The following is a 143,203-nucleotide window of genomic DNA, read 5'->3' as shown; positions in this document are numbered from 1 at the left end:
TCGTGTGTTGCACGCAGCGGGCGGCTGGTTGCCACAACCGAGAACGATGGCGAGCGGTGGGGCAACGGCGAACCGCGATTCGCTATAACCGTAGTTAAGTTCGGAAACCGTGGTTAAGTATAACCGCGGTCAGAGTGCTCGTGCGACTAATTGTACGTCATCACAAACTCACCCTGCCATATTCTTGGAGGTGTGGAGTTGATCAGGCGTAAAACGAGTTTAGAGGGTTTGTAGCTGATCCAAAGCAACTGCTGGAAAAGAAAAATGCAAAAACACAATACAAATTCTAGAAAAATGACAACTCTTGCGAAATATTTCGAAAGACTCACGAATACAATACTTAAAGGTTATGGCCCCATATAACTAACAAACGAAATATAATTTCCTTTCAGTACAGTATAGCAGGTCACGATTTGGTTAATGTTGGTACGTTCAAGTATCTGGGGGTGTCAATTTCTCACAACCTCAGTTGGCACAATCATGTCGAAAATGTGTGTGCGGTGGCACATAGAAAACTGTGTTTTCTAAAAGGAAAGTTGGGGAGACCAACGAAAGATGTGAAACTTTTCGCATACAAATCTCTTATACGGCCTTCCCTAGGATATGCATCTGTAGTATGGTCTCTCAGCAGAAGGTTCTTTCAACGGAAATAGAAAAGGTCCAAAGACGTGCAGCGAGATTTATTTGTTCAAAATACAGGAAAACAGATTCGGTAACGGAGATGTTAAACTCATGCTGCCTAGAAACATTAGAAAAGAGATGTAAAAAGCAGAGATTAAAAATACTTTACCAAATCATTCACGGAGAAATTAACATCAATAAAAAAAATATCTGCAGCCTGCGGGTAGACTCAGCTCCCGCCTTAATCACAACAAAGCGATTCGGCCATGCTTGAACTAACGTCTTTCGCTGCTCATTCTTTCCGGATGCTATTGAGCACTGGAATAAACTGCCCGCTCACGTTGCTGAGTCTACAGGTGTAGCGGCATTCCTGAATACACTTGGAGATTCCGTCTAGGCATGGGATTCCTGTAGATGTGCGCGTAACTGATTGTTAAATATTTCTTTTTGTATAGCAGGTGGCTCTACAGTGGTGTGAATTGTGTTGTGTTTCTATGCTCTCTTGTATTGTATGCGCGAAGAAGCTTGTTCATTCATGGTTACATATGCATTTTTTTTCTCTTCATTTGCCTTCCCTGTAATGACCCTCAAATGAGGGTTGACAGTATTAATAAAAAAATCTAATAAATAAATGTCCTCACATTTTTCACATGCAGAGGAAGGCATAAATATCGCGCCTCTTCACAACCACCTTCTTTCAGAATGTCAAAAAGACGCCGCAAAAGCGTACAAATGTGCTGAGCACCAAGTCGCGATTTCTTTTTGAACAGCTGCTTTCTTTAGCTACACTCGGTCAAAGACATGCGCGGAAGAATTAACGCATGCGAAAGTATTGCTCCTTTCGGAGTGACGTTTGCGAAAGCAGAAGGTATTCATTTTTGCTTAGGGCCTCCTGTGATAATTATTTTGCACTATTCATGGCCACACTGTAGTCTGGTACAACTCGAGAACAAAGCGGAAAAAGCCCCTCAAATGATTCCTCCAGTCAAAGCCGTCGACCGATTGTTATGACGCTGCTGCTGTCAATCCCGGTTGCGCCTGCTAGTGTGAGATCGCACGGGGCTGGCAGGTGGAACCAGATCGACCCCATCGTCACCGTGATTGGTTGACGCCTTTGGTTGGTAGGCCTCCTTTGAGAGGCATTTATTCTGCGTTCTTGAGTTGCATCTCACAGCAGAGCAATCGCTCATGTCGCTTAAGGTAGCCAGTCAGTAGCTGTACACGGAAATGAACACGTACAGCTATGCACATAAATGACGGGAAGCCATTTTCGAGGATAAGGTGGTGTCATGCATCTTTCGGGGGCCTGCTGTGTCTATGTGCCGTTTGCGCAATCATTCTGTGCGCAGCAAATGTATCGAGCAGCCGCCCAACACGCGTTAATATCGTTTCAAGAGGTAAGCGCAGCCCCGGTGGATCAGGCGAGTATATGGCCGAGTGAAGCAAACGTTACCTTTTTAAGTGTTGTCGTAAGTGGTCGTTAGACTCCCGGAAAACATGCGACCCAAGGCAGGGTCGACAGACTGCGCCCGGATGGTCACCTAAGCGAAAAAAAAAAATCAGAGGGCTATCACTCTTAGACTGCGGCGAATGACAGCCGGATTAATCATCTTACACTTCATGTTTCAGCGAAAACTTTCAAATATTTCTGTAAATAGGCTTTTTGGGGTAGAAATGTGGCTTTTGCGGCACAGTGTTACAAATATGAACACCAGAAAAGTGGTGTATTGTCTTAAATACTCAGCTGGACAACTAATTTTTAATAATCAACTTTTTAACTAGTAGAGTTAGGCGCCTATAGCCGGATACAACTTAAGAAGGCAGCGGCTTTTCATCGTCAAAGGGTATCCTTCCAGCCAATGGCGTCGGCCAGTTCTCGTGACCCTGCTAGGGTGACAATGCAGGGAGCGGTGCCACAAAGGGGGATGGGGTCTATCCCTGACTATGGAGGGAGGGAACAATCACCTTCTATCTACCACTCCCTGCTTTGTGACACCAGCATGGTCATGACAATCGGCTGACGCCATTGGCTGGAAGGGGGTCTTTTGACGGGGAAAAGCCGCTGCCTTCGGTTTGGTTTGGTTTATGGGGTTTAACGTCCCAAAGCGACTAAGGCTATGAGAGACGCCGTAGTGGAGGGCTCCGGAAATTTCGACCACCTGGGGTTCTTTAACGTGCACTGACATCGCACAGTACAAGGGCCTCGAATTTCTCCTCCAAAGAAATTCAGCCGCCGCGACCGGGATCGAACCCGCGTCTTTCGGGCCAGCAGCCGAGCACCATAGCCACTGAGCCACCGCGGCGGCGTCTTAAGTTGAATCCGACTATAGTGTCAATTATAGAATTGTAGCTGGTCGTTAGTAATAGCAATATCGGTTTTTAGAATTTCGAAAACGCGCTTCCCCTCTCCGCTTTGACTCGACAAAATCTCGCTGTATCGTGCGAAAATACATGAACTTTCGAAAGCATGCAGGCAAAGCGACCCCTCCAGTGCACGTATCTAGTCGAAAAAGCCAAATTTTGTCGAGGCACAGCGCCATGGGTAATCGCATTTTCAAATTTCTAAAATTTGATACGGCTATTACTAAAGACCGGATACAAATGTCTAATTGCAACTGGGTGCCAAAGTCGGCTAGTTAAGAAGTTAAATATTAAAAATTGGTTAAAGAGCTTACTATCTAAGATGATTCATCAGTTTTCTGGCGTCCGCCAACACTACTAATACTGTGCCGCAAAAACCATATTTTTACCTAAAAAAGCTGTGTATGGAATATTTTTTCAATTTTGAAAGTGTTCGCTGAAACACCCGGTATATTGTTTAGAGAGCTGCTACTGACAGAGCGACTGAGTGTCTATTTGGGAAATGGTTTGCAGACGAGAATATGAAAGGTGATACTGAGAACTGATTGCAAGGGCGCTAGTTGCAAGGAATGCTGTAGCAGAAAATGCTGATGAGAGAAATTGTTTACGCATTGCTTTATATATAATCCGACGATAACAAGAGCGGTGCAAAATGCCACACGTCGTGGTCATGGCAGCGCTTTATCACCTCTTCACGCATGTCGTTCGCGGACCTCGGGACCATCGACCGTTTGTGTGGGTCCCGGCATATCTGAGGAAACTCAGCGAGCGACGCACATTTTCACCCGGCCGTCTATATTCCACTTGCCCCGGAATCGGTGGCGAGACCAGGTGAAAGCGCATTTTCCCAACCAGAGGGAACTCAATTTTATGCACGTGGATGCGACGAAGAAAAAACTGGAGGGGTCACTTAAGCTCCGCCTTAAGTGTATGACGTCATAGCTTGAACGGGCCCATACAGGCGGTATTGGCCTTTTTCGATTTTGCATTCGTAGATCTTTGGGAGTCCTCGTATATCATTGCTGGCGCAGCGGTGCAGCAGCTAAGAGATGCGCCACTGCCCTGCGATGGCCGGTGCTACCACCCGTGGAGCTTGTGCGACACGGGTTGCTTTTCCCGAGCAGCCTCCCGCTGCCTGTCCTTAAGAAAACTGCCATCTCGGCACAATGTCACGCGACCTATGTGGCCCACGTAGATTGGTGGAGCGACCGGCTGATCCGGCCGCTGCGGCTGCGAAGCTTTGAACGGTCGCTTACGCCGACGCCGCACAATTGACCTGGCGCTACTCATCCTCGACGTAACAAAAGGCTGACGAAGTGGCTGCAGAACAGAACGTGATAGGACATTAGGCTTAGCCACACTGGCTGGGAGCTGTCCCAAATTCCTGGTAATGTCTAACAAACTGTAAGTACTTTCCCTTCCTGCTGCGTTTCTAGTTTTTTTTTTGTAACATGTAATAAACTTCCACTTCCTTCCGCAGCACAACTTAACCTCAAGGTTTCTAAAAAATGAAATGAAAATCACGATAACGAAGGGGAATGAGGGCAAATTCTTTATATAGCGAAGGAATATGATGTCCAAATTTCAAGCAACGTCTACGGGGTAGTAGAGCAGACTTCAGTGGGAGGGAGATATTTGCTGGCCAGCCGAGTTTATCATAATATAGTAATCTACAAATACAGAGTACGATGAGCTTTTTGATATTTGAGGCATGTTGTAACAGCTTGTTTCGGTTTTAGAGTGTACTTTCGGTCTATTATCGCTGCTACCGGTTCGTCTTTAAACTTTCAAATTTGTGCGTGCGTTTAATTCCCTTGAGTTGAATGGACGTGTCATGTTTTTGCCAGGAAAACTCCATTATTTTCTTTGCACTCTCGCCCCACGTTTGCCGCGCGGCGTATTTAGATTTTAGAAACCATGATTATAGCGGCGAGGCCTGGTTTCATCATCATCCAGACTGGTGGTTGATCAAGCAGTAATTGTTCCGCGCAGTCGGCTGCGAGTGCCTTCATCCTCTCCACTTCAGCATTTGCTGCAACTGAAGACAAGCAATGTTTTCAATTTTTCTAGTCTCTTATTGAGCGCATGGACATTCTTCTAAATTTAAGCCTGCTTATAATGAGTAGTCTTCACTGAGGATAGAGGCTTGTAAATTTATAATTTCTTCTAAGGAGGCTAACATGCTGGAAAACGCTTAGGTAGACACAAAACATGCGCTAGATCCGCTGTTCTTCTCGACAACAAAGGATAGGGTAAAAGGGCCGTGACAATAGGGGCACATTCATATGAAGCAGCAACAGAATACTGCGATAAACTCACGGGACGGGTCAGAAAATCTGGATGATAACTCGCACAAAGAGCAGAGGCACCTGCCAACGCGGGCACTCTGCTGAGCCCAGTGCAGGAAGGAGTGCAGATGCTGCTCCTCCTACCGTGGCGCCACGGTGACGGTGAACGTAGGGGCGCTGAAGTTCACTATGAAGAAAGAGCACTGCAAAGAACAAGCATCGGATTGATGACCACTGTTCCTTGAGTCTCCCCAAAATAAATGGGAGCAAGAAGTTCGACGCAAAGACAAGACGCGATGGCGATTGCATGCGGGCTGCCGACACCACACATCAGATGGCGAGAAAACTGCAATGCGAGCTGTACCGTGTGCGTCATCTGAGATGTTGCACAGGTTCTAAATAGGCTGTCTGATTTAAAAGTGCGCTTTTTGGCAATAGAATTCAGCTAACGCGTGCTAACTAGTAGGCTGTTCAACTAATATTATACAGTTAACTTTTAACTAATAGTCAGTTTTGTTATTTATTCAGAGGCGTGCAGCCCACCGTGTAACTTGTATTCATATCAGACATTAGAAATTAGAAAACGCAGTTACCCTCGGCGCTCTGTTCCAAGAAATTTCGTCAATACAGCGCCAATATACATACGCTTATGAGAAGCTTCCACGCAAATAAATCTCTCCAGTGCATGTAACTCGTCGAAGTAACCAATTTCTTGGGCCACAGCAGCTTCGAGGGTAAGTGCATTTTCTAAATTCTAAAACCTGATATGGATATTATTTACGGTGGGCTACACGGCTCTGAATGAAAAAGAGGACTAACAGCAACGATTAAAAAGGGAACTATTCAATAGGAGTGAACCAGTGTACCAGTTACGACGTCTTTGCTGTATTCTGATGCGCTACACAGCTGACAATGCTATGCCTAAAAAACCGCTCTTCTAGTGCAAAAACTCAATTTTTAAAAATTGCGGAACATCATAGGTGGTACACCAGGTATATTAAGGATGCGTGGGGACACACAACAAGCCGAACCGGAGACGAATGCCGCGTGTGGCAACATCTACATCTCTCACAGCGCACACGCTCATACAACGTAATAGCTATTGCAAAGTAGCACACATTACGCCCGCAAGCTGTCACTTTTACAGCGGCAGTTGTACAGGTGGCATTCGGCGAATTCATGCCGTCGTCGTCGTCGTCGTTGGCCTCGTCCGGGCACGGCGCGCCTCAAAAGCACAAAAGCCGACACGCATTCCGTCATTACTTATTGTCTCTTGGGGCAGGCCGGCGTAATTAGTGTTGGAGTATATGAAACTACGTATTGGCAAGTGTATTGCAGTTTTTCGTCCCTCACATGCCCTAAACGCAGAGTACACACCACAGCCATGATTCGGTTGATGAAACCGAAACAGCATCAAGAAGAAATTCTATAATAAATTATTTAGCGGTCGTAGGCGAATGACATGCGGTGATCTATGTATTCTGTCAGACGAATCATTATTGAAAGTGGAAAACAAACAACTAAAATTTAGTGCCCGTTGCACGACATGCAGCGTAGCTATGGTGACTCGGACACCGCTCTGCACTAGCAGTGATTAGAGTTGTAGCATACCGCGATTCGCTACCGTGGTCCGCCTCCGCAAACCGACACTGGACGCACGCTGATTGGTTCCGACTAGGTAGGCGCGCGCCACTAGCCGGGTACATGGCGCCATCTGCTGGCCTCACGGAGGTCTGCGCATGCGCGGAAGCTGATCACGGTAGCGGATTGTGCTTTGCTATAACTCTCTACTGTCGCTTGCGCACGTACCAAAAAATTGTCGACGATTACGTTACTTCCTAATGCGAAATTTGAGCGCAGGTCAGCAGCTGTTGCAGCTGTTCGATAGATTGAGGCAAAGATTTTGAGCAAGACATGTATATATAATTTCAGACAACTTGTATTTTTTCACACATTTTCCTTCTTCAAGAAAGACTCCACTAGCAGTTCTTGATTGTCATGAAGGGAGCTTTGTGGTCGGAGATATAGATGTATATATGCTCGACTTGCTGCACCGACATCATCTACGAAGAGCTACCACCCATTGAATGTAACACCCATTCACGCGCGCACTGATATGTTCAAATTTAGCTTTTTCCTCGTGTTATCGAGCGATGGAATTCTTTACCCGGTGATATACGCTTGCTGGAACCAAACCTATTTTTCAATGTTGCAGATCTGTGATTAGTCTGTTGCATTTCTGTTCTGTATTTTAATGGTGTTCACTTCTGAATATGTTGTCCCTCTCTGCCTTTTTTTTCTTCTTCCCACTCGTGCAATAGCCCCATCGGGGCTGCAGTATATGTAACTAAATAAATAAATAAATAAATAATAAATAAATAAATAAATGCCTGGTTCTCAAAGACGAGGTCTATGCAAGTATTTCGTGAGGTTGTCCCAGCCGTGGCAGGCGTTACGAGCCATAGGAACGGGATGTTCTCCCGCATAAGTGGTAAGAAAGTCCAGTTTGTCTTTATATCTGCATTAAAGTCCCCACCCACCTTGCCACCTTGGAAGGCGGAAGTTAATGGTTGATCGCGAGAGTTCGCTCACCGTTATCGGCGCTAACGCATGCAGCCCCCAGCTCTCTCTCATCGCCCCACGCACTATCGCGCTCAATATGGTTTTTGTAGGCTTGCTCGGCTATCACAATAGTGACGCCCTATGGCCTAGTCATTAATGGCAATAGTAACCTTACCACATTCGAGCATAGTGCATTATCTTTCAAACCAGGCATGCACGTTGCATATCAAACGGAGCGGGTATTGTTTGTTGAGATATGGGGAGGACGAGCTCGCACGATGAAATCGAGTGATTCGGGTCACGTGACCATGTTCGAGGGCAGTCAACTCGTTTGTACCCAGGCATGGTGCCTATCAAACGAAATGGTTTTCCAAGCCCTGCTCGGCTGTCCCAATAAGAAAGCCGTAGGACCAAGACACTAGAGACTATAGCCACGTCACTACGTTCGAGCACGGGGAATCATTTTTCTGCCCAGGCATATCGCATATCAAACGAATCAGGTCTTGAAGTTCTCTTCGGCCATCAGCTTGAGGAGCCAGCATGATCGAATCACTAGTGACTCGGGTCACGTGACTACGTTCTAGCGTAGCAAACTCTCTTTGTACCCAGGCATATTGCTCATCAAACGAAATGTTTTTCCAAGCCCTGCTCGGCTGTCATTATAAGGCCACATGACCAAATCTCTAGTGACTATAGCCACGTGACTACGTTCGAGCACAGAGAATTATTTTTCTGCCCAGGCATGCGGCATATCAAACAACTCAGGTCTTAATAAAAGTCTGTTCGGCTGGCAGTACGACTAGTTGGCACGATCGAATCACTAGTGATCGGAGTCCCGTGAGCACGTTCATATGTAGTGAACTCACTTTGTACACAGGCATGATGCATATCAAACGAAATGTTTTTCTAAGCCCTGCTCGGCTGTCAGTGTAAGAAGGCCACATGACACACTCACTACTGACTACAGCCACGTTACCCCGTTCGAGCCCGGGGCATTATTTTTCTGCCCAGGCATGCTGCATATCCAACGACTCCGGTTTTAACGCTCTCTCCGGCTATCGGAACGACGAGCTTGGATGAAGAAGTAACTAGCGATTCCTGTCACGTGACTACGGTCGCGCGTTGCGAACTCTTTTTGTACCCAGGCATGATGCACGTCAAAAGATATTTTTTTCCAAGTCCTGCTCGGCTGTCAATATAAGAAGGCCACATGACCAAGCCACTAGTGACTGTAGCCACGTGACTACTTCGAGCACGGGGAATTATTTTTCTGGTCAGGCATGCTGAATATCAAACAACTAAGGTCTTAAAGCTGCTCTCTTCGGCTATCAGCATCACGAGCTCACATCAAAAATTGCGGCTAAAAATTTCGACTATCCACGTGCTGTGAAGAGGTTGCTTTGCCTGCAAACTACTCGAAAACGCATGGATTTTGGCGCAATATAGGAAGAGTTTGTTGGGCCACAGCGCCGAGGGTCACCGCTTTATCTAAATTCTAAAACCGATATGCATATTACTTAAGGTGCACTACACGCCTTTCAGCGAGGAAGCAGCCTAACAATAATTAGTGAAAGTTAACTATTCATACTAGTTAACCAGCGTGCTAGTGAGCACGTCTTAACTGTGCATTGATGTACTGCCCTACTGGCAATGCTACGTGGAAAAAAGCGCTCTTCGAACTCGTAAACCTTATTTTTAAAAAATGTATGAAGTCTCATGTGAAACACCCTGTATAGGAAAACAGCAACGAATTCGTCGATGCCTTTAAGTGCCGGTAGCAAGCTCAACAGCCCTTTTAAAACCGTGAAGTGTGCTCGCTCTTCTGTCCACAGAGTGAGGTATCATCCTTCAGGAGAAGCATAAGCACCTAGATGCACTTGCCAAGCTCCTTAATGCAGTGACGAAAATATTATGCGAACCAGTGATACTGCATAACTATTTCTTTGTGCCGGTCGCGCCACTGACGGCCACAGCCCGTAGTTTTTCAGACGTGGGTGGTATGCCTTGCGTGTTAACGACGTAGTCAAAGGTATGCCAATTTATCAAATGGAAAAAAAACACGCTTCTTCGCTTTGAAAGGTACGCCTGCTAGATACCAGGTTGAGAGCAATAGCCTGAGACGGCGGTGGTGTTCGTCGCAAGCAGCCGCACAGAATGGGTTGTCGTGGAGGGACACCAGCGCCATTTTATATTTATGTGGCCGATAACATTTATATCAGGCACTGAAGCGTGACTGGTGTATTGATGTGGGTGAAGGAAATACTGCTGAATTGGTTTAGGTCGTTCATGTGAAGAAGTATTCCCAGCGTCTTCTGGGTCAAATGACATATGTTAGTAGTCGCATAAACGGACGTGAAACAGTGCGTTCCTTTCAACCTGCCGAAAGCGGGGAGGGAAGGCTGTACAGAACCCGAGTGCTGCTGTTAAGTCTTATGCAGTCCATGCAAGGCCGGAGTGACCAGCATTTTCTTTACAAATAGGGCTGGTGACCACTAAGGGCTGCTGGACGAAAAAAGCAATCATCAATCGATATCATGCTCTTTGTAACACGGAGTAGCGACTGGGCCACTCTGCGAAGCTGATGACGAATGGAGCGTGAGCCCTCAGTGCCGACGCGATGTTTTGCCCACTGCATGCAGCCCAGTTTCTGCAGGAAAAGGGTAATGCACTGCAAATGCTGCTTTAGGAGTGCCCACCCCGCATGCACTTAGTTCACTTAAAAACTGCGCTTGAAGTTAAACTTTTCTCATGACTGATTAGCGCGTTTGAACAAGTACCTTTTGTGGTTTGAAAAAAAAAAGAATGAAAGAATGAATAAATCTGTAGCTTCAGAATTCAAGAACAGGAGACTACTTGAGAGCATGCTAACACTGACACCACTCACAGGCTTTTGCTATGGTGCAAAGCTAATTGATAGTCATTAAACATTACCGAACGCATCCGGCTGGTCTGCGGACATAAGTAACATAGCAGTGGGGCGAGGCTATTCCTTTCGCGACGAGGAAGCATATAGGTTCGCCTCGATCATAGCGTCAGTGATGATGCAAATAAGCACCTGCAGTCCCACTGCACAGGTCACAACTACTTCTGCGTTATCAGGCGCTCTTTCGGTGCAGTGCCGAAGGTGCGTCTACCAATGATGACGCGTTGAAAAAGGCGCTCGTCAGGGCGCTGGTCCAGGAGCACACAGATGTTGGGCACCGGTCGGAGCAACTAAGGGGAGCACTATGCCAGATGCCTGTCAAAGCCATTCGCAGCCGCCTCGAATCAATACCAACCAAGTGGTTTCATCGTTCGAGTGAACAGAATCACATCGACGAGTGCACATAGTCGCTGCGCGGGTGACTTAGAGGTGCCGCCGCCCCGCCCGCCAGCTGTGCATGCGCAGTAGCGGCGCATATTTACTTCGCCGAGACCGCGTCTGCCATCGCGAAGATTGCGCCTCGCGCAGCTCTCCCGTCGCACGTGCACACAAAGCTAGCAGAGCGTCTGCTGCGGCGGCGCCTCTACTTTCCGCGGTTCGCCGCTGCGGCGCTGGCGTCGCGCTCCCAAACTTGAGCCTGGGTTCCCTTTGGAGAGCGATGAAATGGCTCGACTCTAGCTTTCCAAATACCATTTGGTTAACCAGAGTTAACCACTTGTCAATTTTTTCGGCGAGGTCGCTCCAGCGCAGTCGTAAGAGTAGTGGCCATAGGATAGGAAACAAACAGCTGCATCATACCGGTACAAACCTATGGCGCAGAAACATGGAGGCTAACGAAAAGGATTCAACTTAATTTGAGGACAGCGTCGCAAGCAGTGGAAAGAAAGTCAATAGCTGTAACGCTAGGAGGGAGTAAGAGAGCAGAGTGGGTCAGGATACAAACGAGAGTTGATGATATTCTAGTCAAATCAAGAATAAATTTGATCAGGGCGGATGTTTGGGCGAGTTGGTTGCTCATGATAAAAAACTGTAGCGCTCGTCTCGAGCACTACAGTTTTTCATCAAGAATAAATTGTCTTGGGCAGTGCTTCAAAAGCGAAGGCTAGATAACCGATGGTCGTAAATTGTAAAAGTTTGTATTCTAACAGACTAACAGAAGGGAAGCTTATCACTGGCCGGCACAAAACCTGAAGGCCTGATGAGGTTAAGAACTTTGCGTGGATAAGCAAGCTGGAGTTGGCACAGGACCGGGTTAATTGCAAGGATATGGGAGAAACGTCTGCCTTGCAGTGGATGCTGTTAGGGCGATGATGATAATGAAGATGATTTGAAAGCTTAGGGCAAGCAGCAGCAGAAATTCGTGGAATTTCCAAAAGCAACGTGCATCAAGTAAGAGTCTTACCATCAAAGTGTTGTGTCGTTAAGATTAGGAATTTTTTTGGGAGAAGGCAGCGTTAGTGATTCGGAAAAATTCTGCGACAGCACAACCAGCGCAGCGAGAGGGCTTCTAAAAAGCACTAATTCTTTTTCCAATGAGGTAAACCCACAGCTGAAACTGTACCGAAGCGCGTCCCACACCGCTGTTTGTTACTAGCGCTTTATTTCATATCTGCAGAAAGCAGTCTAACATAAAGCTGTTACGTTGCTAAATGGCAAAGAGTTCACTGTCCTGAACGCAAGATGAGGTGGTACTTCCAGCAGCTACGTCTTTTCACAGAACGAAATAGGCGTACGAACAGTGCGCCTCGGACGGCTTTAGCAGAGTGTAAGGAGATAGCGCCACCCAGCGGCGTTCGTGAGGAGAAGAAGACAAAGCACGAGGAGCGCGTGCGGAGGGGAACGCGGGGCAGGTCGAAGAGGATTACGTGGCAGAGAAGAGAAGAGCGCGGTGGGCGACGGACGTGGACGAGTTCTGCTGGCTCCCCGAGTTCCGGGCTTGGGCCTTAGCCGCAGACGTCCGGGCCACCAGACCTGGACATCCATCGTCGAGAGCCTCAACCACCAGGCCCAGGCGCCACTCTTCTCCGTCCAGCCGTCAGCTGCTCTACATAGGCCGCTTCGGGCGCCTACGTGACTTTTCCGGGATACCAGACCTGGGAACCGTGCCGGGAGCCCACGAACGCTGCCGCTGCGGTAGCCTTGCATCGGCGTTTGGAACGCCAAGAGACTCCTTGACTACCCGACACGCAGCCAGTCCTCATCGCTCGTTACTCAAATAAGACAAGTAGTGTGAACTTTCCTCTTTGACTCTTTTTCCTGCATTTATCATAAGCACTTTGTTCTGTTCCCCCGTGTGTTTTTCCCGTGCGTTCCTGCCTTGTTCTCTTGTTCCTTTCCTTTCTTCTCGCTCATATTGTAATTGGTTCCCTTTCCGTTAAAAGCCGCCTCGTTTATTATTTGTACTTTGGTGTTTGTTGAAAATAAGACCTGCAATCTCACAGAGTCCTCACAAATTTGGCGTCCACGACAGGACGAGGTCGGTTATTATTTCTTTGCCTGTTGTGTTAATTTAGGAACAATATGAGCGCTTCAGATTTGGTTGCTTTGGGCGAGCGCATGGGCTTGTGCGGCGCGGAGTTACGAGCGTGGGTGGAGGACGAGCTTCGTAAGGCACGGGAAGAGAGAGCCGCTGAGCGTGAAGCTGCGAAGCAGAAATTGGAGTTAGAGCGAGAAGCTACGAAGCAGAAATTGGAATTAGAGGCACGGAATGTAGAGGCTGAGCGAGAGGCTGCGAAGGAACGCTTGGAGTTAGAGGCGCGGAACTTGCAGCTACAAATAAGGCTCATGGAGGGTGGCGCAAATCCTCCGAGTGACCGTGGAGAGCGTAGCGTCTCATCGACCAGCTCCATTAACCCGCACAGCCTCATACCACAGTTCAATGAAGCGCGGGATGACCTCGATGCCTACTTAAAGAGATTTGAGCATGTGGCCACGGGGCAGGGTTGGCCAAAAGAAAAGCGGGCAACGGCGTTGAGCTTGTGCCTTGGTGGCGAAGCACTTAGGGTCTTCGGTCGGCTCTCGCCTGAGGATTCCGTGGATTATGACAAAGCGAAGCTTGCCTTGCTTCAGAGGTTTAGGTTCACCGCGGAAGGTTACCGAGAGAAGTTTCGTCAGAGCAAGCCCCAGGATGGAGAAACGGCCTCGCAATATGCTGCCAGGTTGTTCAGCTTCTTTGACCGTTGGGTCGAGATGCGGGGTGAAGGCCGCACTTTTGAGGTGGTTCGCGAGATGGTCGTGAGCGAACAATTTCTGAACAACTGTCATTCTCGTTTAGCCCTTTTCTTACGTGAGCGGGAGGGCAAGACAGTTTCCAAGCTGGCGGAGGCTGCCGATCATTTTCTTGAAGCACAGCGGCAAAATAACTTGTTGTTCTTCAAAGAACAGGGGGAGCATACGATGAATAAAGCCAAGGACGAGGTTTCAGGTTCACAATCTCGCCTGCGGTGTTTTCTTTGTGACAAGACTGGGCACAAGGCGTCGGATTGTCGGACAAAGCCGAAGCAATCGTATTGCACCTGGTGCCGCGAGGTAGGACATGATGCCCAGTCGTGCAAGGCTAAGAGGCCAGGAGACCGTGAGGAGTCCTCCTGTTGCATGACACCTCGATACTCACATCCCGATAACCCTGCAGAGGTAACGCGCGTAGAGGGCCAGTTGGGGGAGATGGTCTGTCCTTCCAACCCGGTGGAAGTTGCTATGCCAGTGGCGCACGGTGAGGTGTTCGGCCAGCCTGGTTCGGTTTTACGGGATACGGGCAGCACCGGCATTGTTGTGCGTGAGTCCCTTGTACCGGCAGCGGCGCTTACAGGGAAACAGGCCACATTATTCTTGGCCAATGGGACTTGTGTAGAAGTTCCGGAAGCGGAGGTGGTGATTTGTTCTCCATACTTCTCGGGTAAGGCCATCGCGCGCTGCTTGTCTACACCCTTGTACGACCTTATAATAGGCAATGTCCCCGGGGCGAAACCTCCATTCTCGGTTGACCCGCCAGTTCTAACTGATCAGGCAGTTTCCCTTGCCATGACGGGTGCGGTCGATGTTCCTTCCCTTACGGTGACAGCAAAGGTTTCAGAGAGTAGTAAAAGCCCCACTCTGAACACGCTCCACTTGTCACGGCCGGAGTTTCGCTTGAAACAGGAAGAAGACCCGACTTTAGAGGTGTGTCGCAGGAAGTTGGGGCAAATATTTCATGGCAAGGGACAGACCGCCCACTCCTTTGATACAGATGACGGTGTTCTTTTCCGGTCGTACCAAGTGTGTCCCGGCCAAGTCGTTGAGCAAGCGGTGGTACCGAAGGGCTTACGCACGCAAGTTCTTAAGTTGGCACATAAGAGTGCATTATCCGGCCATCATGGAATACGGCAAACAATAGCTAGGGTGCTCAGTGAGTTTTACTGGCCCGGTGTACAGGCTGACATTAAGAGTTATGTCAGATCGTGTGACATGTGTCAGCAGACTGTGTTGAAGGCAAGGGAGAACAGAGTGAATGACGTCATAGGACGGGAACATGTAAAATCATGGTGGAAACCGAGGTCGGCTTGGAGAAAACGGTTTCACAAAGGAAAACGGAAGTACTAGCCGAAAAAGTTCTCGCGACAGTGAAGTGGTTTGATTTGAACAATGGAATACAGGAGAATGTAGCCCACACCTGTTGTTGGAATTGTTTTTATTTGTTCAGGTTTGTTTCTGAGTGTCGGCTATCTACTTTTTATGCTTTCCGTGTTTCTTCGCCCTCTATGGACGCTTTACGTTGACTTTCCGTGTGCTCTCTGTGCTGTGTGTGCTAAGGTCTGTGAACGCTTCGAACATTGACGACCGTCGTATTGTGTGTGGTGTGTAGTGTGCGCGCTGTGGTGCGGTGTTCTGTGTTGCGATCGTCGAACGCGTCTGGTGTCGCTCTCCTGAAGTTGAGTTCTTTCCCTTGGAAAAAACTTCCGAAGAGGGGGCCTTCTGTAAGGAGATAGCGCCACCCAGCGGCGTTCGTGAGGAGAAGAAGACAAAGCACGAGGAGCGCGTGCGGAGGGGAACGCGGGGCAGGTCGAAGAGGATTACGTGGCAGAGAAGAGAAGAGCGCGGTGGGCGACGGACGTGGACGAGTTCTGCTGGCTCCCCGAGTTCCGGGCTTGGGCCTTAGCCGCAGACGTCCGGGCCACCAGACCTGGACATCCATCGTCGAGAGCCTCAACCACCAGGCCCAGGCGCCACTCTTCTCCGTCCAGCCGTCAGCTGCTCTACATAGGCCGCTTCGGGCGCCTACGTGACTTTTCCGGGATACCAGACCTGGGAACCGTGCCGGGAGCCCACGAACGCTGCCGCTGCGGTAGCCTTGCATCGGCGTTTGGAACGCCAAGAGACTCCTTGACTACCCGACACGCAGCCAGTCCTCATCGCTCGTTACTCAAATAAGACAAGTAGTGTGAACTTTCCTCTTTGACTCTTTTTCCTGCATTTATCATAAGCACTTTGTTCTGTTCCCCCGTGTGTTTTTCCCGTGCGTTCCTGCCTTGTTCTCTTGTTCCTTTCCTTTCTTCTCGCTCATATTGTAATTGGTTCCCTTTCCGTTAAAAGCCGCCTCGTTTATTATTTGTACTTTGGTGTTTGTTGCAAATAAGACCTGCAATCTCACAGAGTCCTCACACAGAGGTTCTCGGTGGAGCACTGGCGGCTTAGAATGTGAATTGGTATTGCTGTCCAGCTAGAGTACTGTTGAAACAAAGTACAATATCGAACAACAGACCACATGGTAGTCGCTGTGTAGTAAATCCAGCTTCTGGCACCAATTAGACATGTCGCGCACTCCCAGCTACGCAGGTAATGACATCACTTCCGAGCTTCTAATGGCCACGTCACTCCACGGCAAATCACCACCTTACGCATCACATCAGGGTAGAAAAACACCGGCAGAGTATTACAAGTAACGACGCGTGCCGCCGGGAGAGCTATCAGTGAACCAGCAATAAAAGACCGTTTACAGGCATTGCTATTATTCCAGGAATAAGAAAATTAAACCGCGCAATGTACGCCTTCACATGAAATTATTGATTACGACCTGTCAGGCGATTCTAGCGCTTCCAAAAGAAGGTTTCAGAAAATCTTGTATTTAATACGTCATGCCTAGGTGGATAAGGAGCGTACGCGAATATGGTCACATAACACCAGTGCTGCTACACGTGTAAGCAAACCTTCAGTCTCACAATCTCGTCACGAGTTGTCGTGCCTTAATTCGTGAATGACAAGCCCTAGTGCCTTTTCTTTTGGTGAAGCTTCGTTTTTATTTCTTGTTTTCAATCTTCTTTCTTTTAGCCCCGCCGCGGTGGCTCAGTGGTTACGGTGCTCGGCTGCTGACCCGAAAGACGCGGGTTCGATCCCGGCTACGGCGCCTGAATTTCGATGAAGGCGAACTTCTAGAGGCCCGTGTACTGTGGGATGTCAGTGCATGTTAAAGAACCCAAGGTGATCGAAATTTCCGGAGCCCTTCACTACGGCGTCCCTCATAGACTGAGTTGCTTCGGGACATTAAGCTTAAATAAACCAATAAACCAATCTTCTTTCTTTTCTTTCTTCTGCTTAAGGCTCCTTCACACGTGTATATGCACTCGCGCAATAAATGAATCGAGTTGCTAATCAGCGCTGCTGTGTGTCTGTTCTCTACTGTCCCTTCCCTTATGAGCTGTGTTTCTTCACAGTGTCCAGTCACCAACTCCCCCAACAACATATCTTAATACAAGGGAAGTCTTCGGTTTGGTTTGTTGGGGTTTAACGTTCCAAAACGACTCAGGCTATAAGGGACGCCGTAGTGAAGGGCTCAGGAAATTTCGACCACCTGGGGTTCTTTAACGTGCACTGACATCGCACTGTACACGGGCCTCTAGAATTTCGCCTTCATCGAAATTCGCCCGCCGCGGCCGGGATCAGCAGCCGGGTCAGCAGCCGAGTGCCGTAACCACTGAGCCACCACGGCGGGCACAAGGGAAGTCTTCTGATTTCTCATGAGTAATAGCCAAAAGGGCATCAAAAGCGTTTCGGACTGATGGCAATCATGCTTCCAAAAAAGAGCGCACTGTTCTCGAGTGAAGTCGCAAGGCACGATTCACTAATGGTTAGCTGATGCGAATTCCACATATTGATGGCCAAGCAATGATTCGAAAATCATTTCGTTTGATATGCATCACCACTCGGTAGCACAAAGCTGCCAAGGCTGTATCTGCCATTTTTTATCTGCCATGAATCATTTCTAGGAAAGGCGGGCACCGGGATCCAACGTAGCCGGGGGGACGAATGACTAGTAAGTTTGGTTTATTGGGGTTTAATGTCCCAACCCAACTCAGGCTGTGAAGAATGCCGTAGTGAAGGGCTCCGGAAACTTCGACCACCTGGAGTCTTTGACATCGCACTGACATCGCACTGAACACGGGCCTATACAATTTCGCCTTCATCCAAATTCGGCCGCCACGGCCGGGATCGAACCCGCGTTTTTCGGGTCAGCAGCCGAGCGCCGATACCACTGAGTCACCGCGGTGGCGCTACTAAATAGGTACTAATCACTAGTAAGTAATCACTAATCGCTAGTAAGTAGCTCGTGTGAGCTCAATACAATGACAGCCGAGCAATGCTTCGAACACCATTTCTTGCGATATGCGGGCGCCTGGGTACAAAAACATTGGACTCCGCTCGACCCTTGTGAAGTGACAAGAGTCACCAGCGATGTGGTCATGCAGCCTCATTATAGTCAAAGCCATGCGGGGCTTAGAAAACCATTTCTTTTGAAATGCGTCATGATTAGTTAGATAGATTTCACTACGCTCGAGCGCAGTCACGTGACCCAAATCACAAGTGATTTCATCATGGGAGCTCGTCATGCTGATAGCCGAAGAGAGTTTTAAGACCTGTGTCGTTTCATATGCAACATGCGTGGGCAGAAAAATAATTCCCCGTGCTCGAACATGGTCACGTGGCTACAGTAACTAGTGACTTGGTCAGGTGGGCTTCCTACACTGAAAGCCGAGTGGTGTTTGGAAAAAATATATCGTTTGATGTGCATCATGCCTGGGTAGGAAAAGAGTTCGCTACGCTCAAACGTAGTGACGTGACCAGAATCACTAGTGACTTCTTCATCCAAGCTCGTCGTCCCGATAGCCGGAGAGAGAGTTAAGACCCAAGTCATGTGATATGCAACATGCCTGAGCTGAAAAATAATGTTCCGAGCTCTGACGTGGTCACGTGGCTGTAGTCACTAGTGACATGGTCGAGTGGCCTTCTTATATTCACAGCCGAGCAGGGCTAGGAAAAACATATGCATCATGCCTGGGTACAAAAAGAGTTCACTACACATTAAGGTGATCACGTGATCCGAATCACTAGGGATTCGATCATGGCACCTAGTCATGCTGACAGCCGAAAAGACCTTTAAGACCTGAGTCGTTTCATATGCAACATGCCTCGGGAGAAAAATAATTCCCCGTGCTCTGACGTGGTTACGTGACTTTAATCACTAGTGACGGCCATGCGGCTTTCTTATTGCGACAGCCGAACAGGGCTTGGAAAAACATTTCGTTTGATAGGCATCATGGCTTGGTAAAAAAAGAGTTGACTGCACTCGAAAGCGGTCAAGTGACCCGAATCTCACATGATTTCGTCGTGCGAGCTCGTGCGCCCGGTAGTTCCACAAATGTTTAAGACCGATTCCGTTCGATATGCAACATGTCTGGCTAAAACAATAATGCACTGTTCTCGAACGTGGTCAGGTTACTATTGCCACTATTGACTAGGCGATGGTGCGTCACCTTACTATTGCAATAGCCGAGCAGGCCTACAGAAACCATTTTGTTGTATATTGGTCATTCCCAGGTATAAAAATAATTCGCTATACAAACAGCATTGTCACGTGACGAGAATCACTTGTATATACTTCACGCAAACTCATGACAGTCATAGCGGGAGAGGGCTACAAAAATCATTCTCTTTGATATGCATAGAGACAGCATTCAACAAGGTTTCACTAAAATAAAACATCATCACGTAATTAAATCAATTGAAGCAATTTGAATTCAATATCAAATAATTTGTCTATGCATGTCTAATTGAGCCCCTTAGAGGAAATTTACAGGGAACTTCTCGAGAGCTGTTGCGATGCGGTAGAATGTCGCAGCCAAAAGAATAAATTTCAAATACTGCAAAGTTTTTCTTTAAAGGGGGTGCGGTCGTTTCCTGGAACGGCAGTTTCCCCTAGAATTAAGAGCGACTGTTTGGAGAGCGCTCACTACGGAACGAGCTCCGTTGGATGAGAGCGCGTTGCAATCCATATTGAGCACGATAATACCTATAAGCGCGATTCAGGCGTAGGTTGTCAATGCCTGCAGCCCACATCTCTCTCTCTCTCATCAGCCCACGTACCTGTAAGCGCGATTCAGGTGTCCACTCACCCAGGGATCCAGTTATGCGCACTTCCTTTCCTTAAAATGGCACAACGTTGTCACTGCCAACGCCTCCAGCGCACATCTGTCACAACCGCAACGTAGCTTAAAGCATGATTGAGGTGTCTAGTGTTCCAAGAGGGCAGTTATGCGTCTTTTCACTTTTTCCAAGCTCCTGCTCCATTGGTTTCGCAGCTAAGGTGCCCACTGCTGGTTACAACGGACAACGGCGACGGCAACAGCGACGCCGCGAAACGCGGAAAGAGGCGCCAAAGCGCTGGGCTCTAAAAATCGCCTGCGCGTAAACCGCGGCGGCGTGAATGCTCTTACTGCCTGTGAAACACGATACGAATTCACGTGCGGCTCGTTGCAGGAACACGTGCGTTTGGCCATAAAGTACGCGCTCTGCGTTTCGCACTCCAGTGGATATAGATAGTACGCAGTTTGCCGGCAGTGAAGACGGCATGACGCACTAGACCTAAGCGGTTAAGCCGCAGAGCGAAGATCGCGGCACTGCAGATGGTTAAAGATTAAAGCTGGTCACACCCTCGACACGTACAGAAAGGTGGGGAAGGCATGCGCGCCCCGCAAACGTAGGTGCGAGCTACTGTAGTAAAGCTGCAGTGCACAGTTGAAGATCCGTTCATAGGTGAGGCTCCCTCCGTGAGTGAACGCTTGCGCAGAAGCTCACCTTGTTGACAGCAGAAGCTTGAGCGAAATCTGCACCAACAGATGTGGCACTCCTTGTGGGCAGCAACCGTGAGTGAACCTCTCAACGCACGAGTAGCCTGTAGAAACTACCTCAAAATAAGCTCTGACGTATCACTAAAACGTGCTGATCAGCTACGTGCCTCTCAGGCGCCTGAATACGACCCTCGAGACGCTTTCGCTTCATCTTCCTCTTCGAGGGCAGCGTGCGAGAAGAAACGGAAAGATCAGCGCAAGTGACTTCCATCCAGATTTGTTACTTTGTATAGCGGATAGCTGAGTGGTCTTTGCCGTGAGACATTTTTCAAGTTTAAATTGTGTACAGATTTGTTTCTTCTAGACATGATTCCTCAATTACGTTTTCTTTTTCATCATCGCGTTCCATTGCCTTTAAAGGACTCTGCAAGGGACTCTCAATAAAGGTACGGTATTCCAGTGATGCAAAAGGACGCCGCTTCACGAATATTCTCCAGCAAGATTTGCTTTAAAGCGTTTCGCACAAACTGAGTATTCTGTAGCTAAAATTTGAATATCAGCGTCTTCGCTCTTTTCCCGCTCTTCTCGTCATTTTTTCCACGCTCAAAGACTCCGCCGGCCCTACCCACTCGGCCCGACCGCATGCTGCCATGACGAGCGCGGGAATTGCCCGACGAGACGCAGCTTGCTGACCCACCAGAGTGACAACTGGCCGCGTGGCGTCTGAAACAATAAATAACCATAACCGGCAAACGCAATAGCATGAAACGGAGGAGGGTGCAAGCTTCAGAAAGTCACCCGAAGGGGCTCGCCACTTTTGGGTCCTGTGTTGCGTGTGTTACGTGTGTTCTGTGTATTCTGTGTTGTGTGTAGGTTCTGTGTTGCGGGTTCCAGGCGCTCACGACAGCACAATGTGGTAATTGCCACAGTTAAAATCTACTCTCTTCAGAAGGTATTCAGGGCGCCTTTAGCAATGATTTCGGACCTAGTCTCTTAAGTTGACGACAAAGAATAAATTTTTTCAAGACACACGCTCAAAAATGTCACTGTCATCGAAAGCGAATCGGTGCAAAATGGTTCCCTTAATATTACTCTATTTTTCAGAATTACGTTTTATTTTTTATTCGGGTTGAAAACGACGAGAATGTTAGCGAATCACACGATCAAGCGCCGTCATAGAAGCTGTAATTTCTGACGATTATTATTCTACGTGCTTGCTTGGGCCCGGTGATAATTTTGTACTCTTTTTCAACTTTAATGGAGGCAATATTCCAATTAAAGACTTTTTTCCTTAAAGTAATAATTAATGTAATGCACACTTCTTTACGCGTCCTCATATACGGACGGCACGGCTTGGTGGATTACGTGTCGCCAACTGAAGCTCTGAAAGGGTTGTTCGAAAATTGTTATAGCTGCACCTTAGGAATGCATCTCATATCCTTTTGACGATGCACTGCCCTACCCGGTGCAGTAGACGCTGCAAACATACCGAATGAGTTGAAGACAAAGATGGACAAGTCCAGCCTTCTTGGACATTGCTTTTAATTGTGGGGCAACTGCGGGATATTGCAAGGTGCCTTTAAAAAACTACCAATGACATTGGTCTTATCTTCAGAGGCGCAGCAAAATCCTGCATTTAAAGCTTGACCTGCTCTCGCATCGATTGGTTAACACTGGAATAGAAAACGAATAGGTTGTGTTTTTGACATTAAATAGCGGAAAAAACAAGCGTTCAGAGAAGGGACCTGTGTATATTGATTATTATGGTGCAATCTGACGATATGCGAAAAAATGGCATCCATGAAAAACTTCTCATTGAAAAAATGCGCTTGTCTAGAATTTTTGGGTAATATTAAAAGCAGGATTAAAGTAAGACGTTGTACGCCAGTAGAAGTTCTGGAAGGAGGGAAAGTATAAAATTGGGCTTCCTCAGATTCAACACGAACGTAGTGGACGCAGCGGCAAGGATTACAAGTATTTGCGAACGTAAAACTAGCGGAAGGCGACCATGTGACCCATTGCTTCCAAAGAAAAGACCAAGCCTTTCTGTGCGGTCAAGAGCAGAATCGATTCAACCTGGAAGATTCTAAGGGGATACTCGGGATTAATATTAAGAAACTACATGCACAGTATTGATTCAGCAGCTGAAAAGATAAAAACGAGTTTCAATGTTTTTTGTAAGCGAAGATATCTCTCCGTTCTCCTAAGGTTAAAGCGACACTATAGGGTAATATTAAATTAGGCAACACTTATTCCTCGCGAACATTACCGACGTATTTTCAACACGGAAAGGTGCCTGCGTTGCTAAAAAAAAATGAGTCATGAAACCTATCTCAAGGGCTCAAGGGCTCCCGTCTGCCTGATTCCACCACCCTTCCCTTTCAAATTTGCGCACAAATAAAGACTTAAACAACAACAACTATCCATATTCAAAGCATCTGCGAAAATTAAGCTGTCATGTAACGTCTCTACAACAAAACCGAACAATCAGGGGCGCCATTTCCAAAAACCGAAATTTAGGCCTGAAACCGAAAGTCTGGTCTCAGCGCCAACGTGCACCAGGAACGTTTTATGGAAGGAATTTTATGTCGGCTGCGCATTGGAAACACACACATACCTTACACAAAGCTTCCTACTCACAGAACAAGAGAAGCCAGTCTGTGAAGAATGCGGAGATGAACTTGCAATAAATCACATTTTATTCTCATGTGTGAAACTTGAAAAAATAAGAGAAAAGCAGTTTACTGAATTGAACACATTCCTTTCCCCCCTACACTGGTCTTAAAGGTGCACTGAAGAGGAATCTGAACTGGTACTTTTACGGCTGGAAGTCTATCTGCACGTTCCAAGCTTTCTTGGAAACTTTGAATTATGGCCCGGTGCGGCCGATATCCCTCGTTTAAATCGAATTAACGTCGGGCTCCCGCATTTTTTTTTTAATTCCCTGCAAACGGTGGGAGGGGTCGACCAACCTTTCACCCAGCCCGTGGCGGCTTGCCGCTCTTCCATCGGCGGAGTGATACGTAGTAATCGGCGACACCAAAAAGTCCACGCGTATTTTTATTTCCGTGAGCCTAATTTGCTGCTATATAGTCTCTGGCTAAATCTATTTATTCACGGAAACCAAAAAAAAAAATAAACGCGAAAGAAAAGCTGGCACGCGACTGCCTGAAAGGCACTCCATGCGTTGGTCGACTCCTCGCACCGTATGCGGGGAGGCAAAAAAAAAAGGCGGGACCCGGACGTTAACCCGATTTAATTAGGGAAATCGGCCGCACAGATCAATAAATTGAAGTTTCTAAGAATGCTGGGAACGTGTAGATAGAGTTCCCGCGGCAATAAGACGAGTACAGATTCCTCTTCAGTGCACCTTGAAGCGACAAAGCAATTGTTGACATATCTTGTGTTCTTAGCTTTTTAAGTGAAGCAGGCTATCTCGAGAGACTACAAATTCAGATCAACTGCTTTGCTTCACTTTTTTATGCACCTCAACCGCCTACTCAAGCATGAGAAGAATGCTGAGGTCTTTACTTGATTGGTCGAAAAACCTCGAGATCCTTGCCCGGCCAAGGATGGGCGCTGAGGTTACTCGACATTCTTTAAAGGCTTTAATACTAGCCATTTCTAAAATTTCTTTACTAGCATTACAGTGTTGTAGCAACTAAGTTTTTAGGCTCTTTACACACCGATGTTTTTCCCTTTCTAGTTAAATCCGCAGAAAGCAATTCTCTTACACCTTGACCTTGGCGCATGATAGCCGTGGATGCTTATGTGCCACTAAACCCAACACAACACAACCAAGGGGCGGGAGTGGGGTGGAGATATTCTTTCCAGTTCATACTGCAACACTTACAGCTATTTTAGTCTTTTAGTTCGCAGAATGTATACCAGCAGTCATTCTTGAATTAGCTTCACCGTTCCAATACCCTTTTTTTGCGGTTTTTACTCCAGCATTCCTGCTCGTTTATTCAAGTGTCGCTTTCTCGAGAACATCCATAACTCATTTGAACAGCTCAAATACTAATTATATAGGCAGACGTGAGTGCTAGCTGGTGGTTCATGTTTCTTAAAACAGCGCAAAAGACAGGGACGCTGTGTGTCCCTTTTGTCTGCGTCCGTGTCTTTTCGGCTGTTAATAGAAGCTAATTATATGCTGATATTGGCGAGACAAGAACAATAGGAAGAAAACTGAAAACGTCACCATTTTCCTGCAGTACACGATGAACGAATTCACAGCATCGTTAAGTCGCATACACGAGTTCATTATCATGGACATGCGTTTTGCCTCCCAGGACTATTCATGCCTGTGCAGGGCGCTTATGTAGCAGGATGTGGCTTGACCGAGGTGCGTGAAAGTTTGCAGGTGTGCTTTTATACAGCACACAATTTTAGCTTCTATACGTCCTCTGGAAGCGTCATCGAGAGTTCCATAGTGCACTTTTAGCAAGGCCCATATTTTGGACGGAAAAATGCTCTCTAAATTTGAGCTGTCAAATGAGCAAACGATGTCCAAGGTAGAAATGAAAAAGTACTCCTTTGTGCTCAATCATTTTTGCGCCATAATTCCAGGGAAACACAAAATTGGAGTTGCGCAACCCTTGGGTGACCACGTTCTATGCTGCTTAAGACAGTCGCGACTCTCGCGTCTTCGGGTCCTCCGCATTGGTGCAGCCTTTGCCCCGTCACTGTCGAACGCAGGAGTTGCCCCTGAACTGGTGGAACAAAAGTGGGGAAGCGTTTCCCACGCTGCTTCTGCCACAGCTGAGGATGCTCGTGCATGTCTTCCCTGCGCTCCTCGCCATCGTTCCCGGGTTCGCGGCCTCCATGCGGTGCAGCAGGCGTCAGCTCGCCACGTATACGCGGTCTTCTCGATGCCGTCCGCCTTCTTGCACGTCGCGCTGCCGGTGCTTTACTTCGACCAGGGCATGACGACGAGCGACCATGTGAGAGCCGGCGCCAGAGGGCCTCAGAGTCGCTTATATGTGCAGTATTGGTAATCATATGTAGCCTACAGTAGCTACGCTTTGAAGCCGTGTAGTGGGGCTGTGTAGCACCTGTAGTGCTGCTGAAAATTAGTATCACCTTCGAGAACCCGACAAGGCTCGGATGCGAACGAGGCACGCTGCATGGGCCTTGAGAAGACCCGGTGGTCAGCCCATTAAAGGTGCACCTTCCTTCTTGCTGCTGGGTCGTAGCGCGGGACCTCGCGACGGTCACTCTACGTCAAAAAGGGCAAAAACGGTGATAAGTACAACCAAGCAGTGTTGCGATAAAGGGGATATTTACGGCAAGGATGTCTAAGAATAGTTCCAAAAATAACATCCAAACCTGCCGATATTCTTTTCTACAGAGTGCATATAAAAGGCAACGGCGCCGTCTTCACTTTCTGAGCTGCCCGGTGAACTGCTCGCAAACGTCAGAACCCCTTCAGGCGCTGTGCCCACATACGTGATCGCGACCAAAATCTGCTCACAGTTTCGTATACAAGGCGAATTTTTGACTATCATAGATTTTGTAAATATTACCTAGATGGAAAACTGGCGCCACCGTTTATGCGAGTTTCTTAAAGGAAACTTAATCCACCCAGCGAATGCAGGGAAGACAGCATGTCATACTTGGCTTGGCCATAAAACAGTACTACGAAGGCAGAGATACAAATTTTTGCGTATATAATTCAAGGAAGCGTTCTTATAATCAGTGTGCAATAAATACATTGCAATAAATGAGCAGAAAAGCAAATAGGCATAAACCAGCACCCAATTTGCCTGTGGCGAGGGAGAGCTTTCTTTCAGCCCCTTGTTAATCCCTTCCCTTATGCCGAGGTTCAGGTGTCCACCGAGATATGCGAGACAGACGCTGCGCCATTTCCTACCCAAGAACCAATTTAATTTAATTTTAGGGAGGGCTTTATCTTCATGCTGCCAAATATAGCGAAACGTGGAAGATGTTCTTTTTTTGTCGTTCAACAGGCACACTTTTACAGGAAATGCTCTTGGAAAAAAAAAATTGCTAGCACTTAAAATACTACACTTTAGACACACTTTTAGAGGAAATGCTCTTGCAAAAAAAAATTTCTAGCACTTAAGATACTACACTTTAGAAGCTCCGGTTTTCGCATTGTAAAAATCAGAAACGTTTCATTGGTGTAGTCTTGTTATTGCGGGTGCGCACCCTACGTCCGTGCATGGACTATCTTCATGCCATGAGAAACTTGCCCGAGCCCTTTTTCTACGAGAAACTAGTCTGCACGCAATGGGTACCTGGTCCCGCCATGTCCTGGCGCTGAGCTTACAGAATTTTTCAAGAAAAGCATGGGTTAGGAAGCAGAAACCTGTCCCACCACAAGTAAGCGACGGCCGTATTTAAGCTGAAAAGTGCAGCATGCGGATATTTGCGTGAAATTATTAAGGTGGAAGCCTTTAATGTCTCATCCTTGTAAGCAGCAGTTGTCGACAGAAATGTCACGCTTTTCAATTGGTCGAAAGGGTCGTGACGTCACAGGGCGCGAATTTCTAACGTGGCCAATTGTACTTTGGCTAGTAACCATGCAATAAATTGAAGGAATCGTATAGTGATGCTCCAAGTAAGTGGTACTCAGCTTAGTTAATTGCTTAATTACCCAATTAGCCTAATTAACTTTTCTAGTAAGGCCATATAAATAAATAAAACCGAGTAGGAAATTGGTCGAGCTCGGGAATCTAACCCCGGTCTTCGGCGTGCGAGACGAGCATGCTATCCACTCCGCCATGTCAGTTCGATGGTTTGGAATGAACAAAGGCGCGTCTAGATAATACGGTGTCTTCGCTCACTCCCAGCCTTCTCCGTACCTTTCCGGCGAGGTTTTGGTGTCCACCGAGATATGAGAGACAGATACATTTCCTTTCCTCAAAAGCCAATTTACCGACGAGTGAGGCGTATAACCGAATGGGCGATGGCGTTCTATGGACTCGGTTTCCTCAATTACAATTTTCATTTCCTTCATTACGGGCCCTCTTTGTCTTCTTTCACTCCCACTTCCTCCCTTCCTCTACGGTGCGGTTAAGGTGTCCACCGAGATGACAGAGAATTACTGCGCCATTTCCTTTCCTCAAAAAGCGTTGCGTTCAAAGGGCAAGGCATCGCGCCGTACGGGTTGTGGCGTTCCGTGGACTCCCTGGCAGCGCTACAACACGCTGTCGCGTTCCACTCCTAAAGGGAAGCTTAAGCGTCATTAATTAGCAGTTAATTAGTATTCAGGTATTATTCAGTAATTAAGCATTCATTAGAGATTTGTCATCACTTAGTAATTAGTAATAAATTGTATGTGACGCCACCAGTGCCACAGAGGCAGTCAAAGTGGTGCGGGAAACGCTTTCGCCTCTACGCACTTTAGACAGTCAAAGTGCCCCCTGAATTTTTTCTTGAAGCGGTAGTCATTCCTTGCATACAATGCGCGGCCACCGCCAGTCTTCGAAATAAATCAAACTCAATCCACACGGCGAGTACGGTTACTAACATACGTTGCGCTTGTCGAAGTCCTTTGCTCATTTCCCGTACGTACGAGTCTTGGATACACACGTGTTTTAAAAGTGCAGACTCGTCACAGCAGCCTGTTAAGTTCGTAATTCAGAAAAAAAAACTTTGTTCCATTCTTTCTCCTTTCAATGCGCAGGTAGCACAGGTTCCCGCTGAGCGAAACCCAGATTGCTGCGTAAAGGGCTTAGCAGGCAGCAGACACTATGCTCAGCTCACTTCGAGCTGCACTCCTTCGCATGGTTCGGTTCTCAAATGAACTTGATGTGTTTTTGAAGTGAATTTTGTAGTGTTTACGTTCATGTAGGAGCTTTGTGCAGCTATGTCGACATATGTGGACGCGAATGAAATGTCCTAGCATGAAAATTTTTGTGTAATTTTCTAGGCTTCACGTCTGCTTGTGATTTATGCAAAAAAAAAACATTTTCCCACTCGACAGGTTTAACTGGCGCCTGAAGCGGATATATTTCTCCTCATGTACGCGTCACGCTCTCCGAGCAGGTTTTCTCACTTCTGTGCAAAACTACACCCAAGGCAACACTTGCTAAGACTAACAACGGAAAGAATAAGCAGTGAGCCTCTTGCTTCGGCGTAAATTATTTTGAAACACTACTGGGAAAACAGCGACGTATAGGAACCTCGCCAGCCAGGTTGGCCTGACAGGTCTGGAACACACTCAGCAGTAAAGAATAGGGCGTTACTTGGGACTTGCCAGTCTTATATAATATATCACAAACTTTTGTGTACCAGAGAACATTTTCAAGGCAGACACATTTCATCTTAGTAGAGCACCACTTTCAGTAGAAGTACCGCTCCAACTGCTACGCCTCTCCGAGAGGTTTTCGGTTTTTGGTGGTTGCATCCAGCGGCATCTTGCATTTCTGACAAATGTGTTCAACGCAAGGCGTTTCGGTGAGATTTTTCTGTGCTATTGCTGTGTGGGTGCAGCGACAGCAGGTAGAGGCCTCCACAAAGCTTGGTCGTTACTTGGCAGCGTAGGCAGCTGAGCGTTCCCGAAAATTACATCCCCTTGGATTGCTCCAGGTTGCTTTATTCGCCAGCTGATGTATACACCTGTTTCCCTGAAGACGTTTGGCATTTGTCGTAGAAAGACTTAGTAACTGATGCGATGCCTCCCACACACAGCTTTGGCCTGAAATTTTCAAGCCATATGGGTTGCCTTTTCGCCATGTCGTGGGGCAGTAATTGTACCCGTGAAGCGCTCTGTAGGGTAACCAAAGCTCTCGACTTCACTTTTGAAGACTCATCTTTGTTTAGAGGTTCCACGAGTCGTTCAGCATACGGATTCAAACCAAATCATTTGGCGTCAAACTTTTGACCAAATTCCGCTCATCGGCAAGTTGATAGTGCGAGAAGAGCATCAGTTATACCGATGGTAACTATTCTGATAGCAATATTGGCATCGTGAGTGTTACTGACTTTACAGCCACAAACCAATCAACCTCTTCGCTGATGAAAAAGACTGCAGTAACAGACGAAGCTTTAAGGTGATGTAAAAAAATAAATATTCGATGATTTTAACCAACAGGTAAAATGAACAGAGAATGAGGCGAGGGTGAATAAGAAAAGTCAGCTCGATGGAAATTTTCACTGCCCAATCTAGCAAGAGCTATGGGTCCTTGACTTTTGAAGTAGGCTCCTTCACATCAGAAGCATATCCTCCTGACAGTGCAGAATGCCGACAACCTATAAGTTGTCCTTAGTACTGTCCCTCTGTTTGTAGAGTGCCTGCTCGACATCAAATATTTTTAAAGATGATTGTTCCTTTTTCTTAGCAATAAAAAAGAAAAAGAAACTGAGAATCAATAAGCGGGGCGTGTTTTAGCAAGAAAATTAAGCGCAAGTAGTGCAAAATCCACTTAAAAGACTGCAGTTATTTGACGGCACATGAACGGACTAAGATTGAGATGAGTTCAGAAAAGTGTAGTGATTTGTCCGAAAACGTGACGATGCGCCAGCCGGCTGGTATTGACTTTCCTGCCGTTTTCGAAAGTGTAAGAGACACTAAACAACAGCTTTTACTGGCTGATGTGACTGCTGTCAGCTTCCGCCTGTCAGTTAGTTTTTTAAAAACATTCATGACTTAGTAAAACACGTTGCAGGGCTATGTAAGCGCCTGTCCTGTCATGTCTGTCTGTGTATTCGTCTGCAAGGCTACCACTGTTTGAATTTGAATTGACTCAGTGCTGCAGGACGTTTCGATAAACACGAATAACGGAAAACAAAAATTAGAATTCTCGAAACTGTTATAAGGGAAAAATTTGTTAAGAGGTCTCGTAATGTAATGAATATTTCTGAAAAAATTAAATGACAGGCGGAGGTTGACAGCACTCATATCAGCCAGTAAATGCTGTTGTTTTGTATCGCTTGCGCTTTCGAAAAAGATAGTAATGTCAATACCAGCTGGTTGGCGCATCGGCACGTTTTCTGACAAAAGAAAACCCCTTTCTGAACTCGTCGCAGTCTCAATCTGTTGATGCGTTTTCAATGATCTGCAGCCTTTAAGTGTTTTTTACGCTTCTTGCGCTTAACATTCTTCGCAAAAATCGCCCCGCTTAGTGATTCTCAGTTTCTTTTTCTTTTATATTGCTAAGAAAACAGAACAATCACCTTAAAAGTATTTGATGTCGAGCAGGCACTGTACAACCAGACCGACTTAGTGTTTTAAAGGTACAATGCTAAGGAGAACTAATAGGCTGTCGCATTATGCACTGAAGGAAGATATGCTTCTGAGGTAAATGCGCCCACTTCCAGGTGGTCGAAATTTCCAGAGCCCTTCGCTACGGCGTCCTTCATAGCCTGAGTTGCTTTGGCACGTTAAACCTGAATAAACCAATAAACCAATCAATAGTCAAGGACGCACAACGCTTGCTAGATTTGGCAGTACAAATTTCTATCGAATAGGTTTTCTTAACCCCCGTCACCACTTTCTCTGTTCCTTTTACCTTTTTCCCCGCCGCGGTATCTCATTGGTTATGGCGCTCGGCTGCTGACCCGAAAGACGTGGTTCGATCTCGGCCGCGGTGGCTGAATTTCTTGAAGGCGAAATTCTAGAGGCACGTGTGCTGTGCGATGTCAGTGCACGTTAAAGAACCCCAGGTGGTCGAAATTTCCAGAGCTCTTCACTACGGCATCTCTCATAGCCTCAGTCGCTTTGGGACGTTAAACCAAACCTTTTGGTTAAAATTATCGAATATTTATTTTTTCACATCAGCTTAAAGCTTCGTCGGCTACTGAAGTCTTTTTCATCATCGAAGAGGTTCATTGGTTTATGGCTGTAAACACAGTAACACTCACGATGCCAATATTGCTATCAGAATAGATACCATCGGTATAACTGATACTATTCTCGCACTATCAATATGCTGATGAGCGGAATTTGGTCAGAAGTTTGACGCCAAATGCTTTGGTTTGCAACCGTATACTGAACGACTTGCGGAACCTCTAAATAAAGATGGGTCTTTAAAACTGAAGTCTAGAGCTGTGGTTACACTACAGAGCGCTTCAGGGCTAAAATAATTGCCCCACGACATGGCGAAACGGCAACCCATACGGCTTGAATATTTCAGGCCAAAGCTGTGTGTGAGAGGGATGGCATCAGTTACTAAGTCGTTCTACGCCAAATGTGAAACGTCTTCGGGGAAACAGGTGTATACATCAGCTGGCGAATAAAGTAACATCCAACGTACACCAACCTGGAGCAATCCAAGGGGAGGTAATTTTCGGGAACGCTCAGCTGCCTACGGTGCCAAGTAACGACCGAGCTTTGTGGAGTCCTCTAGCTGCTGTCGCTGCACCCACACAGCAATAGCACAGAAAAATCTCACCGAAACGCCCTGCGTTGAACACATTTGTCAGAAATGCAAGATGCCGCCGGATGCAACCGCCAAAAACCGAAAACCTTTAGGAGAGGCGTAGCAGTTAGATCGGTACTTCTCAAATTGGCGCTCTACTACGATGAAATGTGTCTGCTTTGAAAGTGTTCTCTGGTACGCAAAGGTTTTCAATATATTACATACAACTGGCAAGTCCCAAGTAACGCCATATGCACCACAACGTTCCTGTACACTCCTTTAGTGCTGAGTGTGTTCCAGATCTGTCAGGCCGACCTTGCCTGCGAGGTTCGTATACGTCGCTGTTTTCCGAGCAGTGTTTACACTTCAACGCTTACCAATATGCTCATGGGTGTGTAGTCTTGGAGCTGATCGGTCAGCTCAGGACTGGCTCGAGGTATGAGGGCATGGGTTTTCCTTTTTATCCACTCATTGTGTTGTGCTCTCAGCTTTGTAATTTTTTCGTCTCTCGTTTCTGAAAACATGGTAATGATTCTTGCTAAGAACCGCGGCAAAATTATCAAAACGATGAAGAAAAAAGGGTCGTAAAACTCTGACAAGAATAAAAAATGGCAGCTTGATTCCGATTCATCGAGCCTCTACATTACAAGCACGGGAGCTCTCAGATCCTTTCTGGGAGCTTCCTTTCCTTACCTGAAAAACCAATTTACTATTTTTACCTTACCTGTCGTCGCAGACGATGCGAATATGCAACTCCCTCTGATCGAATGCAGGCAAGAAGGCCAAACAAATGTAAAATGAAACAGTTCGGCCTACCCAATCCCGCTTGTGTGCAAAAATTGAGCTCGAACCATGCACCCGTTTAGCCGGAAGAAGCATTCTACCGCGTGCGTTTATTTGAGCAACACGCGATACTTACCCGTCCCGCCACAAAACTCCGTGATTTCCGACTTATTTTTTAATAACACATTTTCGTGTAGCTGCGAGAAATGGCGCCAACGCTTTAAAAAAATAAAGGCCCTTGATTTTGAAAGTAGCTAATTTCTGTGAACTGTGCCGCCGCGCCGCAGACTCTTGCATATGCCCGTCTCTCTGCTCGGCGCTTTCTTGAACGGTGATTGGCCCCTCCGGCCATCGACCGAAAAACGCGCGGGAAAGGATCGTTTTCTTCTGTTTTCGTTTCCCGTCTTCGCCATGTGTAGGCCGTCTGTCTCTGCTGCTGGTCGAGCTCCGTTGGTTTACGCGCTGACTATTCGAAGTCTGCTTTTAGTGCTGCATTATGCCCGGTTGCGCTGCATTTCAGCGCACAAGCCGGAGTGAAAATGGCTTGTGCTGTTCCAGATTGCTGGAGGAAAAAATGACATCAGCCGTAGAAATAAGTGCATCCACAACATTGCCCCTAAAGGACAACTCCGGCGATTTTTCAGCCATTTTAAGTTAATGGCTGTTTTACGTTCCTAAGAATCTCCTGCAATGTGTACGATACATGGTTTTCAAAAGCAACCGTAAAATAATTTTTCAACAGCAAAAATCGCAAAACTCGAAACCCAAACCGCAAAACCAAAATCGGGGAGGTGCCTTCGTGCGGTATTGACTGTGGCGTCACTAGCGCGTTCGCCGCGGTGTCAAGTCCCCGAAGGTATCACAACTGCCCTCAGGCGCGCTGTCGACATGACTGAAAGCGCGGAGGACAGGTTTTCCGAGACCAGCGAGTCTTGAAAAGACGACTCATTCGACGGTTTTGGACTGGACGAGTCGCTTTTTAAGTATGATCCACCGCCGCGCGAGCCAGCCGAGTCACACCACAGGCCGCGTCACCTGCAGTATGGAGACGGTCTGAACTCGGAGAAGTAAGTACTTAAGTCATTTTTCGTGTATACATTTGTGACACATTCGTCAGAACAAAAGTTAATGAGATGCTCCCGCTGACAGCTGTTCGTGTGGCCAGACGGCCGACCCAGCGAGATGAATCTGCTGCCGGAACGTTGCCGCGGTGCACAACGTCCTTACAGGGGCATGCATCACCAACCGTCATCTCTGCGAAGCTTTGTCTCGACGGCGAGCTTTAGGAAGTGAGTTAACGCCAGCTACAGTTCTACAATCCAACATACCGCTTTCAAAGCTCTCTCTGAGGTACACGCTGTCTTCATAGCAATCTGGCGCGAAATGTTCCAAGCACATGTGGGAATGCTTCCTCGGAGACCAGTTGACACGGCGAACAGCTCTCACCAACTTGTCGCGAAGGTTCTTATCGCTAGAAGGCATGTGGTAGGTCACGCCCGTTGTCACATATCAAGAATTTGTGCACCCCACAGCACAACAGAAGTTGCGCTGACCCATCACTCTGGCGTACACATCACATCAGGCACGTTGAGATGGCGCGAAATTGCACAGGTGGTCGAAATAATTCCGGAGACCTCCACTACGGACCTCTTTCTTCTTTTCTTCTTGCACTCCTCCCTTACTCGCGGATCGGGTGTCCATTACAGCGTCATTTACTTTCCTCAAAACTAATTTTCGGTTTTCCCCTGCACTGGCAGCGCCAGCGCGCGTCCGATCAGCTTGACACGCCGCCATGCCAGTGACGTCACAGTACGGGGTAGCCTGTAGAAGTTGCTCGATCAATGGGTGCCGCTCGCGTCAGCTCGCGTCGAGGAGCGCTTGTCTTCGAAATTCGCTTGCGGAAAAACTACGCCGCTTTCACGTGAGAAATTTTACATGAGACATCAGACTACCATGAAGAATACAGACTTAAAATTTCATTTCGATCGATGAACATCGAAAAATCGCCGGAGTTGCCCTTTAAGGACTGTTCCGACAAGAACACCGTCCTCAGCGATGTACTGTGCATTTGGTGGTACCTAATCTAGTGTGCGTACTTCTTTTGAGATCATGAGGAAGTTGATAATCTCGCTTAATTCGCTGATTATTGTGCGTCCTTTCGCACGAAGTTCTTTCCATTCCTTGGCAATTGCTGTACGTGTTCTATTCGCGACGGTTGGCATGCGGATTACACCTATTGTAGCCACTTTAATTATTGTATCTCAGTGTGTGTTTCCGCGAAAAATGTTTGCATCGCAGACGTTATTTTTTTTTTTTGTAGTATTTAGTGTGCTTCTGAGGTTGCGCAAAATAGAAAACGCTGATTTTCATAGCGTACACGGCAGTCTCTCTCCCGTATCCCCAGAGCTTTGGTGCGGTAGCTTTAACGGCGTAATGCCATCGCATGTCTAGGCATGATAGGAGATGTTAGGTAATCGTTACAGCGATTAAGGAGTTTGTTCGACTGTCGCGACTGCGCGCATCTCTACCGCGATTCCGAGATCCAACGCCACCTGAGGAGCTAGTCCTGAAACGGTGCATTTCAGGGCGAGCGTTCACTTGTCGCAGGCGAAATCATGATATACTGCACTGAATGATCTTTTCAAAATAACATCAGATTCTTTAACTCCGTAGTTTATAACATAGTACGAATTGTTTCCGTGAGGCTCTCTAAATCACGGAATGACTGCATCATTTCTGGCCGCGCTTTACAGCGCTGAATATATTTATTCAGCGCGGGCAGCTGAAGCACTCCTTAAATGCATTCCAGGGATTAGCGTAGATGAGTGATCGAGAGAATATCATCTTTCCACCACTGAATCAAGTCTTTCGTTCGCAGCAGCAATCACCCCGAAATTTAAAGCTGAACCCTTGGCCAGGCACACTTCTGCTGTAGCCAGTAAAGCAAACGACAAAAAAACTAGAAAACAAAAGCCTTCTCTTTCAAGCAGCCGTGATTGACCACGCAATAAAGCCGCGGCGCAGGCATCACTCCGAGGAGCGAAGCTTAAAATTTCGGGCCCGAAACTTGCTTAAAAAATGCATGACACGCTATAAAGAAAATCTTCCATCATTATCGCAGCTACTGTAGTGTTTCTGAAACTTCACTCGTCAAACGACATCTTTACCTAAATTACCACAATCTTTACCTCGTCCGATTACAAAAGAACAGCGTCATAGACAACAGTGTTTTTCGCGGAAGTGCAGCGCTAGGTCAAATCTACATTCAGCGGAGCGTTAGTGTGCTGAAGAATATTGGAGAATATACAATAATACGTAAATATTATGCTAATAAAAATTCTGCCATATTTAGGAGGACGGAATGCGCTTTCATTGTTCGTGCCGCAAGCGCTCACGTCTAGAGCTCTCATTTTTAATCGAGGTGATAAATGTGGCTCGTGGTAGAGTCAAGCATGACGCATCACTTTCTAGTCATTGTGTTGAATAACAGGAGCGTGAAAGAAAGCGCAAACTTAGGCACGCTCACGTGTGCCAGCGAGCACATCGGGCCGGCGAGCGCGCGATGGCCGTCGAAGCGTGCCGTGCGCATCGCGCACAGCCCGCGGGCGAGGCTAATGGAGGAGGAAGCCGCGGGAGTGGAGGAGAGTGTCGCTACTTTCAATATGAAGGGGCTTTAGATGGGGGGCATACGGTTTCTTACTATTGACTAGAAGGAAAGCTGGCGGCTCTGCAATTCATCCACCATGGACGCGCGAGGCATGCTGGGAACAGTGCGCTTCGGATTGATTTTTTTGTTGTTGTTCAGTTACGCTTTCACCGCTGTAGTTATTAGTGTTTTTGTGCTCTTTGTTGTAGTGTAGTTATCTATGCTGATACGCACGCAGTTCGTTTGAGATCCGAAGCATACGAAGGAGCCTAACTCGAAGTGAGCTGAGCACAGTGTCTGGTGCCTGCTAAGCCTGAAGTCCCTTTGGCCCTTCGCTGGGAGCCCTTTGCGCAGCAAGCTGGGTTTTGCTCAGCGGGAACCTCTGCTACCTGTGCATTGAAATGTGAAAGATGGGAACAAAGTTTTTTTTCTCTATTACGAACTTAACAATCTGCTGCTGTGACCAGTCTGCAGTTTTAAAGATATGTGCCTCCGAGACTCCTACGACAAATGTGCAAAGTACCTCGACAAGAGCAACTTAAGTTAGTAACCGTACTCACCGTGTGGATTGCGTTTGATTCATTTTGAAGACTGGCGGTGTCCTCGCATTGCATGCAAAGAACGACTTCCACTTCATGAATTATTTCACGCAGATATCCGCATGCTGCACTTGTCAGTGTGAATGCGGCCGTAGCTTACTTGTGGTGAGACAGGTTGCTGCATCCTAACCAATGCTTTTCTCAGGCAAATTCTGTGAGCTCAGCGCCAGGACGGGGCGGGACCCGGCACTCATTGCATGCAGACTAGTTTCTTATAGAAAAAGGGCTCGGGCAAGTTTCTCATGGCAAGAAGATAGCCCATGGACGGAAGTAGGGTGCGCACCCGCAATAGCAGGCTAGACCAATGAAACGTTTCTGATTTTTACAATGCGAAAACTGAAGCTTTTAAAGTATAGTATTTGAAGCGCTAGCAATTTTTTGGGCAAGAGCATTTGCTCTAAAAGTGTGTCTGTTGAACGAAACAAAAAACATCTTCCACGGTTCGCTATATTTGGCGGCATGAAGGTAAAGCCCTCCCTAAAATTAAGTTCAATTGGTTTTGGGGAAGTAATTGGCGCTGTATTCGTCTCGCATATCTCGGTGTACACCTTAACCCCGCCTTAAGAGAAGGGATTAAGGAGGGACTGAAAGAAAGCTCTCTCTCGCCACAGGCAAATTGGGTGGTGGTTTATGCCTATCTGCTTTTCTGCTCATTTATAGCAATGTATAGTGACGATATTTTATTACATGACGTACTGATTATCAAAACGCTTCCTTGGATTATATAATTTGCGGAAATTTGTATCTCTGCATTCGTAGTATTGTTTTAGGGCCAAGCCAAGCACGACATGCTGTCTTCCCGGCACTCCCACGGTGGATAAAGTGTCCTTTAAGAAACTCGCATAGACGGTGGCGCCAGTTTTCCATCTAGGTAATATTTAGAAACTCTATGATAGTCAAAAATTCGCCTTGTACACAAAAATGTCAGCAGATTTAGGTGGCGATCACATATGTGGACACAGCGCCTGAAGGGGTTATGACGTATGCGAGCAGTTCACCGGCCAGCTCAGAAAGTGAAGATGGCGCCGTTGCAACTGCGATTTTGTGTTCTCCCGGTAATATTGCGCAAAACTCATTTAGTACAAGGCAGTACTTTTCCATGTCTGCCTTGGACACCGTTTGCCAATTTGCCAGCTCAAATTGAGAGCGCATTTTTCTGTCCAAACATTGGCCTTGTTAAAATGCACTAAACATGGAACGCTCGATGACGCTTCCAGAGGAAGTGGAAGTTAACATTGTGTACTGTATAAAAGTACACCTTAAAACTTTCAAGCACCTCGTTGAAGCCACATCCTTCTACGCAAGCGCCCTGCACAGGCATGAATAGTCCTGTAAGGCGAAATGCATGTCCATGATAATGAACTCGTTTATGCGAGTAAACGAAGCAGTGACTTCGTTGGTCGTGTACTGCAGGAAAATGTCGGCGCTTTCCGTTGTTCTTCGTATGGTACTGGCGTTGCCAGTACCAGCATATAATTAGCTTCTTGGAACAGCTCAAAAGACACGGACCAAGAGAGCAGGACACGCACCGTTTTTGTCTTTTGCGCTGTTTTAAGAAGAAGGGCCGTGGAACCGGGAACATGACGGTGGCATTCACGCACTTGCTACTGCTTATGCAGGTTGTTTTGATCGACGTTGGTTCGGCAAAAGCCCATCCGGATTTCTTTGGTGACGGTTCTTGCCGTGCGGACAGGACCAGCGGCCCAGGCTTGCATTCGTCGGCGGTGGACCTAGACAGGTGCATCGCATGGCCTGAATTCGACAAACTTTGGAACTTCAGCTGCCAACACTGTGTTGCGGGCGGAATTGGCGGCGAACTTCAGCTAAAAATTCATCGGAGCGGCACCTGGTCAGCGGGGCGTGGAACCGGCAACATGACGGTGGCATTCACGCACTTGCTACTGCTTATGCTGGTTGGTTCTTTCTACCATGCTCTTAAAAAACCATATTTTTTTTGCCGGTTCCACCCCATATTGTTTTTTCTGTAGCTGTTACTCGGACGCTTAGACCAGTGCGGTCGAAGCGTGTGCACGTGAAGCAACATTTTGCTCTTTTACGCAGTGCTTCGTTTTATTTCTTACTTGTGTTATGCGGTCGGGACATTGAATTGAACCCCGGACCAGGAAAGAAACTAACAGATCGGCTAGAGGGTCAGAAGGCTATGATGTAAAAGTTGACATGTATTGAAGCGACACAAAACAAACTTACACTTGATGTAAATGACCTTAAAACACGTCTTTTGTCTATGGAGTTAGCACTTGCAAAAATAGATGCTATGAGCGTGGTTCTAACCGCAGTTGAAGAGCAGCAACGTCAGGTACATGAAACGTTGACGACAACTGAAGAAAAAGAGGCTAACCTTGAAAACAGAAAAAGGAGGTGCAACCTTTTGTTTTACGGTCTCGTGGATTCAGTAGCAGATGTGACCGCGACAAAGCCAGAGCAGCTGATTGCTGATTTGTGTAAGGATTCCCTTGGACTAACCAGTGTTACCATCGAGCATGCACATAATATAGGGACCCACCATGTTGAGAAAAAGCGTCCGATACTTGTGAAGTTTCCTTCGTTTAAGGAACGTCAAGCAGTGCTGCTTAACGCGTATAAATTGAAAGGTCAAAAAACAGCATATCAGAATATTTCTTACGTTCTACTAGAGAAAAAAGAAAGAAATTGTGGGAGTTTGCTAAGCAGAATGGCACAGAGGAAAAAAAAAACGATATTAAAGGGATACTGAAGCAAAATCCGAAAATTGAACAAAAACGCCGAAAATAGATTCTCGGAATGTAATTACACCGAAATGTAGTCGTCACTTTGCATATCTTTCAGTGGATATTTTTATTTCCGACGTTTTACGAGCGTGAGCGAAGCTGTCGCGGCCAGCGGGAGGTGAAGAGCGTGACGTCACATCACCCTCGTCCGACGGCCAGTCTGGGCCAATCCGAGCCAATCCATCCCAGTCGGTCGCTGTTGCTCGAAGCGTGATGCCGAACTGCTCGAGTCCGTCTACCAGCGATAGGGGCTCTACCAGCGGCGAGTGCAGCACTGACGACGAGGAGCATTTTCACCCGCCGAAAAAAATATGCGCTTACGGCTACGAGCCATGTGCGTCAAGCGAGGACGAGCAACCGGAGGAAGCGGGTGCGCCGGTCAGGCAGTCGGGGCCAGCTATATGGTAAGCTTTTTCTCACTTGTGCTCGACGTAGAATTACTGGAAAGGTAAAGTAATGATATGTCACGCGTTAGTAAACGGTTTCACATGCCGAGTTGAGACCGATAAACAATTATTACGACTCAGTCGTTCGTCGTTTTCTGATGTCCGACGCAGTTTGAAGGTGTTCACCACATCATTTACGGGGCTGCATGTTTTTGCGCGCCGAAGGGCAAAATACGTGGAACACTGCTGCCGTTTGACAGCTCGACGCTACAACAGCTTGTGTCACGTCCAAACTTGCCTAGAAAAGCTTTGCCGGTAGTGTTTGTCGAGATCGGCTGATGCATTTCAGGCCCCATCGCCTTCAAATCGCTTACGCTACGTGGACGTGCGGCCGCAGCACGGATAGAGGAAACGCTGCTTGTACAACTTTCATGGAAGGCGACGCCTGCCCATGCAAAGGGCAATTGCAAACCATTCTGTAAAAGTCAATATTGCAAAGCAACCAGCTGAATTGTAATGTGTCCATGCAGAGCGTTTTACATGCTATCTTTACAACATGCAATCTACCGCCGAATGCTCGCTCTCGGGCCGCCTACCACGCGTTTTCATTCGCAGCAGTGCTCATGCATTTTTTCAACTCAACATAATGTACACTCAGCATGACTGAGTTTTTCGTCCAAAACCTGCATGCATACAAAAAGCCATTCATCTTGATAACCTGAAAATTTTTATTCACAGCTAGCCCTTGAAATGTGAATTACAGCTCTTTCGAAAAACTCCACAGGTGCAGCTGTGGTCATCACTGCAGCGACATGCCAACAGAAAGAGAAAGAGTCTGTTGCAGAGAGCAAGAAGCTGTACAAAAAGTATCCGAGGATGACATGTGCATCACCATGCACCCACTCTTTGAGTTATATTGCCTGAACCAGCACATACTAAAATTAGAATATATCAAGCTTCGGCATTACTGCCCATACCAAACTCGGCAAAGGAACCTGAATGAGTAAGTACTGCGAGATAACCAGTTTTGGCCACATGTGGAGTAATCCTCAAGTCAACTTACTGGTGTTTCTACTGGTTCTTATTGGTGCATTTCATATGATGAAGTGAAACAGGTGCATTTTTGTTTTAATTTTTCAGCCAACACAGGTATACTGCCTACAGGCAGTTCGCTTGGTGGATTTACGGACGACTTGGCGAGGGAAATAGAGTTGTTCTCCCAAGCTGCGCTGTCCACAGGATTCGTAAAGAATTTCCAGCAGCAAGTGGCACTTACACCGGATACCTGGACTCGTGACGGCTGCCTTTCCATACTAATAAAGAGCCAGAATCCTGCAAAAGTGAAACATCTTTCAATTCGCTGATCTGCACAGCAGAAACAAGGCAATACCAGAATACACAAAGACCCTTACCGCCCGACATAACAGGAAGAAACACCAGCCTCCAGTCATTCAGGGGTTGAAGCGCATTTTGTGCTCTCTCACAAGGGCTTCTTTGTTGCCAGGCTCAAAATTACTGGAGAGTGTAGGTGGCACCTCCACTCTTGAGTGCAGTGCTGCTTCCTTGTAGGGGCCAGCATTTTCGCACAGCTCAAAAACACACTGCACCAATTCCTTTACATAGCCTGGAACAACAAAAGCACAGTAAGTCACTCAGTATATAAAAAAATGGAGGTAAATACCATATGTGCACGCTTCCTTCACTGGTGCGACAACAGCGGCCTTCTTTGCTTTAGGATACTTCACTATCCACCTCTTGCTTCCGCTCCTGGTGCTTGCTTGCTGCCTTGCACTGTTTTCATTATAATGGAGAGCAGCAAGGCGCGTCCTGCAAGGAAGCCAAAAAAAAAATATGAGCAGATCACAACAGGCAACTGAAACTGTTTGTGCATGGAACATACTTTACCTTGCTACCATGCTTTCATAACCAAAATGAGTGCTCTTTGGCGCAAACTTGATTATTGTGCTGTGGTAGCACTCCACGGCAAATGTTTGTACCGTGGTTGATAGCCGAGGAATGTCCTTCAACAGTGCCTTGTTTAGGATAATGGCTTTCAGTTTCTGGTGTGCCGGCGAGCCTAAAGGAATGTGTTGAAGGTAACACAAGAAGGAATGACAAAAAAAAGGGCAAAGGAGCATACCTTCTTCTAGCCACTTCTTGTTAGCCAGTGGAGCATGCTGGCATTTCGGATAGGCCTCCTCGTCATGATCGTGAATATTGACGACATGGCGGGCAAGGGTGCACCACTTTGCCAGAATGAGATCAGGCTGTTCTTGGCTCGACATAGCACACCAGTAGAGGTGGTTTATCACCGCAGGGATCCATGAAGTCAATTCCTGAAACTTTTTGAGTTTCCCTGCAGCCGTCAACTTCTTCTTGAGCACTTCACAAAAAAAAAGAGCACCAGTTAAACACTAATAGATAGATCTCTGAACGAAGTGAACTCACTCTTGGCGACATGCCAGCAGTCAAATCTATGCTCTATATAGGTCTCTCGGGATGTGAACGCCTTGATCTGCGGGTGACGGTCTGTCACCAGCGTGGAGATCTGCAGACCATTCGCTTCACATATGTGAAGTGTCCTCTTGAGGCCTTCTAGCTCCATATGAGTGCTGCCTTTTGTTTCATTTGACTGCAAAAAAAGCAATACGAAGCCAATTGTAGAGACAGTCATCAGTATCCTGATCAGCTAAACTTGCTGAATTATCCACGCACATGCTGCTCTTTCATACAAAAGAAATGACTACCTGGACAGTCTCAACATGTAGCACCTTGTTGCGATCTATGTCAACAAGTAAGTAGGTGCCATACTTAGCACAGTGTCCAGGGGAATCGGCCCTACCATCACCGGCAACACGCAGTGAACGGCCAGCAGACTCTTGAAAGAGGGTGTTTTGTTGCTGCGTCCAAATCTTAAAAGTGGAAAATATATAGTCTCTGAACTTGTTTACAATATAAATGTTTTGAAGTTATTTATATGACCTAATCAGGCAGGCCAGGTCACATACCTTAGTGACTGCAGGAATCAGAAATGCTTTCTGCACTTGAAAGTGCATTCGGTCACTGCTGCAGGCAACACCTATACTCCTAAGTGCTCTAAAAAACTTTGATGTATTGCACCCAGAGTAAAAAACTGCTGCAGAGAGCAGCAAATTGCCTGCTGCCTTTCGACTGACCATAGGCTGTGTTGCCCAGGTAGAAACGTGATGATTTGTGCACATGCGTTTCACTTGCAGTAATGTGCCTTTCACCTCCTTATCGATTGCTGTGCATGGGTGAGCACACAGTGGGCAGGTCGACAGCAGGTCATCTAAGCATGACTCGAAGACAAGAAACTTCCTCTCCTCCTCAAGAGGCACATTTGTGTGATCACTGTCATCTCTGAAACATAAGAGGTCTGTGTCAACATTATCGAATATTTGAGGTACACCTACTACATACCTGGCCCAGCTGACATCAGACAGGGTGAACGAGGGATCGTCATATCGATTTGCGATTTCAGTTTCTGGTATGCCTTCATCAGGTGCATCTGCATAATGTGGCAGTGGTGTTGATGTCCGTGGCAACTCGAAGAAGCTAGTCTGGACGCCACAGGATTTCCCACTGACGTTTGCCTGTGTCCCTAAAGAGGCATATGCTAAAATTATAATTCAGCTGTGAGAGTATGACTGCCAAAATACTGCACAGTAAACACATTTTAAAAGTGCACAGATAAACCATGCCAAAACAAAGAATTACAATTGTTATGTTTATATGCAAGGAATAGCAGAGCTACCTATCAACATGGCAATCAAAAATCAACGTATAGTGATGTCACTGATGTACTTACCCCAACTTCGACAGACTACTGATGTTTGAACTGCTGCATCTGCCCGAAATTGTTTGGTTGTAGTAATGCCTCCTGACCCACTGATAGCATGAAGTTCTGGTGCAGACTGAAGATGCACTGCTTCAGGGAACACTTCTCGATGTTCTTCATGCTGACTGTTTTGCCTTCCAATGGGATGTTCATCCTGAGCGTTACGCTCACAGCAAACTGGAAGAGAGCCGTATGGTACACAAAACTATGTAATAGACATGTTAATGCATAAAAATCTGCATTCTACTGAAGCGTCATTTTAGGATTACTCTTAATTACCTAATATCTTTCTCTTCAGCTTATAGCCACAGTTACATGAATGCTACAGAAGTCAACTCCAGTTCCTTATTTCGGGGAAAGAACAGGTTTTAAGATGGCATCACTCATCCTCTATTCTCTTCCTTGTTGTTTTTCTGCTTTCCCTCAAAAAGTGGGCCGGAGTCGACTTCTGTCACATTCATGTAACTGCGGCGTTTGTTACAAGGCAGCATCATATTCTCAATCACCCCTTTTCTTTTGCGTATTAAATGAATGCTTCATGTGTTCATTTCTGCTAAACACCATCAGTCAATAGAATCACCTTACTAACGAAGTTATATTGCGATACCATTTGCCACAACCCTCCGTGTTCATTAATGACTGCATATCTGCCGTATTGTATATTTTACTTGTATGGTTTTTTTTAAATTCATAATATAATGGCTTTTATTTATGTTTTTAATGAAGATTTGATCGTTTCATTAGCCACAAACTTCAGTGAAAAACAATGACTAATTCAGCTTTATGATGCTTTTGATAATTCCCTTGTCACTTTGAACGTCTCCCTAACTCGATGGCTTATACATATTTATGATTTTAGTAGACTTCACTCTATAGTCTTTTTATGCCTACCATGCAAAATGCCATTTTCAGGGACTACGGTATGAATGCATAATTGAAATAATTTTATTTTGATGCTTCATGCACTGTACCTTCTTGAGCTCTTATGCTCAACTGGTGTGTTGGATGCCTCACCTGTGCCACAGTGCCGTCCTTCAGTCAAAACTCTCGTACTACATGCTTCACCTGCGTCTCCTGTGGCAGAAGGACCTTGAAGTAGTTGATCAATGATCTGTGACAAACGAAAACCACATAGCATAAAAGTAGGAACGAATCTACAAACATGCTCTTCCGCAAATTAGAATGCACGAAAATTATTCACAGCACTTTACTCAGCAGCGTGCAATCATCGGTAGCAAAATGGAATAAAAAAAGGATTACCACAAGTGACTGCCGACCGGTGCGGCGGAGAAATGAATGAAAAATCGAATTCCATGCATGCGGTGACTTTGTGTCGGACCTCTAGCGAGTAAGAAGTGGGGAAAGAATTGCGCTGGGAGCGCCGCGAGTTGAGATTAACTTGGGGTAATATTTTTTTTTACTGAACACTGTACTCTGCATACCACTCCTACTCTTTCAAAAGCGCGAGCACGCGAACGTTTACTGTGGCATACTGCAAACTCTGCACTGAACGGAACGCTGCGCTAATATGAACGCTAGTTTGCGACATGCAAGAAGTTACGAATAGCAGACAGGCGGTACGAGAACGCTGCATGCGAACGGCACCTACCTCCTTTCGCCTTTTCTTCTCAACCTCGCTGCTGATGCTCTCTGCTTTGCGTTTTCTTGAAAACACGGAGGGCACAGCATCAGGCTTCAGGCGTTGCCTTTTGAGCGGAATGCCGAGACTTCTCAGCAAAGCTGGACTGGTGACACAATCTTCGTCGAGAAAGTGCTCCGAACAAATAAAATCGTTTTTCAGAGGTGTCCAGGTTGGGCGTGATGGCTGTGCAACACGAATCCACAGTCTTCGGATCTTTTCATCTCGCGGAAACGTATGCGACGGTGTGTCGCGACCAACGATGCTGTTTCCACAGCCTTGAGCGCAGCAGTATCTAGGCATTCCCCTTCGCCACGCCGAACGCTTCAGGCCGAAGGCAGATAGCGGGAAATAGAGAGTTTGGGTAGATCAAGCGATTACGCGCCCACACTCCGACGCCACCGACGCAAAACAGACAAGAACTTGGATTTTGGATTTGGATTTTATGTGGATTGGATTGGCATCGCAAAACATGGGTGTTGTGACGTCTAGTCAGAGCTTCCACAGGCGGCCGCCAGTTGCAGCGATACGGCAGTAAATCGCGAAAAAAATATGTTATCCGCCTGTTTTCGCGAAAATGCTTGTCGCATTTATTAATTTTAGCAGTCGAACTCTTCTTTACATGTGAAAGAGGAGCTCCAAAAGTTCGGTTCAGTATCCCTTTAAGATATGAAACGTTGCACCTAGACGATAAACGATATCAGGTTGACACCGCGTCAGGGAGCGTGGTTCAGATATGACCGATTAGCTCGCAGACAGCCGTTTAGCCACTCACTGTTATGATAGTCAATTGCAGAAGTATAAATAACAAAGTTGAAGATTTTTTCTTACTTATCCGTTCGGTGCAACCAGCGAGAATACTGGGCACGGAGTCGTGGCATGATTGTTCTATATTGGACTCGGAAGTTTTTTCCGATGGCTATCACTGGTTTCGATGTGATAGAAATGCAAGAGGAGGCGGGGTGTTTGTTCTCGTACGCCGCGGTACACCATGTGTATTACTGGATTGCAGTGCTACTGAGATTGAGTCTGTTTTTTTGTAAATTACGCTTAGTAAATGGCAAAACGCTTGCCATTGGGTCATACTACCGACCTCGGAATGCAACCTACGAAGAGATTGCCAAACTGTCGCAGCTAGTCGATGCCATTAAAGGTGACCGCATTTTGCTAGGGGGGGACTTCAGCCTGCTTGACATTGGCTGGTTGCACAATGATCTCAGAACTACTGCTTCTGGTAGTTTATATTCTGCTTTTTTTTACTTTCTTGATGACCATACGTTTCAGCAAAATGTGTGCATGCCATCAAGAAACGATGGCACCGGTCATGTACTTGATTTATTGTTGTGCAACACTCCGAATATTGTATCAAATGGGCACGTCTTGCCACGTATTAGTGACCACAGTGTATTTGTTGCTGACATTAATGTTGAAAATTTGCCAATTATTAAGAAACCCAATAGAGATTTTCTCTTTTCCAGGTCTCAGTTTACAACTGTCAATAACCACAATTCGTCTTTCAGCCAAGTACTCTTTGACGTCCCACAAGGAAGTGTGCTTGGCCCCTTACTTTTCCTAATATTTATCAACGATTTACCGGATTCCATTTCTTCCCATATCAGACTTTTTGCTGATGATTGTGTAATTTATCGCAAAATTTATTCTAACACCGATTGCCAATCCCTTCAATCTGACCTGGATTCAGTAACAGCATGGTTCTCAACCTGGCTTATGCAACTTAATCATTCAAAAACTAAATTGATGTCTTTTACTAACCGAATGTCTCGAATTCAAACAGCATACTCCTTAAATAATAGCTCACTCGAGCTAGTCACCACGTATAAGTACTCAGGGCTTCACCTTCATTCAGGCTTAGCATGGAACCACCATATTAACCTTATGCTTGCATCTGCTAATCGGTCATTAGGTCTCTTAAAACATAACCCAAAGCATGCTCCTCCTCACCTCCGTGCTCATGCCTATACCACTCTAATTCGACCTAAAACTGAATATGCCTCGGCTATTTGGGACCCTTACCAATCTTACCTAATAAATAACATTGAATCATTGCAGAACCGCGCCGTTCGTTTTATTTACTCCGATTATTCACGCAACACCAGCATCACAGCCTTAAAGAAACGCGTAGGTCTCCAGGATTTATGTCACCGCCGTAAAATTGCACGACTATCACTTTTTCATAAACTTTATCATCATCCATCACTTCATAACGACTTTTTTTCTTTCCCTCCTTCGATTCTTGACCGCCGCGATCATCCCTTTAAAGTTAGACGTTTCACGTGCAGAACATTTATCTATGCGCATTCATTCTTACCACGCACAGTATCTGACTGGAACACTCCACCTTCACATATCGCAACCACCACTGATCCTGATAAATATTTTAAACTAATATCTTCAATAACTACTGCTTAACTCTTCGCATACATTGTTATTTTATTTGTTCATGGCTTCCTTTTTTGCAGGGTTTGTTACTAAAAAGATTCATTGTATTAGTGTTCTGTTTGCATAATTTTAATACTGCAGTAATCTTCGTTCTTTGCCGCGCTGCCATTCTTTTGATTCTTTTGCTTACTTATGTCATTCAAAGTGTCTTATTTGTGCTTTCGATTGATTCTTTTGCTTACTTATGTCATCCAAAGTGTCTTATTTGTGCTTTTGTTGTTGGTTTTATATTTGCGGTTCTGTTTTATTCTGTTCAATTGCCTGTGCGCCCCCCCCCCCTATATAATACCCTCTCGAGTACCTTTAGGGGTATCTGCATAAATAAATAAAAAGCGTACGTTTACAGCAAAGGCAACTTTGATGCGATTAATTCAGCCATTGAGTGTTTTCATCCAACGTTTGGTCGCTAGCAGACGACCTGTGCACTGAACAGCTATGGAACGTCATTAAAGAGAAGCTGCTTACACTCAGCGAAACTTTCATCCCGACACGGTTCTTGTCAAGCAGGCAATCCAGACATAGTGCAGAGTGTGGTGTGTAGAGTGTAGATAGTAGAGTGTAGTGTGCAAAACAATGGAACATATTCTTTATAGTTGCATTATGTCTCATCTCACCAACTACAGTCTTATTCATGCTAGTCCAAATGGATTCCGTCAAGGATTTTCTTGTTCAAGGCAACTGGTTGAATTTACACATGACTTAGCAGTAGCTATCGGCAACAGACAACTGATTGATTGTATTTTTCTTGACTGCAGGAAAGTGTTTGACGTTGTTGCTCATGACCTTCTCGTCTCCAAATTGCGAACGTATAAGCTTAACGAAAGTATCATTATGTGGATAGCCGAATACTTTTCCCAAAGACGGAAGAGCGGGGTGGTTAATGGATGCTCATTTCCTTATGTTGATGTGACTTCAGGAGTGCTCCAGGGTTCAGTTTTGGGTCCTCTTTTGTTTTTGCTTTTGATAAATGATGTTGCTGAAGGTATTCAGTCATCTTTCAGAATGTTTGCTGACGACTATGTGGTCTACAGGGTGATTAATAATGCACGTGATCATTAACGCTTGCAAAATGATCTGGATACAGTACTGGAATGGTGCACTAAATGGAAGATGTCTCGTCTCTTAAAGTGGAAAAGTGGGTACACGTCACTTTTACAAGAAAGAGGTCATATCAAACAAACACTTATACATTAGGTAGCACAGATTTAAAAAGCGTTTCAGAACATAAATACCTGGGAGTTCTTTTTACGTCAGATCTTAGATGGGCAAAACACATTACCTGCGTAAAGACTAAAGCTGCTCTCGTGTTGGGATTCTTAAGACACAATTTTAGTCTGCTTCCAAGTAGTCTCAAAGAAAAGTTATATTTTACAAATGTCCGCTCATTATTAGAATACGCTTGCTTGTGCTGGGATCCGTATACTGCCGAACTTGTTGATGCAATTGAGAAGATACAAAACAGGGCTGTGAGGGTTGTTCACGGTAATGGGAGGAGAAATCTTAGTGTGCGAGAAATTAAAACCAAACTGAAATGGCAGGAGCTGTAGGAGCACAGGAATGATTTGAGGTTAAAATTTTTTCATAATATATACCACTGTAAAACGGGTATAAGTAGAAATCTATTTATAAAACCTTCATCTTATATATCAAAAAGGCGCGACCACTCTGAAATTGTGTGAACTTTCTTTTAGAAGTGACGTCCTGCGTTATTCTTTTTTTGCACGTACGATTAGAGACTTGAATGCTTTGCCGCCGAATGTTGTTTTGAGTGCTAGCAAATGATGCTTTTTACCACGTTTTGCGCATGGGATTTCGAAGTGATATGATGATGTCTCCCCTGCTGTAATGCCTGAAACAGGCGATGCGGGTAATAAAGAAATAAATCAATGAACCACCAGCTAGCTTTCACGTCTGCCCATATAATTAGCATTTGAGCTATTCAAATGACTTATGGGTGTTATCGAGAAAGCGCCACTTGAAAAACAGTATTGGACGGTTCACCTAACTCCAGAATTACCCCTGGTATACGTTCTGCGAACTAAAAAACTAAAATAGCTGCAACAGTTGCAGCATAAACTAGAAAGAAAATCCCGTCCCCATTCCCGCCCCTTTGTTGGGTTGCGTTGGCTTTAGTGGCGCATAAGCATCCAAGGCTATCAGGTGCCAAGCTCATGTAGCAAGAAAATTGTTTTCTGTGGATTCTACTAAAAAGTGAAAACATCGGTTTGTAAAGCGCCGAAAAAGTTAGTTTGCTCATACGCTGTAAGGCTGCGAAAGAAATTTCAGAAATGGCTTGTATTAAAAGCTTTTAAGAAGGTCGAGTAACCTCAGCGGCCATCCTTGGCTGGCAAGGACCCAGAGGTTTCCCAAACAATCAAGTAAAGGCCTCAGCATTCTTCTCAGGCATGAGAAGACGGCTGAAGTGTATAAAAAAAGTGAAGCAAAGCAGTGGATCTGAATTTATAGTCTCTCGGGAAAGCCTGCTTCTCTTAAAAAGCGAAAAACACAAGATATGCCAAATATTGCTTTGTCGCTTAAGACCAGTGTAGGGAGAAAAGGAATGTGTTCATCGTAGAATTCACTGAAGTACTTTTCCCTTATTTTTAAAGTTTCTTGCATAAAAATAAAATGTGCTTAATTGTAAGTTCATCTCCGCATTTTTCACAGACTGGCTTCTCTTGTTCTCTCAGCAGGAAGCTTTGTGTAAGGTGTATGTGTGTTTCCAATGGGCAGAAGACATAAAATTATCTCAGAGAACTTTCCTGGAGCACGCTGCCGCGGCGACCAGACTTTCGGTTTCCGGCCTAGTTTCGGTTTTCGGAAGTGGCGCCCCTGATTGGTCGGTTTTGTTGTAGAAACGTCTCACGGAAGTTTATTTTTCGCAGGCGCTTTGAATGTGGAAATGTTTCATAACTTTCATTTTTTTTCAGCAACGCAGCCGCCTTTCCGCGTTTAAAAAAGTCTTTAATTTTCGCGAGGAATACGTGTTGCCTAATTTGATATTTCCCTGTAGATTCGCTTTAACCTTAGCATAACAGTCGGATATTTTTGTTTACAAAAAACATCGAAGCTCTTCTTTTTTTTTTGTCTTTTCAGCTGCTCAAGCACTGCTGTGCATACAGTTTCTGAAAATTAATCCGGAGTGTCCTGTCACAGCCATCTAGGTTGAATCGATTCTGCTTCTTTCCACCAAACATCGCACCAAACGTCATGATTGTTGACCACACAGAATCGCTTGGTCTTTTCTTTGGATGCATTTGGTGTCACGGTCGCCTTCCGCTAATTTTACGTTCGGAAATGCTTCTTATCCTTGCTGCTGCGTCCGCTACGTTCCTGTTGAATCTGAGGAAGTGCAGTTTTATACTTTCCCTTCTTCTACAACTTCTACCCGCGAATCATCGTGTTATTTTAAAAGCGCTCCTAACATTATGCAAAAATTCTAGAGAAGCGCATTTTTTCAACGAGAAGTTTTCAATGGATGCCATTGTATTGTCGCATATCTTGAGATTTCGCCACAATAATCTATATCCACAGATCCCTTCTCGAGAAGCTTGTTGTTTTCCGCTATTTCTAGTCAAAAACACAACCTATTGGTTTTCTATTCCAGTGTTAACCAATCGATGCGAGAGCAGGTCAAGATTTAAATGCAAGATTTTGGTGCGCATCGGAAGATTAGACCATTGTCATCGGTACCTTCTTAATGGCACCTTGTAATATTCCGCAGTTGCCTCACAATTAAAAGCGACGTCCAAGAACGCTGCATTTTTCCATCTTCGTATTCAACTCATTCGGCATTTTTGCACCGTCTACGGCACCGCGAAGTGTCCACATTGTCAGAAAGACATGAGATGCATATCTGATGTGATACTATAACAATTTTTTCAACAAGCCTTTCCGAGCTTCAGTTCGCGACACGCTATCCACCAAGCCGTGGAGTCCGCATATAAGAACATGTAAGGAAGTGTGGTCCTACATTTATTATTTTAAGGAAAAAAGCCCTTAGTTGGAATATTGCCTCCATTAAAGTTGAAAAAAAGTACAAGCTTATCAGCGTGCTCAAGTAAGCACGTATAGAATAAAAATCGTCAGAAATTGCAGCTTCTATGACAGCGCTCGACCGTGTCATTCGCCAACATTCTCGTCGCTTTCAACCGAAATAAAAAAAACGTAACTCTAAAAAGGGGAAAAATATTAAGGGGGCCATTTCGCACCGATTCGCTTTCGACCTCGGTGAATTTTTTGAATGTATGTCTTCGAAAAATTTATTCTTTGTCCTCAGGAGAGGAGACCAGGGCCGAAAACATTGTTAAATACTACCTAAACACTTTCTGAGGAGAGTAGATTTTAACTCTCTTAATTACCACATTGGGCTGTCTTGAGAGCCTGAAACAAAGAATACACTTCCACACGCAGCACAGCACCCAAAACTGCCGAACCCCTTCTGACGACTTTTTCAAGCTGAAACCCTACTCCGTTTCACGTTCTTGCGTGGGCCGGTTAAGAAATGGTTATTAATTGCATTGTTTCAGCCGCCACGCGGCCAGTCGTCACTCTGGTGGGTCAAGAAGCTGCGCCTCATCGGGCAATTCCCGCGCTGGTCCTAGCAGCATGCGGTCGGGCCGAGTGGGTAGGGCCGGCGGAGTCTTTGAGCGTGGAGAAAATTACGAGAAGAGCGCGAAATGCGCGAGGACGCTGAAATTGAAATTTTACCTACAGAACACTCAGTTTATGCGAAACGCTTTGAAGGTATTCTTGCTGGAGGATATTCGTGAAGCGGCGTCCTTTTGCAACACTGGAATACCGTACCTTTATTGAGAGTCCCTTCCAGACTCCTTTACAGCCAATGGAACGCGATGATGAAAAAGAAAACGTATTTTAGTAATGCGTACAGAAGGACTAAATCTGTACACAATTTAAACTTGAAAAATATCTCTAGAGAAAGACCGCACATCTATCCGCTATACAAAAGAACAAATCTGGATGAAGGTCACTTGCGTTGATCTTTCCGTTTCCTCTCACGCGCTGCCTTCGAAGAGGAAGAAGCGAAAGCGTCTCGAGGGTCGTATTCATGCGCCTGAGAGGTACGTGGCTCATCACAGTGTTCGAGTGATACGTCACGCGTTTTTTCGAACTGTGTTGTGCCTTCTCGTCGTTTATCGCCGCTGCTGACTGACGGAGTGCGACATCTGCGAAAAGGTGAGCTTCTGTGCAAGCGTTCACTCACGCAGGGAGCCTCAGGTATCAACGGATCCCCAACTGTGCACTGAAGCTTTACTACAGTAGCTCGCACCTACATTCGTGGGGCGCGCCTGCCTTCCCCACCTTTCTGTACGTGTCGAGGGTGTGACCAGCATTACTCTTTAACCATCTGCAGTGTCGCTCTGCGGCTTAAACGCTTAGGTCCAGTGCGCCATGCTCTCTTCACTGCCGGGAAACTGCGTTGTACCTATTTCCACTGGAGTGCGAAACGAGGATCGCGTACTTTAAGGCCAAATGCAAGCGTTCCTGCAATGAGCCGCACGTGAATTCGTATCGTGTTTCACAGGCAGTAAGCGCTGCTGTACACTTCACGCCGCCGCAGTCTACCCGCACGCGATATTTAGAGCACAGCACTTCGGCGCCCGTTTCTGCGTTTCGCAGCATCGCCATCGCTGTCGTCGTTCTAGCCAGCAGTGGACACCTTAGTCGTGCTTTAAGCTGCGAAACCATTGGAGCAGGAGCTTATAAAGAAAGAAAAGGCGCATATCGGCGCTCTCCAAACAGTGCACACCTCAATCTTGCTTTAAGCTACGTAGTGGTAGGGAAAGATGTGCGCTGCCTGCGTTGGCATTGACAACGTTGTGCCATTTTAAGGAAAGCAAGTGCGCATAACTGGATCCCTGGGTCAGTGGAAACGTGGATCGCGCTTATAGGCTCGTGGGGTGATGAGAGATGTGGGCTGCATGCGTTACTGCTGACAACGGTGAGCGAACTCTCGCGATCAACCATTGACTGCCACCTGCCAGGGTGGCAAGGTGGGAGGGACATTAATGTACATATAAAGACAAAGAGGAATTTCTTACCACTTACGCGGGAGAACATCCCGTTCCTCTCACTCGTAACGCCTACCACGGCTGGGCCAACCTCGCGAAATACTTGCCAAGACCTCACCTTTGAAAGCCAGGCATTGGTGCAGCAACTCGGCCATAGATTCATATATTTCTCCGACCGCAAAGCTCCGTTGATGACAGTCAACAACTGTTAGTGGAGTGTTTCTTGGAGGAGGAAAATATATGAAAAATGACAAGTTGTCTATAATTGTCCATACATGTCTTGCTCGAAATCTTTTTCACAGATATTGGTAACTGCAGATTTGCTTTTCGCATCGAGGTGTAATTAGTCGTCCATGCCTGCTGAGCCCTGCACACTGGTGGTATGTGTGGGTGTTTCTGCCTCGTAGTACGTACAGGCGCAACGGGAGACCGTCATGGCTTTCAGCTTTGAACGAGTGTTCCCGGGCGTGACCAGTCAGGCGGAGGTGTGCGCCGAAGTCTCCCACCTGGTGCAGAGTTCACTGGACGGCTATAACGTGCGCATCGTTGCCTACGGCCAGACGGGCGCCGGCCAGACCCACACCATGGAGGGGGACGAGGATGGCGAGCTGAGGGGCGTCATCCCCCGGGCCCTCCACCAGGTCTTCGAGACATCCCAGAAGCACCCCCAGTGGACGGTCAGTGTGCGCAGAAAGGGAGGGGGGAACGTGGACGCTCTTGCGCACTGTTCTTTAAGCCTGCCATTGACTGCACCCCTTTTTGATTCCGAGGTGATGATTGATGTGGCTTGCCTCCGTTGCAGTACACCATGGTGGCCAGCTTTGTACAGGTGTACAAGACCCTGCACGACCTCCTGGTTCCTCCGTCCCAAGCAGAGAAGGCCCCGTTGCTGCAGCTCAAGATGAGCAGCAAGGACGGGCCCGTCACGCTGGCCAGCCTGACCGAGGTGCCAGTCCAGTCAGCCCAACAGGTATGTTAATAAGTACCTTAACAGCGTGTAGGGAAAACTTCATTGACTGTTCGTTCTAGTGGCGGTGGTGTTTCACACTACATCTCAACGTTTGCGTGTGCATACTCATCGTATATCGTAGTAGGCTACAAGGATTGTGGTGCGTTTGCTGGCTTCTACCGGACAATTCATTTTTCCCGGCCGCCATTGCCCGTAGAAATGGACTGTGTATCCACCTGGTACAGTGCATGTTAGGTGGTGAGGGGCATACATCGCAGCATGCTAGAACAGAATTAATTCGTGGCATGACCCATGGCTATGTCCCTTATAAGGGTGTCATTGCAAATGTGGGGTGGGCTGGAGACACAACTAAAGCACTACTCTGGCACGCATCGAAATCCCTTGTGAGCTCAAAACCACTGCAGCCGTCCAAGGCTCGCATGCAACTTTTCGTGTGATATGTCTAGTGCCCAGGCAAGCATGCAACTTTTCGTGTGATATATCTAGTGCCCAGTCCAGCGTGCAACTTTTCGTGTGATATTGTCACGTTGTAGTGACGGCAGTCCAGCGGTCAGGAAGACACCAACCAGTCTTGGAAACGAAGCACTTTAATTGGGCTGACTTGCGCCCGCAAAAGAACCGAATCACTCGGCGGCGGCGTAAGCAACAACGGTGCTCGCCAGTCGTCGAACTACGAATGCCCGCCACTCGCGGCATCGCTCAATTTAAAGCTACCAAGGAAACTTCGAGATAACAAGTCAAGATCATCTACAGTAATCTAGAAAAACGTAGATGCAGCTCTTCATGGCTATGAGCAATCGAGATTAGTCCGGTCGCTTCTCGCGTCACAAAAAAAAATTATAAAACCTCTTTCCTGCAGCCTTGAGCGCGAACGAACGGCCACTAAAATGATACGTGGCAGTATGTCTAGTGCCCAGGCCAGCATGCAACTTTTCGTGTGATATGTCTAGTGCCCAGGCCAGAATGCAACTTTTCGTGTGATATATCTAGTGCCCAGGCCAGCATGCAACTTTTCGTGTCATATATCTAGTGCGCAGGCCAGCTTGATAGCTTCTATGTGTGCCATCTCTGTAGGCCGTTGTGCTCAGGTGGTGAGGGCTGGCCAGTTTTATTTTCTTCTTTCCCATTCTACCCTTCGTGCCGCCACTGTAGGAACAGCGCGGCCGCGACTCCTTTTCTCTTGATAAACTTCGCAAGGATTGTCTTGAGCTTGGGGTGCACACCAGCCTTCAGGCTGTGAAACAATCTCCTCTCATATGTTTGCTGTTCTGAGAATTTCTTCTTCTGCCAGTTACAAACTCAGGGTTTATCCACGTCAATTTTCTTGCGGCTGCTCTGTTGCTGATTTTTGAACAGAGAATATGATCTTCAGTTTCTCTTTCGCTTCAGTGGCCGCTGCCGTGACACAATCATGATGCCTAAATAAGGCTGGCCAGCCCTGTAAAATGGCCTGCACAGAAAATGGCAGCCGACTTTGAAGGTGCAACAGCGCTCTTTCGGAGCGTTGCTCTATGCATAAGCCAGCATGGATGGAGTTGTCGAATAAACACATAATTGTGAATTTGGCTTTGCTTTTCTTGGGCCCCTCATCGGCTTCACACGTGTCCATGTGTCAGTGGGGGTAAACTATGCACAGGAGGCCACGCTTTGCCATAAAGTCATTTGCCCCTCGAAAAAAAAATTCTTTAATAACCTGCACCCCTCCACCAATTTTAAACTGATTTTTTTTTCTTCAAATTTTTGTGCAAATGGCTTGCGAGGAAACACGGTATTTCTTGTCTCGCCTGGTCAGAGAAATTGGTCGGGGACTTCACTGCATGCTTAGCACATCGTTTAACTTGCTCTTTTCTCACAAAACAGTCTGGCAGCAGACGTAAAATACTGCTGTTTGCATGAGCCAGAAAATGAGGTGCAACATCACATGTCATAGCGTCCGCTCGTGCTATCAAGCAGTTGACTGAACGCTCAGGGGATGAAATCTGAACGGGTGCCAGTGAACCTGTTCTTTCCTAACGCTATGCTAAGAGATGTCGCGTGCATGGAAACGCAGCTTGCAAAGGGATAGTGGAACAGGCGGAGCTGTCCCACTGTTTTTTCCAGTTTGTGAACGATGTATCCTCAGTCACTGCGGACAAGAGAGACAGAGAAAAGGGTGACGGAAGTGAAATCCTTAAAACCCGCTTTGCGCAGTTGCACTCGCAGCAGATTGGTTGTGCTGTACATCTCGTGGCTTGGTATTGTTTTCATGCCTTAGGATGAAAATAGCTCCAGTGTGGCTGCAGTCCAGTGAAAGGTACACAAGAGTTCAGGGGGGTTACATCGCCTAGGGGACACTACGCTCGGAGAAGAAGGGACTATGACAGGGATGGACCAACCCCTGTTGGTGTCGATGGTGTCGCTTTTCACCACATGTCTCGTCACATTTTGCTGATTTTTCTGTTTTATATAGTACCAGCTTTGCTTGCAAAACTTCCCAATGGGCATTTGAACTCCCATGGACGTCGTGCGGGTATTCAGGATGTCTGCAGGACGTCCGAGGGGGGTTCATTGTCCATTGGATTTCTTAGTAGCTTGGTTTTCTGCGCCTACATTCGTTAACCTCTCTGGTCATTTAATTAATCCGCAAAAGTTTGTTGCCCCGCAGGGGCGTCTGATTCATGCAGACGTTGGCGAGTTGCGACACCACGGGTACCTGAGCATCTGTGGGATGATGGTACCTGGGGGATGATGGTGACCAGTGCGTCACCACGGATCCGAGCACCCGCGCTTAGCCGTGAGTGGCATCGCCGTGTCCAGGGAAAAGGGGATCCTGGTGCTTGAGCCTATGCCTATCGTTTGGACCTTTAAGGCCCCTCAGCGTAGGCAACACAACACTTTGGCCCCAGCTTCCTACAGGCAGCACCCCCGGCCTGACCCGACCGGGGGAAATCGGCAGTCGCCTTTTCCTATCCTCCCCTCCATCTTAAACTTTCCTATCTTCTTTTTACAACTCTCCTGTCTCCTCCTCCCTTTTTTGTTTTTCCTTTTTTCTTGGCGGCTAGGGTTAACCTTGTGCGGCCAACCACCCTGAGTTACGTCATATTTGGTTATAGTTGAGGTGTACAGATGGCGTGGGCGGGACTTGCTCGCAAGTTCCTGTCCCATTCCCTCGTTGGGCTCCATGGTGGGTGGCTGGCACCATGACTGAAAAACCTGAAATTTTTATGGCTCCCCACCCTTTCTAATCCTGATCGCTCTCTGAAAAGAGGGCAGAACGATGCAGGCGAGTTTTTCCAGAAAAGAAAGATAACTTTCCCGAAATTCCATGTTGTGCTCAGCAATGCAGAAGAAACACAAGCAACACTCATATCACCGTTCCTGGTAGCAAAGTGCTTGACAGATACCTTGGGCCTTGGGTATAAGGTATCAAAAATGGCCAGCGGTGACTTACTGCTCGAACTGCATGACACAGTCCAGATCTCTAAACTCCCAAACCTCGTGTCCATAGGGGATATTCCCGTCTTCGTTACTTCACATCGATCTCCAAACACTGTCCGAGGCGTCATACCTGAAATCGACTTTGTCCACCTCTCTGAAAAAGAAAAGCTTGAGGGCCTTACCGATCAAGGTGTCATAAATGATCAGCGAATAAAGATTAGGAAGGACAACAAAGAAATAGACAGGAAACACCTAATCCTCACCTTCAACACCAGCATACTGGCTGAAAGCCTTGAAGTCGGATACCTGAAAATAAATATGAGACCTTACATACCCAACTCACGCAGATGTTTCAATTGCCAGAGGTTTGGCCACGGCTCACAGAGTTGTCGCGGCGGCAAAACGTGCGCAGAATTCTCTTCGAAGGACCACCAATGTGAAGAATGTATTGCTACACCGCGGTGTGAAAACTGTGCAGGAGACAATGCTGCCTTCCAGGGCTTGTCCTTCTTGCAAGAAAGAAATATACATAATTACTCTCAAGACTACTGGAAACATTTCTTTGAAGGAAGCAAAAAGTCGATATGCTCAAACAAACAGGTTTTCCTTTAGTGCAAAAATACGCTTTGCCGATGTGGTGCGTGGGCGCGGCGCACCACACCAGACTTCGGCACCTGTCCAGGTCACCATCCGCGCCATCCGCGCCCTCGTGTGGAGTAGCTAGTGCTACTACGCCAACCCCAAAGGAGGGGACGCAGACCCCCGGGGCGGTGGGCCTCAAGACCTCTTACAACAGGTCAAGGTCAAACTCGAAAATCAACGTGCCTCCTCCACGGTCGTCCAGCGCCTCTGCCGAGGCGCTGGACACGACCCAGGGCAGCCCCGTGCCTTCCACGTTGTATGGTGGGCGGAGCTCCCTGGATCGGTCAAAAAAACAGGCCCCGAGTCATGGGGTCATAAACAACTTGATCTAGTTTTTCACCCTATAGAAACACAAAATTGAGATAGCTTTCATATTACAATCTTGAAAAAGGAAAAAAAAATTCAGCGTGGCGCATTGTTGACCTAAAGCGCGATGAGGCGAAAGTCATAAGAGCGGTGTTGCTCCTTGTGTCACTGATGTGTGGTTTAGATATTAAGCTAAGCGTCCTCCTTGCAACTCTGCCTGGGAGTCCACAGAACTGTACGCCTTCCTCATCGGCAAATTGCACTTCGTCAACGGCAAATTGGTTATTGAGGAAAGGAAATGTATGTCTCGCATATCTCGGTGGACACCTGAACCTCGCCGTAACGGCAAGGGAGGAAGATGGGAGTGAACGAAAACACTGTATTCACTAGACGCGCCTTTGTTCATTCCAAGCCATAGAGCTGCAACGGCGGAGTGGTTAGCGTGCTCGTGTCGCACTCCGGAGACCCTGGTTCGATTCCCCAACTCGACCGATTTCCTACTCGGTTTTATTTATCTGGTCTCACTAGAAAGGTTAATTAGCCTAATTGATTAATGAACTAATTAACTAAACTCAGCCCCACTTACGTGGAGCATCACTATACGCTTCCTTTAACTGGTTGCATGGTTACAAGCCAAAGCACAATTGGCCCCGTTTGAAATTCGTGCACTGTGACGTCACGACCATTACAAACAATTGAAAAATTTCAGCGTAGCTACGGTGGACGGCGGCCACCCGAGGTCTCACTTTGTCGTATTGTTGCTTTCGCAACAAAAAAAAATAAGAAATAGATGTCAAGAGCTAGAGGCTGGCTTTGTTGCGCTGTTCTTCAACTGCTGAATCCTGAAATCTGTCGTGCGGCTTATATCTGCCTCTCACTGTCGCACTTCCGGTTCTTGTTGTGCGAGATGAGAGCCTCATGCTTGTTGGTGTTCTTTCGTAAAACGATTGGGCTACGGCATACGTGGAGCATTCACAGCAATCTGCCTCGACTACTTCTGCTTTCATTCGGAGGGAGGCTGAAGGCTGGTGAAGGTGCGTTTTTACCAGTGAGTGCCCGGATGTGTCCTCAAGTGCACTCATGCACACGCGCGCACCACGGTTATTTTTGAGAAAGGGGGTTATGCTGCTAACGCAGTAAAAAGATAAATTGGTGGAGGTTTAACGTAATTAAGGAGAGAAGACATGATCCAGAAGGTGTTTGTGCTTCAATGGAAGGGACACTTACACCCCACCTTAAGGGTACGACAGACATATCTTAAGTAGGTTAATGTTCATATATGCACAATTGGCCCTACTTTACTTAGCATTCATAGATGGCAGCGAGTCCTCACACCATGCACTATCAGCGCAGTGGCGAAGCGGTCAAGAGATACGCCACTGCACTGGTAGGTGGCTCGGCCTGTCACAGCCACCGGTAGGGACTTTGGAACCTATGTTGTTCTTTCCGAGAAACCTCTCGTAAACAATCGTTAATTTAACTTAATTTTTAATTAAGCGGTCAGTTCAGCTAAAATTTTGTTAAATAAAGATTGGGGGGGGGGATGCGTCGGTTTGCAGTACAGTATTGATCACAATGCCAACTTAGAGGTGCGCCTATTATGCTCGGAATGAAAAAAATCTTGTTTTCCACGACCAAACTGGGGGTGAGCCTATTATGCCAGTAAATACGCTACTCCGCCCGCAGATCAAAATTCCAGAAGGCGCACACGTCAAGAAAACGCAACCAATCAGCAGGTTGCACTTTATAAGCATACACCTCTTGTGTTAGAATGCACTGTTCTCTGAACAGTGACCTAGTTGAACACGGCGGTACTGCCTGTTTAACCATCACTCGGCTTTTCCACCCGCTAAACATTTCTATTAACACGAAAAGTTCGCACAGAATTCTGGAGCCTTTCATCACAGCCAGAAATCTTACCGTAAGGCATGATCTCAATGTCTTTTTTAAGTGTCGACTGATGTATGCATCTAAAAAAGGGAGCATCACCACCAAAAAGAGATGATTTAATTGCTCACTACAGTTTCTCGTTTCTCGCACAGATACCAAATCACTGATCACAGCACGAACGCCCCGTCTATGTGAAGGCACGTCCTAACTCGCTAGGACCACGTTTATAGTGTAGGGAAGGTTTTTGTGGCCAATTTTATCTACATCTGCTGAACTCGCTTTAGTATAATGTCAAGGAAGGTTATAGGTAATGCTGCAGACTTGTGAGTAGAGGAAGTAATAACCAAGCAGAACCTTTGTCATCTGCCTCCTGGAGAGGCCGTAAGGTATTCTAGGGGAAATTGATCAGTAAGGCGAAGCTTCTATTGCGACCATGTCCAGAAAAGAAACGTGCACTTAGAACCCTATTAAGCATAGCTACCAGGAAGGGGTTGTCTGTAGTTTAGAACAGCCGAAAATAAAGGTGAACTTAAGTCTCCTTGCATGTAAAAATGCGAAAGAATTTATAGTTCCTTTACCACCTATGCTACAGAGTAATATAATTAATCACTGTTTGTAATTATCAATTAATGTATTGTTGGTTAATTATTTGTTATTAGTTATTGTTAACTATTTTAATCAATTAGTTTAAGTGATTACGTAATTTGGCATATAATTGATTATTTAATCAGGTTCGTTAAATATTTATTGATTATTTTTCTTTGTGATCTTTGTGGTTCGTTCAATTCTGGAGCAATTATTAGCAATCCCTAAATTTCATAAATTACTCGGAGTAATTAGCTAAATTAATTATCATATTAGTTAAATAATTATCTTATTTAGCAGTTCAGGCATTCAAGCATTCCATTCATTCCATATTAATAATTACAAATCATAAGTACATTCTGACTGGATGATCGGCAGTTCACTCTGTCCACAGCCCGTGGCGACACATCCTGTCCACGCCACTCAGGAGGCAAGAAATCCTTTCTGATTAAAACGCTAAAACAATGTGTAGCAAAATATCAACCAAGCCACAGTATTAGAATGTTGTCTAAGTAAATGTGTTATGGCAATAAATGTTGGAAGGAAAATAAACCCATACTAATCTATTACTTTGCTGTAATTGTTCAGTTACTTTTCCGAAGCCATAATTTTCTATTACAACCAGTTTCATTTCAGAAGGAGTAAGTGTAATTGTAATCTGTTTCTTATTTTCTGTAACATGTCCAAGACTACTGCAGATACAGTCAGCATCAACTGTATGGCCAAGCTGATTCGCACTCTTATCGAAGCATTTGTTAACAGATAAGAAATGGGCATTCAGTAGACTGTAACGAAATGGGCAATACTTTCATTCAGTGACATTGTTGTTTCTATACTTGCTCTCCCCTGTTTTTGCTAGCTGCCTTTCACACCATTCCTTCTCGTGAGTCAAGGATATGAACCTACGGGTTGGGCTCCTAGATTAGAATCTGGATGATCTGAAACCTTACCGGATCACGACAAATTGGTATCATTCAAAATTTCGTGTCTTCCAAAGGAAACAATCTGTATGCACAAGCATGGGATATGCTTTCACGCCGATTTTTTTATCGCTGTGCAGCCACAACTTTCTACTCCTGCATACAACGCAACTGGTGATTGCGATGTGTTGGCAGCACGTAGTGCTCGAGGGTGCGGTTGCGGCTCACGTGTTTCTATCATCCGTAGGGGTGCAGAAGAGTTTTTGCAACATCCTAAATTCTACACATTGTATCCGATGCTCTCAGGCCAGGGAGGTTTTCCAATTCATATCGGCCACATTCATATAATCAGAGAGTGTACTAATCACTGTGATGCTGGCTTTTTTCTATATCAGCGGATAAGTTGACACGCACGCAAGTCAGTACTGTCGCAGTATATGCAAGCACAGTGAACTATGCCAGCACTGTTGAACGTACAAGTCTCCCCTCGTATTGGAGCTTGGCGCCTGCTTGCCTCCTTTCACTATGCTCATGCCAGGAAGCTATGAAGAGTTTCATTTGGTTGCAAGTTTTCTATGTGCTGTTGCAACACCAGTGATTACTAGCGCTGGCTGAAGTCGAACCTGGTGCCAAAAAGTTTAATTTCAACTCGAGGAAAATGCTTTTCAGCTATCAGCCTCCCAGTCTCCCGCATAAACGTAGCAACAGTGGCACATTTCGCTCCGCTGCTCTGCTTATCACTGGACGCATTGCTGGAACGTGGTGCGGTTGAACTGCGTGTACGTTGATTCCGAGGTGGCATTTGCACGTACAGCCCACTGACGAGAAATCCTAATGGGCACTGAACCTGCTTTGGACGTCCTGTGGTAGTTTAGGTCGTCCATGGGACGTCCAAGGGAGTTTCAATGCCCTAATATTAGTGGTTGCATGATGTTGTCGAGTGGTAGAACTGTCGCCTGCAAAGATGGTGTCTGCACAGGCAACAAGGAGCAGAGTGGGAGCTGCCCAGGCGAAATGGGTCCAATAGGAGTTTCCAACTGGATCAAATTGGGATTTCCATATGGTTCTAGTTGTGTATTTGGAACCATCCAGTTGCGACGTTCCAAGTGAACATTCCATTTGGTTCGACTTGGCCTGTCCGAATGAAACCAATTGGTTCGAAGTACACGATTCCAACCCGTCAGATATTGGATACATTTTAAAGTCCTGTAGTATTCTTGGCGATAGTTTTAAAGAAATTTTGCTGGAGGGAACCTGATAGAATACATGCCGTTGGTTTCTGTCGACATCAAGCTATGCAATAAGAATAAAATTATTATCCCGCTTGTAATAGAAGTGGATTTACAGAGTTTTGAAGTTACCACTTCACGAAGAGGCAGAAAAATTTGTAATCCTGTTTCTTAAGTGACAGCTTCCAATCCTAATAACTTCTATTGCAGGCAGGATAATTTTATCTTTACTGCATAGAGCGATGTCAAGAGAAACCAGTGGCATACAATCTAGCCAGTTCCCTGCAACAAAATTTCTTTTAAAAGTTGCATAACATGTTGCGTAACAACTTCTTGCATAAAAAGTTGCATAACATAACATAAAAGTTGCATAAAAGGCACAGACTTGTTGTACATAAAATTAAATAACATATTTGGAATCTGCATGCAAAAATGCAAGTTTCCTGACAATCTCGTGACTGAGACTTCATTAATAACTTTTTTTCAAGACGCTGTCGCACTGTCCATGCACTGGAACAATTTTTTTGTTTCACTGAGAACCTGCATGCCATTCTGCATTAAAAATCGAGGTTGGGTGTTGTTACTTCAGATAAGTGCATCATCTCCAGCACGTGTTCAACTCTAGTTGATATGAATTTCTTCTTGCATGCTTGTCGGTTCGATCTATTTCTCCTCTCTGCAGCCAGCAAGCACCGCGGAGCAGCCGAAGCGGCCCCGCCCCTGTGCCGGCATGCCCCCACCGCTCAGCAGGTTGAAGCGGAATGTGGCCAGTTCTGCCATCAACATCGTCGCCAACATCGCCGCGGGGGCCACAGGCAGTGCGCGTCCCAAAGGCAAGCTGCTTACTTTGTGGTCACAGATGTTGTTGTGTTACAAGCATGTTTGCTGGCAGTACTATTGGACTACTGTCAAGGACGATGAATATCGCCGGGAACAAGACTGAGCTCTAGCTGTTGACTGGAGTGTCACTTACCGTAAAATATCAAGCGCTCACCTAAAATTTGAAGATAATCGTGAAATATTGTGGGATGGGTCCTTGCTACCCCACGGCGCGAAAATCCAGAACGCACACATGATGGAATGGATCCTCGCTTGATCAGATGACAGATCATTAAAAATAAACCTCGATGAACATATACGATTGTGTGGAGAGAAAGTAAGCTAAAACAGAATGTGACCACATGATCTGAAACCCTCCGTCTGTCCACACCACTGCATCCGGCTTTCAATTCGTCAGCTCTCTCTTTCCTATGCTCCTTTCATCACGTTCACGGAGTTCCTATATCACCTTTCTGGTTCCCTCTTTCGATCCTCCCAAGGTTTCCTTTGGAAAGTGCTTGAGCTTGAGCTTAGGCTTATCATCTGAATGACCTAAGTACCATGTTCACCTCCTCCCCCCCCCACTCTCCCTCCACGATGAGCATCGAGGAGATGCCAAACAAGGCTCCTGATGCGTCTGCGGTGTTTTTGAACTTCTTCCATACATGGTGACATAATGCATGGGCTTTTGTTCAGTGTTTTAGGAAAATTCAAAATCTTAAGGAAAGGAAGTGGGCGCTTATTCGGACATGGGCGCATGGTCGGTATTTTACACGCACATGCTTAAGTGACGGAGCACCATGACTCCATGGCTTTGTCCGGCATTAAAAACAGCAGCTCTCAGTGGTAGCGCACAGGTAACGGTGAACACTGGGGTGCTAAACAATGTGGTGCGATCCATGCACATTCGAGACAAGCTGTGTCGAAACCCATACCAAGCAGTCGATGTCAACTACGTGCTGCAAGGCGCAGCACTTGAAGAATTCTGAAAAAATGTGCCTTTCCTTAGTGTGAATGGCCAGAGTGCATGGCCGGTGTACTCCGTTCTATGCACAGTGTGTAACACTGCCAAAATTGGCACTCTTATTATTGCTGGCAATGTCAGTGGCTAAAAAAATGGTTGTTGTATGTTCGATGTAGACACTGCAACTGCCTGAACTTCATTTTGCTTAGCGTTTTCTTCCTGCCCCTCACTTAGACCTGGAGGAGTGAAATGCGCCGGAGTTGTATGTGGCTGGCATGCCTGTTTGCCGCCAGTAGGATTATTATCGGAGGGCTCAATAACTGAGCTCAGTTTGGATTGCCTGTCATATCTTATACCACTCCATGCTTTCAGCCAAACCCTCACTGAGGGTTCGAAAAGTGATATATTCAGCGGAGCAAAATGCTCTTGTGGGTAGCTATACTAGCCCAGATTCCACAACATTGCATGCCGAGTGTGAAACGGAGAGTAGGCCTCTAACCCTGCTGGCTTCGTTGTGTGACCAGCGCCGGCTGTGACGGCTGCACTTGGGCCGTCGACAGCTGGCAAACAGAAGCACTGGGAGCTCCAGGGCCGGATCCTCGACCTCGAAGAGAGGATGAAGGGTCTGTCGAGCGAGAAGGAGCAGCTCAGCCTCCAGAGCACCACAAGAGTGAGCTCAAATTTGTCCTTCATCTACTTCGCAGTTTTTGCTCCAGATACGTGCGGAAATCAGAGGCTGGCAGTCATGTAATTTGCGAGGCTTAGATGCCAGGGCTCATGCTCTGCCATCAATGAAGCGCTCCTAGGCCTCTTAGAGAGAGAACAGAGAACTTACACACACACACCCACACACACACGCACACGCGCGCGCACGCGCACGCACACACACACACACACGCATGCACACACGCACACGCACACACGCACACACACGCACACACACACGCACGCACGCACAGACAGACACACAGACACAGACGCACAGACACACACACACACACACACACACACATGCCTACAATACATATGCATATTTACATGTATAAAGTGTGTGCGTGTGTGTGTATGTGTGTACATATATGTGCGTCATGTGCACAGTCGCACCCTCGTAGCCGCATCAAAAATAGCGAGGCAATGAGCCCGCGGGAGAGGCATTCGATAACCCACCAGTGGAAACCGCACTGCACGTGTGGAAATTTCTGGGCACATATCCAATGTTGCGCTGTCATGGATTCTGTGCAATGCCGCAACGAGTGACTCTGTGACCATTTGACGGCTGCCTCTGGTAAGTGCCACAGGCCTCTCCTTAAAAGCGTGTAATGCATTTACCTTGGACACATACAGCACCAACTTCAAACCGTTGTGTGTCTCAACCTTTGTCTCCACCCTTGCCTCGTAATGCGTTGCAGGGTTTACAAAAAACGGACCAGTGAGCCTAACTTACACTATGCTGGGGATCTGCATTAGAGGCCTTGTAGTGAGTAGTGTGGATCCTGGCCGAACTGCTTCTAATTGTACGTTTATTCAAGCTGCGTGCCCAGTTCTTGGTAGACGTGGCTCCTCTGTGAGTGGTTCGAGCAGTGCTGTGCACTTCGCTAGTAGACGGGTCGTGTAATCAGTGCTCTTCACTCTGGAGTAATGATGGATGACATGTGGAAGGCCACCTGAAAACCCTGCAGGGTGCTTGAGACCTGTGGTTGCGCAGTTACTAGGTGCATTGTGATGTCAAATCGGGCCGCATTCTTTCTAGAATCAAAGCCAATATGTGTTCACTGCAGGTGCCGGCACTTCTACTCGTTACCAACATAACGTTCACAACCCACAGAGTAAGATTCACCATGATATGCAGCAGAGTCGTCACCTTGCAGCACAATGGCGAACCCTTTTTAATGTGGATGTCTGCTCGAGTCTCCTGCCAGCCAGCATGCTCTTGAGTGGCTGAAGTGTCTACCCCAACAGGAGCGCTCGTTCTGTTCGCGTGAATTTCTAGAGGCTTGCCCTTCTAGTCACTATTGGGGTCCCACTTCTTGCTTCACGGCTCTGCTAAGTGCATTTAGAGCGGAAGCTCTACTCCCGAGCAAAACCTCAAGGTCATGTTGCTCCGGAGAATGACCTTCAAGCGGTGGAGCAGGGGTGTGGCTGCGCAGTCATGCCATAAGACTCGGCGAAGCTGTGGCCCATGAACCAAGCGGCGTTCGATTGCCTTCGCAACTGCATTGGACAACGTGACTCAACGCTCACCTCGCATATGCGTTGAATCACGTAACTCTCCATTCATCTGATAAGACAATAAAAAGCGCGAAGCGTTACTTGACGTTCACAGATAGCCATGGAGGAGTCGCACGCTGGAACCAGTGCTTCGGCTGTGAATCGCAGGCGGCTGATGTAATCTGATGACTCTTAGGATCATGAATGTCGATAGGGCACGTTGGCTAAAGCTAGAGAGGGTAAACATGCTAAGATTGAAGTAGAAAGCGAGGAGAGGATCGCCTTCCACTCTGTTAATTGGGTTCAGCTGGGTTGAATCCCAGGCATTTTTTTCTTTGTTCCTGCATCATCCTTCTGCTTTGCATAGGGGAGTTCTCTCGATGCCCCCTCACTAAATTCTGCTCAGCTGCGTTCGTGCTCTAGATCAAGGGTTCTCATACTGGTTCTGCAGGAACCCCTATTCTTTTTGGAGTGCTTTTTGGGTTCCCAGACCACTTACATCCGTGCATGTCTGTGACCCTCCAACCTTTCCTTTACCCACTTTGTTTTGGGTCTAATAGTAGCAGACTGTTTCTCTAATTAGCAGGTGATTATTAACTCAACTTGGAATTTCCATGCCAGCGGGAAGGGACTGAAGAGTTAACTCGCGAGTTCCTTGGCGTCTTTTGAGAGCCGTATTGCGTGAATTTTAACTGAGTGGATTCCAAGAGAAGCCAGGCTTAGCAGGGCGCGGCAGAAAACTCTCTGTGCAGATGAGGTAAAGAAGTTTGCGGGGGTTAAGTGGTCGCAGCTGGCACAGGACAGGACAAATTAAAGCGATATGGGGGAGGCTTTTCTTCTGCAGTGGTTAGTCGGGCTACTGATGACGATGAGTGTTTCAATGAAATGGCTGTGTCGTACCCCCCTCCGCCTGTTTTCTAGCTGCAGGAGCTCGAGAAGGTGGTTGCTGAGCTGAATGAGGAGCGCACCAAGAATGCCAAGCTCTCTACGACGGTCTCTGAGCTCCAGTCGGCTCTAAGGTAAGTGGCACGGGTGTGCGAACCGCAATCAGAACAAGAATCCTGCTGATCGAAACAAATTTACTGCTTCTGCTGACCATGCAGTTTTTAGTGAACATTTGCAGCACTTCAGTTTGATTGTAGTTGTTGTTGATTGCCTTTGACCAGATATTTTTTCACTTATTTCACACGCTTGCTTGAGTTTAGTAGCAGTTTGGAGAGAGAACTTTAATTCAATGCAATACAGTCGCCGACAGTTTTTTCGGACTCGGCCGGACCCGAAACATGGACCGAATAATCGAACAGTCCGAACAATTCGTGAAATTAAAAAAAAAACTTTTGTGCGAGAAACCACCTTTCAAAATAGCGAAAATTGCCGCTCCCCATGTTCCGCCTACAAGGAATATTAGAGTGAGTCATACCCTGGTTTCTTCATGTCCGCACCCTATCACATGACACCAGGTAGTGCAACGCAGCCGCGGTCATGCCTCGAATGAGTGCACTCGCTGCGCGAAGCAAGAACAATCAGTTCGCATGGCGCAATGATGTTCGCGAAGACCGAGAGGTAACCCATAGGTAAACCAAGGGAAGACGCGAGCGGAAGCGAGCGCATCCGAATGCAGTCCCCCCTCCCCCCCGTCCTCCCCCCCCCCCCCTCTGCCCTCCTACCGTCTACCGCGTTTACTGCCCCACACCACGGGGTGTGTCGTCCAAGCAACAGTGGACGCTGCAGCTGTCACGCTGTACCGTTCTCAATCCTATCGAGCGTCCTTTGTAGGCCATCTCGATGGCAATGGAGAGCATCTCTCTATCACGAATGGCAACGATGGAGACCAAATAGCCAAGCCTATCCAAACTAGTCGGATTCCTGCCGGCAAGATGACGCCGTTTAAATCCAAGATGGGGCCTTTTACGGTGGCTGCAAATGGGTTGGAAGTGACAGCAATGGCCGCTCGCATCTGTATTAGGCCGAAATAACAAACTTTTAGCTGAGAAACTATCACAGCAGTATTTTTGACGTCTATTTTGGTCATAAAATTAGAACTTTTATACTCCGCAAAGTCCTAAATATCAGTAGTGAAAATTCCTATGAGGTGCGCGACGGTTCCTCAGCGAAGTCCTAAATACCACGCTAGTCCAAATTATTGGAGTCTGAAATGTCGGTCGGCTACTGTATTATGCGTCTCGCATTGTCCACGGCCAAGGTCAGTAAAGCCAGCTGGTCTGCGCTAGCCGAGCCCGCGATATTGGGGGATAATTCACCCCCATTGAAGTGTGTGTATTTGAGACCTGTATGTAATGAACGTGTAGCGGCAGTTCTCCTTTATAAAACGAACTCCCTAGGCCGACTATATCTGTTAGCTTCCACTGGGTAACAAAATTTAGCACAAAAGTTTCAAGACTATAAAGCACGAAGTGACATGAGAGCAGAGTCAACAATCGCAGCGACACACTGCAGTTGAGATAATGTGTCATGCTCCAGCGCCGTCGGCGCATCTCCGTTGCTTTCACTTTTGTAACGCCATACCACATGGCACTACAACAGTTCATGCCCAAAAGCAGCGAAAAATGATAGGACATAGCAAAAACAAAGCGGCACGAGCAAGGCGCGTCCATCGCCGGCACGCGGTTGGTTTGCGTAATTCCGCCTCCGCCGATAGCTCTCGCGCGTTGGAACTCCAGCGACGCAAGGCAAACAGTCCGTTTCCTGGGACAACAGCGGCTGCTGAAACAAAAGAGGGAACATGCAGGAAGAAGAATGCGCCTCCGGGGCCGCCGGCCGGTCTACGGCAGCCACACGACTGTATGCGCTCTCCTCTAGCTTGGCCGTGGTGCTCCCGCCTTCCCCGTCTCCTCACCTTACAGTGGCGTTGCGCGAGCTGCAGCAGAGTGGCGGCGGCAGTTGCACTATAAGACATTGAATAATGGGGTTTTCTGTAAACATTATCCAGGTGATTTCGCCTACATTTCATTTTTTGGTTTCCGTTCTGCATTTCCCTTTTGGATCTTCTTGCGAAAACGTCATGCAAAGAAAACCTGGATGTAATGAAAAATCCTGGAATTTTTTCAACTTCGTTACATTCAGGTTTCACTGTATATACCAGCCCAAGGTCAAGCACTGTCGCCAACTTGCGTTCCCCACGTAGCGTGCAGGAACACTTCCATAGTTGTGATTAACAGCAGAGTCTGTATTGTATAGGTTTCTATTGGAGCTTCGATGGGATTGGCTCACAAAAATGTAGCAGCCCGGAAAACTCAGCCTAAGGGAACTTAAGAGCAGGTTTCTCCTACAACTCAGCTACTGGTATTGCACTGGTAGTAGCTACAGGTGCTGTAGCCACTTTTTGTTGATTTTGCTGCTGCAGTACAACCTCGTTAATTCGACCCCCATTAGTTCGGATAATTCTCTGTTGCCAGAGTCCCACCAAGCTCTCACGCAACTCTATGGCATTAGAAGCCTGTTTTTTCGAATGCCCCAAGGTTGGCATCGGCTAATTCAGACAGCCTCCCGATGTGACGCCGTGGCAAAGCATGACCTGCTCGAAAAGAAGTCGTACAAATATTATTCTTTATAGACCTGAACTGTAATATTGCATTGTTTATCGCATCCCTCTGACATGCGCAAACAGGCGTGTTTGCAATCTGCACGCCCCCATCGACAGGCTTACAGAACCCATAAGCCTAGTCCCTTTTTCGGAGCTTCCATTTAGAACGGAAGTTGCCTTGTTACTGATCTTTTCTTTTCTTGACTCATGAAGCAGCTTGTTGATCCGCATTGGTGCGTGCCTCTGTCGTTTCTGTCTGCGTGGTATCTCCACTTCCAGCACGCAGAAACTCTAGATTTGTTGTGCTGTTTGTCGTTTGTGTGGAGACGTCTCCTGTATTGCAAACCCAAGTGCAAAGAAGCTACAGCGCTACCACGTTACACAGTGACTTCGCAGGGACCTTTAAACCATCATGTGTGCGTGAACTAAAGGATTCGATGGAACTCCAAAAAATCGCCGTTGTCGCATTGTTTTCCTCCTTAATATTTCTTTTCTAAAAGCTAGGCACTGATCTTTTGCTTTCATGCGAGTTGCTTTTCTCTAATTCTATAATTTCAGTTTCGGATAATTCGGACATTTTCTTCACTCGCTTTCGAATGAAGTCCGAATAAACAAGGTTTTGGTGTACTAGGCTGGCAATGGTGCTGGAGTGACTCTGTGGTTTTTCCACCTTTCTCTCTGCACTCAGCACAACGGAGGCCAAGCTGTCTCCAGCAGAGCCGCAGCGGGACTCGCTCACCCTTCAGCTGACATCCGCCACAGAGCAGGTGGCAACACTGCAGTGGTCGCTGGCCCAAGCCACTGGGGCGTTGGCAGGGCTTCGCTGCGAGCGTGCGGCCCTCATGGTGCGTTCTCCTGTTACTTTCTTCACTGCAGCTGCTCTTGGATATTGCAGGATGGAATCGCCAAGGGTGGGCGCTCCTGAGGGGGGGGGAGGGGGGGTCCAGTGGGGGGAGGTGTGATAGAAATGTGTCAACCATTGGCACCAGTCTCCGCTGTGGAATCTGGGAAGACTTTTTCCAGAGAAGATACTGTGGGGCGTGCTGGAGAATAATCATAAGTATTGTGCAGCTGCTGCTTGATTGACTCAGCTGCTAGTGTGCTAGTGGTTACAATGGATTAGTGGGGACAATCTGGATGAAATTTCCTATGCCATTTCTGAGCTGGCTGCTTGAAAAACCCTAGAACTTGGGTCCTGCAATCGGCAGGGTTATAATTTTGCCCTTACTGCATATCTTGGCATTGGGAAAATGCAATTGCATGCATTTTGTCAAGTTTCCTGCAGAGGAATGTTTTTAAAGGTCACAACAATTGCTTGCATGACACATTACAGAAGTGCACAGACACATGCTTTGTTCGAAATTGAATGGCATGTTTTGAATGTGCATGTAAAAATATTCTCCCTTAAGGTTTATAGTTTTGACTTCATTAAGACTATTTTATGACCCTCTTCCCCTGCTAAGTGCAGAAATGGCTTGCAAAATGAGACTGGTTAAAACGAACTGCCCTGAGAGCTAGCTTTTTGTCAGTGTCCATTAAAACTTTTTCTTTCGTCAAGAGGCAATAATGTGATAGCCCATTGAAAAGATATCGGGAAGTTCGCTTTAACAAATGAGGGGGCGGGAAGCAAGGGAGATTGCAGCACGCGCCTCACCTCCAACATTTTTTACTGTGCCTTCTGGCCTAGTTTTTGTCACCATTGCATTGTTCGATTTGCATTTATGGACTTCGTGCTACGCAGGAGCTTGCGCTTTGGTTTTGCCGTCGCTGTATGGCTGTGATGGCACGGGGCAGAGGTCGCTGCAAGTGTAGCTAGGTTCACTAACACCGTCGACTGCTTTTGCAGCGTAAAGCTATACTAACCGGGCCAGACTCGAGCTTCGCATGAGTGTGCGCCGCACGTTATGCGCATGCGCGAGAGCCGCGTGACTTCCCGAGAGGCGCAGGTGCGTCGGCTCGTCGTCACAGCCGGTGCGCGGACCTCTCCGACGCCTGACTTTTAGCTGGAGCCGTTTTTAAGACAGTTGCGCTACTGCGCATGTGCACGGAGGGTGCGCCGTGTATACATAATGCGCTTGGCGGAAAAACGATGTTCGCGCTCGGCATGGAAGCTAAGGAGAGTTGAGCCGCTGCCAGACGGCGCAGAAGACTGGAAAATTGAAATTCTTCCGATCCCGAGGTTGTCCAAGAATAACCGTCGCTTTACGCTCCGTATATCCGGGCATAGCAGAGCAAAGCCAATTCCAATTTTTTACTTGAGTTGTATTAGACTTTAGTTATTTGGCCTGTATTAAATTTATAGTTGCTCATTTCATCAGTCGTTCATGGTTGATCATAGTGTTCATTGATCACTGCAGCTTAACTTCACTTAGTTTTGGTTTCTCCACTTGTCTCATTTCGAAAATAACTACTTCTCTTATTGTACTGTGTCCTTGGGCTCCCAACCTTTTCCTTGCCTTTCAGGCACAGGCAGAACAGGAGTCCCCGGAGGACCAAGAGGCGACACTGGCCGCGGAAAAGGGGCGGCTCGAATTGCTTCTTGCAGACCTGCGTGCAAAGGTGGCAGAACAGCAGGAGGAGCTGAATGCCTCTGAGCAGGACCGCCGCGCCCTGCACAACAGCCTGCAGGAACTTAAGGTGAGCGGTATTTCTATAACTTTGCCATCTTGCTTTAGATATTAATCCTATTTATTTCTGGCAAATTTTTATCCAGAACTTGTATGCTTGCGTCTCCGCCTTGATTTTGAGCTACCAATTTTCCTTTCGCTACCTGCTAACGCGTCTCAAATTTATTCGAATTACCCTTATCTCTAAGCTACTACCGCGGGAAGAATGACTATGACTATACTGTCAACATCTGGGTGCATACTGCCGCATTCTAGTGAGGTGTGTTTCATTGTATCTGCTGCTTTACCACACACTGCACATGTCATCTTCACGGTTAAATTTCTTTGCGCACCATGTCCAGCCCTTTGCTGGTTTCCCGTTGCTGTTTACTCCCGTGCTGTTAAGAGCTGAGGCTGTGTGCACATCTCTCCGTTTACAAGGGCCCAATAGCACACCCAGTTCTGACCGAGGGTTGTTGTACGCATACATGTTCTTCGTTGCAAACAATAAGCCTTGTAAACTGTGTTCTATCTATCCTCTAAAAAGAAAATTGTTGGAGAAAGTCTAAGAAGGAACAGCTTGCCAGGCCAGTGACCTGGCAAATTTCATTTCACCTCAACTGCAGCTTACAACTTTTAGATGATACGTCAATATCAGCATCCGTTCCGCGCCAAAAAAAAGCTTATTTCCCGTAGTGCGCAGCGCTTTTTCCGAACTGTGCAGCGCTTTTCCCGAACTGCGCAACGGTGGAATGCAGGGCATACCACAAGCGCTATTTGTTGCACAGTATGAGTATCGGAAAATGTCCTGATCCTGTCCTTGTCCTGTCCTTGTCCACTCTTGCTACTCACCTGGGCAAAAAATCTTTCAGACCAGCACAAGCTGCGACATGTCCCACTGGTTGCAGTGGCTATTCGCTTCAGTCACGTTTGTCATAGCGAGCCCCTCTTTCCTCTTTCCTTGTCTGCTGAATAGCTAAGGAGGACCTTGATTCTGGCAGTCTTGATGCTATAGGCAGCATAAGAAGGCTCTTGCTCAGCTTCCACCCTCACTGCTCAACCACGTTTCTAAGTGACACTCACGGTAATACAGGACATGCTGCGTCTGCCGCTACGGATGACGGTAGCGCAGGAAACCAAAGTGATGTTCAACAGTCTAGCAACGGAACAGCAGTTCGCAATTGGTAGCGAGGTGCTGGAAGTAGTAAGGGAATGGGGCGGAGCGCGTATCGCAGGCTCTCTCGGATCATGAATTGCAGTTTGTCAATATTCCTGAAGAGAAGAGCATACAACAGCTGTATCTTACGGGTACTCACCTATGGGGCAGAAACGTGGAGGCTAACAAACAGGGTTTAGCTTCAGTTAAGGACCATTCAGCCAGGTATGGAAAGAAAATGATAGCTGTAACGTTAAGAGATCGGAAGCTGGCGGAGTGTGTTAGGGAACAAACGTGGGTTAAGAACATCCTAGTTGAAATCAAGAGGAAGAAATGGGCTTGGGCAGGGCATGTAATGTGAAGGCAAGATAACCGTTAGGCCTTAAGGGTAATGGAGTGGATTCCATGTGAAGTCAAACGTAGCAGGGGGCGGCAGACAGTTAGGTGGGCGGATGAGATTAAGAAGTTGGCGTGGATACGGTGGCCGCAACTGGCAAAGGACAGCATTAATTGGAGAGACATGGGAGAGGCCTTTGCCCTGCAGTGGTCATAGTCAGGCTGGTGATGATCAGCATTTTCGCGATCGATACTTCGGACTCGAGCCAAAATAAAGTCCCTGTGAGGTGTGTCATGGTTCCTGAGTGAGGTCTGAAATATCGCGCAAGGTCAAGATTATGATTGTGATTTCAACAGGTCAAGGAAAACGGAAACATGGCCAGGCATGATGCGTATGCTACTGTACATCGCTTGTTTCTTCTAGGGATGGTGAAACTTGAATGCAATGCCTTTATGGTCTGCTGTGAAGGTGCTATGCTGTTGCTTCATTTGCTGCAAGTGAGCACGGACCGGTGTATATTCGGTCTCCTCTGCACGCGGTGTCGCAGGGCAATATCCGCGTGTTCTGCAGCCTGCGTCTCCTCCTGCCCTCCGAGAAAGCTCCGCAGCGACCTTTCCTGATGCTGCCAGATGAGCGGATCGTCGAGGTGCTCCGCACGGACCCGGAAGTGAGCGGGACCCTGTGGCCATAGGGCTTTCGTAACCGTGCCAGTGGTGTGGTTGTGCCACACTTCCTGGATTAAATTTACAGAATTTAACTATTGTTGTGCTACTTGTGAGCGTGAAGGCCAACTGAAAACTGCATGGCAGTGCAAGTGGGTGGCAAGGCACACTGGACTGCTTGTTTCCCATGGTGGACTGCATGTTCTGTCGGCATGCTGTAGAACTCCGAAACATCAGAGAGATAGCCGTGTTGGCATTCTGTTTGCATCACCCGACAGGCATAAGCAATATATTGTCACGTTGTAGTGACGGCAGTCCAGCGGTCATGAAAACACCAACAAGACTTGGAAACGAAGCTCTTTATTTGGGCTGACTTGCGCCCGGAAAAGAACTGAATCACTCGGCGGCGGGGTAAGCAACAAACGTGCTCGTCGGTCGTCGAACTACGAATGCCCGCCGCTCGCGGCATCGCTCAATTTAAAACCGGCAAAGAAACTTCCAGATAGCAGGACAAGATCATCTACAGTAATCTGGAAAAAGCTAGATGCAGCCTTTCATGGCTGCGATCAATCGAGATTAGACTGGTCGCTTCTCGCGTCACGAACAAAAATGATAACAGCCCTTCCCTGCAGCCTTGAGCGTGAACGAATAAACACTACAGTGATACGTGGGATTACCCCCTTCCAAAGAAGCATCGTCTCGATGCTTTAAAATGAAAATAAACACGGAAAATGAAACTTCGAGTTCTTTAGCGTTCATAATATGGCTTCAGGCGTACGACATGTACGACTTCCGGGCGTGGGCGGCGTCGCTGAGATGCTGTAGTGGCGTCGGGGATGACTTCATAGTCGAGGTCACCGATGCGACGGAGAACCCTGTACGGGCCAAAGTAGCGTCGCAGCAACTTTTCGCTCAATCGACGGCGGCGAACTGGCGTCCATATCCAAACCCGATCACCTGGCTTGTAATGCGTGTTTCGTCGGCGCAGATTGTAGCGTCGGGCGTCGGTGTGCTGCTGGTCTTGAATGCGAAGCCGCGCAAGTCTTCGGGCTTCCTCGGCGCGATGAAGGTAGGCGGCGACGTCGAGGTTGTCTTCGTCGGAAACGTGCGGGAGCATTGCGTCGAGTATTGTCGTGGGCTTCCTGCCGTATACCAGCTGGAATGGGGTAAACCTGGTTGTCTCCTGGACGGCAGTATTATAAGCGAAGATCACGTAGGGCAGAATGGAGTCCCACGTCTTGTGTTCGGCGTCGATGTACATGGAGAGCATGTCTGCGATGGTCTTGTTGAGACGCTCTGTGAGTCCGTTGGTTTGTGGATGATAGGCAGTGGTCCTCTGATGGCTTGTCTGGCTGTAGTTTAAAATGGCTTGCGTCAGCTCCGCTGTAAACGCCGTTCATCTGTCTGTGATGAGCACTTCCGGGGCGCCGTGTCGCAGGAGAATTTGTTCGACAAAAAATTTTGCGACTTATGTTGCGGTACCACTAGGCAACGCTTTTTCTTAGGCGTAGCGGGTCATGTAGTCGCTGGCCACGATGATCCACTTGTTTCCTGATGAAGAGGTCGGAAAGGGGCCGAGGGGGTCCATCCCTATTTGCTGAAAGGGCTTAGTTGGCGGTGGTATGGGGTTCAGGAGTCCGGCTGGTCTAGTCGGAGGCGTTTTGCGTCGCTGACACTCACGGCACGTTTTCACGTAATGGGAAACGTCGGTAGCTAGCCGTGGCCAATAGTACTTCTCCTGGATGCGGTGCAACGTGTGAGCAATCCCGAGATGTCCTGCAGTCGGCTCATCATGACATGCCTGCATAATTTCTTGCCTGAGATTTTTGGGCACGACAAGAAGATGCACTGTCCTGTTCGGCGCGAAGTTCTTCTTCAGGAGGACATTATTGTGAAGGACGAAGGACGACAGTTGCCGCTTGAACTCTCGGGGAGGCGATGCGGTCTTGCCTTTCAGATAATCAACTAGGCTTTGCAAGCCAGGATCTGAGTGCTGCTGCTGCGCGAAACTGCTGGCGCTTACCTGTCCTAAGAAAGCGTCCTCGTCTTCCTCTTCGGGTGCTGCGTCGACAGGAGCTCGTGACAAGCAGTCTGCATCGGAATGCTTGCGGCCAGATTTGTAGACTACAGTTATGTCGAATTCTTGAAGACGCAGGCTCCAACGAGCAAGGCGGCCGGAGGGAACTTTCAAATTGGCCAGCCAGCACAGAGCATGGTGATCGCTTACAACCTTGAATGGTCGTCCGTATAGGTAGGGGCGAAATTTGGACGTGGCCCAAATAATGGCGAGACATTCTTTCTCTGTCGTAGAATAGTTGGCTTCGGCTCTCGACAGTCAACGGCTAGCGTACGCGATAACTTTCTCCTGTCTGCCATTTTTCGGAACGAGGACCGCTCCTAAGCCCACCCCGCTTGCATCGGTATGAACTTCGGTTTCGGCGTTTTCATCAAAGTGCCCGAGCACAGGAGGGGACTGTAAGCGGCGCTTCAGCTCGTTGAAAGCTTCCTCTTGTGGCGTTTCCCATTTAAAAGGCACGTCATCCTTGGTAAGTTGAGTCAAAGGTTCAGCGATGCGCGAAAAGTTTTTGACGAATCGTCGGTAATAAGCGTACAATCCAAGGAATCTGCGTACAGCCTTCTTGTCATTAGGCTGTGGAAACTCTGCGATCGCAGCCGTCTTCTGGGGGTCTGGGCGAACTCCATCCTTGCTTACGACGTGACCAAGGAACAGCAGCTCCTCGTCGGCGAAGTGGCACTTCTCTGGTTTCAGTGTCAGGGCTGAAGACTTGATCGTTTCCAGCACTATCCGAAGCCTTCTGAGGTGGTCTTCATAGCTTGAGGAGAAGACAACAACGTCATCTAAGTAGACTAGGCAAATCTGCCACTTCAAGCCTGTGAGCACCGTATCCATTACTCGCTGGAACGTCGCTGGGGCAGAGCAGAGGCCGAATGGCATCACCTTGAACTCGAAGAGTCCGTCTGGCGTGATGAACGCAGTCTTCTCGCGATCTCTTTCGTCGACTTCAATTTGCCAGTTGCCGCTCTTCAGGTCCATCGATGAGAAGTACTTAGCGTTGCACAGCCGGTCCAGTGTATCGTCGATGCGGGGGAGGGGGTAGACATCCTTCTGCGTAATGTTGTTCAGGCGGCGGTAATCGACGCAAAAGCGAAGGGTTCCGTCTTTCTTTTTCACTAGGACGACCGGTGCTGCCCAGGGGCTCCTCGATGGCTGTATGACGTCGTCACGAAGCATTTCCTCAACTTGTTTGCGGATAGCTTGGCGTTCTAGCGGCGATACGCGGTAGGAGCTCTGTCGGAGTGGTCGTGCGTGTTCGTCTGTGACAATGCGGTGCTTGGCAAGCCGGGTTCGTCGCACATTCGATGCTGATGAGAAGCAATCGGTGTACCTTTGAAGAAGACTGCGTATTTGGTCTTGTCTGCTCCGGGGTAATGCCGGGTTGATGTCGAACGTGGGTTGATGGCCTTGGTCAGATGGTTCTGCGGGTTGGTCGGGTAGGGCAAATACGTCTCTGATGTCTGCCAGCTCGTCGAGGAAAGCGATCGTCGTACCTTTGTTTAGATGCCGGTATTCTTCCGTGAAGTTGGTTAGCAACACCTGGGCTTGGCCATTTCGGATTTCGGCCACTCCCCTCGGGACGCCCAATCCTCGATCCAGGAGTAACTGGGTGTTCCCCTCGATAACGCCTTCGGCATTTTCGATGTCTCCAGTACCTATGCCGACGAGAACACTTGATCGGGGCGGCACGCTCAATGCTTCATCGAGGACGTTTAACCCATTAGGGACCAAGAAAAATCTAGCAGAGGGATTTTCTTCATTCTTAGCACATGATACTCTCATGTAAAGAAAAAGAGATTGCTGAAATTTCGTCACGATTGCTTTATTCCTTCCAGAGGTTACACAGGTGTACTTTTTATAGTACACTGGGTCTTCCCCATAGCACATGTGGCTACCGCACTGCATTCCTATTGGTGGCGTGAATTTTGTTATTATGTCTGCGATTTCTACGCAGGGTGATATAACACTTCTTGCAGGCCCTCATGAATATTTTCTGGCTATACTGGCACCGCAGTTATCCTACTTTGCACGGAAAGCTTTCTCCTTTTCAAAGAAGCATCAGATACGATTGAGCCAGAGTGTCTGCGAACCGCTGGTTACTGCATGTCAAGGTGTAGATAATAATGAGTACCGTTCTTACCAAAGCAAAAATAGTCAGCAGGGTCGTCTCTAGCAATTTGTTAGATTGTTCAGGCTTTAACAATTGCAAAGTTGATCTTTGGTGTCAACAACCACTATCACTTTTTGTCCCTGATGCTGATATACTGGCAGTAGATGGCTTGATGCGAAAGGTCAACACCTGCCATACCACTGTTGTAAAAGGAAAGTAGTTTTGGCTTTAAAAAAATCTGTTTTTCTTGTGCTATAGGCAACCACCACTCTACAAAACACGTAGGCTCACTGCTGTTATAGTTGCAAGCCATAGTTACTATACTGTTGATCGTAGACTTCAATAAAGGCATGTAACCTATACTACTGAAGCAAGAATCGATGTTTCATGGCTGCTTCTATTTCATCGCTTTCTTTGGCCCGAGTGGACACTTTCCTAAACCTGTTTTGGCGAACGGTTCCTCTAGCCCTAAATTCCTCCCAGTGGAGCGTTACAAGAATGTCTTGAGAGGTAAAAAAATTTAAAAAAAAGATGAAATGGTCACTAAGGGTTTAAATCACCTCAGGTGACGACAGGACAACACGCGCTTCCAAAAGTTTCATTTCTGAACTCAAGTACTTTGCGCAGACGGTGTGAATGGCATAACAGTAACTGTCTGCTCGGCAGAACCTTCAGTTCTTATAACCAAACTTTATTACAACCAATTAAAATCATACCATCATCAAACTCAAGACCGCTAGCTGCAAGTACAGCAGCCTCCGAGGCCTTGCTGAGCAGACAAAATGATTTTTTCCGAAAAATTGGAAGTAACTATAAGATCTATGAACTGGAATAAATAGGCGCCGTTCTGCACACAGGAAGACCCAGTGTACTATAGAAAGTACAGCAGTATATAAATCATCACAGAGCAAAAAATGCCAAAGGTGCGGGACATTCAAAGCATCCGTTGTTTACTTTCGTCTTTCGTGCTGCTCTATACTTGAAACTAGCGTAATATGTACATGAATGCGGCCGTGAGAAAATTATAAGCAAGCAACTACCGGTGCACTTCGTGGGAAACAAACATCCTGAAGTTTCACCACGGAAAGCTAACATACTGAGCAGAGGAAGTGCGCCAAATTAGTTAAGGGTGGTTGGCCAATCCCCTGTTGACAAAAGCATGCCCTACTTGAAAAGAAAATTGCAGTCTTTGGTGGTGAAATTATAAAAAAATTAAGTGTACTTTTAAAAGTACGCTGGGCGCTAATGGGTTAAGGCAACGTGATGAGTCGCGCCCGTCGCAACAGGTATGGCTTTTTCCGTGGAAAGCTTGATCGACTTAGATCGAAGGTCTATGATCGCCCGATGTTCGTTCAGGAAGTACATTCCCAAAATCACGTCTCTCGAGCATTGCTGTAGGATCAGGAAGGTTGTCGCATAGGTTCTCCCATTTACAGTAACTCTCGCGATGCAGCGTCCTTACGGCGTAATCAGGTTGCCACCTGCGGTGCGGATCAGCGGGCCATCCCAGGTTGTTGTTACCTTCCTGAGTCGGACAGCGAGTGGGCCACTCATGACAGAGTAGTCAGCTCCCGTGTCCACCAAGGCAGTAACCGCGTGACCGTCGACCGTAACTTCAAGGTCACTTGTTCGCGTTCTCGTATTGTACGTTGTCTTCGGTGTCCGATCTCGGCTTCGTCGAGTAGTGAGGCTGCGGTGGGCGTACTGCGACGTTACTTCACTGGGCAGCGGTAAAAGCTTCAAGTCTGGCCGCGTCGTCGTCATCGTCGGTGTCGTCGTCGTCGGTGTCGTCGTCGTAGTTGAGGCATGGTCTTGAGTACTCGTCGATGGAGGATCTTTGTCATTGCGCCTAGAAGCGACCTCACCTCCAGAGGCTGCTTTATTTAGTTTAACCTTCGGGGGCTGGGGGAGCGTCCACGCACGGCGTAACCTCGGCTAGGAGATACAAAGCGCGGGGACGATGGCGACGGGGAACGTGTAAGGCGGCTCGGCGATGAGTATTCTTCCCGACGTAAAAACTCCTCGATTTCGGCTGGTCGCTGGCCGGGTCGGGGTCGTGGAGCATCGTAAGAGAACCCTCGGATGCCCAGTCTTCTGTATGGGCAGTGCCGGAGGACGTGACCGGCTTCGCCACAGTGGAAGGATAGTGGGCGGCGCTGGTCGGGAGTTCTCCACTCGTCGCATTTCCTCGGCTGCGCGCGTCGCTCGTAGGACGGGCGGGCTGGGTGAGTGGGCGGCGGTCCAACGCAGCTGGCTGAGGGCGATAGAGGCTTGGGTCCCGTCGTCGAGGTGCAGGACTGCGCACAGCTGCGGCGTAAGTCATGGCTGGGGGCTGCAGAGGCTGCGTTGGTGTCGGCGTCACACCCAAGGCCTGTTGAACCTCGTCCCGGATGACGTCAGTGAGCGATGAAAGTTGCGGCTGCGTTCCCGTTGGCAGCAATCGTCGGAGCTCCTCTCGCACAACTTCACGTATAACCTCCCGCAGGTTATCGTTGTTAGCGGTATCCATGCAGCTTGCTGACAAAAAGCGCTGCTGGCGGTGATACTGACGGGCTCGGGCGTCAAGAGTTTTCTCCATTGTGGATGCCTCTTCTACGAATTCCGCGACGGTTTTCGGTGGGTTGCGAACGAGGCCGGAAAATAGTTGCTCTTTAACTCCTCGCATAAGCAACTTCACCTTCTCTTCTTCCTTCATGCTCGCGTCGGCACGCCGGAAGAGACGCTCCATTTCCTCAGTGTACACAGCAACGGTCTCGTTTGGATGTTGTATGCGAGACTGTAGCAGCTGCTGGGCTCTCTCCTTTCGCACGACGTTCGTGAAGGTCTTTAGAAGCTGCTCCTTGAAGGTTTCCCAGTTCGTGAGGTTAGCTTCCTCATTCTCAAAACAGACTTTTGCTGGTCCCTCCAAGGCGAAGAAGACGTACCTAAGTTTCGTGGCATCGTCCCAGTTGTTGAAGATAGCCACACGGTCGAACTGCTCCAGCCATTCCTCGGGGTCGGCGCCAGGCGAAGCGTCGAAGGCCGGTGGCACCCGGGGCTGGTGAAGAATGATTGGAGTCGTCGTCTGGGGCAAGCTCATGGTAGATGTTGCGGCTGGCTTCCGCTTCCGGGTAGGGTCCGGCAGAGTCCCGAACTCTGGTGCGTCCCCTTGCAGGCGTCGGCTAGCGCGGTGGACTGGACTCAGGTCCTGCGGTTGATGACTCAGAGGGCTGACGTCACGGCTTGTAGGGGGTGTCCGGTACATGGAAGGCTGCCCAGCACCTCCACCAGATGTCACGTTGTAGTGACGGCAGTCCGGCGGTCATGAAAACACCAACAAGACTTGGAAACGAAGCTCTTTATTTGGGCTGACTTGCGCCCGGAAAAGAACTGAATCACTCGGCGGCGGGGTAAGCAACAAACGTGCTCGTCGGTCGTCGAACTACGAATACCCGCCGCTCGCGGCATCGCTCAATTTAAAACCGGCAAAGAAACTTCCAGATAGCAGGACAAGATCATCTACAGTAATCTGGAAAAAGCTAGATGCAGCCTTTCATGGCTGCGATCAATCGAGATTAGACTGGTCGCTTCTCGCGTCACGAACAAAAATGATAACAGCCCTTTCCTGCAGCCTTGAGCGTGAACGAATAAACACTACAGTGATACGTGGCAATATTGTACTTTGAAATTTGAAAGGGATTATTAGTGTTTTGTCTCCAAGGCTCGCTGAATTCTCTCTTTCATAAAGCCAAGCGTTGAACGCCTCATTTCGCGTGCTACCAATATGCGTTGTATCAATTAAAAACTGCTGAAATTGTTCACACAGAGCCCAATCACCCGTTTCTAATCAGTTTGTTTACAATTCCACCCCAAAATACGGGAGGTACAGCCAACCACAAGTTTAATCTGCCTGCGTCTCATGATATACACAGTACGAGGGGGTACCCAAAAGAAACCGGACTAAATTTTTTGGTCGGCAAAACTTCTGTGGTACCGCGTTTTGCCACTAGGAGCGCATAGAACGAACATTCCAGAGTCAGTAAGCCGAGTGCCATCGTTGAAGGAGGTAAGACTAGTTTATGCAGAGTTTTAGAGTGACGACTGTTTTGTGTGAACGTCGTTTTTGCAATGGCTGATTTTCGTGAACAGCGTGCGCCGGTGATATTTTGATTTTTGCCCGGAAAAAGTTGAATGGAAACTCTTGAAATATTAAGAAAGACGTACAAGGACGATGCTATGGGGACAACTCAAGTGTTCCTGAATCGAATCCTGAATCAAAGCAACAATCATGCCAATGGAAAACTTCAAATTCACCTCGCCTCAAGAAAGCTCGTCAGGTGAAACCAAACCTCAAAACAATGCTGATTTGTTTTTTCGACGACGTGAGAGAAGTCGCCCATCGAGAATTTGTTTCGCAGGGTCAGACAGTTAGGCAGGCTTTCTACTTGGATGTTTTGAAAAGATTGGGCAACAGTGTGCGGTGGAAGTGGCCAGATTTGTGACGGTCGAGTGACTGGTTTTCCCATCATGGCAATGCCCCTGCTCACACAGTTCTGTCTCTACGACAATTTTGGACCAAAAATGGCATGACCCCTATTCCTCACCCCTCATACTATCCCGACCTTGCCCCGTTCTACTTTCTTTGTTTCCTAGAATGAGAAAATAGGTTAATGGAAAGCGTTTCGCTGATGTTACTGAGGTGAAGAAAAAAACGACGGAGACACTGTCAAGCATCACAAAAGATGAATTTAAACAATATTTTGAAAAATGTAATGAAAGATTCGACAAGCGTATCATTGCGAGTGGGGAATACTTTGAAGTAGATTGAAGGTCTGTGCTTAAAATGTGAACAAATAAGTTCAAACAAAAATAAGTCCGGTTTCTTTTGGGTACCCCCTCGTATAACGCTTGAAGTATTTAATGGGGAACTACCCTGGAATTCACTGCCAGTACACATGAAGTCAGCCCTTAATTTTAAGGCAGCACCAAAGATGTATTTTTGAGGAGTGCCTGCAATACTTAGCTGATAGGTGGGTTTATCTTAGAATATATTGCAACAAGCAATGAACTAATGTCTTTTTCAAGTTGTTATTTAACAAGATGTAATTTACGGTTACGTTTGCGCAGGCCGACACAGATCCCGGAGCTTAGTATTTTGTAAATTTTGTAATTACCCGATTTCAAGAAGCGAATGTGCTACAGTGATATTTTTGTTCGGTTATTCTGTTCACGTGCATGACATGACATGGTCTATTTCGGCTGCATAATTTGTTTGCTGATCTGCTGCTGCTTGAATTTGAAAGTTTTTCGTTTGGACCCGTGATTAGCCAATGACTGCGCGTCCAATAACTGCTTTTCTAGTTTGCATAACATGCTGTCATAATTGCAAAAGAAGGGAAATGTGCTTCAACAAAAAAGCACAGTAGATGTTCATTAAAATTCGTTTCACTCATTTCAAACAAAGGCTCCGGTGTGGCAAACAATGTGAGGATATTTCCTAGCGCTGGAGAGATTGGATGCTGGGCCGCTAAGCTGTGCTGCTCTCTGCATGACACCAACCAGCCCAAAGTGCCATGTTAGTAAATTTTATTTCCTATTGTGTAAAAGAGCAATGAAGAAATTCTTTTACGGTGAATGCAAACCACGGCGCCTTCTCAGAAGGTCTGTGCAGCGCTGTAAGTGAACAAAAAATTGTGGAACACTACATTACAGGAAAGCTCACGCTCGTGAAAGATAGATTTCAGCCTTTTGTGCGAGGCTGTGGGGCAGCTACCTTGTGGGGATTGGAAAGCACTTAGGCACTTTTGTGCCTAGCGGCGCCAGGCACACAATTCTGGTACGGTCATATATATTGCGTGCATGCCTAAATAGGTTTTCCCTTTGCTAATGGTTTTACCTCTCGATATTTCCAACTGCCCAGCCTTGCTCTACATACAAAATCTAACCTTGACTGCCCAGTGCAATGGCACCTCTACAGCCAAGCGAAATTCTCTCTGGGCTCAACATTGTGCATTCGGTACATTGCACATTGGTCACTGCAGATTTGTTTTCCGCATCGAGGTGTGATCTGTCGTCCATGGCTGGTCAGCCCTGCACAGTGGGGGCAAGTGTGGGTGTTTCTGCCTCGTCCGTACAGGTGCAACGGGAGACCGTCCTGACATTCAGCTTTGACCGAGTGTTCCCGGGCGTGGCCAGTCTGGCAGAGGTGTACGCCCAAGTCTCCCACCTGGTGCAGAGTTCACTGGACGGCTATAACGTGCGCATCGTTGCCTACGGCCAGACGGGCGCCGGCCAGACCCACACCATGGAGGGGGACGAGGATGGCGAGCTGAGGGGCGTCATCCCCCGGGCCCTCCACCAGGTCTTCGAGACATCCCAGAAGCACCCCCAGTGGACGGTCAGTGTGCGCAGAAAGGGAGGGGGGAACGTGGACGCTCTTGCGCACTGTTCTTTAAGCCTGCCATTGACTGCACCCCTTTTTGATTCCGAGGTGATGATTGATGTGGCTTGCCTCCGTTGCAGTACACCATGGTGGCCAGCTTTGTGGAGGTGTACAACGAGACCCTGCGCGACCTCCTGGTGCCTCCCTCCCAAGCAGACAAGGCCCCGCCGCTGCAGCTGAAGATGAGCAGCAAGGACGCGCCCGTCACGGTGGCCAGCCTGGCTGAGGTGCCAGCCCAGTCAGCCCAACAGGTATCTTAATAAGTACCTTAACAGCGTGTAGGGAAAACTTCATTGGCTGCTCTAGTGACGGTGATGTTTCACACTGTATCTCACCATTTGCGTGTGCATACTCATCGTATAGTGTAGTGCTCTACAATGAGTCTGGAGCTTTTGCTGGCTTCTACCGGACAATTCATTTTTCCCGGCCGCCATTGCCCGTAGAAATGGACTGTGTATCCACCTGGTACAGTGCATGTTAGGTGGTGAGGGGCATACATCGCAGCATGCTAGAACAGAATTAATTCGTGGCATGACCCATGGCTATGTCCCTTATAAGGGTGTCATTGCAAATGTGGGGTGGGCTGGAGACACAACTAAAGCACTACTCTGGCACGCATCGAAATCCCTTGTGAGCTCAAAACCACTGCAGCCGTCCAAGGCTCGCATGCAACTTTTCGTGTGATATGTCTAGTGCCCAGGCAAGCATGCAACTTTTCGTGTGATATATCTAGTGCCCAGTCCAGCGTGCAACTTTTCGTGTGATATTGTCACGTTGTAGTGACGGCAGTCCAGCGGTCAGGAAGACACCAACCAGTCTTGGAAACGAAGCACTTTAATTGGGCTGACTTGCGCCCGCAAAAGAACCGAATCACTCGGCGGCGGCGTAAGCAACAACGGTGCTCGCCAGTCGTCGAACTACGAATGCCCGCCACTCGCGGCATCGCTCAATTTAAAGCTACCAAGGAAACTTCGAGATAACAAGTCAAGATCATCTACAGTAATCTAGAAAAACGTAGATGCAGCTCTTCATGGCTATGAGCAATCGAGATTAGTCCGGTCGCTTCTCGCGTCACAAAAAAAAATTATAAAACCTCTTTCCTGCAGCCTTGAGCGCGAACGAACGGCCACTAAAATGATACGTGGCAGTATGTCTAGTGCCCAGGCCAGCATGCAACTTTTCGTGTGATATGTCTAGTGCCCAGGCCAGAATGCAACTTTTCGTGTGATATATCTAGTGCCCAGGCCAGCATGCAACTTTTCGTGTCATATATCTAGTGCGCAGGCCAGCTTGATAGCTTCTATGTGTGCCATCTCTGTAGGCCGTTGTGCTCAGGTGGTGAGGGCTGGCCAGTTTTATTTTCTTCTTTCCCATTCTACCCTTCGTGCCGCCACTGTAGGAACAGCGCGGCCGCGACTCCTTTTCTCTTGATAAACTTCGCAAGGATTGTCTTGAGCTTGGGGTGCACACCAGCCTTCAGGCTGTGAAACAATCTCCTCTCATATGTTTGCTGTTCTGAGAATTTCTTCTTCTGCCAGTTACAAACTCAGGGTTTATCCACGTCAATTTTCTTGCGGCTGCTCTGTTGCTGATTTTTGAACAGAGAATATGATCTTCAGTTTCTCTTTCGCTTCAGTGGCCGCTGCCGTGACACAATCATGATGCCTAAATAAGGCTGGCCAGCCCTGTAAAATGGCCTGCACAGAAAATGGCAGCCGACTTTGAAGGTGCAACAGCGCTCTTTCGGAGCGTTGCTCTATGCATAAGCCAGCATGGATGGAGTTGTCGAATAAACACATAATTGTGAATTTGGCTTTGCTTTTCTTGGGCCCCTCATCGGCTTCACACGTGTCCATGTGTCAGTGGGGGTAAACTATGCACAGGAGGCCACGCTTTGCCATAAAGTCATTTGCCCCTCGAAAAAAAAATTCTTTAATAACCTGCACCCCTCCACCAATTTTAAACTGATTTTTTTTTCTTCAAATTTTTGTGCAAATGGCTTGCGAGGAAACACGGTATTTCTTGTCTCGCCTGGTCAGAGAAATTGGTCGGGGACTTCACTGCATGCTTAGCACATCGTTTAGCTTGCTCTTTTCTCACAAAACAGTCTGGCAGCAGACGTAAAATACTGCTGTTTGCATGAGCCAGAAAATGAGGTGCAACATCACATGTCATAGCGTCCGCTCGTGCTATCAAGCAGTTGACTGAACGCTCAGGGGATGAAATCTGAACGGGTGCCAGTGAACCTGTTCTTTCCTAACGCTATGCTAAGAGATGTCGCGTGCATGGAAACGCAGCTTGCAAAGGGATAGTGGAACAGGCGGAGCTGTCCCACTGTTTTTTCCAGTTTGTGAACGATGTATCCTCAGTCACTGCGGACAAGAGAGACAGAGAAAAGGGTGACGGAAGTGAAATCCTTAAAACCCGCTTTGCGCAGTTGCACTCGCAGCAGATTGGTTGTGCTGTACATCTCGTGGCTTGGTATTGTTTTCATGCCTTAGGATGAAAATAGCTCCAGTGTGGCTGCAGTCCAGTGAAAGGTACACAAGAGTTCAGGGGGGTTACATCGCCTAGGGGACACTACGCTCGGAGAAGAAGGGACTATGACAGGGATGGACCAACCCCTGTTGGTGTCGATGGTGTCGCTTTTCACCACATGTCTCGTCACATTTTGCTGATTTTTCTGTTTTATATAGTACCAGCTTTGCTTGCAAAACTTCCCAATGGGCATTTGAACTCCCATGGACGTCGTGCGGGTATTCAGGATGTCTGCAGGACGTCCGAGGGGGGTTCATTGTCCATTGGATTTCTTAGTAGCTTGGTTTTCTGCGCCTACATTCGTTAACCTCTCTGGTCATTTAATTAATCCGCAAAAGTTTGTTGCCCCGCAGGGGCGTCTGATTCATGCAGACGTTGGCGAGTTGCGACACCACGGGTACCTGAGCATCTGTGGGATGATGGTACCTGGGGGATGATGGTGACCAGTGCGTCACCACGGATCCGAGCACCCGCGCTTAGCCGTGAGTGGCATCGCCGTGTCCAGGGAAAAGGGGATCCTGGTGCTTGAGCCTATGCCTATCGTTTGGACCTTTAAGGCCCCTCAGCGTAGGCAACACAACACTTTGGCCCCAGCTTCCTACAGGCAGCACCCCCGGCCTGACCCGACCGGGGGAAATCGGCAGTCGCCTTTTCCTATCCTCCCCTCCATCTTAAACTTTCCTATCTTCTTTTTACAACTCTCCTGTCTCCTCCTCCCTTTTTTGTTTTTCCTTTTTTCTTGGCGGCTAGGGTTAACCTTGTGCGGCCAACCACCCTGAGTTACGTCATATTTGGTTATAGTTGAGGTGTACAGATGGCGTGGGCGGGACTTGCTCGCAAGTTCCTGTCCCATTCCCTCGTTGGGCTCCATGGTGGGTGGCTGGCACCATGACTGAAAAACCTGAAATTTTTATGGCTCCCCACCCTTTCTAATCCTGATCGCTCTCTGAAAAGAGGGCAGAACGATGCAGGCGAGTTTTTCCAGAAAAGAAAGATAACTTTCCCGAAATTCCATGTTGTGCTCAGCAATGCAGAAGAAACACAAGCAACACTCATATCACCGTTCCTGGTAGCAAAGTGCTTGACAGATACCTTGGGCCTTGGGTATAAGGTATCAAAAATGGCCAGCGGTGACTTACTGCTCGAACTGCATGACACAGTCCAGATCTCTAAACTCCCAAACCTCGTGTCCATAGGGGATATTCCCGTCTTCGTTACTTCACATCGATCTCCAAACACTGTCCGAGGCGTCATACCTGAAATCGACTTTGTCCACCTCTCTGAAAAAGAAAAGCTTGAGGGCCTTACCGATCAAGGTGTCATAAATGATCAGCGAATAAAGATTAGGAAGGACAACAAAGAAATAGACAGGAAACACCTAATCCTCACCTTCAACACCAGCATACTGGCTGAAAGCCTTGAAGTCGGATACCTGAAAATAAATATGAGACCTTACATACCCAACTCACGCAGATGTTTCAATTGCCAGAGGTTTGGCCACGGCTCACAGAGTTGTCGCGGCGGCAAAACGTGCGCAGAATTCTCTTCGAAGGACCACCAATGTGAAGAATGTATTGCTACACCGCGGTGTGAAAACTGTGCAGGAGACAATGCTGCCTTCCAGGGCTTGTCCTTCTTGCAAGAAAGAAATATACATAATTACTCTCAAGACTACTGGAAACATTTCTTTGAAGGAAGCAAAAAGTCGATATGCTCAAACAAACAGGTTTTCCTTTAGTGCAAAAATACGCTTTGCCGATGTGGTGCGTGGGCGCGGCGCACCACACCAGACTTCGGCACCTGTCCAGGTCACCATCCGCGCCATCCGCGCCCTCGTGTGGAGTAGCTAGTGCTACTACGCCAACCCCAAAGGAGGGGACGCAGACCCCCGGGGCGGTGGGCCTCAAGACCTCTTACAACAGGTCAAGGTCAAACTCGAAAATCAACGTGCCTCCTCCACGGTCGTCCAGCGCCTCTGCCGAGGCGCTGGACACGACCCAGGGCAGCCCCGTGCCTTCCACGTTGTATGGTGGGCGGAGCTCCCTGGATCGGTCAAAAAAACAGGCCCCGAGTCATGGGGTCATAAACAACTTGATCTAGTTTTTCACCCTATAGAAACACAAAATTGAGATAGCTTTCATATAACAATCTTGAAAAAGGAAAAAAAAATTCAGCGTGGCGCATTGTTGACCTAAAGCGCGATGAGGCGAAAGTCATAAGAGCGGTGTTGCTCCTTGTGTCACTGATGTGTGGTTTAGATATTAAGCTAAGCGTCCTCCTTGCAACTCTGCCTGGGAGTCCACAGAACTGTACGCCTTCCTCATCGGCAAATTGCACTTCGTCAACGGCAAATTGGTTATTGAGGAAAGGAAATGTATGTCTCGCATATCTCGGTGGACACCTGAACCTCGCCGTAACGGCAAGGGAGGAAGATGGGAGTGAACGAAAACACTGTATTCACTAGACGCGCCTTTGTTCATTCCAAGCCATAGAGCTGGAACGGCGGAGTGGTTAGCGTGCTCGTGTCGCACTCCGGAGACCCTGGTTCGATTCCCCAACTCGACCGATTTCCTACTCGGTTTTATTTATCTGGTCTCACTAGAAAGGTTAATTAGCCTAATTGATTAATGAACTAATTAACTAAACTCAGCCCCACTTACGTGGAGCATCACTATACGCTTCCTTTAACTGGTTGCATGGTTACAAGCCAAAGCACAATTGGCCCCGTTTGAAATTCGTGCACTGTGACGTCACGACCATTACAAACAATTGAAAAATTTCAGCGTAGCTACGGTGGACGGCGGCCACCCGAGGTCTCACTTTGTCTGTCGTATTGTTGCTTTCGCAACAAAAAAAAATAAGGAATAGATGTCAAGAGCTAGAGGCTGGCTTTGTTGCGCTGTTCTTCAACTGCTGAATCCTGAAATCTGTCGTGCGGCTTATATCTGCCTCTCACTGTCGCACTTCCGGTTCTTGTTGTGCGAGATGAGAGCCTCATGCTTGTTGGTGTTCTTTCGTAAAACGATTGGGCTACGGCATACGTGGAGCATTCACAGCAATCTGCCTCGACTACTTCTGCTTTCATTCGGAGGGAGGCTGAAGGCTGGTGAAGGTGCGTTTTTACCAGTGAGTGCCCGGATGTGTCCTCAAGTGCACTCATGCACACGCGCGCACCACGGTTATTTTTGAGAAAGGGGGTTATGCTGCTAACGCAGTAAAAAGATAAATTGGTGGAGGTTTAACGTAATTAAGGAGAGAAGACATGATCCAGAAGGTGTTTGTGCTTCAATGGAAGGGACACTTACACCCCACCTTAAGGGTACGACAGACATATCTTAAGTAGGTTAATGTTCATATATGCACAATTGGCCCTACTTTACTTAGCATTCATAGATGGCAGCGAGTCCTCACACCATGCACTATCAGCGCAGTGGCGAAGCGGTCAAGAGATACGCCACTGCACTGGTAGGTGGCTCGGCCTGTCACAGCCACCGGTAGGGACTTTGGAACCTATGTTGTTCTTTCCGAGAAACCTCTCGTAAACAATCGTTAATTTAACTTAATTTTTAATTAAGCGGTCAGTTCAGCTAAAATTTTGTTAAATAAAGATTGGGGGGGGAGATGCGTCGGTTTGCAGTACAGTATTGATCACAATGCCAACTTAGAGGTGCGCCTATTATGCTCGGAATGAAAAAAATCTTGTTTTCCACGACCAAACTGGGGGTGAGCCTATTATGCCAGTAAATACGCTACTCCGCCCGCAGATCAAAATTCCAGAAGGCGCACACGTCAAGAAAACGCAACCAATCAGCAGGTTGCACTTTATAAGCATACACCTCTTGTGTTAGAATGCACTGTTCTCTGAACAGTGACCTAGTTGAACACGGCGGTACTGCCTGTTTAACCATCACTCGGCTTTTCCACCCGCTAAACATTTCTATTAACACGAAAAGTTCGCACAGAATTCTGGAGCCTTTCATCACAGCCAGAAATCTTACCGTAAGGCATGATCTCAATGTCTTTTTTAAGTGTCGACTGATGTATGCATCTAAAAAAGGGAGCATCACCACCAAAAAGAGATGATTTAATTGCTCACTACAGTTTCTCGTTTCTCGCACAGATACCAAATCACTGATCACAGCACGAACGCCCCGTCTATGTGAAGGCACGTCCTAACTCGCTAGGACCACGTTTATAGTGTAGGGAAGGTTTTTGTGGCCAATTTTATCTACATCTGCTGAACTCGCTTTAGTATAATGTCAAGGAAGGTTATAGGTAATGCTGCAGACTTGTGAGTAGAGGAAGTAATAACCAAGCAGAACCTTTGTCATCTGCCTCCTGGAGAGGCCGTAAGGTATTCTAGGGGAAATTGATCAGTAAGGCGAAGCTTCTATTGCGACCATGTCCAGAAAAGAAACGTGCACTTAGAACCCTATTAAGCATAGCTACCAGGAAGGGGTTGTCTGTAGTTTAGAACAGCCGAAAATAAAGGTGAACTTAAGTCTCCTTGCATGTAAAAATGCGAAAGAATTTATAGTTCCTTTACCACCTATGCTACAGAGTAATATAATTAATCACTGTTTGTAATTATCAATTAATGTATTGTTGGTTAATTATTTGTTATTAGTTATTGTTAACTATTTTAATCAATTAGTTTAAGTGATTACGTAATTTGGCATATAATTGATTATTTAATCAGGTTCGTTAAATATTTATTGATTATTTTTCTTTGTGATCTTTGTGGTTCGTTCAATTCTGGAGCAATTATTAGCAATCCCTAAATTTCATAAATTACTCGGAGTAATTAGCTAAATTAATTATCATATTAGTTAAATAATTATCTTATTTAGCAGTTCAGGCATTCAAGCATTCCATTCATTCCATATTAATAATTACAAATCATAAGTACATTCTGACTGGATGATCGGCAGTTCACTCTGTCCGCAGCCCGTGGCGACACATCCTGTCCACGCCACTCAGGAGGCAAGAAATCCTTTCTGATTAAAACGCTAAAACAATGTGTAGCAAAATATCAACCAAGCCACAGTATTAGAATGTTGTCTAAGTAAATGTGTTATGGCAATAAATGTTGGAAGGAAAATAAACCCATACTAATCTATTACTTTGCTGTAATTGTTCAGTTACTTTTCCGAAGCCATAATTTTCTATTACAACCAGTTTCATTTCAGAAGGAGTAAGTGTAATTGTAATCTGTTTCTTATTTTCTGTAACATGTCCAAGACTACTGCAGATACAGTCAGCATCAACTGTATGGCCAAGCTGATTCGCACTCTTATCGAAGCATTTGTTAACAGATAAGAAATGGGCATTCAGTAGACTGTAACGAAATGGGCAATACTTTCATTCAGTGACATTGTTGTTTCTATACTTGCTCTCCCCTGTTTTTGCTAGCTGCCTTTCACACCATTCCTTCTCGTGAGTCAAGGATATGAACCTACGGGTTGGGCTCCTAGATTAGAATCTGGATGATCTGAAACCTTACCGGATCACGACAAATTGGTATCATTCAAAATTTCGTGTCTTCCAAAGGAAACAATCTGTATGCACAAGCATGGGATATGCTTTCACGCCGATTTTTTTATCGCTGTGCAGCCACAACTTTCTACTCCTGCATACAACGCAACTGGTGATTGCGATGTGTTGGCAGCACGTAGTGCTCGAGGGTGCGGTTGCGGCTCACGTGTTTCTATCATCCGTAGGGGTGCAGAAGAGTTTTTGCAACATCCTAAATTCTACACATTGTATCCGATGCTCTCAGGCCAGGGAGGTTTTCCAATTCATATCGGCCACATTCATATAATCAGAGTGTACTAATCACTGTGATGCTGGCTTTTTTCTATATCAGCGGATAAGTTGACACGCACGCAAGTCAGTACTGTCGCAGTATATGCAAGCACAGTGAACTATGCCAGCACTGTTGAACGTACAAGTCTCCCCTCGTATTGGAGCTTGGCGCCTGCTTGCCTCCTTTCACTATGCTCATGCCAGGAAGCTATGAAGAGTTTCATTTGGTTGCAAGTTTTCTATGTGCTGTTGCAACACCAGTGATTACTAGCGCTGGCTGAAGTCGAACCTGGTGCCAAAAAGTTTAATTTCAACTCGAGGAAAATGCTTTTCAGCTATCAGCCTCCCAGTCTCCCGCATAAACGTAGCAACAGTGGCACATTTCGCTCCGCTGCTCTGCTTATCACTGGACGCATTGCTGGAACGTGGTGCGGTTGAACTGCGTGTACGTTGATTCCGAGGTGGCATTTGCACGTACAGCCCACTGACGAGAAATCCTAATGGGCACTGAACCTGCTTTGGACGTCCTGTGGTAGTTTAGGTCGTCCATGGGACGTCCAAGGGAGTTTCAATGCCCTAATATTAGTGGTTGCATGATGTTGTCGAGTGGTAGAACTGTCGCCTGCAAAGATGGTGTCTGCACAGGCAACAAGGAGCAGAGTGGGAGCTGCCCAGGCGAAATGGGTCCAATAGGAGTTTCCAACTGGATCAAATTGGGATTTCCATATGGTTCTAGTTGTGTATTTGGAACCATCCAGTTGCGACGTTCCAAGTGAACATTCCATTTGGTTCGACTTGGCCTGTCCGAATGAAACCAATTGGTTCGAAGTACACGATTCCAACCCGTCAGATATTGGATACATTTTAAAGTCCTGTAGTATTCTTGGCGATAGTTTTAAAGAAATTTTGCTGGAGGGAACCTGATAGAATACATGCCGTTGGTTTCTGTCGACATCAAGCTATGCAATAAGAATAAAATTATTATCCCGCTTGTAATAGAAGTGGATTTACAGAGTTTTGAAGTTACCACTTCACGAAGAGGAAGAAAAATTTGTAATCCTGTTTCTTAAGTGACAGCTTCCAATCCTAATAACTTCTATTGCAGGCAGGATAATTTTATCTTTACTGCATAGAGCGATGTCAAGAGAAACCAGTCGCATACAATCTAGCCAGTTCCCTGCAACAAAATTTCTTTTAAAAGTTGCATAACATGTTGCGTAACAACTTCTTGCATAAAAAGTTGCATAACATAACATAAAAGTTGCATAAAAGGCACAGACTTGTTGTACATAAAATTAAATAACATATTTGGAATCTGCATGCAAAAATGCAAGTTTCCTGACAATCTCGTGACTGAGACTTCATTAATAACTTTTTTTCAAGACGCTGTCGCACTGTCCATGCACTGGAACAATTTTTTTGTTTCACTGAGAACCTGCATGCCATTCTGCATTAAAAATCGAGGTTGGGTGTTGTTACTTCAGATAAGTGCATCATCTCCAGCACGTGTTCAACTCTAGTTGATATGAATTTCTTCTTGCATGCTTGTCGGTTCGATCTATTTCTCCTCTCTGCAGCCAGCAAGCACCGCGGAGCAGCCGAAGCGGCCCCGCCCCGGTGCCGGCATGCCCCCACCGCTCAGCAGGTTGAAGCGGAATGTGGCCAGTTCTGCCATCAACATCGTCGCCAACATCGCCGCGGGGGCCACAGGCAGTGCGCGTCCCAAAGGCAAGCTGCTTACTTTGTGGTCACAGATGTTGTTGTGTTACAAGCATGTTTGCTGGCAGTACTATTGGACTACTGTCAAGGACGATGAATATCGCCGGGAACAAGACTGAGCTCTAGCTGTTGACTGGAGTGTCACTTACCGTAAAATATCAAGCGCTCACCTAAAATTTGAAGATAATCGTGAAATATTGTGGGATGGGTCCTTGCTACCCCACGGCGCGAAAATCCAGAACGCACACATGATGGAATGGATCCTCGCTTGATCAGATGACAGATCATTAAAAATAAACCTCGATGAACATATACGATTGTGTGGAGAGAAAGTAAGCTAAAACAGAATGTGACCACATGATCTGAAACCCTCCGTCTGTCCACACCACTGCATCCGGCTTTCAATTCGTCAGCTCTCTCTTTCCTATGCTCCTTTCATCACGTTCACGGAGTTCCTATATCACCTTTCTGGTTCCCTCTTTCGATCCTCCCAAGGTTTCCTTTGGAAAGTGCTTGAGCTTGAGCTTAGGCTTATCATCTGAATGACCTAAGTACCATGTTCACCTCCTCCCCCCCCACTCTCCCTCCACGATGAGCATCGAGGAGATGCCAAACAAGGCTCCTGATGCGTCTGCGGTGTTTTTGAACTTCTTCCATACATGGTGACATAATGCATGGGCTTTTGTTCAGTGTTTTAGGAAAATTCAAAATCTTAAGGAAAGGAAGTGGGCGCTTATTCGGACATGGGCGCATGGTCGGTATTTTACACGCACATGCTTAAGTGACGGAGCACCATGACTCCATGGCTTTGTCCGGCATTAAAAACAGCAGCTCTCAGTGGTAGCGCACAGGTAACGGTGAACACTGGGGTGCTAAACAATGTGGTGCGATCCATGCACATTCGAGACAAGCTGTGTCGAAACCCATACCAAGCAGTCGATGTCAACTACGTGCTGCAAGGCGCAGCACTTGAAGAATTCTGAAAAAATGTGCCTTTCCTTAGTGTGAATGGCCAGAGTGCATGGCCGGTGTACTCCGTTCTATGCACAGTGTGTAACACTGCCAAAATTGGCACTCTTATTATTGCTGGCAATGTCAGTGGCTAAAAAAATGGTTGTTGTATGTTCGATGTAGACACTGCAACTGCCTGAACTTCATTTTGCTTAGCGTTTTCTTCCTGCCCCTCACTTAGACCTGGAGGAGTGAAATGCGCCGGAGTTGTATGTGGCTGGCATGCCTGTTTGCCGCCAGTAGGATTATTATCGGAGGGCTCAATAACTGAGCTCAGTTTGGATTGCCTGTCATATCTTATACCACTCCATGCTTTCAGCCAAACCCTCACTGAGGGTTCGAAAAGTGATATATTCAGCGGAGCAAAATGCTCTTGTGGGTAGCTATACTAGCCCAGATTCCACAACATTGCATGCCGAGTGTGAAACGGAGAGTAGGCCTCTAACCCTGCTGGCTTCGTTGTGTGACCAGCGCCGGCTGTGACGGCTGCACTTGGGCCGTCGACAGCTGGCAAACAGAAGCACTGGGAGCTCCAGGGCCGGATCCTCGACCTCGAAGAGAGGATGAAGGGTCTGTCGAGCGAGAAGGAGCAGCTCAGCCTCCAGAGCACCACAAGAGTGAGCTCAAATTTGTCCTTCATCTACTTCGCAGTTTTTGCTCCAGATACGTGCGGAAATCAGAGGCTGGCAGTCATGTAATTTGCGAGGCTTAGATGCCAGGGCTCATGCTCTGCCATCAATGAAGCGCTCCTAGGCCTCTTAGAGAGAGAACAGAGAACTTACACACACACACCCACACACACACGCACACGCGCGCGCGCACGCGCACGCACACACACACACACACGCATGCACACACGCACACGCACACACGCACACACACGCACACACACACACGCACGCACGCACAGACAGACACACAGACACAGACGCACAGACACACACACACACACACACACACACATGCCTACAATACATATGCATATTTACATGTATAAAGTGTGTGCGTGTGTGTGTATGTGTGTACATATATGTGCGTCATGTGCACAGTCGCACCCTCGTAGCCGCATCAAAAATAGCGAGGCAATGAGCCCGCGGGAGAGGCATTCGATAACCCACCAGTGGAAACCGCACTGCACGTGTGGAAATTTCTGGGCACATATCCAATGTTGCGCTGTCATGGATTCTGTGCAATGCCGCAACGAGTGACTCTGTGACCATTTGACGGCTGCCTCTGGTAAGTGCCACAGGCCTCTCCTTAAAAGCGTGTAATGCATTTACCTTGGACACATACAGCACCAACTTCAAACCGTTGTGTGTCTCAACCTTTGTCTCCACCCTTGCCTCGTAATGCGTTGCAGGGTTTACAAAAAACGGACCAGTGAGCCTAACTTACACTATGCTGGGGATCTGCATTAGAGGCCTTGTAGTGAGTAGTGTGGATCCTGGCCGAACTGCTTCTAATTGTACGTTTATTCAAGCTGCGTGCCCAGTTCTTGGTAGACGTGGCTCCTCTGTGAGTGGTTCGAGCAGTGCTGTGCACTTCGCTAGTAGACGGGTCGTGTAATCAGTGCTCTTCACTCTGGAGTAATGATGGATGACATGTGGAAGGCCACCTGAAAACCCTGCAGGGTGCTTGAGACCTGTGGTTGCGCAGTTACTAGGTGCATTGTGATGTCAAATCGGGCCGCATTCTTTCTAGAATCAAAGCCAATATGTGTTCACTGCAGGTGCCGGCACTTCTACTCGTTACCAACATAACGTTCACAACCCACAGAGTAAGATTCACCATGATATGCAGCAGAGTCGTCACCTTGCAGCACAATGGCGAACCCTTTTTAATGTGGATGTCTGCTCGAGTCTCCTGCCAGCCAGCATGCTCTTGAGTGGCTGAAGTGTCTACCCCAACAGGAGCGCTCGTTCTGTTCGCGTGAATTTCTAGAGGCTTGCCCTTCTAGTCACTATTGGGGTCCCACTTCTTGCTTCACGGCTCTGCTAAGTGCATTTAGAGCGGAAGCTCTACTCCCGAGCAAAACCTCAAGGTCATGTTGCTCCGGAGAATGACCTTCAAGCGGTGGAGCAGGGGTGTGGCTGCGCAGTCATGCCATAAGACTCGGCGAAGCTGTGGCCCATGAACCAAGCGGCGTTCGATTGCCTTCGCAACTGCATTGGACAACGTGACTCAACGCTCACCTCGCATATGCGTTGAATCACGTAACTCTCCATTCATCTGATAAGACAATAAAAAGCGCGAAGCGTTACTTGACGTTCACAGATAGCCATGGAGGAGTCGCACGCTGGAACCAGTGCTTCGGCTGTGAATCGCAGGCGGCTGATGTAATCTGATGACTCTTAGGATCATGAATGTCGATAGGGCACGTTGGCTAAAGCTAGAGAGGGTAAACATGCTAAGATTGAAGTAGAAAGCGAGGAGAGGATCGCCTTCCACTCTGTTAATTGGGTTCAGCTGGGTTGAATCCCAGGCATTTTTTTCTTTGTTCCTGCATCATCCTTCTGCTTTGCATAGGGGAGTTCTCTCGATGCCCCCTCACTAAATTCTGCTCAGCTGCGTTCGTGCTCTAGATCAAGGGTTTTCATACTGGTTCTGCAGGAACCCCTATTCTTTTTGGAGTGCTTTTTGGGTTCCCAGACCACTTACATCCGTGCATGTCTGTGACCCTCCAACCTTTCCTTTACCCACTTTGTTTTGGGTCTAATTGTAGCAGACTGTTTCTCTAATTAGCAGGTGATTATTAACTCAACTTGGAATTTCCATGCCAGCGGGAAGGGACTGAAGAGTTAACTCGCGAGTTCCTTGGCGTCTTTTGAGAGCCGTATTGCGTGAATTTTAACTGAGTGGATTCCAAGAGAAGCCAGGCTTAGCAGGGCGCGGCAGAAAACTCTCTGTGCAGATGAGGTAAAGAAGTTTGCGGGGGTTAAGTGGTCGCAGCTGGCACAGGACAGGACAAATTAAAGCGATATGGGGGAGGCTTTTCTTCTGCAGTGGTTAGTCGGGCTACTGATGACGATGAGTGTTTCAATGAAATGGCTGTGTCGTACCCCCCTCCGCCTGTTTTCTAGCTGCAGGAGCTCGAGAAGGTGGTCGCTGAGCTGAATGAGGAGCGCACCAAGAATGCCAAGCTCTCTACGACGGTCTCTGAGCTCCAGTCGGCTCTAAGGTAAGTGGCACGGGTGTGCGAACCGCAATCAGAACAAGAATCCTGCTGATCGAAACAAATTTACTGCTTCTGCTGACCATGCAGTTTTTAGTGAACATTTGCAGCACTTCAGTTTGATTGAAGTTGTTGTTAATTGCCTTTGACCAGATATTTTTTCACTTATTTCACACGCTTGCTTGAGTTTAGTAGCAGTTTGGAGAGAGAACTTTAATTCAATGCAATACAGTCGCCGACAGTTTTTTCGGACTCGGCCGGACCCGAAACATGGACCGAATAATCGAACAGTCCGAACAATTCGTGAAATTAAAAAAAAAACTTTTGTGCGAGAAACCACCTTTCAAAATAGCGAAAATTGCCGCTCCCCATGTTCCGCCTACAAGGAATATTAGAGTGAGTCATACCCTGGTTTCTTCATGTCCGCACCCTATCACATGACACCAGGTAGTGCAACGCAGCCGCGGTCATGCCTCGAATGAGTGCACTCGCTGCGTGAAGCAAGAACAATCAGTTCGCATGGCGCAATGATGTTCGCGAAGACCGAGAGGTAACCCATAGGTAAACCAAGGGAAGACGCGAGCGGAAGCGAGCGCATCCGAATGCAGTCCCCCCTCCCCCCCGTCCTCCCCCCCCCCCTCTGCCCTCCTACCGTCTACCGCGTTTACTGCCCCACACCACGGGGTGTGTCGTCCAAGCAACAGTGGACGCTGCAGCTGTCACGCTGTACCGTTCTCAATCCTATCGAGCGTCCTTTGTAGGCCATCTCGATGGCAATGGAGAGCATCTCTCTATCACGAATGGCAACGATGGAGACCAAATAGCCAAGCCTATCCAAACTAGTCGGATTCCTCCCGGCAAGATGACGCCGTTTAAATCCAAGATGGGGCCTTTTACGGTGGCTGCAAATGGGTTGGAAGTGACAGCAATGGCCGCTCGCATCTGTATTAGGCCGAAATAACAAACTTTTAGCTGAGAAACTATCACAGCAGTATTTTTGACGTCTATTTTGGTCATAAAATTAGAACTTTTATACTCCGCAAAGTCCTAAATATCAGTAGTGAAAATTCCTATGAGGTGCGCGACGGTTCCTCAGCGAAGTCCTAAATACCACGCTAGTCCAAATTATTGGAGTCTGAAATGTCGGTCGGCTACTGTATTATGCGTCTCGCATTGTCCACGGCCAAGGTCAGTAAAGCCAGCTGGTCTGCGCTAGCCGAGCCCGCGATATTGGGGGATAATTCACCCCCATTGAAGTGTGTGTATTTGAGACCTGTATGTAATGAACGTGTAGCGGCAGTTCTCCTTTATAAAACGAACTCCCTAGGCCGACTATATCTGTTAGCTTCCACTGGGTAACAAAATTTAGCACAAAAGTTTCAAGACTATAAAGCACGAAGTGACATGAGAGCAGAGTCAACAATCGCAGCGACACACTGCAGTTGAGATAATGTGTCATGCTCCAGCGCCGTCGGCGCATCTCCGTTGCTTTCACTTTTGTAACGCCATACCACATGGCACTACAACAGTTCATGCCCAAAAGCAGCGAAAAATGATAGGACATAGCAAAAACAAAGCGGCACGAGCAAGGCGCGTCCATCGCCGGCACGCGGTTGGTTTGCGTAATTCCGCCTCCGCCGATAGCTCTCGCGCGTTGGAACTCCAGCGACGCAAGGCAAACAGTCCGTTTCCTGGGACAACAGCGGCTGCTAAAACAAAAGAGGGAACATGCAGGAAGAAGAATGCGCCTCCGGGGCCGCCGGCCGGTCTACGGCAGCCACAAGACTGTATGCGCTCTCCTCTAGCTTGGCCGTGGTGCTCCCGCCTTCCCCGTCTCCTCACCTTACAGTGGCGTTGCGCGAGCTGCAGCAGAGTGGCGGCGGCAGTTGCACTATAAGACATTGAATAATGGGGTTTTCTGTAAACATTATCCAGGTGATTTCGCCTACATTTCATTTTTTGGTTTCCGTTCTGCATTTCCCTTTTGGATCTTCTTGCGAAAACGTCATGCAAAGAAAACCTGGATGTAATGAAAAATCCTGGAATTTTTTCAACTTCGTTACATTCAGGTTTCACTGTATATACCAGCCCAAGGTCAAGCACTGTCGCCAACTTGCGTTCCCCACGTAGCGTGCAGGAACACTTCCATAGTTGTGATTAACAGCAGAGTCTGTATTGTATAGGTTTCTATTGGAGCTTCGATGGGATTGGCTCACAAAAATGTAGCAGCCCGGAAAACTCAGCCTAAGGGAACTTAAGAGCAGGTTTCTCCTACAACTCAGCTACTGGTATTGCACTGGTAGTAGCTACAGGTGCTGTAGCCACTTTTTGTTGATTTTGCTGCTGCAGTACAACCTCGTTAATTCGACCCCCATTAGTTCGGATAATTCACTGTTGCCAGAGTCCCACCAAGCTCTCACGCAACTCTATGGCATTAGAAGCCTGTTTTTTCGAATGCCCCAAGGTTGGCATCGGCTAATTCAGACAGCCTCCCGATGTGACGCCGTGGCAAAGCATGACCTGCTCGAAAAGAAGTCGTACAAATATTATTCTTTATAGACCTGAACTGTAATATTGCATTGTTTATCGCATCCCTCTGACATGCGCAAACAGGCGTGTTTGCAATCTGCACGCCCCCATCGACAGGCTTACAGAACCCATAAGCCTAGTCCCTTTTTCGGAGCTTCCATTTAGAACGGAAGTTGCCTTGTTACTGATCTTTTCTTTTCTTGACTCATGAAGCAGCTTGTTGATCCGCATTGGTGCGTGCCTCTGTCGTTTCTGTCTGCGTGGTATCTCCACTTCCAGCACGCAGAAACTCTAGATTTGTTGTGCTGTTTGTCGTTTGTGTGGAGACGTCTCCTGTATTGCAAACCCAAGTGCAAAGAAGCTACAGCGCTACCACGTTACACAGTGACTTCGCAGGGACCTTTAAACCATCATGTGTGCGTGAACTAAAGGATTCGATGGAACTCCAAAAAATCGCCGTTGTCGCATTGTTTTCCTCCTTAATATTTCTTTTCTAAAAGCTAGGCACTGATCTTTTGCTTTCATGCGAGTTGCTTTTCTCTAATTCTATAATTTCAGTTTCGGATAATTCGGACATTTTCTTCACTCGCTTTCGAATGAAGTCCGAATAAACAAGGTTTTGGTGTACTAGGCTGGCAATGGTGCTGGAGTGACTCTGTGGTTTTTCCACCTTTCTCTCTGCACTCAGCACAACGGAGGCCAAGCTGTCTCCAGCAGAGCCGCAGCGGGACTCGCTCACCCTTCAGCTGACATCCGCCACAGAGCAGGTGGCAACACTGCAGTGGTCGCTGGCCCAAGCCACTGGGGCGTTGGCAGGGCTTCGCTGCGAGCGTGCGGCCCTCATGGTGCGTTCTCCTGTTACTTTCTTCACTGCAGCTGCTCTTGGATATTGCAGGATGGAATCGCCAAGGGTGGGCGCTCCTGAGGGGGGGGGGGAGGGGGGGTCCAGTGGGGGGAGGTGTGATAGAAATGTGTCAACCATTGGCACCAGTCTCCGCTGTGGAATCTGGGAAGACTTTTTCCAGAGAAGATACTTTGGGGCGTGCTGGAGAATAATCATAAGTATTGTGCAGCTGCTGCTTGATTGACTCAGCTGCTAGTGTGCTAGTGGTTACAATGGATTAGTGGGGACAATCTGGATGAAATTTCCTATGCCATTTCTGAGCTGGCTGCTTGAAAAACCCTAGAACTTGGGTCCTGCAATCGGCAGGGTTATAATTTTGCCCTTACTGCATATCTTGGCATTGGGAAAATGCAATTGCATGCATTTTGTCAAGTTTCCTGCAGAGGAATGTTTTTAAAGGTCACAACAATTGCTTGCATGACACAATACAGAAGTGCACAGACACATGCTTTGTTCGAAATTGAATGGCATGTTTTGAATGTGCATGTAAAAATATTCTCCCTTAAGGTTTATAGTTTTGACTTCATTAAGACTATTTTATGACCCTCTTCCCCTGCTAAGTGCAGAAATGGCTTGCAAAATGAGACTGGTTAAAACGAACTGCCCTGAGAGCTAGCTTTTTGTCAGTGTCCATTAAAACTTTTTCTTTCGTCAAGAGGCAATAATGTGATAGCCCATTGAAAAGATATCGGGAAGTTCGCTTTAACAAATGAGGGGGCGGGAAGCAAGGGAGATTGCAGCACGCGCCTCACCTCCAACATTTTTTACTGTGCCTTCTGGCCTAGTTTTTGTCACCATTGCATTGTTCGATTTGCATTTATGGACTTCGTGCTACGCAGGAGCTTGCGCTTTGGTTTTGCCGTCGCTGTATGGCTGTGATGGCACGGGGCAGAGGTCGCTGCAAGTGTAGCTAGGTTCACTAACACCGTCGACTGCTTTTGCAGCGTAAAGCTATACTAACCGGGCCAGACTCGAGCTTCGCATGAGTGTGCGCCGCACGTTATGCGCATGCGCGAGAGCCGCGTGACTTCCCGAGAGGCGCAGGTGCGTCGGCTCGTCGTCACAGCCGGTGCGCGGACCTCTCCGACGCCTGACTTTTAGCTGGAGCCGTTTTTAAGACAGTTGCGCTACTGCGCATGTGCACGGAGGGTGCGCCGTGTATACATAATGCGCTTGGCGGAAAAACGATGTTCGCGCTCGGCATGGAAGCTAAGGAGAGTTGAGCCGCTGCCAGACGGCGCAGAAGACTGGAAAATTGAAATTCTTCCGATCCCGAGGTTGTCCAAGAATAACCGTCGCTTTACGCTCCGTATATCCGGGCATAGCAGAGCAAAGCCAATTCCAATTTTTTACTTGAGTTGTATTAGACTTTAGTTATTTGGCCTGTATTAAATTTATAGTTGCTCATTTCATCAGTCGTTCATGGTTGATCATAGTGTTCATTGATCACTGCAGCTTAACTTCACTTAGTTTTGGTTTCTCCACTTGTCTCATTTCGAAAATAACTACTTCTCTTATTGTACTGTGTCCTTGGGCTCCCAACCTTTTCCTTGCCTTTCAGGCACAGGCAGAACAGGAGTCCCCGGAGGACCAAGAGGCGACACTGGCCGCGGAAAAGGGGCGGCTCGAATTGCTTCTTGCAGACCTGCGTGCAAAGGTGGCAGAACAGCAGGAGGAGCTGAATGCCTCTGAGCAGGACCGCCGCGCCCTGCACAACAGCCTGCAGGAACTTAAGGTGAGCGGTATTTCTATAACTTTGCCATCTTGCTTTAGATATTAATCCTATTTATTTCTGGCAAATTTTTATCCAGAACTTGTATGCTTGCGTCTCCGCCTTGATTTTGAGCTACCAATTTTCCTTTCGCTACCTGCTAACGCGTCTCAAATTTATTCGAATTACCCTTATCTCTAAGCTACTACCGCGGGAAGAATGACTATGACTATACTGTCAACATCTGGGTGCATACTGCCGCATTCTAGTGAGGTGTGTTTCATTGTATCTGCTGCTTTACCACACACTGCACATGTCATCTTCACGGTTAAATTTCTTTGCGCACCATGTCCAGCCCTTTGCTGGTTTCCCGTTGCTGTTTACTCCCGTGCTGTTAAGAGCTGAGGCTGTGTGCACATCTCTCCGTTTACAAGGGCCCAATAGCACACCCAGTTCTGACCGAGGGTTGTTGTACGCATACATGTTCTTCGTTGCAAACAATAAGCCTTGTAAACTGTGTTCTATCTATCCTCTAAAAAGAAAATTGTTGGAGAAAGTCTAAGAAGGAACAGCTTGCCAGGCCAGTGACCTGGCAAACTTCATTTCACCTCAACTGCAGCTTACAACTTTTAGATGATACGTCAATATCAGCATCCGTTCCGCGCCAAAAAAAAGCTTATTTCCCGTAGTGCGCAGCGCTTTTTCCGAACTGTGCAGCGCTTTTCCCGAACTGCGCAACGGTGGAATGCAGGGCATACCACAAGCGCTATTTGTTGCACAGTATGAGTATCGGAAAATGTCCTGATCCTGTCCTTGTCCTGTCCTTGTCCACTCTTGCTACTCACCTGGGCAAAAAATCTTTCAGACCAGCACAAGCTGCGACATGTCCCACTGGTTGCAGTGGCTATTCGCTTCAGTCACGTTTGTCATAGCGAGCCCCTCTTTCCTCTTTCCTTGTCTGCTGAATAGCTAAGGAGGACCTTGATTCTGGCAGTCTTGATGCTATAGGCAGCATAAGAAGGCTCTTGCTCAGCTTCCACCCTCACTGCTCAACCACGTTTCTAAGTGACACTCACGGTAATACAGGACATGCTGCGTCTGCCGCTACGGATGACGGTAGCGCAGGAAACCAAAGTGATGTTCAACAGTCTAGCAACGGAACAGCAGTTCGCAATTGGTAGCGAGGTGCTGGAAGTAGTAAGGGAATGGGGCGGAGCGCGTATCGCAGGCTCTCTCGGATCATGAATTGCAGTTTGTCAATATTCCTGAAGAGAAGAGCATACAACAGCTGTATCTTACGGGTACTCACCTATGGGGCAGAAACGTGGAGGCTAACAAACAGGGTTTAGCTTCAGTTAAGGACCATTCAGCCAGGTATGGAAAGAAAATGATAGCTGTAACGTTAAGAGATCGGAAGCTGGCGGAGTGTGTTAGGGAACAAACGTGGGTTAAGAACATCCTAGTTGAAATCAAGAGGAAGAAATGGGCTTGGGCAGGGCATGTAATGTGAAGGCAAGATAACCGTTAGGCCTTAAGGGTAATGGAGTGGATTCCATGTGAAGTCAAACGTAGCAGGGGGCGGCAGACAGTTAGGTGGGCGGATGAGATTAAGAAGTTGGCGTGGATACGGTGGCCGCAACTGGCAAAGGACAGCATTAATTGGAGAGACATGGGAGAGGCCTTTGCCCTGCAGTGGTCATAGTCAGGCTGGTGATGATCAGCATTTTCGCGATCGATACTTCGGACTCGAGCCAAAATAAAGTCCCTGTGAGGTGTGTCATGGTTCCTGAGTGAGGTCTGAAATATCGCGCAAGGTCAAGATTATGATTGTGATTTCAACAGGTCAAGGAAAACGGAAACATGGCCAGGCATGATGCGTATGCTACTGTACATCGCTTGTTTCTTCTAGGGATGGTGAAACTTGAATGCAATGCCTTTATGGTCTGCTGTGAAGGTGCTATGCTGTTGCTTCATTTGCTGCAAGTGAGCACGGACCGGTGTATATTCGGTCTCCTCTGCACGCGGTGTCGCAGGGCAATATCCGCGTGTTCTGCAGCCTGCGTCTCCTCCTGCCCTCCGAGAAAGCTCCGCAGCGACCTTTCCTGATGCTGCCAGATGAGCGGATCGTCGAGGTGCTCCGCACGGACCCGGAAGTGAGCGGGACCCTGTGGCCATAGGGCATTCGTAACCGTGCCAGTGGTGTGGTTGTGCCACACTTCCTGGATTAAATTTACAGAATTTAACTATTGTTGTGCTACTTGTGAGCGTGAAGGCCAACTGAAAACTGCATGGCAGTGCAAGTGGGTGGCAAGGCACACTGGACTGCTTGTTTCCCATGGTGGACTGCATGTTCTGTCGGCATGCTGTAGAACTCCGAAACATCAGAGAGATAGCCGTGTTGGCATTCTGTTTGCATCACCCGACAGGCATAAGCAATATATTGTCACGTTGTAGTGACGGCAGTCCAGCGGTCATGAAAACACCAACAAGACTTGGAAACGAAGCTCTTTATTTGGGCTGACTTGCGCCCGGAAAAGAACTGAATCACTCGGCGGCGGGGTAAGCAACAAACGTGCTCGTCGGTCGTCGAACTACGAATGCCCGCCGCTCGCGGCATCGCTCAATTTAAAACCGGCAAAGAAACTTCCAGATAGCAGGACAAGATCATCTACAGTAATCTGGAAAAAGCTAGATGCAGCCTTTCATGGCTGCGATCAATCGAGATTAGACTGGTCGCTTCTCGCGTCACGAACAAAAATGATAACAGCCCTTCCCTGCAGCCTTGAGCGTGAACGAATAAACACTACAGTGATACGTGGGATTACCCCCTTCCAAAGAAGCATCGTCTCGATGCTTTAAAATGAAAATAAACACGGAAAATGAAACTTCGAGTTCTTTAGCGTTCATAATATGGCTTCAGGCGTACGACATGTACGACTTCCGGGCGTGGGCGGCGTCGCTGAGATGCTGTAGTGGCGTCGGGGATGACTTCATAGTCGAGGTCACCGATGCGACGGAGAACCCTGTACGGGCCAAAGTAGCGTCGCAGCAACTTTTCGCTCAATCGACGGCGGCGAACTGGCGTCCATATCCAAACCCGATCACCTGGCTTGTAATGCGTGTTTCGTCGGCGCAGATTGTAGCGTCGGGCGTCGGTGTGCTGCTGGTCTTGAATGCGAAGCCGCGCAAGTCTTCGGGCTTCCTCGGCGCGATGAAGGTAGGCGGCGACGTCGAGGTTGTCTTCGTCGGAAACGTGCGGGAGCATTGCGTCGAGTGTTGTCGTGGGCTTCCTGCCGTATACCAGCTGGAATGGGGTAAACCTGGTTGTCTCCTGGACGGCAGTATTATAAGCGAAGATCACGTAGGGCAGAATGGAGTCCCACGTCTTGTGTTCGGCGTCGATGTACATGGAGAGCATGTCTGCGATGGTCTTGTTGAGACGCTCTGTGAGTCCGTTGGTTTGTGGATGATAGGCAGTGGTCCTCTGATGGCTTGTCTGGCTGTAGTTTAAAATGGCTTGCGTCAGCTCCGCTGTAAACGCCGTTCATCTGTCTGTGATGAGCACTTCCGGGGCGCCGTGTCGCAGGAGAATTTGTTCGACAAAAAATTTTGCGACTTATGTTGCGGTACCACTAGGCAACGCTTTTTCTTAGGCGTAGCGGGTCATGTAGTCGCTGGCCACGATGATCCACTTGTTTCCTGATGAAGAGGTCGGAAAGGGGCCGAGGGGGTCCATCCCTATTTGCTGAAAGGGCTTAGTTGGCGGTGGTATGGGGTTCAGGAGTCCGGCTGGTCTAGTCGGAGGCGTTTTGCGTCGCTGACACTCACGGCACGTTTTCACGTAATGGGAAACGTCGGTAGCTAGCCGTGGCCAATAGTACTTCTCCTGGATGCGGTGCAACGTGTGAGCAATCCCGAGATGTCCTGCAGTCGGCTCATCATGACATGCCTGCATAATTTCTTGCCTGAGATTTTTGGGCACGACAAGAAGATGCACTGTCCTGTTCGGCGCGAAGTTCTTCTTCAGGAGGACATTATTGTGAAGGACGAAGGACGACAGTTGCCGCTTGAACTCTCGGGGAGGCGATGCGGTCTTGCCTTTCAGATAATCAACTAGGCTTTGCAAGCCAGGATCTGAGTGCTGCTGCTGCGCGAAACTGCTGGCGCTTACCTGTCCTAAGAAAGCGTCCTCGTCTTCCTCTTCGGGTGCTGCGTCGACAGGAGCTCGTGACAAGCAGTCTGCATCGGAATGCTTGCGGCCAGATTTGTAGACTACAGTTATGTCGAATTCTTGAAGACGCAGGCTCCAACGAGCAAGGCGGCCGGAGGGAACTTTCAAATTGGCCAGCCAGCACAGAGCATGGTGATCGCTTACAACCTTGAATGGTCGTCCGTATAGGTAGGGGCGAAATTTGGACGTGGCCCAAATAATGGCGAGACATTCTTTCTCTGTCGTAGAATAGTTGGCTTCGGCTCTCGACAGTCAACGGCTAGCGTACGCGATAACTTTCTCCTGTCTGCCATTTTTCGGAACGAGGACCGCTCCTAAGCCCACCCCGCTTGCATCGGTATGAACTTCGGTTTCGGCGTTTTCATCAAAGTGCCCGAGCACAGGAGGGGACTGTAAGCGGCGCTTCAGCTCGTTGAAAGCTTCCTCTTGTGGCGTTTCCCATTTAAAAGGCACGTCATCCTTGGTAAGTTGAGTCAAAGGTTCAGCGATGCGCGAAAAGTTTTTGACGAATCGTCGGTAATAAGCGTACAATCCAAGGAATCTGCGTACAGCCTTCTTGTCATTAGGCTGTGGAAACTCTGCGATCGCAGCCGTCTTCTGGGGGTCTGGGCGAACTCCATCCTTGCTTACGACGTGACCAAGGAACAGCAGCTCCTCGTCGGCGAAGTGGCACTTCTCTGGTTTCAGTGTCAGGGCTGAAGACTTGATCGTTTCCAGCACTATCCGAAGCCTTCTGAGGTGGTCTTCATAGCTTGAGGAGAAGACAACAACGTCATCTAAGTAGACTAGGCAAATCTGCCACTTCAAGCCTGTGAGCACCGTATCCATTACTCGCTGGAACGTCGCTGGGGCAGAGCAGAGGCCGAATGGCATCACCTTGAACTCGAAGAGTCCGTCTGGCGTGATGAACGCAGTCTTCTCGCGATCTCTTTCGTCGACTTCAATTTGCCAGTTGCCGCTCTTCAGGTCCATCGATGAGAAGTACTTAGCGTTGCACAGCCGGTCCAGTGTATCGTCGATGCGGGGGAGGGGGTAGACATCCTTCTGCGTAATGTTGTTCAGGCGGCGGTAATCGACGCAAAAGCGAAGGGTTCCGTCTTTCTTTTTCACTAGGACGACCGGTGCTGCCCAGGGGCTCCTCGATGGCTGTATGACGTCGTCACGAAGCATTTCCTCAACTTGTTTGCGGATAGCTTGGCGTTCTAGCGGCGATACGCGGTAGGAGCTCTGTCGGAGTGGTCGTGCGTGTTCGTCTGTGACAATGCGGTGCTTGGCAAGCCGGGTTCGTCGCACATTCGATGCTGATGAGAAGCAATCGGTGTACCTTTGAAGAAGACTGCGTATTTGGTCTTGTCTGCTCCGGGGTAATGCCGGGTTGATGTCGAACGTGGGTTGATGGCCTTGGTCAGATGGTTCTGCGGGTTGGTCGGGTAGGGCAAATACGTCTCTGATGTCTGCCAGCTCGTCGAGGAAAGCGATCGTCGTACCTTTGTTTAGATGCCGGTATTCTTCCGTGAAGTTGGTTAGCAACACCTGGGCTTGGCCATTTCGGATTTCGGCCACTCCCCTCGGGACGCCCAATCCTCGATCCAGGAGTAACTGGGTGTTCCCCTCGATAACGCCTTCGGCATTTTCGATGTCTCCAGTACCTATGCCGACGAGAACACTTGATCGGGGCGGCACGCTCAATGCTTCATCGAGGACGTTTAACCCATTAGGGACCAAGAAAAATCTAGCAGAGGGATTTTCTTCATTCTTAGCACATGATACTCTCATGTAAAGAAAAAGAGATTGCTGAAATTTCGTCACGATTGCTTTATTCCTTCCAGAGGTTACACAGGTGTACTTTTTATAGTACACTGGGTCTTCCCCATAGCACATGTGGCTACCGCACTGCATTCCTATTGGTGGCGTGAATTTTGTTATTATGTCTGCGATTTCTACGCAGGGTGATATAACACTTCTTGCAGGCCCTCATGAATATTTTCTGGCTATACTGGCACCGCAGTTATCCTACTTTGCACGGAAAGCTTTCTCCTTTTCAAAGAAGCATCAGATACGATTGAGCCAGAGTGTCTGCGAACCGCTGGTTACTGCATGTCAAGGTGTAGATAATAATGAGTACCGTTCTTACCAAAGCAAAAATAGTCAGCAGGGTCGTCTCTAGCAATTTGTTAGATTGTTCAGGCTTTAACAATTGCAAAGTTGATCTTTGGTGTCAACAACCACTATCACTTTTTGTCCCTGATGCTGATATACTGGCAGTAGATGGCTTGATGCGAAAGGTCAACACCTGCCATACCACTGTTGTAAAAGGAAAGTAGTTTTGGCTTTAAAAAAATCTGTTTTTCTTGTGCTATAGGCAACCACCACTCTACAAAACACGTAGGCTCACTGCTGTTATAGTTGCAAGCCATAGTTACTATACTGTTGATCGTAGACTTCAATAAAGGCATGTAACCTATACTACTGAAGCAAGAATCGATGTTTCATGGCTGCTTCTATTTCATCGCTTTCTTTGGCCCGAGTGGACACTTTCCTAAACCTGTTTTGGCGAACGGTTCCTCTAGCCCTAAATTCCTCCCAGTGGAGCGTTACAAGAATGTCTTGAGAGGTAAAAAAATTTAAAAAAAAGATGAAATGGTCACTAAGGGTTTAAATCACCTCAGGTGACGACAGGACAACACGCGCTTCCAAAAGTTTCATTTCTGAACTCAAGTACTTTGCGCAGACGGTGTGAATGGCATAACAGTAACTGTCTGCTCGGCAGAACCTTCAGTTCTTATAACCAAACTTTATTACAACCAATTAAAATCATACCATCATCAAACTCAAGACCGCTAGCTGCAAGTACAGCAGCCTCCGAGGCCTTGCTGAGCAGACAAAATGATTTTTTCCGAAAAATTGGAAGTAACTATAAGATCTATGAACTGGAATAAATAGGCGCCGTTCTGCACACAGGAAGACCCAGTGTACTATAGAAAGTACAGCAGTATATAAATCATCACAGAGCAAAAAATGCCAAAGGTGCGGGACATTCAAAGCATCCGTTGTTTACTTTCGTCTTTCGTGCTGCTCTATACTTGAAACTAGCGTAATATGTACATGAATGCGGCCGTGAGAAAATTATAAGCAAGCAACTACCGGTGCACTTCGTGGGAAACAAACATCCTGAAGTTTCACCACGGAAAGCTAACATACTGAGCAGAGGAAGTGCGCCAAATTAGTTAAGGGTGGTTGGCCAATCCCCTGTTGACAAAAGCATGCCCTACTTGAAAAGAAAATTGCAGTCTTTGGTGGTGAAATTATAAAAAAATTAAGTGTACTTTTAAAAGTACGCTGGGCGCTAATGGGTTAAGGCAACGTGATGAGTCGCGCCCGTCGCAACAGGTATGGCTTTTTCCGTGGAAAGCTTGATCGACTTAGATCGAAGGTCTATGATCGCCCGATGTTCGTTCAGGAAGTACATTCCCAAAATCACGTCTCTCGAGCATTGCTGTAGGATCAGGAAGGTTGTCGCATAGGTTCTCCCATTTACAGTAACTCTCGCGATGCAGCGTCCTTACGGCGTAATCAGGTTGCCACCTGCGGTGCGGATCAGCGGGCCATCCCAGGTTGTTGTTACCTTCCTGAGTCGGACAGCGAGTGGGCCACTCATGACAGAGTAGTCAGCTCCCGTGTCCACCAAGGCAGTAACCGCGTGACCGTCGACCGTAACTTCAAGGTCACTTGTTCGCGTTCTCGTATTGTACGTTGTCTTCGGCGTCCGATCTCGGCTTCGTCGAGTAGTGAGGCTGCGGTGGGCGTACTGCGACGTTACTTCACTGGGCAGCGGCAAAAGCTTCAAGTCTGGCCGCGTCGTCGTCATCGTCGGTGTCGTCGTCGTCGGTGTCGTCGTCGTAGTTGAGGCATGGTCTTGAGTACTCGTCGATGGAGGATCTTTGTCATTGCGCCTAGAAGCGACCTCACCTCCAGAGGCTGCTTTATTTAGTTTAACCTTCGGGGGCTGGGGGAGCGTCCACGCACGGCGTAACCTCGGCTAGGAGATACAAAGCGCGGGGACGATGGCGACGGGGAACGTGTAAGGCGGCTCGGCGATGAGTATTCTTCCCGACGTAAAAACTCCTCGATTTCGGCTGGTCGCTGGCCGGGTCGGGGTCGTGGAGCATCGTAAGAGAACCCTCGGATGCCCAGTCTTCTGTATGGGCAGTGCCGGAGGACGTGACCGGCTTCGCCACAGTGGAAGGATATTGGGCGGCGCTGGTCGGGAGTTCTCCACTCGTCGCATTTCCTCGGCTGCGCGCGTCGCTCGTAGGACGGGCGGGCTGGGTGAGTGGGCGGCGGTCCAACGCAGCTGGCTGAGGGCGATAGAGGCTTGGGTCCCGTCGTCGAGGTGCAGGACTGCGCACAGCTGCGGCGTAAGTCATGGCTGGGGGCTGCAGAGGCTGCGTTGGTGTCGGCGTCACACCCAAGGCCTGTTGAACCTCGTCCCGGATGACGTCAGTGAGCGATGAAAGTTGCGGCTGCGTTCCCGTTGGCAGCAATCGTCGGAGCTCCTCTCGCACAACTTCACGTATAACCTCCCGCAGGTTATCGTTGTTAGCGGTATCCATGCAGCTTGCTGACAAAAAGCGCTGCTGGCGGTGATACTGACGGGCTCGGGCGTCAAGAGTTTTCTCCATTGTGGATGCCTCTTCTACGAATTCCGCGACGCTTTTCGGTGGGTTGCGAACGAGGCCGGAAAATAGTTGCTCTTTAACTCCTCGCATAAGCAACTTCACCTTCTCTTCTTCCTTCATGCTCGCGTCGGCACGCCGGAAGAGACGCTCCATTTCCTCAGTGTACACAGCAACGGTCTCGTTTGGATGTTGTATGCGAGACTGTAGCAGCTGCTGGGCTCTCTCCTTTCGCACGACGTTCGTGAAGGTCTTTAGAAGCTGCTCCTTGAAGGTTTCCCAGTCCGTGAGGTTAGCTTCCTCATTCTCAAAACAGACTTTTGCTGGTCCCTCCAAGGCGAAGAAGACGTACCTAAGTTTCGTGGCATCGTCCCAGTTGTTGAAGATAGCCACACGGTCGAACTGCTCCAGCCATTCCTCGGGGTCGGCGCCAGGCGAAGCGTCGAAGGCCGGTGGCACCCGGGGCTGGTGAAGAATGATTGGAGTCGTCGTCTGGGGCAAGCTCATGGTAGATGTTGCGGCTGGCTTCCGCTTCCGGGTAGGGTCCGGCAGAGTCCCGAACTCTGGTGCGTCCCCTTGCAGGCGTCGGCTAGCGCGGTGGACTGGACTCAGGTCCTGCGGTTGATGACTCAGAGGGCTGACGTCACGGCTTGTAGGGGGTGTCCGGTACATGGAAGGCTGCCCAGCACCTCCACCAGATGTCACGTTGTAGTGACGGCAGTCCGGCGGTCATGAAAACACCAACAAGACTTGGAAACGAAGCTCTTTATTTGGGCTGACTTGCGCCCGGAAAAGAACTGAATCACTCGGCGGCGGGGTAAGCAACAAACGTGCTCGTCGGTCGTCGAACTACGAATGCCCGCCGCTCGCGGCATCGCTCAATTTAAAACCGGCAAAGAAACTTCCAGATAGCAGGACAAGATCATCTACAGTAATCTGGAAAAGGCTAGATGCAGCCTTTCATGGCTGCGATCAATCGAGATTAGACTGGTCGCTTCTCGCGTCACGAACAAAAATGATAACAGCCCTTTCCTGCAGCCTTGAGCGTGAACGAATAAACACTACAGTGATACGTGGCAATATTGTACTTTGAAATTTGAAAGGGATTATTAGTGTTTTGTCTCCAAGGCTCGCTGAATTCTCTCTTTCATAAAGCCAAGCGTTGAACGCCTCATTTCGCGTGCTACCAATATGCGTTGTATCAATTAAAAACTGCTGAAATTGTTCACACAGAGCCCAATCACCCGTTTCTAATCAGTTTGTTTACAATTCCACCCCAAAATACGGGAGGTACAGCCAACCACAAGTTTAATCTGCCTGCGTCTCATGATATACACAGTACGAGGGGGTACCCAAAAGAAACCGGACTAAATTTTTTGGTCGGCAAAGCTTCTGTGGTACCGCGTTTTGCCACTAGGAGCGCATAGAACGAACATTCCAGAGTCAGTAAGCCGAGTGCCATCGTTGAAGGAGGTAAGACTAGTTTATGCAGAGTTTTAGAGTGACGACTGTTTTGTGTGAACGTCGTTTTTGCAATGGCTGATTTTCGTGAACAGCGTGCGCCGGTGATATTTTGATTTTTGCCCGGAAAAAGTTGAATGGAAACTCTTGAAATATTAAGAAAGACGTACAAGGACGATGCTATGGGGACAACTCAAGTGTTCCTGAATCGAATCCTGAATCAAAGCAACAATCATGCCAATGGAAAACTTCAAATTCACCTCGCCTCAAGAAAGCTCGTCTGGTGAAACCAAACCTCAAAACAATGCTGATTTGTTTTTTCGACGACGTGAGAGAAGTCGCCCATCGAGAATTTGTTTCGCAGGGTCAGACAGTTAGGCAGGCTTTCTACTTGGATGTTTTGAAAAGATTGGGCAACAGTGTGCGGTGGAAGTGGCCAGATTTGTGACGGTCGAGTGACTGGTTTTTCCATCATGGCAATGCCCCTGCTCACACAGTTCTGTCTCTACGACAATTTTGGACCAAAAATGGCATGACCCCTATTCCTCACCCCTCATACTATCCCGACCTTGCCCCGTTCTACTTTCTTTGTTTCCTAGAATGAGAAAATAGGTTAATGGAAAGCGTTTCGCTGATGTTACTGAGGTGAAGAAAAAAACGACGGAGACACTGTCAAGCATCACAAAAGATGAATTTAAACAATATTTTGAAAAATGTAATGAAAGATTCGACAAGCGTATCATTGCGAGTGGGGAATACGTTGAAGTAGATTGAAGGTCTGTGCTTAAAATGTGAACAAATAAGTTCAAACAAAAATAAGTCCGGTTTCTTTTGGGTACCCCCTCGTATAACGCTTGAAGTATTTAATGGGGAACTACCCTGGAATTCACTGCCAGTACACATGAAGTCAGCCCTTAATTTTAAGGCAGCACCAAAGATGTATTTTTGAGGAGTGCCTGCAATACTTAGCTGATAGGTGGGTTTATCTTAGAATATATTGCAACAAGCAATGAACTAATGTCTTTTTCAAGTTGTTATTTAACAAGATGTAATTTACGGTTACGTTTGCGCAGGCCGACACAGATCCCGGAGCTTAGTATTTTGTAAATTTTGTAATTACCCGATTTCAAGAAGCGAATGTGCTACAGTGATATTTTTGTTCGGTTATTCTGTTCACGTGCATGACATGACATGGTCTATTTCGGCTGCATAATTTGTTTGCTGATCTGCTGCTGCTTGAATTTGAAAGTTTTTCGTTTGGACCCGTGATTAGCCAATGACTGCGCGTCCAATAACTGCTTTTCTAGTTTGCATAACATGCTGTCATAATTGCAAAAGAAGGGAAATGTGCTTCAACAAAAAAGCACAGTAGATGTTCATTAAAATTCGTTTCACTCATTTCAAACAAAGGCTCCGGTGTGGCAAACAATGTGAGGATATTTCCTAGCGCTGGAGAGATTGGATGCTGGGCCGCTAAGCTGTGCTGCTCTCTGCATGACACCAACCAGCCCAAAGTGCCATGTTAGTAAATTTTATTTCCTATTGTGTAAAAGAGCAATGAAGAAATTCTTTTACGGTGAATGCAAACCACGGCGCCTTCTCAGAAGGTCTGTGCAGCGCTGTAAGTGAACAAAAAATTGTGGAACACTACATTACAGGAAAGCTCACGCTCGTGAAAGGTAGATTTCAGCCTTTTGTGCGAGGCTGTGGGGCAGCTACCTTGTGGGGATTGGAAAGCACTTAGGCACTTTTGTGCCTAGCGGCGCCAGGCACACAATTCTGGTACGGTCATATATATTGCGTGCATGCCTAAATAGGTTTTCCCTTTGCTAATGGTTTTACCTCTCGATATTTCCAACTGCCCAGCCTTGCTCTACATACAAAATCTAACCTTGACTGCCCAGTGCAATGGCACCTCTACAGCCAAGCGAAATTCTCTCTGGGCTCAACATTGTGCATTCGGTACATTGCACATTGGTCACTGCAGATTTGTTTTCCCGCATCGAGGTGTGATCTGTCGTCCATGGCTGGTCAGCCCTGCACAGTGGGGGCAAGTGTGGGTGTTTCTGCCTCGTCCGTACAGGTGCAACGGGAGACCGTCCTGACATTCAGCTTTGACCGTGTGTTCCCGGGCGTGGCCAGTCTGGCAGAGGTGTACGCCCAAGTCTCCCAGCTGGTGCATACTGCTCTGGACGGCTATCACGTGTGCATCTTTGCCTACGGCCAGGCGGACGCCGGCAAGACCAACACCATGGAGAGGGACCTGGATGACGAGCTGAGCGGCATCATCCCGCGGGCCCTCCACCAGGTCTTCGAGGTATCCCAGAAGCAGCCCCAGTGGACGGTCAGTGTGCGCAGGAAGGGAGGAGGGAGCGTGGACGCTCTTGCGCTACTGCTCTTCAAGCCTGACATTGACTGCACCCCTTTTTGATTCCACAGAGTGATGATTGACGTGGCTTGCCTCCCTTGCAGTACACCATGGTGGCCAGCTTTGTGGAGGTGTACAACGAGACCCTGCGCGACCTCCTGGTGCCTCCCTCCCAAGCAGACAAGGCCCCGCCGCTGCAGCTGAAGATGAGCAGCAAGGACGCGCCCGTCACGGTGGCCAGCCTGGCTGAGGTGCCAGCCCAGTCAGCCCAACAGGTATCTTAATAAGTACCTTAACAGCGTGTAGGGAAAACTTCATTGGCTGCTCTAGTGACGGTGATGTTTCACACTGTATCTCACCATTTGCGTGTGCATACTCATCGTATAGTGTAGTGCTCTACAATGAGTCTGGAGCTTTTGCTCGCTTTTACCGGACAATGCATTTTCCCCGACCGTCATCGCCAGTGGAAAGGGACTCTGTACCCACCTCGTGCAGTGCATGTTAGGTGGTGAGGGGCATACATCGCAGCATGCTACAACAGAATTAATTCGTGGCATGACCCATGGTCATGTCCCTTATAGGGGTGTCATCGGTAATATTGGGAGAGCTGCAGACATAAGAGAAGCACGACTCTGGCACGCATTGAAAACTCTTGTCTGCCCATAAACCGCTGTAGCCATCCAAGGCTGGCATGCAAATTTCGTGTGATATGTTTAGTGCGTAGGCCAGCTTGATAGCTTCCATGTGTGCCATCTCAGTAGCCCGTTGAGCTCAGGTGGTGCGGGCTGGGCAGCTTTATTTTCTTCTCGCCCATTGTACCCTTCGTGCCACCTCTGTGGGAACAGAGTGGCCGCGACTCCTTCTTTCTAGATAAACTTGGCAAGCTCCTTGTCTTGAGCTTGGGGTGCACACCATGCTTCAGAATGTGAAATAACCTCCTCTCACATGTTTGATGTTCTGAGACTTTCTTCTTCCGCCTGTTGCGAATGTAGGGCTCATCCACGTCATATTTTCTTGCGGCTGCTCTGACTTAATCATGGGAGCAACAAATTCTGTCGACGCACAAGCTCCCTTTGGTAACACCCCAGAAAAGTCCGGAAAGAGTATCGGAGCGGTTCGTCGCAACTGAGATGTTCCGTATTTGTGTCTGTGCAGCGGCAAAGTGCTCCCAACCTATCCAAGCCTGCTTTTTCTTTTTTAGTGTACCCTTTTCATCATAACAAGGGTATACTGTATGTGATCATAGGCCAAAGTCTTAATTTTACGCCGTACTTGAGAGAAGCAATGATCAGCTATGTTCTTGAAGATACTGAGCTATAGGGGCCCGAGATATATAACTCAAATTACAAAGGCAATGTAGAACACGTTATTTAAATAAATATGTTTGGTAAGCTTTTCGTTGTTAGGGAGAGCCAATGTTCGCTCTTGCTAGTTGGGGGATGGGCGGTTGAGGGGTTCTTGCACATTTTCATACCATGTGTTAGAGGGTGGGACGGCTTGCAAGATGGAAAGGTGTCTGCCTGTATACATAAAGGTGCCGGCATACAAGACAGCTTCCTTTGTGATTAGTGTGTGGTAACGTAAAGGGTGCATGCGGTGGTGCTGCCGTCGCCCGCCAAGGTACTCCTCTTAGGAGAATCTCTGACTGGCACTAGCTTCAGGGGAGACTTATTAGTCGCGAGACGAGGCCTCTGAAACTGCTGAAGCTGGAAGGTTTTATGCAGGCAAAATCCACCTGTTTTGCTTTATGTATGAGTACCTCATCAGATTCATTCAAGCATGTATATATATATATATATATATATATATATAGGGGAGGGGAATGAGGGGCTCGTTATAAATATGACAGAAGCCAACAGCCACAGAACCAAAGGGCACAGGGGATTTTTTTTAATTCATAAATTTATTTTATGGTGTTGATCAATTTAGAATATTACTGAATATGTTATCGCTTGAAGCTAATTGATTAGAAAAGCCGAAGAAAAAACAACCACGTGCCGCCGGAGGGATCCGAACCCACGACCTCCGAATTACGCGTTCGGTGCTCTACCTCTCAGCTACGGCGACGGCTGTCAAACCTTCTGCTTTCGGGGGTATTTATGTTTACAAGTAACCTAACTTTGAGAGTGTTCATCAGCGCCACCCACGTTCATAAGCGGCGGACGTAGAACGTCCTGAGTTACCGCAGGCGTGACGTAGAACGTCATCGAACGGAGAGGGTGAAAGCTGCGTGAGAACCCTCTTATGCTTCCTATGGCGTCAAGGCTGCCAGAACCGAGGCCCTCGCTAAGCAGTTAAGCAAACAAGGGAAGGGGAATGAGGGGCTCGTTATAAATATGACAGAAGCAAACAGCCACAGAAACCAAGGGGCACAGGGGATTTTTTTTTAATTCATTAATTTATTTTATGGTGTTGATCAATTTAGAATATTACTGAATATGATATCGCTTAAAGCTTATTGATTAGAAAAGCAGAAGAAAAAACAACCACGTGCCGCCGGAGGGATCCGAACCCACGACCTCCGAATTACGCGTCCGGCTTCTGTTACGCTGTTGGCTTCTGTCATATATATATATATATATATATATATATATATATATATATATATATAAATAGATTTACAATAATTTTCAATTCAATTATTTTTTGCCATGGAGAGTAAATTAAAGAGTAGAAGTGAAAATATCTCGCAACATGCAAATTTTGCACCTTTCGATTTATATGCCAATGCCACACATGAAAGTAAACACCATAAGAAGTTTGGTAAAGCCCATTACTCTTTTTTCAGAATTTTTCTAGCTTCAGAATATTTTTTTATTCCTGAACCCATTTGAACCTGTTTGAACTGGTTCAATAAACTCCCAACCGGTTCGAACGGAATGTTGCTCAGCAGCTCAACCCGGAACTGAGCCCGAAAGACAACAGCATGCCGGCTAGAGCGTGTGCGTACAAAAATAACTATTCAAAAAAGAAATTATTAAGATTGCGGTTCGAACCCATTCCTTCCGTGTGCCAGGCGGGCACGCAACGTATACGACATGAAGTGTCTGTGGTACAAGTGTGTTAGAGGGGCATGAAGTGAACACGGTGTGGTCTGTTCCATAGTAAAGTGTGTTGGGGATGTGTATTTGCAAAAAGGGCAGTTGTCGACGTCACCCGAGGGTCACGTGAATATGTCATGTGACAACGGTAATTTCCAAATAAAAAAAGCTGCTGACATCCAAACGCAAATGCTTTAGCATTTCTCCAATGCAGCTGACTGGAGTGCTCTAATATTCATGTAGAGTGGGTCTTGTTTTTTATTTGATTTGATTTATTTGTTTCCTTTCTGAAGGACCCGCCCTTCGCTTTCTTTATTTTGCAGGTCAACCAGTGCCAGATTGGCGCAGCACGCAAGAATCTTTGAGGGCTCAGCAGAATGGGACAAGGCATTGTTGCCGCGACCATTTTATCTGTAATTGTCTAATTTTATATAGCATTGTTTTACTTTGGACAAGTGATGAAGTCATCGTGCTTGCTTAGCTATGCGTGCTTTTGTAATGGACACTGTTGTGAGCAATGGGCAGTCAAGATTCAGCGACTGCAATGCAAAGGCTGCTGGAGACTTGAGAACTGCAAGAGCTGCTGGCACGAGGACATCGGAAGATACTATAGTCCTTGTGCACTGAGGCGCAAAATTGTGCTGTGTTCAATTTGATGTCTTTGTGCTCAGCTTACTTATCCCGATGAAGAACTTACATTGTGTTGGTGTTCTATGAACTAGTTGTAATTTAGTACGTAGCCGATGTATGCGTCATGACGTATGACGCAAAACAACGGCAATCTCTTGGTCGCAAACACCTGCTGGCTGGACTCTTCAGGTCTGTAATGATAACATGAAGTGTCACTTTTTCAAACAGGTTGCAACACTCCTTGTGCTTAGCAGTGGTCTTCAGTCTGCTCACCTGGGGTAATACATGGTATCACAGAAACCACTGTGCACCCTATGTACCATTCTGTTTCTTTTGTTGTAATGTTTGAAAACTGTGACGGATTTTCAGAAAAGAGCATCAGAGCAACGCCTTTCTTTGGCCGTTTGCTCTACGCTTTCAAATTCAGGTATGCAAGTTGTCCAGAGATGTTGGCTTTGGGCAAATTTTTACGAATTTTATGCGAAGCATATTACTAGAGGTACACTACAGCCCTTCGCCGTGGTTACGCGCCGTGCACACCACGTGGTACAGTGACGTCACACCACGTGCATACCACGTGACACATGACGTCACGACAGAGGAAGATGGGGGTCCACCTCGCGCCGTCGCTGTGGTTGCACGCCGTGCAGACCACGTGGTACAGTGTCGTCACACCACGTGACATACCACGTGACACATGAAGTCACGACAGATCGCCGTCACGCGCTGGGAGAGGGAGAACGATGCCATCGCACAGACACCGGAATGTCCTCGAACGGCATTCCCGCGCATTTCGAACGCGCGTTCACACTCGGTGTAGGTGAAACGCTCGCTCCACCGGGCAGGCGGACGCGGCTTCCGTGGCAATCCAGGCGCCCACCCAACGCGCGTCTCGGGGTTTGTCGTCGTTCCGATGTAGCCATGCCGTTGTCTTCCCCCCCGACGAAGGCTTCTAGTAATTGTATTAAAATGACCAAGTATTCAACCAAGGAAAGCCATGTATTACCAAGCCTAGCCATCAATATGCATCGCATCTGACCAGGGTTAACCAAGCTAAGCCTCAGCCATTTTTTTTAGCGAGTGCAATGCTTTTGCATTTGTGTTCATTACTTTAAGTATGGCCTCTGGTAGCATGTGTACATAGCATGCTTGTGGTAACTTTGGCTTAATTGTTGAATGCACATCGCTAGAAAGCTTCACAATGTATTTTTTTGAATTAATGCTTTTCGCATGAAAACCATGCGTATCCCATGTTTATTCTCTGCTACAGTGTTGTGCTAGTTTTCTCGTATTTGTACCATGGAGGCCTTGAAAACGTGGGCAAATAGCCTAATGTAATAAAGTTGAACGTATATCATTTGCGAGAACTTCCTTCAGCCTTGTCTGGGAATCCAGAGAGGCTTCACGGTGCCTGACAAGACCGCAGACTGCTCTGGCTTTTTTATAGCATTACGGCAGTCAAATGGTCGGTCGTCGCTCCTCATGAAATACGTTTTCTGGGACTTTAACATACTAGAACTTCTGCTCCGGCTTTCCTTAATTGGTTTAAACTTCATTCTGTTGCCATGCCAGGGTTGCATTTCAGGGCTTGCCTTGCTAAATAACTGGAGGTGAGGGGTATGAACTTCAAAGCATGGTTGACGATCATGCATTATATTTCGAAGTATTTCTCTCTATTTTTTTTCTGTAGTCCGTACAACCCGCTCGCAGAAGACCTCTGCTTACAGAAAAAAACGTCAAACAGAATTCCTCCGGGACAACAAGCAAACAGTTATTCAAGCTTTTCTGTTTACCAAAACAATAAGTTAATCATGAGACAAAATTAGACTTTATTGCCTCCAGCAACAGCTTGATAGCCAAACATAAAAAAGCCAATTTTGTGCATAACTGCAACTGGTCAACAGAGTAATACAGGAAGCAGCGGACTGCGGCCTGTGTTGCCGACTGCTGTTTTTTAAACGTTTCATCATACTGTAGACATTATAAAAAGCCTGCAGACTATACTAAATGTCATATACGTCTGGTTTAACCTATTCAAAGATTCTTAACGTCTTGTAGGTGTCACGACAGTCTCGGAATGTTTTTTTTTGCCCAGACATGAATATTTCGTAATTTTTTGTCCTGTAGTTGGCATGGACATGCAGACTAAGAATATATCACAATTCTCCAAGCTCTACAGCTAAGACTGTCAGTCACTGCATTTAGGCTATTTCCAGGATTGTAACAGGACCAACTATGTCAAATAGAACAGCCTCAAAGCAATCCGCTCCACAATGTGAACAAAAGCCCGGGAAAATCTTGAGAAAAAGGTTTTCCAAGTTGAGCACCATATCTACCAATCTTGAAGGCTCAGAGGTTCTGGCTTGTATGTTTCACCATTTCGTGCACTTTTAGGTGCGTTCCCACACACCCTTAGAGCTTTTAGGGGTAGCGGTCTCGGTCACAGAGATGCCCACGACTCAGCGTGGCAAACTCAGCCGGAGAGCAGCTACCAAGTGGCAAGAGATTTTTGGTTGTTTGGTTCCCAGCTGTCGCCAGCCGTAACCCAGAGAATGGGTCGGAGCCAAAGGTTCACAAACAAAACAAAGCTTATACAGCAATGAGACGATAGAGAGGAGTTCACAATCACTCGTACGAACACAAAGTGATTTACAATACAAAGCAACTCGTGCAAAGTTACACTCGAGAGCGATTACAATACAAAAGAAATAATGCGACTAAAGTGCACTAACACAAGAGAGAGGCAAACAAACAAAACACAATTTGTTCACCGGGCACTGCGACAGTCCGACGACCAGAGATCCAGGACGATGCCGTCCCGCAGACTGGACGCGCTGCCTCGTTGGTCCGTGGCTGAGCGAGTGGTGTGGTCCCGGGAGTCGAGCGGGCGCGCTTCTCGGAAGCTTAAACGGCGGCTCGGGCTGCGGGACAGCGGTCAACGCCCTTCACATATAGGCGAGCTCTGCGTCTGTTCGTTCTTCGCGCCAAGGCAGGCGCGCACATACAGTATCAGCTGGGCTATTTCCTTCTTCTTTCGCCGGGCACGCGTTCCCATTGGTCAGGCACGGAGACTGGCTTCGAGTCGCTTCGAGGTCTGTGTGGCGCCGCCATTGGCTCGCGAGTGAAGCGAGAATCATTTAGCATACTCAAGGCTACGCCATCTCCGTCAGCAATGAGTAGAAAGTGCTCCGACATTCTGGTAAAATCGACGACGCGCGCGAAGTAATTCTCATGGCGCCGTGCCTGCGAGCGATGGTGGAGAGGGCAACAACACACACAAGGCTTGGCGCTCTCCGGGCTTTCCTTCTCCCGTGTACTAAAGGGGCGCGCTGGCGTGAACGCTTCCGCGCGGCGCTGATTTTTTTGCGTAAGCAATATTACGACAGGTTTCAGGCCTTCGCGTCGGGGCGGCCCGAGGCACGTTTGACCTCCAAGGGCGGCGCGAGGCGCGGCGCACTAAAGCTGTAGCCGCGCCGCTGCCGAGTGGAGGCGCTACCCTCGCCGCGCTCTCGCCAGCCGCGGAGTGTGGAGAGGAGGCTGGAGAACGTCGGGGGGGTGTATAAAATGGGTTCGCTCGCTTGCCGGCTCCGTCGTTATGCCGCCTGATAAACAGAAAGGGAGGCTACGCCGGCTTCACGAAGCCAGAAAACGACAACGGGCTTCGGAGACAGGTGGAGAACGCGAACAGCGCCTTGCTAAGCGGCACGCTCAAGACGCTGCTAGACGGGTTCACCGCGCCTGTATCGAAACCGAATCGTCTACAACCGGTGATGATCCAGAATGGAACGCTGTGGATGCTTACGCAACGTATAAGGTTTAACCATAGTTAAACCCCAGCAAATTTTTTTTTTCAAAAATGCGCCAGATTTTATGACAGTGTGTCCCTTTGCATTCGGCATTGCTTGGCTACCTGGCCTTTGACCTCGTGCGCTTTTTATGAAGGCTTTTGCCGCATGAGGTCCTTTTGGAGCTGCTTGTGGAAGGTTGCATGCAACCAACAGCGCCCCGAGAGCTTCGCTGCGCTTCACTGACTTCCATCGTGTGGTTTACAGGGTCTGTTTGCACTACCAATTGCGACATTATCCGCAGGCGCACTGCCAGCGGAGACTGACGTCCTCGAATACGCGTCCATGACGCCGTCCACGATAAATTCATTTCCAGCAGTACGCAGAAAGGTGCCGTCCTTGACCATTTGCAATTTTAATTCACTTGTGGTTGCCGTCACAATGAGCCGTTTTGTACTTCCTTTCGAAGGTATATCGGTACGTGATCGCCGAAGACCAAAATCAAACAATATAACGTGAGACGAGCAAGTGTAGCTATACTTGACAATTTTTTGGGCAATTAAAAGAAATTTGCAGGGGCTGGGCCTAAGTAATCATGTTGCTCTTTTCAATAGGGTTATTTTCCGCTTTGTCCGTGGAGCAGCTGGCGCCATGTATCAATGGAAGCTTCTTCAAACCGGACATGCGTCAACATCTGATTGTAGTCAAACTATTTTCGGATTCACCTTCCATGACAGTCTGACGTTGACAATGTATGTTATGTTAGAAACATGCGCATCGCCAATCTACTATGTTTTAAGAGAAACCTAATCACTAAAGCAGGAGACTGACGCAGGAAGAAAAGGCCTGTTTTGGCTCTGGACCCGTGGCTGCATGCGTTGTCAAGAAAAATTGTCGCAGAGGGTATCCGAGCACAGAAGCAGACGCCGTGCCACAGGCTGGCGCGGCAACTCCTGCCGCTATGGGCAACTGCTATGAGGCCATTGGTGACACCGAGCAGACACGTGGCCAGTCCTTGAACCTTTTCACCTTTATGACGTGTTTGCTTCTGTGCGTGAAATGAGATGATGCACCATAATTCAGGGTCAAGAAATAAGCTTTCCACCGTAGCACCGGTTGGTCATGGCAAACACAGAGAGCTTACAATTCCAGGTATTTACACTGTTTCACTCAGTATAAACCATTATAGCGCTTGATTAAAAGAATTTTCTCGGGCTTAGAGTATTTTCCGGTTCCCATCGGCAACACTTCGGGGCAGCATAGAAAACGATTCACACGAACCGATGCCCTAAATTTCTGTGACTGAACTTGACGTTATTTTTCGAGATTTGAAAACCGCGTCCCCCCTGAAGCTCCACCGTAATTTCAACGGCAAAATCTGACAGCGTTGTAAACAAGCACTCGGGGACTTATGAGAGAAAATCATTTCATGACGTACATCATGTATAAAAATCCTGGAGGACAATACTCAGGAATTGTTAGCGCAGCCTCAAAGCGAATTGCCTGCAATAAATGGTGCTCGCCATTCTGACAACGCAGATTTACACTCCATATCCGGCAGCTTTGAAAAATGAAGTCTGTACTCCGAAACACTTCGCAGTGACTTGAGGCATATGGTGGACACTCTGCAGCCATCAAACAGGAAGTGGTCGTGGAAGAGCCCCAATGATGAGACTAAAAATGAAATACACTTCATACTGCGCGCTCAACCTGGCATTGTCTGTCAGATGTTTAGGGGAATCCTCCAAGGTGGATTCAATTTGTAATAATTTGTAAATTTGTAATAAATTTGCTTCGGTGAAGTGGTGGTCCCGGGTTCGAACCCCGGAGCAGGACGAATTTTTTTTTAACTACGAAGTTTCTGAGAAAGCTGTATAGCTTTCATTTGTAGCCGCATGCCTGCGCTTGGGTGGATGCCAATGAGTAATCACTCCCTTATTACAAATTTACTCCACCTTGGGGGATTCCCCTAAACATTTGACACTGTTCCCACTTGGAGTTATAGATCAATTCGCTCTCGCCCTACCATTAGCTTCCCGTCCCGGTTAGGTCAGTTGGTAGAGCGACTGCTCCGGTGAAGCGGTGGTCCCGGGTTCGAACCCGAGACCAGGACAAATTTTTCTTTCACTACGAAGTTTCTGAGAAAGCTGTATAGCTTTCCTTTGTAGCCGCATGGCTGCGCTTGGGTGGATGCCAATGAGTAATTACTCCCTTATTACAAATTTACTCCACATTGGGGGATTCCCCTAAACATCTGACAAACACTGTTCCCACTTCGAGTTATTGATCAATTCACCTTCGCCCTACCATAAGCTTGCCGTTCCGGTTAGCTCAGTTGGTAGAGCAACTGCTCCGGTGAAGCGGTGGCCCCGGGTTCGAACCCCGGACCAGGACGAATTTTTCTTTAACTACGAAGTTTGTGAGAGAGCTGTATAACTTTCCTTTGTAGCCGCATGGCTGCGCTTGGGTGGATGCCAAAGAGTAATTACTCCTTTTCACCCTGGCATTGTCGAGAATGGGGAAGTCCTCGGAAAGGTCTGTTGTAGCGACCACAGAATGGTAAGGTCTCTTATTACCTTAGATTTGGAGAGCGAATGGAGGACACTCGTGAAGCGGAAGGCTATTAACGACTTTGCGTTAAGAGGGAAAGTAGAGGACTTCAGGATGTCGCTGCAGAACAGATTTTCCGCTTTCACTGAAGAAGACGACGACCGTAGTCTTGAAACAATTAAAGATAATCTCACTGCTATCGTTACGGAGTGCGCCGCAGAAGTAGGTGGTAGGATGGTTCGACAGGATACCGGCAAGCTATCTCAGGAGACTAAAGAACTGATTAAGAAACGCCGAAGCAAACAGTATAGAACTAGCAGAGCTATCGAAGTTAATGAGCACAAGATAGCCGATACATGGAAGTTTAACATGGAGAAAATCGAGCATACTCGAAAGAACGGAGGTAGCCTAAAAGCAGTGAAGAGAAAACTAGGCATAGGTAAAAACTACATGTAGGCGCTAAGAGACAAAGAGGGCAATGTCATGAGCAATATGGATAAGATAGTTAAGGTAGCCGAAGAGTTCTACACAAATCTATAGAGTGGCGAATGTAATCAGAAAGTTAACGAGAGGCAGCAGAGCACACCAATGGGACATCCCGCCAGTAACGAAGGAGGAAGTAAAGAAAGCCTTAGGAGCAATGCAAAGGGGGAAAGTAGCTGGTGAGGATCAGGTAACAGCAGATTTGTTGAAGGACGGAGGAGATATTGTGGTAGAAATACTAGCCACCCTGTATACGCAATGCCTTGCGACCTCAAGCGTACCAGGAGCTTGGAAGAACACTAACATTATCTTAATTCGTAAGAAAGGAGATGTCAAGGACTTGAATTACTGGCCGATCAGCTCACTGTCCGTTGCCTACAAATTATTTACTAAGGTAATCGCTAATAGAGTCAGGACCAACCTTAGACTTACATCAACCAAATGATCAGGCAGGCTTTCGTAAAGGACACTCAGCAGTAGATATATTCACACTATCAATAAGGTGATAAAGGAATGCACAGAATATAGGCGACCCCATATATAGCCTTCACTCATTACGAGAAAGCATTTGACGGAGTGGAAACCTCACCTGTCATGCAGACATTGCGAAATCAGTGTGTAGAAGAGTGTTATGTGAAAATATTGGAAGATATTTATAACGATTGCACAGCTGCCATACTCCCCCATAAAGTCAGCAATAAAATTCCAATAAGGAAAAGTGTCAGTCAGGGAGAGACGATCTCGCCAATGCTATTCACTGTTTCCTGTTTACAGGAGGCATTCCGGGGCCTGCATTGGGAACAGTTGGGGATAAGATTTAATGGAGAATATCTGAGTGATTTGCAATTCGCTGATGAAATTGCCTTGCTAAGCCACTCAGGACATGAACTGCAAAGCATGATCAATGAGTTAGGCAGGCAGAGCAGAACGGTTGGGATCAAAATTAACGTGCAGAAAACTAAAGTAATGTCCAACAGCCTCGCAAGGAAACACCAGTTGGCAGTTGGAAGTGAGGTACTGGAAGTAGTAAGAGAATATGTCTACTTAGGGCAGGTAGTTACAGGTGACCGGGGTCATGACAGGCAAATAACTAGAAGAATAAGAATGGGGTGGAGTGCATATACCAGGTTCTCTCAGATCATGAATAGCAGTTTACCAATATCCTTCAAGTTAAAAGTATACAATAGCTGTATCTTACCAGTGCTCACCTATGGGGCACGAACGTGGAGGCTAACAAGGAGGGTTCAGCTTGAGTTAAGGACAACGAAGCAAGCTATGGAAAGAAAAATGACAAGTGTAACGTTGAGAGATCGGAAGCGGCGGAGTTGGTTAATCATGGAACAACCTGGTTAATGACATCCTAGTCGAAATCAAGAGGAAGAAATAGGCTTGGGCCGAACCTGTAATTCCAAGGCAAGATAACCGCTGGTCCTTAAGGGTGACGGAGTGGATTCCAAGAGAAGGCAGACGTAGCAGGGGGCCGGCAGAAAGTTAGCTGGGCGGATGAGATTAAGAAGTTTGTGTGGTTGCGGTGGCCGCAACTCGCAAAGGACAGGGTTAATTGGAGAGACATGGGAGAGGCCTTTGCCCTGCTGTGGGCGTAGTCAGGCTGATGATGATGTACACGGTCGTCCACTTCTAGTTTGAACACGGCTCCGGGCAGCCGGCGCTCGGCGCAGCGCCTCTGTCAGGCGCCTGGGTAACTATCGCGCAGGCGCAGTGGAATCCAGAGGCGTGGCTTTCGCCGCTTCGGCTGCTACAGCGCGGCAGCTCAGGCGGATAAGCCTCGCCTTCCGGTGAAGGTCACTTTCGCACTGAGCGGGCAAAGCGCCAGGGTGATTACTGTTTCTGACGAAGCAGCTTAGAAGCCCAGCACCTACGCGTGGTCCAGAGCTCCATAATCGGTGGCTAAGCCTTTTCCTTATCGCTTCTTCTTGATATCAACACGTAACAATAGGCTGATACGAAGAAAGACATGGTCCAAATGGGAGTTCAAGCGGTTTACACTGAGGCCACTACCATTACTTAGCTGCAATATTTTATCATTTGAAGCTATTCGCGCTCAGCAGCCAGAGTAAGCCGGCGACTCACGGGTGCTTTCATCCGCTCAAATAGTCATTCTGCAACGTCACTCCTAAATGTATGGCGCGCTACCCTGGAGGGAGATTAATACAAAGCCAGTATGAACGCCAGCACTGCACGGTAAGATTCGTAAAAAGAGTGAACGAACGAGCGGAAAACATGGTCATGTTTTGCTCATATGCGTAGAAGAGTGGTTGCTTATGGGGAGCAACCAAGACCATCGTAGAGACCCCTGAAAATTATTTCCAGATGAGTGCATCGGTGTGCAAAATCTTCAGGCGTTATTTTAACCAAGTCTTGAAACTCCCTAGCAACTTAGCTCCTTCTGTGTTAAGCTAAAGAACTAAATCAGAAAATTTCGCCTAACCTGCACTTGTATTGCCAGTAAACATAATTTAGCACTGGCATTGTACTGCGGTGCGGCTCTTCAGCGGATGAAAGCACCCGTGAGTCGCCGGCTTATTCTGGCTGCTGGGCACGAATAGCTTCAAATCATAAAATATTGCAGCTAAGTAATGGCAGTGGCCTCAGTGTAAACCGCTTGAGCTCCCACTTGGACGATGTCTTTCACCGTATCAGCTTATTGTTACGCGCTGATTGAAAGAAGAAACGATAAGGAAAAGCCTTAGCCACCGCGGATGCAGCTCTCGACTACATGCAGGTGCTTTCCTTCTAAGCTGCTGCGTCACCTCGGTGCTTTGCATGCTGAGTGCAAAAGTTATCTTTACCACAAGGCGAGGTTTATCCGGCGGTGCTGGCGCGCTGTAGCAGACGTCACTCAATCACTCAATCAATCTTCCGTTCGCAGCACCAATCACCCAAAATTTTAAAGCCGAACTCTTGATTAGGCTCACTTCTGCTGTACTGAGGAATATAAACGAAGCAAAAAACTAGAAAACAAAAGTCTTCTCTTTCAAGCAGCCGTGAAATTTGGATTGACCGCGCAATAAAGGCGCGGCGTATGCGTCATTGCGAGGTGCCAAGCTCAAAAGTTTAGGTCTGAAACGCTTAAATATTGTATGACGCGGAATAAAAAAAATCTTCCGGAATTTATATACAAATGCAAATCACACTAAATAAAATGTCTGCTCGGGGAGAGAGAAATGGGTTCAAGTTTTCTCCTCCAAAAACAGTAGCTGTTCTGTTCTCATTGCGACGAGTCCGCCAGATCGATCCCAATCTAAGCCTCAATGAACCCGCACTACCAATTGAACAAGAGCATAAATTTTTAGGTGACACTTTTGCCAATAAACTCACATTTCTACCACACATGAGCAGCCCGAAAAAGGAAGCTTCTCAAGTCCACAATCTCTTAAAAGTGTGGTTAAGAAAACATTGAGGATCAGATAGAACACGTATTTTACAAACCTATTGCTCTCTGGGGCGATCGAAGCTGGTCTACGGGTGCGTAGTATATGGTTCAGCAAGAGCATCCCACATGAAACGATTAGACCCTGTTCGTAAACTTGGTCGGAGCCTATCATCTGGAGCATACAGAACATCACCTGTAGCTAGCCTTAACGTTGAGTCTATTGAGCCCGCTGAGAGGATCGAAGAATTGCAGTTACATGCACGTACGTCCTAAAACTCCGTTATCTTCCGAAACTTATCTGCCATCCCATTGTCAAAAAGTGTCTGTCCAAAAGATTATTCAACAACAAACCATATTTTATCAGTCCACTAATAGTGCGCTACTAAGATATATGCGAAGAGTAAGCCCTATTAGATGCCCTACCGAATATTGCACAAAGATATGAATATTTGCCACCATTTGGCAGCCTCCCTTCAGTCTGTGACTTCACAATGACTCATTTACAAAAAGAGGAAACGCCGCAAGAGCACATACTACACAAATTCTCTGCACTGCAAGAAAAATATGACACTTGCACTGAATTTTACAGTGATGGCTCAAAAATAGAAAGTCATGTTGGAAGTGCAGTAATTAAAGAAAAATATGTAAAAAGAATGCGCATTGGTTTTTACTTCCGAGTGTTATGCCGTCTTCATAGCTGTAGAACAAATAGTAAGAGAGAATATCAAAAATAGCATTATTTACACAAATTCTCTGAGTAGTCTCAAAGCAATGCACTCCAGGATTGCTGCACAACCCATAATAAGAAACATCATACATGGCATGTTTAAAATCGCAAAAAAAACATAAGATTAGATTCTGTTGGGTCCCTAGCCACTTTTAAATTCTGGGTAATGATAAAGTAGATGGATGCGCAGCACAAGTCGGAATTAGACAAAGCAAGTGAACATACCACGCAGGGGTTCTTTGAAGTTGATGTACAGTGAACTTAAAAGTAAGTGGCAGGCTACGAGGGAAGAACAAGTAAACAACAAACTGCACTGTGTAAAGCCCATTTTAGGAGAACAGAAATAATGTAGCCATCAGGAACGTTTTACAGAAGTTATCTTATGTCGACTGCGCATCGGACACACTCACCTTACACGCAACTTCCTGCTTGCAGAACAAGACAAACCTCAGTGCGAAATGTGAGGCGACGACCTCACAGTAAACCACATTTTAATTTCATGTCCAAAACTTCAACCGCTTAGAACAAAGCATTTTAGAAAATTCTACAATTAATACGTCTCATTACACCTTTGGTGCTTTTACGTGATCAAGCAGTTATGGATTTTTCAAGTATTTTAAAGTTTCTGAAAGAAGCCAGTATCTTAAATAAACTACAGCTATCTCCTTTAACATAAGACATTCAGCCCTGTGCTTGGCGCATCGTAGCCTTTGTTGCTATTGCGATAAATGAAAAAGAAAACATAACTATATTGAGAAAGAATAGGAAGCCGACGCCATCGCACGAAGCAAAGTTATCGACACTAGAATATTGTGATTGCGTCCAGAGGCCAGCACGAGGGGTTCCCATTCCTTGTTAGCTGTCAGATTGAGCGCAGGAACGGTTCCCGCTGCGAATGCTATCGTAAAGTGCACCTGTCGTGCTGTCATGCAGGAGCCTGAACTACTAATTGTGAGCCGAAAAATGCGACCCTTTATATAGCTGGATCCCCTTTTAAGAAAGTAACGTCAGCCGATAAACGCGTGTGTTTCAATCCAGGGACGGGATTTTGCCGCGTACAAACGTGTCGGCGCTGTCTCACCTTCTTCGCCGGCGGGGCGGAGCCTCGTGGGGAGGAACGTTCTCCCGTATATCGTCCCGTCCGGCCGCGGAGTATTCCCTGCCCTAGCGTGGGCAAACATTCGCTCGTAACCGTGCTGGTGAGTCGGACGACCTCCATTCCTTAGCGTATTTTGTTGCTAGCTGGCGTTAATTTTGTTGTGGCAATAAATGCTTCTTTGTGCCAGCCAGAGTGTCGTTCCTTTGTTTCCCTCAGAGCAAGGTCCGTCGTGGTCGTCGTGCGCACGGTAGCGTACGCGATCACGGGTTGAAGTCTAGTGGTTTTGAATGGTGTCAGCCACGGTTAGCGAGGAAACGTATTTGTCCCCCCAGTTCAAAGCCCCACAAGCTAAGACGTGCTAATTAGCAGGCTGCTTAACTAATATTGAATTGCTAACTTCTTAACTACAACAGTTAGGCTCCTTAATTACTGAGAGGCGTTTAGCCGACATTAAGTAACATTGAAATAAGAAATTGAAAGTTATTCCACAACAAAGATATGCTGCGAGGAGGACAGGAGAAAAGCTGTGCGAACAGCTTGAAAAGCCCTGACCCCCCAACACACGGGGTAGGACAGAAGCGTGCGGCAAGAGAGCACAGTCCGATATGACAACATCGTTGAAAAAGTAAGCATAAAACAGGCAAGACTAACTACAAAATCATATCACAACATTATACAAACAATAAACGCAGTTCGTTTGGTGATATATCTGATATGTCAATGTTAGCATCCATATGTCAATTTTAGCATCATGTGATTCAGACGTGTACGCAATTTAATTTTTATCATTTGATTTCCACAATTGGTTCTGCATTTTGGAAGATACCACACCTCAGGATGGCGCACATTATAAGCAGAGATGTTTTTCACTAGCCTTGCTAGGTGTGAGGACTCTGTGAGAGATTGCAGGTCTTATTTTCAACAAACACCAAAGTACAAACAATAAACGAGGCGGCTTTTAACGGAAAGGAAACCAATTACAATATGAGCGAGAAGAAAGGAAAGGAACAAGAGAACAACGCAACAATACACGGGAAAAACACACGGGGGAACAGAACAAAGTGCTTATGATAAATGCAGGAAAAAGAGTCAAAGAGGAAAGTTCACACTACTTGTCTTATTCGAGCAACGAGCGGGGAGGACTGGCTGGGTGTCGGGCAATCAAGGAGTCTCTTGGCGTTCCAACGTCGATGAAACGCTACCGCAGCGTCAGCGTTCGTGGGCTCCCGGCACGGTTCCCAGGTCTGGTATCCCGGAAAAAGGTCACGTAGGCGCCAGAGGCGGCCTGTGTGGAGCAGCTGACGGATGGACGGAGAAGAGTGGCGCCTAGGCCTGGTGGTTGAGGCTCTCGACGATGGATGTCCAGGTCTGGTGGCCCGGACGTCTGCGGCTGAGGCCCAAGCCCGGAACTCGGGGAGCCAGCAGAACTCGTCCACGTCCGTCGCCCACCGCGCTCTTCTCTTCTCTGCCACGTAATCCTCTTCGACCTGCCCCGCGTTCCCCTCCGCACGCGCTCCTCGTGCTTTGTCTTCTTCTCCTCACGAACGCCGCTGGGTGGCGCTATCTCCTTACAGAAGGCCCCCTCTTCGGAAGTTTTTTCCAAGGGAAAGAACTCAACTTCAGGAGAGCGACATCAGACGCGTTCGACGATCGCAACACAGAACACCGCACCACAGCGCGCACACTACACACCACACACAATACGACGGTCGTCAATGTTCGAAGCGTTCACAGACCTTTGCACACACAGCACAGAGAGCACACGGAAAGTCAACGTAAAGCGTCCATAGAGGGCGAAGAAACACGGAAAGCATAAAAAGTAGATAGCCGACACTCAGAAACAAACCTGAACAAATAAAAACAATTCCAACAACAGGTGTGGGCTACATTCTCCTGTATTCCATTGTTCAAATCAAACCACTTCACTGTCGCGAGAACTTTTTCGGCTAGTACTTCCGTTTTCCTTTGTGAAACCGTTTTCTCCAAGCCGACCTCGGTTTCCACCATGATTTTACATGTTCCCGTCCTATGACGTCATTCACTCTGTTCTCCCTTGCCTTCAACACAGTCTGCTGACACATGTCACACGATCTGACATAACTCTTAATGTCAGCCTGTACACCGGGCCAGTAAAACTCACTGAGCACCCTAGCTATTGTTTGCCGTATTCCATGATGGCCGGATAATGCACTCTTATGTGCCAACTTAAGAACTTGCGTGCGTAAGCCCTTCGGTACCACCGCTTGCTCAACGACCTGGCCGGGACACACTTCGTACGACCGGAAAAGAACACCGTCATCTGTATCAAAGGAGTGGGCGGTCTGTCCCTTGCCATGAAATATTTGCCCCAACTTCCTGCGACACACCTCTAAGGTCGGGTCTTCTTCCTGTTTCAGGCGAAACTCCGGCCGTGACAAGTGGAGTGTGTTCAGAGTGGGGCTTTTACTATTCACTGAAACCTTTGCTGTCATCGTGAGGGAAGGAACATCGACCGAACTCGTCATGGCAAGGGAAACTGCCTGATCAGTTAGAACTGGCGGGTCAACCGGGAATGGAGGTTTAGCCCCGGGGACATTGCCTATTATAATGTCGTATAAGGGTGTAGACAAGCAGCGCGCGATGGCCTTACCCGAGAAGTATGGAGAAGAAATCACCACCTCCGCTTCCGGAACTTCTACACGGGTCCCATTGGCCAAGAATAATGTAGCCTTTTTCCCTGTTAGTGCCGCTGGCGGTACAAGAGACTCACGCACAACAATACCGGTGCTGCCCGTATCCCGTAATACCGAACCATGCTGGCCGAACACCTCACCGTGCGCCACGGGCATAGCAGTTTCCACCGGGTTGGAAGGACAGACCATCTCCCCCAACTGGCCCTCTACGCGCGTTACCACTGCAGTGCTATCGGGATGTGAATATCGAGGTGTCATGCAACAGGCGGACTCCTCACGGTCTCCTGGCCTCTTAGCTTTGCATGACTGGGCATCATGTCCTACCTCGCGGCACCAGGTGCAATACAATTGCTTCGGCTTTGTCCGACAATCCGACGCCTTGTGCCCAGTCTTCTCGCAAAGAAAACATCGAAGGCGGGATTGTGCACGTGAAACCTCGTCCTTGGCTTTAACTATCGTGTGCTCACCCTCCTCTTTAAAGAACAACAAGTTATTTTGCCGCTGTGCCTCGAGAAAATGATCGGCAGCCTCCGCCAGCTTAGAAACTGTCTTGCCCTCCCGCTCACGTAAGAAAAGGGCTAAACGAGAATGACAGTTGTTCAGAAATTGTTCGCTCACGACCATCTCGCGAACCACCTCAAAAGTGCGGCCTTCTCCCCGCATCTCGACCCAACGGTCAAAGAAGCTAAACAACCTGGCAGCATATTGCGAGGCCGTTTCTCCATCCTGGGGCTTGCTCTGGCGAAACTTCTCTCGGTAACCTTCCGCGGTGAACCTAAACCTCTGAAGCAAGGCAAGCTTCGCTTTGTCATAATCCACGGAATCCTCAGGCGAGAGCCGACCGAAGACCCTAAGTGCTTCGCCGCCAAGGCACAAGCTCAACGCCGTTGCCCACTTTTCTTTTGGCCAACCCTGCCCCGTGGCCACATGCTCAAATCTCTTTAAGTAGGCATCGAGGTCATCCCGCGCTTCATTGAACTGTGGTATGAGGCTGTGCGGGTTAATGGAGCTGGTCGATGAGACGCTACGCTCTCCACGGTCACTCGGAGGATTTGCGCCACCCTCCATGAGCCTTATTTGTAGCTGCAAGTTCCGCGCCTCTAACTCCAAGCGTTCCTTCGCAGCCTCTCGCTCCGTCTCTAAATTCCGTGCCTCTAAATCCAATTTCTGCTTCGCAGCTTCACGCTCCGCCTCTAAATTCCGTGCCTCTAATTCCAATTTCTGCTTAGCAGCTTCACGCTCCGCGGCTCTCTCTTCCCGTGCCTTACGAAGCTCGTCCTCCACCCACGCTCGTAACTCCGCGCCGCACAAGCCCATGCGCTCGCCTAAAGTAACCAAATCTGACGCGCTCATACTGTGCCTAAATTAACACAACAGGCAAAGAAATAATAACCGACCTCGTCCTGTCGTAGTGGACGCCAAATTTGTGAGGACTCTGTGAGAGATTGCAGGTCTTATTTTCAACAAACACCAAAGTACAAACAATAAACGAGGCGGCTTTTAACGGAAAGGAAACCAATTACAATATGAGCGAGAAGAAAGGAAAGGAACAAGAGAACAACGCAACAATACACGGGAAAAACACACGGGGGAACAGAACAAAGTGCTTATGATAAATGCAGGAAAAAGAGTCAAAGAGGAAAGTTCACACTACTTGTCTTATTCGAGCAACGAGCGGGGAGGACTGGCTGGGTGTCGGGCAGTCAAGGAGTCTCTTGGCGTTCCAACGTCGATGAAACGCTACCGCAGCGTCAGCGTTCGTGGGCTCCCGGCACGGTTCCCAGGTCTGGTATCCCGGAAAAAGGTCACGTAGGCGCCAGAGGCGGCCTGTGTGGAGCAGCTGACGGATGGACGGAGAAGAGTGGCGCCTAGGCCTGGTGGTTGAGGCTCTCGACGATGGATGTCCAGGTCTGGTGGCCCGGACGTCTGCGGCTGAGGCCCAAGCCCGGAACTCGGGGAGCCAGCAGAACTCGTCCACGTCCGTCGCCCACCGCGCTCTTCTCTTCTCTGCCACGTAATCCTCTTCGACCTGCCCCGCGTTCCCCTCCGCACGCGCTCCTCGTGCTTTGTCTTCTTCTCCTCACGAACGCCGCTGGGTGGCGCTATCTCCTTACACTAGGCTAGTAATGTTATCATTATGTTTTATTAAACTGAGTTTATATAAGCGGCACAGTCTGTAATCGTTCACCGATGAAACTTGTATACTGTGGTACTTCTTAAATAGGCCTGCTGTGTGGAAGCGATATGGAACTTTACAGGCGAGGCGTAAAGCCCTTTTTTGCAAGACAGTAAGTTTGCTAATGTTTCCAGCTGTTGTTGTTGCCCACACAGAAAACGCGTAATTTAATAATGAGGAAAATAAAGAGTTGTATATGAGCATGTTAACAGATATAGGAAAATTGTAGCAGTAACGACGCATAATGCCAGCTGTCCTGGATAGCTTACCAACGATATAGTTTACGTCATCATCCCATGTCATGTTTCTGAGAAATACACGCCCAGTGATTTAAAGCACTTTTCCACTTCAATTTCAGTGTTACTTAAAAAAAATAGAAGGTCGCTGGACATGTGTGTCGGGCGTGAAATAAAATAGCCTTCGTTTCATTAATGTTTAGCTTTAGGCAGTTAATTTGAGCCCAGGCATTAATCTCGGACAACGTTCTATTCGCTCGGATACCTAGATCAACAAACGATTTGCCTGAAAAGAATGAACTCGTGTCGTCAGCATAGATTATGTAATGTGCCGTTGCATCAACGCGAACTATCTCGTTAATATAAAGAATGAAAAGAAATGGTCTAAGGATGCTTCCCTGCGGGACACCACAGTTTCACACTAGTTTCGAGAATCTCTAAAATGCGGTTACCCCAGACGTTGTGGCCCATCGAATTTTGGTTACATGGCGCCAAAATACATGCGCTTTCGAGAAGCTTGCAGGCAAAGCAACATCTCCAGTGCACGTAACTCGTCGAAATAGCCAAAAATTTGTTGGGTCATAGCCGAGGGTAACCACGTTGTCGATTTCTTAAAATTATATGCATATTACCTACAGTGGGCTACACGGCTCTAAAGAATTAGGGAGCCTAAAAGTACTAGTTAAAAAGTTAACTATTCAACATTAGTTAACCGTTCTGCTAGTTGCCACACCTTAGCTGTATTCTATGTACTACACCGCTAACAACGCTATGCCGCAAAAAACGCTCGTCCAAATCAAAGCATTTTTTTTGACAAATTGAGTAAAGTCTCAGGTGAAACACTCTGTATGTGCATCCCCGCCGACAGTTATAGCCGTCAAGGGGAACTACAGTTGGGCGGAACACACCCTGATTCGGTTCCGCTTTAAACCCACAGTCGCAACGACGACAACAGAGTCAATGAGAAGGCTTGTCTGCGATCGTACTTACATACTGCACACTTAATCAACAACCACGCGATGATCGACAGCATAATGCGCGGTTTCATGAGAAAGGCGCGTGCAATTTTTCACTCTGAACTGGTCTTGGATGAATACGTTACAGTGCTACAGCTGCTCGCATAATTTTTAGGTTACCTCGAAGCTTACACAACGCAACAAAGGCTGCACGCTCGCGTTTTCGTCTCCTTGTTCACATGCGTTAGCGCGGTCAGCAGTTTTTCTGCTGTCTGCGGCTGCCCTCGATAACTTCGCGTAGTTTCTTTCGCAACCTCGGAGCTTCCAGTGAGACACACAAGATGCAGCGGACAGGCCCTGTTCAGATATGGGGGGGTGGGGGCAGAGGCGGTCGCCATTTGCATGTTGCCGCAGTGACCAGACTTTCGATTTGCGGCCTACCTTCCGGTTTTTGGAAGTGCCGCCCCTGATTGGTCGTTTTTTTTTTTTTGGTAGAGACGTCACACGCCAGTTTATTTTTTGCAGGCGCTTTGAACGTGCAAAGGCTTCATGACTTTCATTTGTTTTGTTTTGTTTTTTTCAGCAACGCAGCCTCCTTTCCGCGTTGAAAAAACATCGGTAATGTTCGCGAGGAATAAGTCTTGCCAAATGTGATATTTCTGTATAATGCCGCTCTAACCTCAGCATAACGGACAGATATTTTCGTTTAAAAAAAATATGACACTCTTCTTTTTTATCTTTTCAGCTGCCCAAGCACTACTGTGCATATAGTTTCTTAAAATTATTCCTCAGTGTTCCGTCACAACCTTCCCGGTTAAATCGCCTCTGCTTCTTGGCTGCGAATAGCTAGTGGCCTGCTCGATCGCACCAAACGTCCTGGCTGTTGACTGCACAGAAACGCTTTGTCTTTTCTGTGGATGCAGCGGAGGACATGGTAGCCTTCCGCTGTTTTTGCGTTTGCAAATAATTCTAATCCTTGCCCCTGCGTCCACTACGTTCCTGTTAAATCTGAGGAAGTCCAGTTTTATACTTTCCCTTCTTCCCAAGGCCCGCTGATGAGGTTACCCGGCCTCCTTAAAAGCTTTAACTTGTAGATAGATCTAAAATTTCTTCCCTCTCTTATTACTCGGTACCAGAAACTCTAGACCCTCTACAACGTTTTTCCACAAATTGGCAAAAATCTGCATAAAAGAAATAACCTATACCGTCAGCGGCGCATGATAGCCTTAGCTGCTTATGTGCCATTAAACTCAACACAACACATTTCCCTTCTTCGAGAATTGCTACTGGCGAATCATCGTCTTACTTTAAACCTGCTTCTTACATATTCCCCGCAGGGGGGCGTCTGCAGCGTGCAGACGTTGGTGAGTGGCGACACCACGGGTTACCGAGCATCCGCAGGGACATCCCCGCAGGGGGATGACGGTGAGCAGTGCGCCACCACGGACCCGAGCATCCGCGCTTAGCCGCGCGTAGCATCGCCGTGTCCGGAGAAAAGTGAATCCTGGTGGTTGAGCCGATGCCAAGCGTTTGAACCTTTAAGGCCACGCAACACACCACTATGGCCCTAGCTTCCCGCAGACGGCACCTCTGGCCTGACCCGACCGGGGGACATCGGCAGTTGCCTTTTCCTATCCTCCCCTCTATTTTTCACTTTCCCATCTCTTATTTGCAACTCTCCTGTGTGCTCCTCATTTGTCGTTTTTTTTTTCACTTTTCATAGGTGGCTTGGGTTAACCTTGTGTGGCTAGCCACCCTGAGTTGTGTTGTATTTGGTTATAGTTGAGGTGTACAGCTGGCGCGGGCAGGACTTGCTTGCAATTTCCTGTCCCGTCCCCTCGTTTGGCTCCATGGAGGCAGGCTGGCACCATGACCAAAAAACTACATTTTTTTACGGCTCCTCCCCTTCACATAATGATCGCCCTCAGAAAAAATTGGCTATAGCTTAGCTTGGTTAAGCCTGGTAATTGCGAAGGAATACGTGGTTCTGTTGCATGATGTAAAAAATAGGAATAGTGGTTCTGTTGCATCTTGAGCTCGTCGCTTGGAAAGCCGTTCTTCTCGTTCTCCTTCCGTCTCCGTAGCTCAATGATGCTTTCTCTTTCCAACCTGCCG

The 143,203-nt window shown here is 47.5% G+C and overlaps 4 protein-coding genes across 5 annotated transcripts; 3 read left to right on the top strand and 1 right to left on the bottom strand.

The window, feature by feature from the left end:
* The first annotated feature begins 40,118 nt into the window (after window positions 1-40,118).
* Window positions 40,119-41,679, top strand: LOC149355708 (P2X purinoceptor 7-like). The gene is made up of 3 exons (XM_089583989.1): window positions 40,119-40,379; window positions 41,146-41,364; window positions 41,502-41,679. Exons 1-3 carry the CDS (start codon window positions 40,189-40,191, stop codon window positions 41,656-41,658), a joined length of 567 nt encoding a protein of 188 aa, XP_089440115.1. The 5' UTR covers window positions 40,119-40,188; the 3' UTR covers window positions 41,659-41,679.
* LOC149355707 (uncharacterized) lies at window positions 41,596-46,337 on the bottom strand. Of its 2 annotated transcripts, XM_089583988.1 has the most exons (12): window positions 45,830-46,337; window positions 45,235-45,331; window positions 44,191-44,397; window positions 43,803-43,983; window positions 43,370-43,742; window positions 43,109-43,273; window positions 42,810-42,993; window positions 42,502-42,744; window positions 42,267-42,438; window positions 42,043-42,188; window positions 41,774-41,985; window positions 41,596-41,693 (listed from the first exon to the last, which is right to left on the bottom strand). In XM_089583988.1, the coding sequence occupies exons 1-11, from the start codon at window positions 46,160-46,162 to the stop codon at window positions 41,813-41,815; spliced, it is 2,274 nt and encodes a 757-aa protein (XP_089440114.1). In that variant the 5' UTR covers window positions 46,163-46,337; the 3' UTR covers window positions 41,596-41,693; window positions 41,774-41,812. The 2 variants fall into 2 exon arrangements, with proteins under 2 accessions (XP_089440114.1, XP_089440113.1); XM_089583987.1 differs by lacking the exons at window positions 41,596-41,693; window positions 43,109-43,273 and having other exon boundaries at window positions 41,903-42,188; window positions 42,267-42,744; window positions 43,538-43,742.
* Window positions 46,338-54,785: 8,448 nt separating this feature from the next.
* On the top strand, window positions 54,786-87,474 carry LOC149355706 (uncharacterized). The gene is made up of 10 exons (XM_089576167.1): window positions 54,786-55,028; window positions 55,154-55,321; window positions 64,993-65,143; window positions 66,618-66,763; window positions 69,223-69,320; window positions 72,534-72,690; window positions 74,315-74,482; window positions 76,492-76,611; window positions 86,909-87,169; window positions 87,295-87,474. The coding sequence occupies exons 1-10, from the start codon at window positions 54,786-54,788 to the stop codon at window positions 87,472-87,474; spliced, it is 1,692 nt and encodes a 563-aa protein (XP_089432293.1).
* A 5,692-nt stretch (window positions 87,475-93,166) lies between these two features.
* Window positions 93,167-119,623, top strand: LOC149355705 (uncharacterized). Its single transcript, XM_089576166.1, has 9 exons — window positions 93,167-93,217; window positions 97,135-97,285; window positions 98,759-98,904; window positions 101,368-101,465; window positions 104,677-104,833; window positions 106,460-106,627; window positions 108,637-108,756; window positions 119,055-119,315; window positions 119,444-119,623. The coding sequence occupies exons 1-9, from the start codon at window positions 93,167-93,169 to the stop codon at window positions 119,621-119,623; spliced, it is 1,332 nt and encodes a 443-aa protein (XP_089432292.1).
* The last annotated feature ends 23,580 nt before the right edge of the window (window positions 119,624-143,203 follow it).

This window comes from Amblyomma mixtum, chromosome 3, assembly GCF_055824585.1.
Source record: "Amblyomma mixtum isolate Tamu chromosome 3, ASM5582458v1, whole genome shotgun sequence".
In the NCBI taxonomy this organism is placed as follows: domain Eukaryota; kingdom Metazoa; phylum Arthropoda; class Arachnida; order Ixodida; family Ixodidae; genus Amblyomma; species Amblyomma mixtum.
The sequence above is the reverse complement of the archived record's forward strand: the minus strand, read 5'-3'. Positions and strand labels throughout refer to the sequence as shown.

Excerpts from the sequence above, each read along its gene's own strand:
- LOC149355708 (XM_089583989.1), top strand. The coding sequence starts at position 40,189 with ATGCCGAACTGCTCGAGTCCGTCTACCAGCGATAGGGGCTCTACCAGC. Across the intron at positions 40,380-41,145 it reads CAGTCGGGGCCAGCTATATG|GTGCAGCTGTGGTCATCACT; the intron begins GTAAGCTTTTTC and ends AAAACTCCACAG. Across the intron at positions 41,365-41,501 it reads CGGCAAAGGAACCTGAATGA|CCAACACAGGTATACTGCCT; the intron begins GTAAGTACTGCG and ends TTAATTTTTCAG.
- LOC149355707 (XM_089583988.1), bottom strand. The coding sequence starts at position 46,162 with ATGCCTAGATACTGCTGCGCTCAAGGCTGTGGAAACAGCATCGTTGGT. Across the intron at positions 44,398-45,234 it reads AGGACGGCACTGTGGCACAG|TTTGCTGTGAGCGTAACGCT; the intron begins GTGAGGCATCCA and ends GCTCTCTTCCAG. Across the intron at positions 43,743-43,802 it reads TCTGATGTCAGCTGGGCCAG|AGATGACAGTGATCACACAA; the intron begins GTATGTAGTAGG and ends CTTATGTTTCAG.
- LOC149355706 (XM_089576167.1), top strand. The coding sequence starts at position 54,786 with ATGGCTTTCAGCTTTGAACGAGTGTTCCCGGGCGTGACCAGTCAGGCG. Across the intron at positions 72,691-74,314 it reads GCGAGCGTGCGGCCCTCATG|GCAGAACAGGAGTCCCCGGA; the intron begins GTGCGTTCTCCT and ends TTTCAGGCACAG. Across the intron at positions 74,483-76,491 it reads ACAGCCTGCAGGAACTTAAG|GGCAATATCCGCGTGTTCTG; the intron begins GTGAGCGGTATT and ends GCGGTGTCGCAG.
- LOC149355705 (XM_089576166.1), top strand. The coding sequence starts at position 93,167 with ATGCACTATCAGCGCAGTGGCGAAGCGGTCAAGAGATACGCCACTGCA. Across the intron at positions 104,834-106,459 it reads GCGAGCGTGCGGCCCTCATG|GCAGAACAGGAGTCCCCGGA; the intron begins GTGCGTTCTCCT and ends TTTCAGGCACAG. Across the intron at positions 106,628-108,636 it reads ACAGCCTGCAGGAACTTAAG|GGCAATATCCGCGTGTTCTG; the intron begins GTGAGCGGTATT and ends GCGGTGTCGCAG.